This window comes from Dendropsophus ebraccatus, chromosome 1 (assembly GCF_027789765.1).
Source record: "Dendropsophus ebraccatus isolate aDenEbr1 chromosome 1, aDenEbr1.pat, whole genome shotgun sequence".
Taxonomy (NCBI): Eukaryota; Metazoa; Chordata; class Amphibia; order Anura; family Hylidae; genus Dendropsophus; species Dendropsophus ebraccatus.
Window position 1 is genome coordinate 203750331 of NC_091454.1, and position 144179 is coordinate 203894509.

Genomic DNA, 144179 nt, shown 5'->3' on the forward strand with positions numbered 1-144179 from the left:
CTGCTCAGTCACCGCTCCATTCACCGTCTATGGGAATGTTTCACAGTGAGTGGAGTGGTGGTCGAGCAGAGAACAGTCAAACCCCAACCAATCAGCTGGTTATCTCGTATCCTGTGAATAAGGGTAGAACCCCTTTAAGAATCCTTAAGGGGTTTGTCTAGGCAGGACACTTTTTAGGTATATAAAAGCAAAAATAACATGACCTCACCTTTCTGGCCCCAGTGTCGCCATGACCACACACCCCTCCAGGTATTACACCAATCCGATGTGATATCACATGCCTGCTCCGCCAATTGGTGGTTGATGCAGTACACTGCTACAGCTGCTGATTGGCTGAGCAGGCCTGTGTGATGTCACACTCCTGCTCAGCCAATTGGTGATTGATGCAGTACACTGCTACAGCTGCTGATTGGCTGAGCAGGCCTGTGTGATCTCACAATCCTGCTCGGCCAATTGGTGGTCGATACAGTATACTGCTACAGCTGCTGATTGGCTGAACAGGCCTGTGTGGTTAAAACCCCAGAAGTGACCAGAGAGGCATAATACTGGCAGTGGAGACCATCTCAAGCTTTCTTCAGTCTTCCTGAGTATTAGCCTGTTGTATGTTTTTTTATATTTCTTTTTGATAGTCCCAATTAAAATATACACAATGTATTTACCTGGTGCCTTGTCACCGCTTTTTCACTAAGTGTAATGACTTACAGTGACTTATACATATCCTGGTGCACAAGGAAATAAGCTGTAGTATGTAGGGTATGCCTCTCTAGCGTCACTTAATAGAGGTAGCTCATCTGTAATTCAATGTCTGACCTAATAAAGAACCCTGAACATGTTATATTACCTCCTGTAGATGGCACTAGAGAGCTTAGAGCTCATTTACATATCTCTTTTCCCATGAAGCATTGCCTGTCTATAAGACACCCTATACCAGCTGGTGGTCTCTACAAGGTGAAACAATTTCCCCTAATACCTGTATTTTATTATATCATCTGGTATAATTGTGCAACGTTTTACTGAAAATAAGCAATTTCGCTGCAAATTAAATGGGTTGAAGGACTGTAAAGGAATGGCTCATTACGTTACTGTAGACATTGAGACCTTATACTTTCTACTTGTCTTGGTTGTTGTTATGGTCACAGTAATGAATAATTATTGCAGTTTTAATTCAAACAGGAATTTAAGGCCGGCACATGATTTGGTACTGTCACATATTATAATCCTCTCGGGACTGACATACTGGACACATCTCTTTTAACTAGTGGTGATAATATATGAAAAACAAGTTATTGATTAGGACCATAAAGGCGTATTCCCATCTCAGTTTGTTATCCCCTATCCATAGTATAGGCTGATTGTTGGGGGACTGACACCTGGGACTATGGTCCCATAGGGAGTGATTAAAAGGGTATTTCACTCAAACATAAATTTTGATACGTTTTTGCCCATGGTGAAACTAACAATTCCTTCCATACTTGTTATTATCTATTCAGTCTTCTTCCCCCAGTTCTGAGCTGCTGCTTTCTGCTGAAGACACAAAAAGCTGTGTGTGAGCTTTTCTCTCTGTCCCCTCTCCTCCTCCCTCCCTTCTGAGACGGCTGATGTAAAAAAGTCCCTGGCAGGCCGTATCTACAACATTGTAGCTTCTCTATAATATCAGGAGGTTTAATCTGAGGTCAAGTTGCTAATGAAATCACTGTAATTAACCCTCCCAGCATTACAAAAAAGCTACAATGTTGCACATAAAGCCAGTCATAAAGCCAGACGGCACATAACAGCCGTCTCAAAAGGGAAGGGGCAGGAGGAGGAGACAGAGAAAAAGGCTCACACACAGATTTTTGTGTTTTCAGCAGAAAGCAGCAGCTGAGAACTGGGGGAAGGAGACAATAAATAATAACAAGTATGGAAGGAATTGTTAGTCTCACTATGGGCGGCAACATATCAAGAGTTATGTTTGAATGAAATACACCTTTAAGCACAGGCACGGTCAGCGCTCCATTCATTGCAAGGACAAATTGTGCCTTTGTTCAGGACTTGTGCAGATCTTAGCAGTCAGATGACCAGCGATCAGCTTGTTATCCCCTATCCTAATGATATGACAAGCTGAGATGAAAGTACTTAAAGTGTTAGTGTCAGTCGTGAAAACATGTGACATGCCATCCAAACGTCAAATGTTTAGAGTCCGCAGACCCGTTGTGATTGTAAGTTATAGCCAGTTGAAATGCACGGCCGCACCCTTCGCTCTCCGACTGGCCAACCAAGGCAACTGGTTACAGGAGTCATAGACTTATAATAAAGTCTATGTATTGTAATCAGTCGGATCAGGTGGTCATCTGGGGAGTGATGGGGCCCTGCATCTCATCTGGCTGTTCGTAATCTTGAGATCTAAACTTTTGACATATCCGAATAACACGTCCAATGTTTTTATAAATGACGCTAACACTTTCATGTAATTGCTTGTATGTACCTGTCATTATTGTGTCAGGGGTAGGTGGGAAGCCCATTGCGGTCCCTTCTTTGCCATGTACTGTATGTAATATTCTGTTTTTCCGCATACTTTTAATGTATAAAGAAGGTGTTGGAGTGAAGCTAAGTAAAAAGTTAAATACTTAAATTCCCAGTGTTGACCTTTAAATTTGGACTTTGTTCAAAGTGAATTTCCGCTTTTTAACACTAATTTGGGTAATAATCCTTTATTGTTGATAGAAAAAAAACCTTCAGAATTCATCACTCCTTATGTGTCCACAGGACTGATAGTGCTCTCCGAGTACAGCACAGTACAGAGAGGTGAATGTAGGGGCAGAATACATCTGATGGGGGGTTCCGGACCGTTCCGGACCCCTGGCCTCATATTCGGTGGGGTGCCGAGCAGTTGGACAGTGATTACTTTACGGGTTATAATGTATCATTACAGTATTTTCGCTGCAGCCACCACTAGGGGCCGTTAAGAGCCTACTCCTACAGTATGCAGTAAGCTCCCCCTTGTGGTGACCGCAGGAAACCCAAATGTTATTTTTTGAATTGATGTTGAATCAGTGTAAGCACTGTATGCATCTAAAGGAAGAGTCCGTATGATGCAAACAGAGCCTAGGAACTCTCTGGGTGACATAGCAAGCTAAACAATTATAAGAGGTATCATAGTGGATCCCAAAATCCCATAGTGGTTTGTCCATAATTTATGTTCCCTCCCCCTATAGGACACGTTTGTGTTTTGGTGGTTGGGATTGAGTAAGTATCATTTTGTAACCATGATACATAGAATTAAAATAAAATAAAAACTCAATTTAAAAAAAAATATATAATTAAAGGAGTACTCCATCTTGGAAAGTGGATTTTTGTTAGAATATGTTGATTACAAAGTGTCCACCTGCTAGGAGTGACAGAGATCAGTGACATGTCTCCATTTTTTCTGCAGCGCCACCACAGAGGAAAGTTAGCACTACACAATGACCACTCGCATCAGGAAAGTTCTGAAAAAAAGAGACCCCATTGTAGCCACTTTCCAGTGTAGTGTACTTAATTTATTGGCTAATTCTTTTTTCTTTCAGCTGCTGTATGTCCTGCAGGAAGTGGTGTATTCTTTCCAGTCTGACACAGTGCTCTCTGCTGCCACCTCTGTCCATGTCAGGAACTGTCCAGAGCAGTAATGACTTTCTAATGATTTGCTGCTGCTCTGGACTGTTCCTGACCTGGACAGAGATGTCAGCAGAGAGCACTGTGTCAGACTGGAAAGTATACACCACTTCCTGCAGAACATACAGCAGCTGATAAGTACTAGAGGACTTGAGAATTTTAAATAAAAGTCAATTTCAAATCTGTATAACTTTCTGACACCAGTTCTAAAAAAATAAAAAAAATGGAGTACCCCTTTAATCGATATCAACAAATGTTACCTGGCATAAATAAGCCAAACTTAATGGCATTTTTCTAGTTTTTTTCCCCCCAACTTCAAATATACCTCGTATAGAATATAGAATAGAATAGAATTCTAGAGTTTCCTCATTTATTAGGAAGAAATCTTTGGAAGATGGGTACATCTGTGCTTTACCGCTTTACCCAGGCAACCAATTGATTTCAATGGGTACCGTGTAATGCTTTATATACCCTCTGGAGGCGCTGCAGGAAAAGTTTCCTTACAGAATTCCAGCAGAAGGATGATCTTGTTGTCCCTTCTAAAAAAACAAAAAAAATTTAAAGGGACACTCCATTTTTGAGAGCTTTAGGATGTATATCAGAAAACTTTCTATAGATGTCCTTGGCCGTTCTACTTATAGGCCTGCTTTGCACAATGCCGTCTCAAATCTATATTCTCTTTTGTGTATTTTGGCAATTGAACTTGGAAAGTGTTTGGTTTTTTTTTTTCTAGTTACTCTCAATGGAATCCATTGGGAAATAGATACCTCAGATAAAGCTGTTCAGGATTACAGACTGTATCCGGCATGGCCATTGGTTTTTCATTTTCTCCCCCCCAAAATTTTTTATAACCTTTTTCTTAAAAACCAGTTGATAAAGCTACAGCGCTGATTGGCGTTCCCTCAGACGCTTGTTCCTGGAGGAGGGATGGCATACACCTGTGACATTAGACACTTACTTGAGGCCTGTGAGGTCCTATGCGTGTGCTGTTTGTTCTTAGTGCTTTCTTGTATATGTTGGTTGGTACATATAGGGTTTAGTGTATTACAGTCTCTGCACTACTATACTTGGAGCAATGTGTTTGCAACGCCTTTGGCTTCTATAAACTAATCGTGGCTTTCATGGATAACCGTGTACTTGCTTAGTCGTTGATTCCCAGGCCGTAGACCTTTATGTCACTTTATGGCATGTTTTAGAAACCATGTTGGTGTGGGTCCTTGGATGGTGACAACCGAGGTTCTGGTAATGATTGACATATCTCATAGGAAAGCCTCTCTAAAAGGGTTGTCCAGGTTAAGAAAAACATGGCTGCCTTCTTGCGTCAATAGCGCCACAACTTTCCATTGGTTGTGCCTGGTATTACAGCTCAAGTGAGTATGGCTTTCAACCTGTTTTGAGGAAAGCGGACATGTTTTTTTTCTTTTCTTTCCTTTGTATAACCACTTTAATGTTGACTGGTCTCTTGGATAGGGAAGCATGTCTTCTAATAACTGAATAAGCATTCACCTCTTTAGATCACTGGGAAATAGACAAGGCACCAGGCACAGATGAGGCCTCGGGCGGCCATGTTGTATCTTGGCTGTAACACTCCGAATGTGATGCATTGAGTTCAGTTCAGTGGAAGTAAAGGGGAAGCAATGACTGGAGTATATTCTGGTTTACAACGACTACTGAATAGACGATAAATGCTAAAGTGGTAGAAATCCGACCACGGGGCCCTCTACCATGTCTGGTCTAACCCAGGTCCTTGTCCAAAAATGTGATGTGTTGTAGAAAGGTGTCAAAAATGTTAATCAGTTGGGGTCTGAGTGTTCCGACAATAGGGAGAGAAGCTTGTGGTGGAGCGCTTCTATCCACATTCTCTATGCCTGTAACTGGGACAGCCCCATTGACTTCTATGTCCCGGGGCACAGAGCCTGGAGAGAACACACTCACTGCAAACTTCTCCCAGCTCCTTTTAGAAATCCATCTGGGTCTGAACACAATGGGGGAGATTTCTCAAACATGGTGTAAAGTGAAACTGGCTCAGTTGCCCCTAGCAACCAATCAGAATTCACCTTTTATTTTCCAAAGAGCCTGTGAGGAATGAAAGGTGGAATCTGATTGGTTGCTAGGGGCAACTGAGCCAGTTTCACTTTACACCATGTTTGAGAAATCTCCCCCTATGACTCCGTCTGTTTCATTCACATTTCATGGGTTTAAACATGGCCACTTTCTTACAAAAAAACACCTCTCCTGTCCTCAGTTTGGGTGGAGGGGGTTTGCAGTTGAATTGTAATACCACACACAGCCTGAGGACAGGGGTGGCGCTGATTTGGCAAGTAAGTAGCTAAACTTTTTCAAATCCTGATTGGTAGGATTTCCACTAGAGATGAGCAAATCGCTGATCTCAACAAAGCAAAGCATTTTGTTGGATCAGCGCTCTGCTCATCAAGCCCTTTCAGCGCTGATCCCCTCCCTTCCACTTCTCCCCGGATGCCGGGAAAAGCTGGATCCAAACCTGGGAAACTTCTTTCAGGGTCCCAGGATTAGATCCATTTTTTCCCAGCACCCGAGGTAAAACGAGCGGTAGGGAGTGGAGCAGCGCTGAAAGGCCACGGGCTTGATGAGCAGAGCGCTAAAAGGCCACAGGCTTGATGAGCAAAGTGCTGATCAAATAAAGCGCTTTGCTTTGTTGAGATCTGCGATTGATTCATCTCTAATCTCCACCAATCTAGCATTTATCACCTATCCAGTGGATAAGCACTCATTGCAGTAGGCCCAGATATCACTTTAAATACGGGTACAATGTGCCTGTTTAGCCTTTCGCATTGTTTACTATATAGGAGTAGTAATTGCTGTCTGTGCTGTGAGTTGACCATTGCGTTTTCATATTAAAAAGTCCCAACCTGCTCCACTCTTACGATAACGCTACGTTTTGGTTTCCTCTTTTCTTCTGTTGAGATGTGTACATATATATATTTTTCTATTTTTCTGAATCATATTTTATTTACTTTGATATATTGTGTTTTTTGTTTTGTTTTTTTTCTATCACCGTGGTGGTCAGGAAAACAATGTAACGTGGGCAAACCAAGTGCCCGCCAAGTATAATACTCTCCATGGCTCCCTATCTTCATCCTCTTTTTTTTTTTTTTTTTCCTTTTAAGCCGGTAGCATTTCTGAAGCCGCAAATTAACAAAAAATAAAATAAAAACATAAAAAAAAAAATCTTTTTAAAGTTACACATTGAATTGTGCATTTATTTTTTATATCTTTACTGTAAGTAGTTTTTGAAATCGTTCTTTTAAGATGCCTCCACTGCTCTACCACGAATTCGACTATCCAGGAAAAAAAAACAACTTGAAAAGATGGTAGCGTAGAAGCGATCGGCGCACATATAGAGAGTCTAGTTTCGATGATCTAACCCCCAAATAGTTCACAGATTCACACGGTATAAACTGAGCGTCTTCTGTATTTTTGACTTGATATGACCACATTAATATTATAACTATATAGTGTACGAGGTGTGTGGGATTATTATGTTTTTTTGCCTTTTTTGGGTCTTTTTGAATTTTTTTTTAAGTGTAATTCATCCGCACTTATATATATATCTATTTTTTTAAAACGGTCAGTCCCACGTAAGATATAAATAGTGAGACTGATGTGATGTCGGTGATACTTAGTAGGAAATACAATTTTTTTTTATGTTTTTTTTTTTTTTTTTTTTATTCTTGTAAATGTACTGTACATTCGAAAGTTTGTGTATTATTATTATTATTGTTATATATATTATTTTACATCCACCTTCAGTGTACTTTGTATATAGATGGGCGGCTAGTTACAAGCACAACCTCAGATTTGACTTTTTTTGTTTTTAAGACGTGACGCTTCTTCGAAGGATCGTCTGCCGCGTTTTTAAGACTGTGACCTCAAGATTAATGTCGCCGCAGTGAAACTCATTGCTGTCAATTGGTTCTCTCAGGTCAGGTCGATTCATGTTATTATACTGGAATAAAGAGATTGACGTGCATCCGCCATGTTATTTTTGGTATTTTAGAGGGGGGGGGGGTTGGGGGTCATAAAATAAAAAGGCACTTTATTCCAAATAGTCACGTGTTCGATGCTGGATGTGTTTCATAAACTTCTATGGAGATTGCACTTTAATGCTTGTAGCCATTTCATCTCTCGTCTACAGATAGCCAACAGTTTGTATAGGAAAACTGAGCAAATCGTCATGTTAAGTGCTTTAAATATATGGCATTTATGATCAAAGTTTACGTATCGAGACTGAAAAAAAAAAACAAAAAACGGTTGTTAGCGAGTCTTAAGTGGGACTGACCAATTTCTACTGTATATAGAAGGAAGTATTACACTAGTCATTTTAGAGGATCCCTGTACCACTTTAGTTATCACTGAATGTCTGTGCATATACATTTTGTACATGGAAATTGCATTGCCTATATACCTTTTTTTTTTGTTCTTATTTTTTTGGTTAATTTTTTTTTCTACTTTTAGGTTGTTGTTTTTTTTTCTGTTTCGTTTTCAATGTGTGTTTTAGCTGTTCAAATATTAACGAAGAAAAAAATGAGAAAGTGTTTTTTATGACATTCCGCTGATTTGAAAGTTTGCTTGTTGACTTCAATAAAAAATTGTTCTGAATGTCCCATACCCCATGTGATTCATTAATTGTTTAATGATTTATTTTTCATTCTTAAAAAGGTACTCCGCTGATTTATCAAGTTATAAAGATTTGTAATTTAAAGTGTCACTGTCGTTTACATTTTTTTATTACATAAATCAATAGTTCAGGCGATTTTAAGAAACTCTGTAATTGGGGTTATTAGCCGAAAAATACATTGATATTATGAAAAAGCAGTTTGAAGCTCTCCCCCCTGTCTTCATGGTTTTCTATGGATAGGGGAGGGGTTGAGGGAGATGAGACACCAAAACAGGACAACAAAGAGTTAATTTACAGCTACATCACTGGGCTATCTCCTCTGAAGTCAGCACGGACCTCTCTGACCTCTGAATACCGCTTTCACACAGGTCCCGCTGTGTAATCCTTTGTTCTCTGCTCACTGCTGGCAAATAATCTCCCCCCTCCTCACTCCTCTCTCCATAGGTTACACAGGGCCCAACTAATGTCAAAGAGTTGAGATTTCCTGATAATGAGAAGTGAACGAGAGAGATGAGGGAGGGGGGGGGGGGGGGACCAGGGGAAAGTCAGTTTGAATGCAGATAATGGCATATTTGCCATCGCTTTTCGGCCTTTTGGCTAAGATCAAGTGTAGTATCTGTTCTTATCAGTTAAATATCTGATACGTGATCTGGGGACCATATATTAAATGGATTTTAGAACAGGGAGATGGAAAAAGAGCTTGCTCTGTCCTCTCCAGCATTGACCTGGTATTGCAGTGCCTCCAGGTTCAGTGAACCAAAAATTGCATATTTGCCTAATAAACCCGAATACAATGTTTCTTAAAATCGCCTGGACTATTGATTAGCGCCAAAAAAAAAAATTAAACAACAGTGACATTTTGATTCTATTTAAAAATCTCAAGTCTTTGTGTACTTATCAGCTGCTGCATGTCCTACAGGAAGTGGTGTATTTTTGTCCAGTCTGACACAGCGCTCTCTGCTGCCACCTCAGTCCATGGCAGGAGCTGTCCAGAGCAGCGTCAAATCCCCATAGAAAACCTCTCCTGCTCTGGACAATTCCTGACATGGACAGAGGTGGCAGCAGAGAGCACTGTGTCAGACTGGAAAGAATACAACACTTCCTGCCGGACATACAGCAGCTGATAAGTACTGGAAGACTTGAGATTTTTAAATAGTAAATTACGAAACTATGTTTCTGACACCAGTTGAGAGAAAGAAAAATAGCAGGAGTTCTTCTTTTAAAAAATTAGGAAAAAAAAAACAAAAACAAGGCTTTATAGGTCTTTAGGGTAACATAAGATGCCCTGGAGACAGGAGAATACACTTTTTAGATTGGTCCCAGGGATGTGGTTTTCTGCAAAGCTAGCAAATAAGGAAGTGAAACATAATGGGGGTTACCAGGACTTTCTGTTGAATATGGTTACAAGTGTACTGGTGTCAGGCTGAATCTGAAAGGCTTCTATATTTCTTTCTCTGCTAATGGAAAGAACTGAAGTGAAACAAAACACACAAAACCATTTGTTACATTACAGACAATAATACTACTATAGTCACAGCATGGTATTTTTGAAAAAAACAAAAAAAAAAACTAAATCTCCAGTCTTCCAGTACTTATCAGCTGCTGTATGTCCTGCAGGAAGGGGTGTATTCTTTCCAGTCTGACACAGTGCTCTCTGCTGCCACCTCTGTCCAAGTCAGGAACTGTCCAGAGCAGGCGCAAATCCTCATAGAAAATGTAATGGCCCAGAAAGGTATTTATTGTCAGGCGTCTGGAATTGTTTTGTTGCTATTGGCAACCTTAGACAGTCTGTATTAGGGCCTATGTATTTGCTGCTCTTCCTTAGCTCTCTTGTAGTGGTATTGTGTTCTGCTATATATTTATTCAATATGTTGTTGTGTATTAATTGCTAATGATACAAGTGTTGAGCTTGATCAGTGCTCCTCCCCTGCAACCTATCACACTCTAGTGATTGGCCAGGGGAAAGCTGGCTCCGCCCACCTTCTACCCAGAAGGGCTGTGTGGTCTCCTCAGTGACAGTTGGTAGTCTGGCATTGCCAGAGTCACATCTAACCTCCCTACGTCACCTCAGTAATCCTGTCAGACTCCATCTTCATCCCCCTAACCTGTTTCCAGTCAGCCATAAGGACTAATACTTGTCTTCAAAGTCTCAGCAGGACATCCTATGTATTTATTAGTGCCTGCTGTCGGATTGGTGAAGTGATAGAGGGTCTCCCATTCACCGTCCACATCTTCCTGGCTTCCAAATCAGTGGGTCCATGCGTCTTCCTCCTACATGATAGTGAGCATCGACAGCGTCAAGTCTCTTCAGTAACTTCAAGTACCTATTCACACGTATTCCTTATAAAGGCGGAAAGCTATAAAGTCTCTGGAACAGGTCTGTCTCTTTGAAATCCTATTTATCTACCAAGTCTAAGCTATAGTAACCAAGGTAACCCTCCCCCTGAAGCAAAGGACTCTGATCAAGCCAACAGTTTGCCGTCATCAAACTGGATTGTATATAGTTATCCTTCAAGTAAGCGGAGCGGTGGCGGCGGGGGTGGCGATCGGAGCGGCGGTGGCGGGGGGGGTGGCGATCGGAGTGGCTGTGGTGGGGGTGGCGATCGGAGCGGTGGCGGCTGGGGTGGCGATCGGAGCGGCAGCGGGGGGCCGATCGGAGCGGCGGGGGTGGTGATCGGGGCGGCGCAGGGGGCTGCGGATGAGCAGGGGGGCGGGCTGCGGGCCGGGCTGTGGGCGCGCGATCGCAAAACGGTCGCAAAACGATTTTTCCGTATTATATATCGTACCGTCTAAACGCTGATCGTTATAAAAAAAAATCGTTACTTCGAAATCGTTAATCGTACGATCGGGCCAATAATCGCCTCGTGTAAACTTAGCATTACACGTAGCGATGTGCGGTCGGCGCCTGATGATTTTAGGTCCAAACCTAAACCAACAATCAGCCGATAAACATTGTCATCAGCTGACCGTTGTCTCTATAAGGGTCCATTTACACAGAAAGATTTTCTGACTGATTATCTGCCAAAGATTTGAAGCCAAAGCCAGAAACAGACTATAAACAGAGATCAGCTCATAAAGGAAAGCCTGAGATGTCTCCTCTTCTCATATCTATTCCTGGCTTTGGCTTCAAATCTTTGGCAGATAATCTGTCAGCTAATCTTTCTGTGTAAATGGACCCTATTGCTGTATTTACACAGGCAGATTTATCTGACAGATTCTGGAAGCCAAAGCCAGGATTGGATTTTTAAAAAAGGAGAAATCTCAGTCTTTATGATGTTCCCTGTTTATAGCCTGTTCCTGGCTTTGGCTTTAAAAATCTGTCAGATAAATCTGCCTGTGTAAACGCACCGTTACACGGTGGGATAATCGTCCGTATTAGCCCAATTCAGCCGATTATCGCTCCGTGTAATATGGCCGTGCTGGTGCGGGAGCTGAAAGGCAAGGTGGCGGCCGATCAGATATTGATGATCTATCCTGCGGACAGGCGACCGATTTTAAAAACCAGGACAACCTGTTGAACTTCTAAAACTGCCTTGCCACCTAATATAAGCCATGCCTAGTCAGATGCCATTGTATGAAGACAGTCATTGTTCCACATTGGAATGTTATGAGCGATTCGTGCCGAGTGTAATAGAGCTGTCAATCACCCTGTGTGAACTATATATCCTCTGTCCTAGATAGGAGACCTGAAAGAGCCGCTGTAAATGTAAATCGCTTCCTCCAATCCTAGCTATGTGAGAAATCTGGTCGTGTAGCTAAAGGCATTGACACATTGGGAAACAAAGGTATCATTACACGTCATGTATTTAATTGAAGAGGTGACTATGCGGTCTATGGTCAATCTCCATTTTAAGGGATTGTCCATGAACAGAAAAAGTATAGCTACTTTTTTGCAAAACAGCGCCACCCCTGTTCTCAGGCAGTGTGTGGTATTACAATTCAGCTCTGTTGACTTTAAATGGTAGGATGTACTAGGACAGGGGGTAAGGAACCTTGGCTCTCCAGCTATTGCAAAACTACAACTCCCATCATGCCTGGACAGCCGAAGGCAGATGGCAGATCTAGGGGTCCGCTAAAGGCTCCAGGCTGCTGCTAATTGCTTATTATACTGTGGAGTGAGTGATCAGGTAGCAGAGCGCCCCCTTATAACACCTAGATGCCACAGTCTGTGTTGACTGTGACATCTAAGGGGTTAAATGGCCGGAAACAGAGTTATCTCCAGTTCTGGCTATTGATGGCGGGTGTCCCCTATCCTCAACATAACTAATCGCAGGGGTCGGACTGCCAGGACCCCAATAATCTCATGTGTGGGAATCCGATTGTCCCCCCAGATTGCAGTGGTGCTGCACACCTGTGAGTATAGGGGGTGACATCTAATGTTGAGACAATCCCTTTAAGGTCCAAATTGAACCTTAAAGGGTTCGGACTTCCAGGACCCCCAAAATTTTAAGTATGGGAATCCACTTGTCCCCCCCAGATTGGGGTGGTGGAGCACACTTGTGAATATAGGGGATGACGTCTAATGTTAAGACAATTCCTTTAAGGGCCAAGTCCTAGTTGCGCCTTAAAGAGTTCTGACTGCCAGGACCCCAACAATCTCAAGTGTGGGAACCCAATTGTCCCCCCTAAATTGGGGTGGCGGAGCACACCTGTGAGTATAGGGGATGTCATCTAATGTTGAGACAATCCCTTTAAGGTGCCCCAAATGCGGATTAAATCTATAAATGAGGGTGAATTATATTGTTTATAGAGCAATAATGGAAATATATTCATGCAGCTCTGTTTTTCCAGGGACTTGGGACAAAAGCAGGAAGTGACCATAGAAAATAAGGGCATTATAACCCAATGAGGGCTCAGAGATGCTCCCCCATGATGACAATGGCCGGAGCCTGAGAACAATTGGTTTCATTCTACAATAGACAGGGTGCACTATCTCGGCGGGAGGCAGGTGGCAGCACTCTCCAGGCTCGCTCTCCCGGGCTTGTCTATCTGCCGCCTCCTCTCGTTGGTTCAGAAGCATCTATATAAATAGCGGAGGGAGGCTGAGGAGATGAGACAGGGGAGCTGCGCCACGTGTGCACGGTAGGTGGGCGGGGCCGTGACGTCAGCCGGGGATGCTGCTGTCAGCTGAGTCCGGGGTGGGATGAAGAAGAATCCCCAGCAGCAGCGGCGGTATAACGGGGGATGTGTGTGCGGGACACGTCATCTCCTGCCGGGACCGGGCACTGCACTGCTAGCTGTAGGAGCGGATCCTCCTCTGTATGACCATTGCGTCCTGTACGAGGTATAAACGTCACGGGTAGAACTGTGATATATATATGCAGTATCCCCTCTATATACCACATGTATGCAGCATCCCCTCTGTATATACCATATGTATGTAGCATCCCCTCTATATACCATATGCGTGTAGCATCTCCTCTGTATACCATGTGTGTGTAGCATCCCCTCTGTATACCATATGTATGTAGCATCTCCTCTGTATACCATATGTATGCAGCATCCCCTCTGTATACCATATGTATGTAGCATCTCCTCTGTATACCATATGTATGTAGCATCTCCTCTGTATACTATGTGTGTGTAGCATCCCCTCTGTATACCATATGTATGTAGCATCCCCTCTGTATACCATATGTATGTAGCATCCCCTCTATATACCACATGTATGCAGTATCCCCTCTGTATACCATATGTGTGTAGCATCTCCTCTGTATACCATGTGTGTGTAGCATCCCCTCTGTATACCATATGTGTGTAGCATCTCCTCTGTATACCATGTGTGTGTAGCATCTCCTCTGTATACCATATGTGTGTGTAGCATCTCCTCTGTATACCATATGTGTGTGTAGCATCTCCTCTGTATACCATATGTGTGTGTAGCATCTCCTCTGTATACCATATGTGTGTGTAGCATCTCCTCTGTATACCATATGTGTGTGTAGCATCTCCTCTGTATACCATATGTGTGTGTAGCATCTCCTCTGTATACCATATGTGTGTGTAGCATCTCCTCTGTATACCATATGTGTGTGTAGCATCTCCTCTGTAAACCATATGTGTGTGTAGCATCTCCTCTGTAAACCATATGTGTGTGTAGCATCTCCTCTGTAATACCATCCCTGATGGTGTATGGGATGTTATCCTGTATACATGTGTAGCATCTCCTCTGTATATCACATCTGTAAAACAAGACAAATCAGAATAACCCATGGGTGCCAGAATATTTAAATGAAACCATGTCTTCCCTTTTTACTCCCTACCTCGGGGTCACACATCATGTCCAGTCTAGAGTGCATAAAGCGGCCAGAACTTCACATTGAATTAACTTCCTCTCAAAAAAAAAAAGTTAAAGGGGTTATCCAGTGCTACAAAAACATGGCCGCTTTCTTTCAGAGGCAACACAACGCTTGTCTCCAGGTCAGGTGAGGTTTGCAACTCCATTCACTTCAATGGAACTGAGCAGCAAAACCCCACCCAAGCTGGAGACAAGAGTGGGGCTGTCTCTGGAAGAAAGTGGCCATGTTTTTGTAGCGCTGGATAATCCCTTTAAAAGTAAATCCCCCACCTCCTGTCTGCATGTCATTCCTATGTCCTCCTGGCCCCTTCCAGCCTCTTGGGCCGCTCTCCCGGACGGATACAGTGGTAGACTTGTCTTACTGGATAGAATACAATACTGGGAAGGTGGCCGGTTTCGGTTGGCTGTAGAGCCCAGTCTGCACAAAGGGTTTTTGTATTGCCTTAAAGGGAAGGTGTCATTAGAAAATGACTTATTGTTTAAATAAAGTTTTCATGTTAAGCATATTCTTAAAGAATTTTTGGTGACTTTTTTTTTTTTTTTTTTCTTTTCCATTTTTATATTATAAAATAATTCTGATATCATGCAGTTAGTTTTAGCCCCAGTGGGGAGAATAAGTTGAGACTTCCTGTTTGTGGTGATAAGAGGAGGATGCTGTAAAGTGATCTGTACAGCATTGCAGCATCATGTAACATCGGAGACATTAGCAGCTCCCTGTGGGATGACCTTTCCAAAGGTCACAGAGTGCGCTCAGTAATGTTTCACCTTTTATCTCAAGGGGACAGCGTCTGTTTATTGTCGTCTATGTCCATGGGTCTTGCTGTAAAGCATGTCATTAAATGCCTTTAAGAACAGTCCAGTTAATATGGCTGCCCCCAAAACATTGTACAAAAAGTGAAAGTCAGAAAATAGAAACAGATTAGAATAAAAGAACAAGTTTTATTATCTCACTCTAATCTGAAAGAGAATATTTAGGTGATACATTTCCTTTAAATAGATTTTTTTAACTAGTTGACAGCTCCAGTCCTCAGGATTATATACCGCTCTGGACTGCAGCAGAAGCTCGATAGTTAAAGGGGTTGTATGGGATTTTATGGTTTGAAGTGGATAAAAAACAAAACTATTGAACTCTGTAGTTCTCTTTGTGGAAAATCCCTTATTTTTGCCACCACTCCAGTCCTGGTGGAGATGGTGTCATGTACATCATACATATGACCCCTACAGCAGGTCCCCAGCCTGGGTGGTCTAGTACAGCACATGCTAGCAACACAGCCGAGGCCACTGATTGGCTGCGGCAGTCACATGAATGTCATAGTTTCAGGACTGAGGGGTGTAGCCATTTTTTTAAAGCAACTGTACCATCAGGTACATTGCTTTTATTTTATTTTTTTTATATGAATAGACTGGTGCTGGTGCTAGGACACCGGTGGAGCTGCATCACAGGGGAGGGCAGATCATCACACTCGGGGCTGGTGGGCCTGTCTCCAGCGCTTCAGTCCGGGACCCGGTAATAGACTGGCACCATGTGTGGGAACCAGGTAGCAGTTCAAGAAAAGGACCAAGCCACCAGCATCCTGGCGCCAGCACTGGTCTATTCATATAAAAATAATAAAGCAATATACCTGATGGTACATTCGCTTTAAAGAGAAGCTACGGAATCCTGACAGAACACCCGTCGCGGATTCCGCAGCTCGCAGACTGTGGCAGCCATGTGCATCTCTGCTCCTCCCATAGACTCCATTCTATGGTCTGCAAGATTCCGTCATCCGCCCGAAGAATGAGCGGGTTCATTCTCCGGGAGGACGGCGTAATCTGGCAATCCACAGAATGAAGCCTATGGAAGCAGCAGAGGCACATGACTGAAAGAGTCTGCGAGCTGCGGAATCCATGACTGGTGTTCTGTCGGGATTCCGTAGTGTGCACATACCCTTAGTAGGTTAGCAGTATTGAACATGCTGATCTGTCCCTTTAGTACATGGGGTGCCCCCAGTGTCCTGATCTGCCCTTGGCTGGCTGCCCCCTCCTAATGAATACCAGCAGAGTGGGTGGGGCAGATTGGTGCAGCCTGGGTCTGTAGCCCCGCCCAGAGGGCACCAGTGCACCGCTTTATCTTGCATTGACAACAGGCAAACCTCCCTAAGCAGATTATCCTCAAATAGGGGACTTATTTTGGGGGAGACTGTCATGTGGCTAGTATGACATGGTAGTCTACCTTCTGGAGGTTATGTGCTCCACTACTGCCTCTGCTCCAGTGTCGCACTATGGTGTTGCACCCTGGGAGGAAGTCTAGTAGTTCTCTAAGGACTGATTTACTAGTTTTGACACTTAGAACATACCGCACAAGGGTGGGAGATGGGTCAGTCTCCAGGTGTGTGCAGCATCCTCACCTGCGGGCCATACCGGGACTCTCCTGGGGAGAGAGATCTGCAGTCAGGAGACTGGTGTGTAACCTAAATACCTCTCATAAGATTGTGAGAGAGTAATCCTGTTTATCAGGACGGCTTAACTCTCCGTCATTGTCTCCGGTTGGAGGAGCCAGTCACAGGGCAGGTTGGACTTCGTCCTGTCTGGTAATATTGTCTTCCGATTGATCAGTACTATACATCCTGATCTTCATAGAAACAATATGGCCCTTGTGTACAGAGGAGTCATTGAGAGATGGTGAAACAGCTGTGGACTGGATTATGTACTTGTTGCTTATCTTTTAGGGATCAACCTTCACACAAAGATGGACAAAAGGATCCTGGAAGGGTTTGCAGCGGAATTCTTTATCCGGGTGCTGCTCCTGGGGATATTCCTGTAAGTCCTTCTATATGATCTATTAAGCCCCTACTTCTGCAGCCCCTGCAGTTCCCCACACAAACATTGGTGGCAGCAGAGTACCCCTCTGGCTATGATCGCACAATGAAAAATTTGCCCCTATTTTTACATTAGGGGAACATAGCCTTTAGGTTAATGATCTGCTGCACAACTGATTCAATGATTATCGAGTAGAGAGTATATGGGGGGGGGTTAAGGAGATGGTGTATATGGGGAATATAGAGTATAGTTGGTTGCTAGGGGCTTATAGATATGTATATATGAAAGAGAATGACTATAATATACTAAATATATGGAGAGAGTACAATTGCCTTATATATTTGTAGTGGTCTGCTCTTTTTTATGATGGACCTGGTTAAAGGGAACCTGTTAGGCTAGTAATGCCTCCTCTAAAGGGCAACATAACTAACATACCGGCACTAGTAACAAAGTGTAGAGAACAGTGCCTGTCGCTGTATTCTGCTGCCCCTGGCGATGGGTTCCCTTTAAGTCCACAAATTCTACCCGCCTGCAATCCTCAAGAAGAGTTCATAAGCTTCCTGCATATACATACGATTTGTTCAGAAGTATGTGCACCTCCTGAGCTTGTCACCTACATGAGCCAATTGTTTATCCCAGCCAAAAAACAGTGTGTATAAAGTCAGTATACGCTTCACTATGGCCCATACTGCTACCAGTACTTCTCTACGGAGATCACATGCCTTATGTTATGTCTCTGGTTACAAAGGGTTAAGAAGCCTGATTAACTGTTGGTCATTTTGGCCGTATACATTGATCTCTATAGTAAAAGTATATTGGCGTTACAGATTATCAGGGTTTTGGCACAATTGGATGCTGAATTAGTGGAATTTCATTAGAGAATCTTTTGTCTATAGGATAACAGAAATGATGCATCCTTTCCAGCGAGTAATCCAGCCCGAGGAGCTGTGGCTGTACAGGAATCCCTATGTCCACTCTGATCGGGTGCCCACCAACAGCATGTTTGTAAGTGTCTGCCGCTTTAAAAACCTCTGTCTGAGCCTTAGTTGGAACCCCACCGTTCTATTACCACCTGGAGCCAAACTGGAAATTGAATCAACATTGCAAATTAAGTTGAAAATCTCTTCTAGTTCTAGTTCTGGTTCTATCTCACAACCTATGTAGATCAATGCATCTCCATGGTAACAGACAACAATTACACCAGCTGTGTAGTCTGACCCCACAGCCATGCCGCCTACTTCATGCAGAGCACAGATAACTGCCCTTACAGAAGTGCCACAAATAAAACATTGTATTCTGTATAAACTGTGTATCTTTTCCTTGCTGTATTGTTATTACTGTAACATCTAATGTGCTGTGTCTTTTTGTCTTGTTTGTTTTTCCCACCCTCCTACTCTAGCTGATTTCCATTTTGACCCCTATCACCGTTGTGGTTTTAGCCCGTTTTTGCCGCCGAGCAGATCTTGCGGATTCCAGGGAAGCTATATTCGGTAAAAATCTTAAGTATTTGTATTTCAAGCAATAACTCTAAAGAAGCCTTATACTTAAAGGATAATTTCGGCTAATATAGTTATACTTGTAGGGTTCATGAGGTAAAACATTTTTGCAAATACATTCATTTATGAAACTTGTCTCCTTTTCCTGATATGTTGCTGCCCATGGTGAGACTTAACAATTCTTTCCATACGTATCTATTCAGTCACCTTCCCCCACATCTGAGCTGCTGCTTTCTTCTGAAGACACAGAAAACTGAGCTTTTCTCGTCTCCCCCTCCTCCCCTCTCCCTTCTGAGACAGGTGATGTAAGAGTCCCTGGCAGGCTTTATCTGCAACTCTATAGCTTATTTGTAATGCTGAGAAAGCTATTCTGAAGTCAAATCGCTGATGAATTTATTGTAATTCTCCCAGCATTACAAAGTTACAGATACAGCCAGACAGAGACTTGTTTACATCAGCTGTCTCAAAAGGGAGGGGGAGACAGAGCGAAAACCTCACACAGATTTTTGTGTTTTAAGCAAAAAGCAGCAGCTGAGAACTAGGGGAATGAGACAGAGTAGATAATAAGTATGGAAAGAATTGTTAGTCACACCATGGGCAGCAACATATCAAAAGTTGTTTGCGAGGAACACGGTTGTCTTATTATATAAATGGCCGCTAAGGGTATAAACCCACACACCGTATACACAGCAAATGTCATGGTGAAGATTTGATGCTGTGTTCAGTTATTGAGATCTAATCTGCTGCGTATTGCAGTAGTAAATATGCTGCATATACGGTGTGTGGGTTTATACTCTAATAATGATTCTGATCATTAGCGGCAGGGCCGGCGTCGGCACCCGGCATACTCGGGCAAGTGCCGGGGCCCACAGTGCCTCAAGGGGGCCCCCCAGCACTTGCCCACACAATCTCTTCCCCTCTCACTGTACACACACACACACACACACAGACGCACTGTGTGCAGGTGGTGCTGTACTGTGAGCGCACACATCATTACCTGAGGCTGTGGGGGGAGGGGAGATGACCCGGGCGCAGGGATGAGGGGGGTGCTGGTGAGCCACTGAAGTCATATTGTGGCTCCTCCAGGCCTCTCTATGCGTCGGACCAGAGGAGAGGGGGGCGGGGCTCACTGCACGGCAGCCTGTAGAGGCCAACAGCAGGTCAGGGCCCAGCTGCCTGCCTCCTCCAGATGTATTCCTGGGTCTCCTGACCTCCACAGCGGCCCAGGGCAGAGGGAGATGAGACAGGTGACAGGATTGCTGCCTGACAGATACGGAGGTGAGTGTATGCTGTGACTGGGTATAGATGCATATGTGTGTAAGTCTGTATGCTAGTGGTGTGTGTGTCTTGTCTGCCTGTGTGTGCTGGGAGTAGGAAGGTTTAAGGGTCATCTCTGGATTATCTGCTACAGTGGATTTATTGCAGATTTCCCCCTTTACTTTCCATGGGGGAGTCACAATATGCAATAAATCCACTGTTATATTACAATTTTTTTCTGTTAAAATGTCTTGCAGGACTTTGTAGGGCAGCAACTTCTGCACCTGCATATCTATCTCTCCATTTAGTGTAGGTGATCAGCAGTGTATTATAATAAGTATATAATACACTGCTGTATACCTACACAGAATGGAGATATTATCCTCCTGTATGAGTGTATATCTCTCTCCATTCTGTGTAGGTATACAGCAGTGTATAATATACTTATTATCCTCCTGTATGAGTGTGTATATAATGCACTGCTGATCACCTACACCAGGCATATCCAAACTTTTTTCGAAGAGTGCCAAATTTGATGAAGTGAACATGTGCGAGGGCCGACCATTTTACATGCTACATGCTATATGCTTTATAACACAGGCAGATAATAGCAAGCTGGATACCTGGGGGGTCGTAAAAGTTCGGAACGCGGGCCGCAAATGGCCCTCCGGCCTGACTTTGGACATGCCTGACCTACACAGAATGGAGAGATAGAGACCCTTATGTGATGCCACATGATTTGCTATACAAAGGGGCCCGCTGAGGCTCTGTCGCCCAAGAGCCCTCCAAAACCTGGAGCCGGCCCTGATTAGCGGCCATCTATATAACAAGACTCTTTCCTGAAGTAGCCTTAAAGTGAATGTACCATTAGTACATTCGCTTAAACTTTTGCCCATGGATAGAACGTCCTGATGCGAGGAAGCCAGTGCTGCAGTCCTCGCATCACTGGAGGCGGCCCGGCCTGTCCCTAGCGGGAGGAACCCCCTCTATGACGTGGCTCCATCCAAATCATCAATCGTGCTTCACCCCCGGCCGGTGCTCAGGAACTGTGCCGTACGCGGGAATCCAGCCGCGGTTCAAAAAAAGGACCCGCCACTGGCTTCCCCGTGCCGCTCTGTCCGTGGGCAAAAGTTAAAGTACTGATGGTAGTTTTGCTTTAAATTGTATTACACATCAGTCTCCTATAGTTGTGTTGGTTCCTTAGTGAAGTTTTTCCCATGTAGTTATGTTGTGGTTTCCTTTCTCTTGCAGCTGCCAGCCTCTCGCTTGGTCTGAATGGCATCTTCACCAACACTATAAAACTTCTAGTTGGAAGGTAAGCTACATGTGCTGAGGGTACCATCCCTTTATATAAATCAAGAGATTTTCACAGGGGCCTCTTATGGCTTTTACATAACCCTTCCAATAATTCTGGTTGCCATGAATATTTATAGAGTTTTGGGGTTATAGGGAAAGGCAAACAGGTTTATATTGGAAACATTTTTTTCCATTTTCTTTCATTTATCCAAAAAGTGAAGGAAAGCAGAGCTGCATTACCCAACACAGCCGATACATAAGAGTGGCGCTGTTTCAGCGCACAAAACTATTTTATAGACTCTTTAACCATTAAACCCCTCTACAGGTCTCTGAAGTTCCATTCCACTTGTTTTTTTTTTTCTCTTAGGCCTCGTCCAGACTTCTTGTTCCGCTGTTTTCCAGATGGTCGAGAGTCACCAGGGCTGGAATGTACGGGAGACCCGGAAGTGGTGATTGAAGGAAGGAAAAGCTTTCCCAGCGGCCATTCCTCATGTGAGTAGAACCCGTCCTACCACTGTATATAAAATGTTGGTACCTCTAGCGCCCCCATAAGAGATCAGATGGATACAGCAGGTAGGAAATTAGGTTTCCTTTCAGTGAATTGGCACAGACGTGTCTGGTAGCTGCTTAGCATTCCTCCTTCTTACAGTATAGACTCATTCTACAGTTACATATAAGGCGTAGTCTCTCCATGTCAATGCTTGACACCTTTAAGAAGCCTTAAAACATGACTGGGAATTTACAGGGGTTATCTGGGGAGCAAAAAACTTATGAATTAAAGGGGTTATCCAGCGCTACAAAAACATGGCCAGTTTCCTCCTCTCTTGTCTCCAGTTTGGGTGGGGTTTTGAAACTCCGTTCCATTGAAGTAAATGGAGCTTAATTGCAAACCACCTGAACTGGAGACAAGAGAGGGGGAAAAGTGGGCATGTTTTTGTAGCGCTGGATAACCTTTTAAGCCTTCTGATAGGTGTACATGGTGGGCCTATATCCTGATCACTGTGTGGATATGCAAAAGAAGAGCCCGTGGAGCCTCATCAAAGAGTCTCGAAACACAGAACCAACCAGATATCCCTCCGGGAAGGACCCAGCCAAGGGGTGTCTCCTGTAAGGAAACCACCATATTAAGTATCCCTATTAGTCAATGTAATGACAAGGTTAAAGCCAAGGTCGGGTATCCATCCACATACAGCTGTTTTGGAGTGTTGCCCCTCATCAGTGTGGAGCAGGATTCTGGCTAGGTGGGAGCAATGCCTAGTAGAGCCATAAGAGAAACAGATCGCTGATCTCAGGGAGACCAGCCAAAAGATAACACTGCCGGCTGCCTCCTGCCTGGAGTGATATCTGGCTAGTCCTGTGTTTCTAGACATCACTCCAGGCAGGACGCAGCCGACAGTGTTATCTTTTGGCTGGTCTCACTGAGATCAGTGATCTGTTTCTCTTATGGCTCTACTAGGCATTGCTCCAACCTAGCCAGAATCCTGCTCCACACTGATGAGGGGCAACACCCCGAAACAGCTGTATGTGGATGGATACCTGGTCTTGGCTTTAACCTTGTCATTACATTGACTAATAGGGCCACTTAATATGGTGGTTTTGGTGGTTTCCTTACAGGAGCCGCCTCATGGGTGGGTCCTTCCCGGAGGGATATCTGGTTAGTCCTGTGTTTCGAGACTCTTTGAGGCTCCATGGGCTCTTCTTTAGCATATTCATGTTTCCCCATGCACCTAGGATTTCACTTCATTGAGCGCTTTGACCGGCAGCTGGCAGTGTTATCTTTTGGCTGGTCCCCCTGAAATCAGCGATCTGTTTCTCTTATGATCACTGTGTGTAGGCATGGCTTGCTGTGACATTATGCAGCTGTAAGATCGTGCAGGTATTGGCCCTCAGGTGTGGGCTTGCATGTGATGGTTGGGATGCACGCCTGCCCCCCTCCATGTCTTGAAGTCTTTTGCTCTGGAAAGCTGCTTTGCATATCCTTGTGACCTGTAAGTCTGCATGTGCCTCTATAATGCTGACATTAGTCTCTTACTGGCATCTATTCCTGCAGTTGCCTTTGCAGGGCTGGGCTTCACAGCTCTCTATATAGCCGGGAAGCTTGGGAGCTTTTCCCCCACTGGTCGTGGACATTCCTGGAGATTGTGCAGTTTTCTGTTTCCTCTGCTGTGTGCCACCTCCATTGCTCTGTCCCGGACATGTGACTACAAGCACCACTGGCAAGGTAAGAATAGAACATAGGCTTAAAGGGGTGCTCCAGGAAATGAATATAAATTATATGATATATTATAATATATATAATTTTCCTTTTTTCAAATCACATTTGTACCAGAAAGTTTTATAAAGATTTGTTAATTCAATGTAAAAAATCTCCAGTCTTCTAGTACTTATCAGCTGCTGCATGTCCTGCAGGACTGGTGGTTTCTTTCAAGTCTGACAGTGTTCTCTGCTGCCACCTCTGTCCATTGTCAGGAACTGTCCAGACCAGTATCAAAATCCCAAAGGAAACCTCTTCCTGGCATGGACAGAGATATCGGCAGAGAGCGCTGTGTCAGACTGGAAAGAATACACCACTTGCTGCAGGACATACAGCAGCAGATAAGTACTGGAACACTAGAGATTTTTAAATAAAAGTAAATGACAAATCTATATAACATTCTGATTTGAACAATAATAAATCCTTTTTCTAGGATTTACCTTTAAGTGCCTGCATGGCTACCATATCTCCTTATTATGTATGTTATGGTTCAACGTCCTGCACCTTTCTTATGTGTCACTGGTCTCCTATTCTTGCAGACGTGGTGGTTGGCGCCATTATCGGATTCTTCTTCGCTTACCTCTGCTACAGACAATATTACCCTCCATTAACAGACCGAGACTGTCACCAGCCGTACCGGAACAAGGCGCGGGTCTCTGGGGCTCAGGAGAGGAAGCTGAGTACTGCCGGCTACAGTCTGGATGTATAGAGGAGAATTCATTTCTTATTTATTGACTGTCCTCTGCTCCTAGTAATGGGCACTGCGGCAGCATTGTGAAGTAAGGACGGCTTCTTTCTCAGGAGCAAATCTTACTTTAGCTGTGTGATGCACTTGAAGGAAATGTTCTGCTATAGATACTATAGCAAAACCTGATCATTGCAATGGCTTCTACATAGTAGAGGTAGGTGCTGTGTGAATGACTGACTGAAATCCACAGATCACACATTGCTGGATTTAAAGGGGTTGTCCACTCTAGACAACCTGATATTATATGCCCTATTGGGGCAGGTTAAAGGGGGACCTTGTCCCCTACTTATGTATCCTTATTGAGGGGTTCGCTCCGTCTCTGGTAGCTGCTCCTATCCTGTATGTCTTTACAGGGAAACTTTGCTGCCTGGTTTAAAGGGAACAAATACAGAGGCATGTTGGTCTATTAATCCTATGTATACAGGCCATAATGCCCTTTATATCAAACGAAGGATCCTCTTTAAGGGGATAGAGGGGTGTCCTGCTCTTGTGCCACCTACTGGAGAGCTGCCACCTCTGCCTGAATGTCTCTAAAGTGAAGACTATGGTGTGAAAATCTCCAGACTGGATTTTAATTCCTTGTTTAATGTTGTAGTGTAATTTTTTTTTTTTTTACGTAATAATCAGCTTTACTAATTCTATGCTTTTTAGATTGGTTAGCTGCCTCCCACATTCATGGCCAGTGTCTGCTATTGCAGTTTATCCTAACTTATGTTGCGTGATCAGTCGCCATGTAGCCCTAGACTTGTTGTAATACCAGATACAGCCCAAAGAGGTTTTTAGATTCCTAGAAACCTTTAAATCGGGGATGGGGAACCTACGGCCCTCCAGGTGTTGCAAAACTACCCATCCCTGGATGACTGCATGATGGGAATTGTAGTTTTGCAGCAGCTGTTCTAAGGTTCCCAATCCCAGCTTTAAACCATGAAGTTTACCGATCCCACAAAGGTAAATACCTCATCTATCTATAAGACATTGAGGTGTCCTCATGTTTGATCTCATTTCTCTACGTCCTTCACATTTCACCAGGATCCTCCACACAAGCTGCCGTCACTAGAGGCTGCCGGACAGCCCCAGACTAGTACAGCTGAGGGGGGTACCCTGGAGCAGATGAGGTACAATTTCCATCTCTGGGTCTCATACTTGCCAATGGATTGGAATAAGAGAGCCAGTGGTTATCCCAGCTCTAGGATTGAACAATCGCCTTATATTTATTTTATACCAAGTAGTTAAATAGGAAGGTCATAGAATTTTTCACAATTATTCAATATAGTGTGTTTTTTACTTTTTTTTTTTTTTATCCCAAAACTGCCATAACTCAAAGGGAACATGTCCCCTGGACAGACCACTTACAATAAGGATGTATTGCAGATGCATCAATCTATCGGGGGAAATTATACCCCATCATAATCATTCCATTGCACTTAATATAGCGCATGATACAAATGTAAAGAATATCAGACATTTAAGTTGGGGTGGGGAATTTTTTGGCCCTCCAGCTGCTGCAAAACTACAATTTCCATCATGCCGAAGGCTGCCCAGGCATGATGGGAATTGTAGTGATGCAGCAGCTGGAGGGCCAAAGGTTCCTCATTGTTACATTAGGAACAAACTGATCAGATTTCTGGATCTGTTCCCAAAAGCTTACAATCTATAAGGAAATTGGGCTGCCACAAGAGGTAAAAGTTCTTGCTATGTACAAGGGTCAGGGTCCTTATTCTGACAGGACCATTATAAGAGCACTTTGTGGTCATAAGCTATTGAGCCAGCCAACAAGTCTGAGGGTGACCCACTCTTCCCCGACCAACCCTCACGTTCTAGTTCCTGTCACCTTGACCGCCTTTATACTTCCATTTTATTGTTTTCTTTAGTAGTTTATGTGCTGTTCTTGTACTAATTTAACGAATGCCAACTCTACCCCAAATCCTTTCCCTTCATTACCGCATTGATATAGTTGGCTTTGAGCCTCGGAGGCGTCTATGGTCGGAGCTAGTCAGTATTACGAAGCTACATGTGCACTGTTGGTTTATGGCTATGTCCCCACTACGGGAATGTGGAGTCATTTATTGTGGAAGGACGGTCATCTATTGATAACGATGGCAACAATTAATTATCGATATTTGTGGACTGTTATCAACTGTCACCTTTACCCGATAAATGATAGCCCAATACATAGCTAATAAAAGAAACTTCTCTATGGGTTGGATTTGTGTATAATAAAGCATATGCTGTGCTGTTTAGATGACTGTCCTAGAATGTTACTGGCAACAACCAGTAAAACCAGTCGGCTATGGCAGCAAAATCTAATTTGGTAAGCATAATATATTCATGCAGTGACTATATGAATATTGATGAGGGAGTTGTTCATATGGCCTTCGTGGTACATGAGGCTTCATTTACATGTGGTGTATTTGTGGCAGAATTCACATGGACCATTTGAAGTATAATGGGTTTATAGTGAATGTGATGGACTTCGGGTTCAGGGTGAAATGGTTCTCCTTGAGGAGAGCGCTAAAAAGGGAATTCTGGGAAGAAGGTTATGTAAAATAGCTCTCCAGTGCCACCTTGGGAAACTAACAAACTAATGGCAGGTCAGACGTCTCTATAGTCCACAGGGCGCTCAGGATGGAGGTAGTTTTCTTACCTCTATCCTCTGTGCTGTTTTCAGGAACTCATATTTTATTATATATGTAAATATTTGAGTTGGTTTGGTGCACTGAGGGTGGGACTACTACCCTCCCCGTGCACTGATCTGCCTCTCCCAAAATTTATATATATTTATATTTTATTTATCCAACGTGCTGGAGTGATGTCACTGCAGAGCATCGCCCTATTATTCATTAGGAGGGATAAGATGTTTGGGGCAGATTGTTGCCCCCAGTGTACCAAACCGCCTCATTTACATCTTCAAGTACAATGTTCCCGAAAATTTTCCCTTAGATACTTCTAATACTTAGAATTTGACTGGGGGTTTAAAGGAGAATTCGGGGTAGGGCAACTTTTTTTTTTTAAAGTCCCGGAGGCTGATAGAAATAACAAGCTCTTGCCTTCCCGGCTCCAGGAGTTGAGTAGCGCACAGCAGCTCCGGTTCCCGGACACTTCCTGGTTAGAATGGGGACCAGGGTCATGACATGTCAGGGCTGCTCAGCCAGTTAGCGGTTGAGGCAGGACGCCATTATATAGCCACTGACTGGCTGAGCGGTCTAACACATCACGGCCTGGGTCCTCTCAAGTGGTACGTGGCATCAGTACTGGAGTAGGGGTGGCGAGAGCACGTTTCTTTCAGTCTCCTCCCCGACACTTTTTACAAAAAAAAACAAAAAAAAAACCTTGCCTGTAACAAACCAAGCCAGAAATGAGCCATCTCTCTTCAGCCGAGCTCTCGCTGGAGGCCACTTCCGCTGCTCTTCCTTAGTGCACCAGCTGTGAATTGGTTAATGGGGGGGTCTGTGAACCCTGATATTCTGGCGCACGAAGGCCCCGAAAATAGGACCTGCTCCTATCAGGTATTATGGCACTTCCTATGGATGATACAAAGCGAATAATCCTCTGCTGTACGGTTATCTTTCTGTTCTTAGGACAGAGCTACATCAGGGTCAGGCACTATATATACATTTTTTTATATAAAGGTTATAAGTAGAGATGAGCAAACTGGGTTTGAGACGATCCGAACTTTTGGCATTTGATTAGCTGGGGCTGCAGAACTTGGATAAAGCTCTAAGGTTGTCTGGAAAACATGGATATAGTCATTGGCTGTATCTATGATTTCCACATAGCCTTAGGGCTTTCTTTAACTTCAGCAGCCACCGCTAATCAAATGCCGAAAGTTTGGGTTTGGATGGACTTGAACATGCTGGAGGTTCGCTCATCTCTAGTTATAAGTGATACAGTTCTATAGCGGCTAGTAACCTGAATCCATCAGCAGGCAGTCACTGGACCTGTACAAGGGTCATCATCACAACCATCATCGGATCTTCCTGCTCAGCAGGTAATGACATTATATTATGGACACTGAGGAGAAGTCCTCCATTTATAGGAACTCCCTCCAAGCGATGCTGCGTAAATGCGTCTCTGAATGTATATAATTGTCAATAAACATTTCAGGATTGTGTGTACATGTATTTTTATATCTTCCTGTATCCATCCAATGTGCCGCATATCCATTTCTAGGAAATAAAATGGAAAAATGTGGTTGTGTTTTTTTTTTGGTGTGGGGATTTGTGAAAACTGGTTGGCTCCCCAAGCTTCCCCTGCCCGCCTATTGGGCAAGTGGGGCATACGGCAGGCGTACACCAGGAAGAAGGGGCGAATCTGCCCCACTGCTAGACCCTTTGTAAATGTCTGTGTAAGTAATTCCCCCGCTGGATCCTATCGGGGGCGTTTTCATGTCATTTCCAATGTTCTGTGAAAGTGGCCGCCCCTTGGTGGTGGTCTCCCTGTTATATAGCCTGGAATTTAAAATGAATTTATGGGACCTTTACTACCATCTGGTTTACACAACCTAGTAACTACTTTAAAGGGGCAAAAAAATTATAATAATTGTGTGTGTAATATATATAACACATGGGCGGATTAACTTTACCATAGGTCCCGGGCTGTTCACCAAGCCTGGGTCCCCCCAACTCACTGTAACTATGGCAACACTAGCATCGTGCTCATAGATACGGGATATGAGAGATGATGCCCTGAATTGTGCAAAATTGCTGTAGAAAAGCCACGATTTTTTGCATATCATGGGAGAACTGTAGCCAGGAGACATTTCACCACTAAAAGTATGACTTTTTGGTTGGCCATTGCCTTCCCAGGAGCTCAGGGCCCCGGGCTACCGCCTGAAACGGACCTATTATGATCTGCTACTGTATGTATATATATATATATATATTTTTATTACTCTGACCCATGACAATGTTGACCAGCGATGGGGAATCTTCGGCCCTCCCCTCCAGCTGCTACAAAACTACAGTTCCCATCGTGGCATGATGGGAATTGTAGTTTTGCAGCAGCTGAAGGTTCCTCATCATGTAGACAGGTACCATGTACATATAAAACTAAACCAGAAATTGGGGATTTATCAAACATGGTGTAAAGTGAAACTGGCCACCTTTCATTCCTCACAGACTCTTTGGAAAATGAAAGGTAAAATCTGGTTGTTAGGGGCAACTGAGCCAGATTCACTTTACACCATGTTGGATCTATGGCAGGGTATAATAGGAGAATGAATATGGCAGCTCATCTCCATGACAACCACTCGCTAAATATCCATTAATATAGTGATCTGATGGTGGCGGAAGAGGGTGACTATTATCCATAGGGACCTATTTGCTGTGACATTACCTCCATATACTCAGGGGCGGTCTTGGCATTTCTGGGGCCCCAAGCGAAGTTATGTCTGGGCCCCCCCCCCCCTCGACATGCGTTCCAAAACAATAGACTGCTGCGTGTTGCCCCCAGTAGTATATAACCCTTGTGCGCTACCGCCAGTAATATATACTCCTTGTGTGCTGCCCTCAATAGTATATACCCCTTGTGTCCTGCCCTCAGTAGTATATACCCCTTGTTTGCTTCCCCCAGTAGTATATAGACCCCTGTGTTTTCCCCAGTTATATATAGCCCCCCGTGTGCTCCCATAGAAGTATATAGACCTCCTGTGTGCTGCCCCAGTTGTATATAGACCAACTGTGTGCTGCCCCCAGTTGTATATACCTCCTGTGTGCTCCCCCACTAGTATATAGGCCCCCTGTGTCTCCCTCAGGGGTATTTAGCCTCCCTGTGTGCTCCCCCACTTGGATACAGACCTCCTGTGTGCTCCCCCACTTGGATATAGACCCCCTGTGTGCTCCCCCAGTAGTATATAAACCCCCTGTGTGGTTCCCCCAGTAGTATATAGACCCCCTGTGTGCCCCACCAGTATTATATAGACCCCTTGTGTGCTGCCCCAGTTGTATACAGACCCATGTGTGCTCCCCCAGTTATATATAGACCACCTGTGTGCCTCACAAGTAGTATATAGACCCCCTGTATGTTCCCCCAGTAGTATATAGACCCCCTGTGTGCTCCCCCAGTAGTATATAGCCCCCTGTGTTCTCTCCCACTTGGATATAGACCTCCTGTGTGCTCTCCAAGTTGTATATAGACCCCATTCTGCTGTCCCCAGTAGTATATAGACCCCTCTGTGAAGCCCCAGTAGTCTATAGCCCCCCTGTGTGCTCCCCCTGTTATATAGCCCCCCTGTGTGCTCCCCCATTTATATAGACCCCCGCTGTGCGCTATCCCAGTTAAACAGACCCCTGTGTGCTCCCCCCTCCCATATAGTATATAACACAATAAAACAAACACTTATACTCACCTGGGTCCTGGCGTCTCCTCTTCTCTTCACTCTTGTGGCCGCAGGAAGGGTTATTCCTGCGATCACAAGAGGCCGCACTCCCCTTGTCCTGGCGCCAAAGCTCCAGTGATGTCAATGGAGCGCCGACACCACAAGGACAGAGTGACCACTTGTGACCGCAGGGAAAACACTTCCTGCGGCCACAAGAGTGACTGACAGGAAGGGAGCCAATGTCTCCAGCCCTGTCAGTGCTGCTGCATGTAACTATGAGCGCTTATTATGAGTGCTCATAGTTACAGTTCAGATGGCAGCAGCAAGCGGGGCAGCGGCCCTGTCCAGCGGTCTTGAGCATAAGAGTGGGCGTGGGGGCCCCCCTGGATGTTGGGGGCCCCAAGCGATCGCTTGGTGCCAAAGACCGCCACTGCATATACTCTGTCCATGTCAGGAACTGTCCAGAGCAGCAGCAAATCCCCATAGAAAACCTCTCCTGCTCTCCAGACTGGAAAGAATACAGAACTTCCTGCAGGACATACAGCAGCTGATAAGTATGTGAAGACTGGAGATTTTTTTTTATTTTTATTAGAAGTAAATTACAAATGTCTGACACTTTCTGGCAATAGTTAATTTAAAAAAAAAAGGTACCCTTAAAGGTACTAAGTTTCTACATCGCCGCCCAAAACTACAACCCATCCCGCAAAAAACAAGCCCTCATGTGGGTATTTGTAAAGGAAAAATAATGAAGTTATGGCTCCTGGGAGGAAGGGGATGAAAAAAAAACAAAAATGGTCGCCTACTAAATGCAGTGCTAAAATATTCTGTACAAAGCCAAATATAATTCCAGTTGTGGTTGTCATCCAGCTTTCTAAAGATCTGAATGGCAAGTTATCTAGCTATTTAGAGCAGGGATGGGGAACCCTTTGCCCTCCAGTTGTTGCAAAACTACAATTCCCATCATGCCTGGACAGCTGCATGATGGGTATTGTAGTTTTGCAGCAGTTGGAGGACCACGAGTTTGACCCCCCCTGCTATATAGAGACATACCTGCTGTATAAACGGGTAACACCCAACTTTCCCTGAAACAAATCACACAAGTCCAAAGGTGCTAAAGCTTTCAGTTTTATTCCAACCCGTGTCTTCTTTCCTGCTGCAAAACTACATTTCCCATCATTCTTGGGAGCCGTTGACCGCCGAAGCATCGCGAGATCGGGCATCCATCTCTCACTCTCCCTCAACGAATCACGTGCAGACCATGAGCCTTGATATGGTCACGTGATCGCGCGCAGTAGGGGCGGGGCTTGGAGAAAGAGGGTCTGGCTGAGCATGGCGGCCTGCTAGTGGTAAGTGCATATACTGTATCGTTATATGTGGCCTGCGGCGGGATAGTGCGCCCTCTATGGGTAGGGGGGAGGCTGTGTAACGCCGCCGAATGACATGCATTCTATACTATACTACTGAAGTAATGTATATAGGCACTGCACATATAGACTTATATACTAATAGGTGTATATTCACATGCAAATGTACGCAGAAAAAATTATATATATATACAGTGCATTGCAAAATTCTTCAACCCTCTTAAAAAATCTGATTTGTCTGGATTATAAATAATAGATAAAATAGATAAAATAAATATATATATATAAATAATAGATGTAATCTGTAGAAAAAATCTTAAGAAAAACTGTGTTTTCTGCAGAATTCCAAAATTTCTAGCAATTAAAAAATAAAATGTGGAAATAATTAAAGGGGTTATCCAGCGCTACAAAAACGTGGCCACTTTTCCCCCTCTCGTCTCCAGATTGGGTGGGGTTTGGAACTCAGTTCCATTGAAGTAAATGGAGCTTATTTGCAAACCGCACCTGACCTGGAGACTAGAGGGGGGAAAGTGGCCATGTTTTTGTAGCGCTGGATAACCCCTTTAAGTCCTTCCCCCCCATTCTATGGGAAGCTCAGTGTACACGGATGACACTCAGGATGGAATGCTTTCCAGCAAACACATGGTTGTAGGGTGTATGTATTAACCCTTTGTGTCATCGGTCGGACGTGTGCATCGGGCTGGGGAGCTGACACCTGTGGTCGGAGTTAACTCTGATCCCAGCCATTTAAACTCTGTGGCATCCAGGCTGGTCGGAGTTAACTCTATGTGCCAGTCACTTCCTGTATCTGACGGCCTCCTGCAACATAAGGTGCCCATCGTGACAGCCGGGGGGCCTTGTGAAGACTTCTAAGGCTGCTGGGACGGGATACTGCAATACATTAGTAGTATTGCAGTGTACTGTAGAAATGATCAGGTGATTGCATAAGTCACATATGGAAAATAAAACAAACCTATAACTGGTATGGTGGCATTCAGAAAGTAACCAGTAGGAAACTCTATGACACCAGACAATTATTGGGCGTACTTGGCTGATCACCGGCCATTCTGACCGTTTGGTGTAATAGGCCACGGTGTAATAGGCCACCATGAGATGGCACGCAAAATATCGGCTGATCGTGGCCTTTCAACATGACGTAAAATCCTGATCATGTCCGTGACGGTCTGCAGCTCGTCGCCCCATGTAATAGGAGCGGAGGCAGCAGACCGCCACTGACTTCAAAGGGCAATCTTAGGGTGCGTTTACACAGACAGATCTTTAAAGCCAAAGCCAGGAACAGACTATAAACAGAGAACAGGTCATAAAGGAGAGACTGAGATTTTTCCTTTTCAAATCCACTCCTGGCTTTGGCTACAAAAATCAGTCAGATAAATCTGTGTGTAAAAGCAACCTAAGGATCATCGGGGCAACAGCTCCCTGCGGCCCCTCCCACTGCTCCCGCTCGCTGTCCGTGTGTATAATGGCACAGACAGTGAGGAGGAAGCGAGCGCTCATCTGACAGGTTGGTGCTCGCTTCCCCTTTATATTGTGCCATGTAATATGGCTTTTAAGGATCTAAATCTGTATAGTCTGGAGAAAAGAAGGGAAAGGGGGGGGGGGCATGATCTAAACCTTTATATATGTTAAACATATGTTAAAGGACTAAATAAGGTTCAAGAGGGAAGAAACTGAACAAGAGGAGATAGTGAGAGGTTAGTTGGGGGAAAGATCAGAGGCAACATGAGATAATATTACCTTACTGAAAGAATAGTAGATGCTTGGAACAAACTTCAAACAGATGAGGTAGGTAAATCCACAGTAAGGCCCGTTCACACTTAGCAAAAACAGCGGAATTCCACTGCGGAACTCTCCGCCTGGGTATTCCGCCGTGCTCAGTATCCTGCAGTTAGAGAATCAGAGGGGGCACGTGCGCATCCGCTCCCGCCGCTGCCTGCTTAAAGTGACTGTACCACCAGGCCCAAGCTGAAGCACTGGAGGCGGCCGACCCACCCTTAGTGGGAGGAAACCCTAGCCCCTCTATGATAGGGTTCCATTGATTCTAATGGAGTCACGTCATGGAGGGGCTGGGGTTTCTTCCCACTGGGGGTGGGTCGGCCCGCCTCCAGTGCTTCAGCCTGGGCCTGGTGGTACAGTCACTTTAAAGAAGTTACATGTCATGGATGTGCGTGCGCGCCCCCTCTCATTCACTCCCTGCAGGACACTAAGCCCGCCGTTTTTGCTCAGTGTGAACAGGGCCTAAGTGAATGGTATATACATCTATCTATCCTAAGATAATAAGAAAGGATGGACCCAGTGTTTTCTATGTTTCTAACACATAATGAATTTTATCCCACACAGAGAAAAAAAACAGGAAAAACGAGCGCACATCACCACAGGCTGAAAAAGAAATAGGAATAGGTCGGAATATGGCAATGCAAAACGTATGGGAGCAGCTAGCCTGGGCTCTGTACATACATATAGTGGCCCCTCAACATACAATATTAATTGGTTCCAGGACGACCATTGTATGTTGAAACCAAAATTTTCTGGCCCAGGTAAAGAGCAGCATAGGACATGTAGTATCCCACTATACTCAGAGAATCACTGCTAGACCGCCAACCAGTGCAGGCATTTCACTAATACTGGGGTTTTACCATTAAAATGGCCAGTTTCATTGGTTGATCGTCTAGTTATTTACATGTCCTGCAGATTCTGACTGCCCATAACATTGTATGTTGAGTCTGGTCTCAAGTTAAAGGAGAAGTCTGGCGAAAATTTTTATTAAAGTATTATATTCCCCCCCAAAAAATTATACAAATCACCAATATACACGTATTACGGGAAATGCTTATAAAGTCCTTTTTTTCCCTGCACTTACTACTGCATCAAGGCTTCACTTCCTGGATAACATGGTAGTGTCACTTCCTTGGATAACATGGTGATGTCACTTCCTGGATAACATGGTGATGTCACTTCCAGGATAACATGGTGATGTCACTTCCTGGATAACATGGTGATGTCACTTCCTGGATAACATGGTGATGTCACTTCCTGGATAACATGGTGATGTCACGACCCGACTCCCAGGGCTGTGGCTGCTGGAGAGTTTGATGGCAGGGGGACACTGAGGGACACAGGGCACTAGAGGGACACTGAGCATCCCTCTGCCATCATCCTCTCCAGCAGCCACAGCCCTGGGAGTCGGGTCGTGACATCACCATGTTATCCAGGAAGTGACATCACCATGTTATCCAGGAAGTGACATCACCATGTTATCCTGGAAGTGACAGCACCATATTATCCAGGAAGTGACATCACCATGTTATCCAAGGAAGTGACATTACCATGTTATCCAGGAAGTGAAGCCTTGATGCAGTAGTAAGTGCAGGGAAAAAAAGGACTTTATAAGCATTTCCCGTAATACGTGTATATTGGTGATGTCACTTCCTGGATAACATGGTGATGTCACGACCCGACTCCCAGGGCTGTGGCTGCTGGAGAGGATGATGGCAGAGGGATGCTCAGTGTCCCTCTAGTGCCCTGTGTCCCTCAGTGTCCCCCTGCCATCAAACTCTCCAGCAGCCACAGCCCGCACAGCTCTGGGAGTCGGGTCGTGACATCACCATGTTATCCAGGAAGTGACATCACCATGTTATCCAGGAAGTGACATCACCATGTTATTTAGGAAGTGAAGGCTTGATGCAGTAGTAAGTGCAGGGAAAAAAACACTTTATAAGCATTACAATACAAATAAAAAATAAATAAATTTTTTTGCCGGACTTCTCCTTTAAGATGGTCCAGAAAGGACTATTGTATGTTGAAAATATTGTATCTTGAGGCCATTGTAAGTTGAGGGATCACTATATAGCGGTGGTGCTGGGTACTAGTAGATGGAGGGGGGTGTGGATAGGCCAGCAATAATTTTTGGTCAGAAAATCTCAGCATGGTGAATGGCGCAAAAAAAGAAAACCCTTTAGGGTACGTTCACACCTACCGGATCTGCTGCGTGTATGGGACCCATTCAAATTCACAGTACTGGATCCGCAGCGGATTTCGCTGCTAACTCGCAGCGTCAAATCCGCTGCGGATCCAGTAGGTGTGAACGCACCCTTAGGGTAGCTTCACACACATCGTATCGCAGCAGATCCGATCTAAATAGGTGAACACAGCATCAAATCTGCTGCAGATCTGCGGATCCTGTACGTGTGAATGAACCCTTAAATTCTTTTTTTTGGAGGGGGTTGAATACTTTGCATTGCCCTGTACTGATACGACTCCCATTATAGTGAACGTATGAAGCAGGGACTGTATCACAAATAGAAGTCCTTGAGGAGTCCTCTGCGGCCTGGTTGTCTGGTCAGCTGTCTTATACCATAGCTATAGAGACCCAGAATGGCCTCTAGCACCGCAGGTTGTCATCCAGCTTTCATGTGTTATTCAGTGATCCATCTCACATGGGTAGTCACCCAGCTTTCCCAGAGTCCTGACTGGCGGATGAATCCATCAGGATCCTAGACTTGGAGGCCTTATACATTGTCAGCTCTCATAATAATGAGCTGGTTGTAAGGGTCCGGCTGCTGGCACCGGCTGTGATCAGCTGCTATTAAGTGAGTGGGGGCATATAGTGATTATGATACTATGGTGATGCCTTTTTTACTATAGTGCCAACATATTGCGTAGTGCTGTACAGAGCAGGATTTTTCCTATTTCTTTGCAGTGAACATTGCACAGGTGCCTTAACAATCAAGCCCATGTGCAGTGTTCTCACTGCTGATGAATAGGAGACAATCTGCCTGGAGCATTCCTAATGATGAGGGTGGGGAGGAGGGACAGAGAGGGTGTGCCAGCCTAATGCACAGACACTCTAGGCCATGGCCGTTTTACACACGGCTGCCAGTTTAAAAGTTGTTTTCTAGAACAATAACTGCATCACCTGCCGAACGGACCCCAGGACAGATCTTGGATTAATAGCAGCTATCCGAAGGTACAAGTGGTTTGGGGGGGTCAGATTGTGGGTACAGAGTCACTTTAAAGCAAATGTATCATCAGTACATTCACTTTAAAGTGACTGTACCACCAGGCCCAGGCTGAAGCACTGGAGGCGGACCGACCCACCCTTAGTGGGAGGAAACCCTAGCCCCTCTATGATGGGGTTCCATTGATTCTAATGGAGTCACGTCATGGAGGGGCTGGGGTTTCTTCCCACTAAGGGTGGGTCGGCCGCCTCCATTGCTTCAGCCTGGGCCTGGTGGTACAGTCACTTTAAATACAGGTCCTAGTGCTGCAAGGCATTAGTGCGAACCCCAGCACATAAAGTCTTAGTGGCTGGTCTTTGTAGAGCGTTTTCACTCCACTCCCCAGTGTAGGACCCTGTTCTCCACTTCAGCTCATGAAGAGGGTTCCCCAGTGTAGGACCCTGTCCTGATGGGACATCCCTTACAGTAGCTGTCACCCAGCTCTCTCAGAATTGGAGCCACCAGGTAGACTGAACATCTGCAGTGACTACTTTATTACCCCGCTGTCATGCAAACGGACCATTGAATCCCTGCCATGTGATCAACTCCCCAAACAGCACCCCATATGTCTGCTTCCTAAACTCGTGTGAACCTGCCATGGGACAAATACGATATTGAGGTTAAATAAATAAAAGCCCCCCCCCCTCCCCCAGCTGTATCAGTGCAACACAATCAGCTCTGAACCTAAATACTTTATCATTCTCATTCAATGACAGCAAGCAGAGTTCTTAAGCAATTATCAGCTGTATTTGACTGAGCACAAACCATTCCGGCTGATAATCATCTGGTGACATGCACAATGTCGGCTGATCATTGTCCTTCAACATGTCGCATCACTGTGATCACGATAGCGGCGGTCTGCTGCACGTCGCTTTGTGTTTATAGCTTACTTCAATGGGCCATGTGGCAAATCGAAAGATTGTCCGGGCAGGTCCCGTGGTCCCTCAAGAAGATTTCCCACAACGTTCTAGACGTTGCTCTAGATTCAGTAATCCATCGTGATGGTCACAATTGGAATACATTGAGATCTATAGGCAAAGATGTATTGAAGTTCTGCAAGCCTTGGACAACCAAGATGGAGGCGGCCAACACTACTGAATGTGAAATGTTAAGAAACAAAGTCAGGGCCTCCCGACAAAGCGAAACAAGTCTATGTGCACAGAGCAAAAGCAAACTGGCAAAAAATGCACAAGGAGGTATATAGAAAAATAGGGGAAGATTTAACAAATGTGGTGTAAAGTGAAACTGGCCCCTGGCAACCAATCAGATTCCACCTTTCATTCCTCACAGACTCTTTGGAAAATGAAAGGTGGAATCTGATTGGTTGCTAGGGGCAACTGAGCCAGTTTCACTTTACACCATGTTTGATAAATCCCCCTAATAGGATATATGGCACCTGCAGATGGTTCCTTGTTTTGCGGAGTACATTTTGGTGGCCTAGAAAAAGACGAGTCTAGTGTAGGGTCATCTTGTTGGGGCAATAGGGCCTCTAAAGTTTGATAAAAATTGGAGCCAAGAGTAGAGATGAGTAAACCTTAAGCACACTTGGCTTAGTCCACTGAAGAAATTGGATGCAGCCCTAGGGAGTCCAGTCCAGGTTTAGAGCTGCACCCAACTTCAGCCACTGGTAATCAAATGCAAAGAGTTTGGGTTAAGACAAAACCAAGCCTGCCCGAGGGTCACTTCTCTCTAGTCCACAGCCTCACAATTCAAACCATATTAGTTCACCAAAAGAGAACACAGTGCGGCACTCGCTTCCAATCCACTTTTTCCCTATATTTAGCCATACAAAAGTGAGATAATGCACAGAAAGGCGACAATCGTTTTGCCCTTAGTCGCACTTTGTCATAGTCCATTGGCTAAGAAAAAGTGATACTAAGCGCGAAACGATCGTCGCCTGTCTGTGCATTATCTCACTTTTGTATGGCTAAATATAGGGAAAAAGTGGATTGGATACGAGTGCCGCATTGTGTTCTCTCTTGCTGAATTCATATGGACTCTATCCTTTGAGTTGCTGAGCACCGCAAGAATTGTCCAGGTGAGCCAGATCCTGCAGTTACGAGACGGTGGGGAGATAGTTCTGTGGAGCGACGGCACTATTTGTTGTCAAACCATATTAATCCATAGATTCAGTCGCAGCAGGTCGGCTCCTGTGTAGTTCACTTGATTTTGCCTCCTGAGTCACGTATACACTAACAATCTGTCAAAATAGGATCTCAACATAAATGCTCCGGCCCCAATGTGCCAGTCTGTGCTACCATTATATACTCTTTGAATCGCACAATGTAATGTGAAAAACAAGACCAAAAAATGCATAAAAAGCACCTAAAATAAAACAAAAGTAAAAAAAAACCAAACCATTACAACTGCTAAGTGTCTCTTCATCCAACTGCAGTGTTTTAGGGGAAAATAAAACCAAACTCGGGACAAACACCAAAAAAAAAATCATCTGTATTACAGTCACTAGCCCTGGCTCCACTGCTGGTCTATAGACCTGAGCCCAAGAAGTCCTAGAGATGTATGACGTCTTCCGTGGTTGGGCCGGGACGTATGGCTGTATTACACTCCTCTTAATTACGGCTTTAACCATATTTTTGTACTCATGGCTTTAGTCTTATAATACTGTGTCCATGTAGTTATGGTTTAATACTTATTTGTATGACTGTACTTTGATGGTCGACCGATACCACTGGAATTTTCTCGTACCCTTCTCCAGCTTTGAAGCTTCTTCCTCCACTTCACATCTGGTCTAGATTGGGAACCTATACTGTTCAGGTGGAATCTTTTGGTATTTAGTAGACTATTCATTTTTTGAGCAGCTTTCGTTGTGGTATGTTTTTGTCGTGACGACAGTCTGTTTATAGTATCACAATACAATATGGTGGCAATGTAACCATACCCACACAAGACTACGGTTGTGGACGGCTTGTGTGTGTGACCAGGAGAACTTCCATCCGTCACCATTGTAGACAGCGCTGTTCGTTGTAGACACTCATATGTCCATGATGTCCATTTCCTTAAATCTCTACCTGTTTTTGCTCACTTTCGATAAGAAATACAGATAATAGGGTTTAAAAATCCATCTAGTAGATACTGTACCCCATCATGACTGGTTTAGAAAGTCACGTGTCTTTAGTTAGATGCTGATCGAATATCATTGTCGATGTACCATTTCCAGATATTTTTCCACAACCCCAATTCATTGGTGGAATCCAAGGCTGGTCTAGTGTCTCACCACACATGGTCACATTAGGTCTATAGCCATGCCACAGAGATAGACGGTACTTATAGCAGGTTTATATCGGGTGCCGGAGTCCTTGTATAATGTGATACCATCTTTTCAGCTCTTGTGTTACCAATGTGTCCATCAAAGGTTTCATGGTTAACTATGGGTTTTGCAGGGTACTGACCCATCTGAAACACTTTCCTACTAAACATAAGGCTGTGTAATCATCCAATATGACAAAGAAAGTGGATTGGAGTACCAGCTATGTTGGTACTGCACCTTAAAGCTGGAGGATTGGAAACACCAACCTTCGTAACATTTGATTTTGAATGGTTCTTCTTGGGCACGTGGGTCATGTTGAGCCAGAACATGCCAGATACCATCTCAGATGATATGGGCACCTTACATACAAGATACATTCTTCTTTTTTTCTAACCCCTGTGCCTCTGATGGATCAGGTGAGATGTTTTTTTGCTAGATTGGTAGATTAGTCCCCATCGTTGAGTAATCCAAGTTTCTTTAACTTGTAGATAAGCTCCCTCGTGGTGACCCACCAGAGCAACATGAAGACCAAGCAGCTTTCTCAAGATGTGCGGGAAAGAGTTGTAGCGCTCCACAAAGCTGGAGAAGGGTATAAAAAAATTTCAAAGGCACTGACCCTCCATGTGAGCACAGTGCGCAGTATCATAACAAAATGGAAGACCCACCACACTACCGAGACCCTTCCCAGATCAGGTCGCCCTCCTAAGCTGTGCAGCCAAGTACGCAGGAAATTAGTTGAGGATGTCACCCTGCAACCATTGACGACTCTGAAAGACCTTCAGAATTCAGCTTCTGAGATGGGAGTCCATGTTCACACGTCAACTATATGTCGTTCCTTACACAAAGGCCGGATTTATGTGGGTTGTTAATATTTTTTTAACTTAATATTTTATAAATTCTGAACTCTATTCTAAATATTCTATAGTTTACATGTTATATGGAAGGAACTAGTCCGGGAAATATCACCTTGTTGCCTATTGGGTTTGTGCAGATTCTTCATGTTTGGGTTGAAGTAGCTACAGCTTCATCACAATTGACCAACCGTACACATCTTAAATTTATTTTCCCCTCAGTTTAAGAGTTTGGCTCTAAAATTTATGGATGGTGAGACGTGACATTTCTTAAAGGGTTTGTCTTATCAGGGGCAATCCCTTTTAAGAACACAGCGTTTCATTAGGTCATCTCCCTACAATCAGATGGTTTTGTCAGGGGATGTCTGTTAGACTATGTTCACGCTGTTTTTCAACAGCCGTTTGATACTCAAAAAAGTGGCGGTTGGGGTGTAGCATGTTTCAGCGGCCGTCGTTGCACTGACAGCTGCTGAATCATTATTCTTATTCAAACGGACGTTTAAACCCTTTGGGTGTGTCTTTAAAGGAGTATTCCACTCAAACATAAGTTTTGATGTGTTGCGGCCCATGGTGAGACTAACAATTCATTCCACACTTGTTATTATCTATTCAGTCTCCTTCCCCCAGTTCTGAGCTGCTGCTTTCTGCTGAAGACACAAAAAACTATGTGTGAGCTTTTCTCTCCCCCTCCTTTCTGAGATGGCTGATGTAAACAAGTCCCTGGCAGGCTTTATCTGCAACATTGTAGCTTCTTTGTAATGCTGGGAGGGTTAATCACAGTAAGTTGATCAGCAACTTGATCTCAGACCCTCCTAGATTTTTGTGCCTTCAGCAGAAAGCGGCAGCTCAGAACTGGGAGAAGGAGACTAAATAGAATAGCAACATATCAAAAGTTAAGTTAACAGTTAACTTACATTAAAAAGAGGTCCACTGACTTTAATACAAGGGATGGTAAAAAGAACAGTAAATTCAATGTACTGTGTGTAATCTACATAAAATAAAGGCCACTGTTCACAATTACGGCCGCAAATTAATGACCCGAACATTAGTTTGACGGGCGCTGCAAACATTGGACATTATTTTATACGTTGTGAACCATGGGCCATTGCTTTCACAGCCTTCAATGTTAATCGTTTTAAATTCCAATGGTGGACGTTCTTACGCAGCGTGTGATCATGGCTGCAGGAATTTTTCTCTCAGTAAGCATTGCAGGCGCACTGTGTTATAACATAGCGACTATCTATATGAATTGCTGTCCATGTAATACAAGGACGTTCAAGTCCGCAAAACAGGAGCCATTAGTACAGCCACGTAAGGCCCCATTTGATGTCTACTTGCCCTCATAAGGGCTATAAGGGCTATAGACAAGAGTCTATCTAGTCTCCTTCCCCCTGTTTTGAGCTGCTGCTTTCTGCTGAAGACACAAAAATCTGTTTCTGAGCTGTTCTCTCTGGCTCTATTTGAGCAGAATACCCCCTTTAATATTCTCCCTAGTCAGATCTACTTTAAGCATGTTTTAAGCACTTTAAGCACTGTTAAGAACATTTGCTATCCATTATTTTGGGAACTAATACTGAGTGATTCAAAATTCTCAGGACAGCCTTTTATTTCAGAAACAAAAGGGTCTCATTACCCCAGCAAGTAATGACTGAGGGTGGCCCAATGTTTTAGGCATGTACACCATCTTGGATCAAGGGCACATTTTTTTCTTCTAATGGGAAGGTGGTTATGTAACATAAAAAAAACTGTCCAGAATTGTCTGAAATAGATTGCCATAGTCAGATTTTTTTTGTGGTCCAAAACAATCGGATACATGTTCAATGTGCTGTCCCTGGTGCTGAACACAGAGCTGATAACAGTTTTTTTTTTTTTTTAAATATGTATGTAATCGTTATGTGAAAAAAATCATTAAAATCGCAAAATCGCCACAGTTCTATGCATAACACTGTCCCCTGACTGTTGTGATTCCTTCCAGTCTCCTCACTGTTCCTCTATTCTGCCTGCTTCCAAGACAAAAGATTGGATCAGGACCTGTCTGCTCAGCCAATCACTGGCCACAGTAGTTTTCTATCCTGGCCAGCGATTGGCTGGTCTTGCTCTCAGAGTCCAGTACAAGAAAGCAGCAGCGAATAGAGACACAACAAGAGCTGCACTTGCCCCTGCAGTATAGTAATATTTTTAGAACACCAGAGAACCCCTTTAAGTATTTGGGGGGGGGGGGGGGGGGGGAGCATGACACAAACACTCTCTCCTAGGCGTTCTAAAATTCATTCTTATGCTCTGCTCCCTCAGCTTCTGCCCTGCATCTCAAGATACCAGTTTCTTATTCAGATCAACACTTTAAAGCAGTGAAATTGTGTAATATACATTGGTCTGCAATTTGCTCACTGAGACCTAGTTGTCTAGATTACTTACAACTATATGTCTGTACGTTCTCTAGTAGAGGTGGTGTTGGTGAGGGTCTGTTCTATAGCTCCATCTGGAGGCCACAGTGGAGAACCTGACCTGGCCTGCATTTTGCATAGTTGCCAACAGTCTTGGTTTTGCCGGGACTATCCCAATTTTGAGGAGACAGTCCCAGCTATGTCCCAAGAACCCTGTCCCCTGCTGTCCCCCACCGCCTTTAGCTACACACACTTAGTGCTTATAGCTAACAGTGTACTGACACAGCAGGGAACCATGAACTTCTGCTGTGACAGTATCCCTTATGGCTGCAGGCAGTATCTACCTCAAGCCACAAGGGGCAACACTCTCCTCCCAGAAACCGGCGCCCATTCAAAGCAGAGAGAGGAGTCGCTGGGGGGCTAGAGGAACCATACAGGCGATAGCTTTTTTTGTTTTAATTACAGATGAAGGGGGTAGTGGTATGATGATGGAAAGGCAGGAGGATGAAGGAGTAGTAGTATGATGATACTGCATCATATGGACAAAAACTACCAGTATATACAGTTAGTCAGTAGAGTGCTATCTCTGGCCCACAGACACTGGGGTGTGTAATATACTGGTGACCTGACGCTGGGGTGTGTAATATACTAGGGACCTGTAACTGGGGTGTCTAATATACTGGGGACCTGACACTGGGGTGTGTAATATACTGGGGATCTGACACTGGGGTGTGTAATATACTGGGGACCTGACACTGGGGTGTGTAATATACTGGGGACCTGACACTGGGGTGTGTAATATACTGGGGACCTGACACTGGGGTGTGTAATATACTGGGGACCTGACACTGGGGTGTGTAATATACTGGGGACCTGACACTGGGGTGTGTAATATACTGGGGACCTGACACTGGAGTGTTTATTATACTGGGGACCTGACACTGGAGTGTTTATTATACTGGGGACCTGACACTGAAGTGTGAAATATACTGGGGACCTGACACTGGGTTGTGTATTATACCGAGGACCTGATACTGGGGTGTGAAATATACTGGGGACCTGACACTGGGGTGTGTAATATACTGAGGACCTGACACTGGGGTGTGTGATATACTGGGGACCTGATACTGGGGTGTCCAATGCTCCTTTTGTGTTCTGTCTGGTAAATTCTAACTGGAAAATTCTGAAAAAACAAACACTGGTGACAAGCCACACCCTGTAAACCACACTCTTAATAGGCTACAGCCCACCGAGAACACAATAAGCCACACCCCTGTGGTCAATGCTAAAGTGTCCCTGGAAAAAAATTTCAAATGTTGGCAACTATACATTGTGCGGAAATTCCATTGAAGTGAATGGGCATGTTGTAATGCTTACTTTGTAGGAAAATAGAAGACTTTGGAGCATGTTTATCATTATGCACCTCTAGCACACACCATGAATAAAGTGCAGACATTGACCTTTTCTGTGGCGTATACTAGGGGTAAGCACTGCTCCTCTGATTGATGGAAAGGAAGGGGGGGGGGGGGGACACAAGGCAGGGAGGGTTGTGCATGCGCTTTTTAGGGCCCTATTTTACAAGGATATTATCTGTCAGATTCTTCCTGACTGGGTAGATATCGCCCTATATAATAAAGACCCTGATCAGCCGAGGAGCCCATCATTGGTTGTTCGTTGTCTTTCAGTATGCTATGAAATCATTGGCCGATGTCCGCACATGTCTCCGTAATAAGAGGTGTGCGGTCGGCAGCTGATTTAAGTATATATAAAATATTAAAACTGTATACTTACCTGTCCACGCTCCCTGGTGTCCTGCTGCCTGTTCCCCTGCTGTCCGGAGCTGTCGCTGAAGCTTCTACATCCCCGCTTATTGTAACGAGTAGGGACTGTCCATAGCTGATCTTTATATACCGTTTTATGTACATACTGAGTTACTCCAAATCTTCCACTGTCATTGTATTAGTCATCTCCTTAGCCAAACTTTGACCCAGATCCTCCTCCCTAGAGTTCTCCCAGCTGTTCCTGCCTAACACCCCTCAAGGAGGGGCCAAAGTCTGCTGGACTGTGTTAGAGAGAGGACGTTACACTATCCTGTGTGTAACTATACAGCCTGGACCCCGCTGACTGACTTCTTTCCTTTATTACCATAGTACATGTCGTCCGAAGGTAAACTGGAGGCCCCTCCGCCTATATTGTACCCGGTCTCCACTGAGACAATGGAGACTACCATGTGCTACGAGGCTGTGGTCCCTCACTGGTTCTATGCCAGGACGCAGGACGGCCGAGAATCCTGGAGCCCCTTCAGCAAAGAGGACTCCGACATGCTGGAGGCAGCGTTCTGCTCTGGTGAGTGTGTGGGGGAACTCTGCTAAGAAGTGCATGCAGTTGTATCAGTCTAGACAATGCTCTGAGAGCTAAACGTATCAGCAGATGTCACTGATAGTGTACTCACAGAGCATTGTCTAGTACAATGGTCTAGGGATGTATAGGCATGCAAACATGAGCATTCTTATTCACTGACAGCAAATATGTATCTTAAAGGGCTAGATCACCCCCAACATTTTTTTCTTCCAAATCATATGGTGCCAGATATTTGTAATTTACTTCTATTTAAAAATCTCAAGTCTTTCAGTACTTATCAGCTGCTGTATGTCGTGCAAGAAGTGAGGTATTCTTTCCAGTCTGGAGAGCACGAGAGGTTTTCTTTTCCATCTTTATTGAATTTTTTTTTTTAGTTTTTACAACAATACTTTAGGGAATACAGAGAGAAAATAGGGGGAAAAAGGGGGTCGGGACCCCACTATAGATTCAGTTCAAAACTGTACATACTATAATACATAATGTAGATAGAAGTCATAACAGTCGGAGAGGTTTTTTTTTTTTCCTGTTTCAATATATTTTATTGAATTTTTGTCAAGTTTTTTTTTTGCAAACAAAAGTAAAGTTTGGCAAACAAAAGTATAACAAGAGTACATCGAAAGTACAACTGATAAAACAGTTTTCACAAATGAAATAAGAAATATATAGCTAAGGTAAAGTTAACAATAACGTAACATGTTTAAGATAGCATGTCTATCAAAATATGCATGAGGATATAGTGAGTTTGTATGTGATATCATCGTTGCTGCTGCTCTGGACAGTTCCTGACATGGACAGAGGTGGCAGCAGAGAGCACTGTGTCAGACTGGAAGGAATACACCAATTCCTGCAGGACATACAGCAGCTGATAAGTACTGGAAGACGTGACATTTTTTTAATAGAACTAAATTACTAATCTCTAGTACTTTCTCACACCAGTTCATTTGAAAGAAAAAATGTATTGGTGAACCACCCCTTTAACACATACATTAAGGGGATATTCTCATCTCGGCTATTTAGGGCTTGTTGTGTTCAATAGTTTTGCAAATAAATATATGTATTACAGCATGTACACCATGAGGGAGATTTATCAAACATGGTGTAGAGTGAATCTTGCTCAGTTGCCCCTAGCAACCAATCAGATTCCACCTTTCATTCCTCACAGACTCTTTAGAAAATGAAAGGTGGAATCTGATTGGTTGCTAGGGGCAACTGAGCCAGTTTCACTTTACACCATGTTTGATAAATCTCCCCCTATATCTCTATATATCTACATTATAGCCACATACATCTGCATTCATGGAGGTGGGGAATAAGAGAGGATGGGCCGACTAACCCTGGGCTGTGGCCAAGCTGGGGAACGCCCACCGGGCACTTCAGCCTTATTTACATATTAACAAAACCTGGAAAAACTATGATGATGATTCTGTCTGTGGAAATGAAACAATTGGCTCGGCCTATCCGAATACAGAACATGTCAGAAGATGGGACACTTTAAGCTGAAGGAAAGTCCCTTGTAGTTGTCTCTGCATGTAGATAGATCCGCTATACTCTTCCCATTGGGCGTGGAGGGATCTTTATGCAATAATTGGATTTTAGGTATTTTAGTGTAAATCCTATTAAGAGTAAAGCTAAGGCACCAGCTGAGCCTGTAATCTTCGAGGAGGTAATCTGTACATGGATAGTTGCGGTTTACAGGTGGGAGGGGACAGATTGCTGAAAAGTCAGACTTTACCTGCCCGTACTATTGTTTTACCCAAGAATAAAGGCCCTATTACACGAAGCGATTATCGGCCGTATTCGGACAATACCGACCGTTATGGCCGATAACTGCTTTGTGTAATAGAAGACAACGATCAGCCGACATGCACAATGTTGTCTTTCAACACATTAAAAAATTAACGATCATGATAGCAGCGATTTAGCAGACCACCGCTATCTTCTATGGGCTGCCTGGACGGTCTAGCGATCACCTGGGCAGCTCCCCGCAGCTGCCTCCGGTTCTTACCCGCTTGCTGCTGACACGTGTATTAGCGCCGCCAGCGAGCGGGGAAAGAGGAGCAAGCAAGCGCTGACCTGACAGGTTGGTGCTCGCTTGCTCCCTCTCATCACCCCGAGTAATCGGGTCTGTAGTGAATGCAGTTCCCCTTTACAGACTGACTATATATGCACCAGGTTAAAAGGGTTATCCAGTTTATGTTTTTTTCTTTCAAATCAACTTGTGTCAGAAAGTTATACAGATTTGTAATTTATTTTTATTTAAAAATCTCCAGTCTTCCAGTACTTATCAGCTGCTGTATGCCCTGCAGGAAGTTGTGTATTCTTTCACAGTGCTCTCTGCTGCCACCTCTAACTGTCCAGAGCAGGAGAGGTTTTCTATGGGGATTTGCTACTGCTCTGGACAAGTGGTGGCAGAGGTGGCAGCAGAGAGCTCTGTGTCAGACTGGAAAAAATACACTACTTCCTGCAGGACATACAGCAGCTGATTAATACTGGAAGACTTGGTTTTTAAATAGAAGTAAACTACAAATCTATATAACTTTCTGAAACCAGTTCGATTGAAAAGAAAAATATTTTCTCCCCTTTATGTACCCCTTTAATACAGCTGCAGTCTCACAGGGAAGTCACAGTGTCATTTGTCCTCAGGTATCTTCACAACCTGTAGATTGGTCCTAGTCCTTTAGGTGCCCATGACTGACACCATTGCCTCTATGTTCTGTTCTCTCATTATTAGGAACGAATCCAAACAGTATCGTTGTCCCGGTGTGCGGAGGCCGATATGACGTCTACCTGGGCAGTCGCCGGTGCCTGTCTGTATACTGGGATGAAGAGGACTCCATAGTACAGAGATGCACCTGGTTCTACAAAGGGGATAAGGACAGTCGATACGTCCCCTATCCGGAGAACTTCAGTGAGATATTAGAGGTCATTTCCTATTGTTATTACTATATACCATGACGGAGAGACTGAAGAATATGAATGGGTGTGAGGGGGAAATGTACGAACCTCTTTTGCTGTTACATTCACGTATTATTACTGATCTGAAAGGCACTGAGAATAGGGACTGCAAACTTCCAGCATGTTCAGAATTGGATTACCAGTGGCTGGAGAAGTTTGATGCAGCCCTAGAGAGTTCTGGAAAACATGGATACAGTCATAGGCCATAGGCTCTATCCATGTTTTCCAGGACTCCCTAGGACTGCATGGGACTTCTTCATTGCATCCAGTCACTGACCTCAGGTGTCATGTATTCTCCATATTGTATGTGATTGCTGGAACCAGTGACTTAAGGTCCTATTCCACGGAACGATTATCGTCCGTGTTATGGCCGATAATCGTTCTGTGGAATAGAAGTCAACGATCAGCCGACAGCGTTCATGTCGGCTGATCGTTGCAGTCGTTTGTTCTTCAACATGTTGAAAAACAATTGACTCATACAGCAACAATCTGCTGCCGGCGCTCCGTGGAATAGGAGCGGCGACAGGAGACCGCTGCTGTATGCTATGGGCTGCCCGGAAGATCTAGCAATCACCCGATCTTTGAAGCCAAAGCCAGGAACAAACTATAAATAGAGAATAGGTCATAAAAGAAAGACTGAGATTTTTCCTCTTCTCAGATCCATTCCTGTCAGATAATGTGTGTGAAGGCATCCTTACACAGAATGATAGTCGTTAGTTAGAATCCTTACTATGATGGTTCACGGCTTACAGCATCTCATCCCAGCAAATGATGGAATTATGTGGAATTATACTAAACGATTAGCGAACGAATGTGGAATTACAGCAAAGATTAACAATGAGTTTAGTGTTGTCACCAAACAAACGATGAATGATTTCTCGTTGGTCGTTTCATCGCTACATGCGATTACATGAAACGATTATCGTTTAAATTTGAACAATATTGTTTTTCTTTCCCTACCACCGTCCCCTGCTGGAAATCATTCATGAGCCCGGATAAAACCCCTTTAAACCTGTATTTTTCCCTTCCTCCCCCCCAGGATGCCTACATGCAGGCAGTCACCCGCAATGAGTGGAAGAAGAGACTGGAATCTCCATCCAGAGACCTGATTATTTTACATAACCCCAAGGTGAGCGGAGAAGAGATATAGCATGCTGTGCCCACCATACTGTGCTGTATATGTGTGTATGGAGTCACCACAACCTCAGCTGGGAAGGTGTTATCTGTGGAATCCTTACCTCAGGGCAATGTTCTCTTTATAATGTAGGGAGACGGTCTGCTGACAGGTACAAACATTCAAGCAAATAAAATACTATGTAAAATTCACATCGGAATTCACCAGTAGTGAGAAAACCATTGAATAATTATTGAAGATGCAATACCAGACACGGCCTACTGCCAAGAGGGGAGCTGTTAGGTTAGAAAAACATGGCTACTTTTTCCTAAAAAAAAAAACAACAACCTAGGTGTCTGCAGGTAGTGGGTGGTATGTGTGCTCGGTCCAATAGAGATGGTCTGCAATACCACAAACGACCCAAGAGCAAGAGTGGCACTGTTTTTGAAACCTTGTCTTCGGATACATATTATTGTAGGTTGTTATATTTACTGTCACTGTCGTTTTCATTTTTTTTTTTTTGCAGAAATCAATATTTTAAGAAATTTTGTAACTGGGCAAATATGCCATTATCTGCATTCAAAAAGCCTTTCCCCAGGTCCCCCCTGCCTCCTCTCTCTCATTCACTGCTCATTATCAGGAAAGCTCGACTCTTTTACATCAGTCGAGCCCTGTCTGTTCAATGGAGGGGGGAGGAGGGAGATAAGTCACCAGCAGAGAACAAAGGATTACACAGTGGGAGCTGTGTGAAAGCCGGTATAGAGAGGTCAGTGCTGACCTCAGAGGAGATAGCCCAGTGATGTAGCTGTAAAATAACTTTGTTGTCCTGTTTTGTTGCCTCATCTCCCTCCACCCCTCCCCTCTCCATAGAAAACAATGAAGACAGAGAGCTTCAAACTGCTTTTTCAGTTTAAAAACTCATGATGGGAATAGTAGTTTCGCAACAGCCGGAGGGCCGCAGATTCCCCATCCCTGCATTAGATTATAGTTTGTCTGAAGCAAATCATCCATGTAGCTGAGATGTACAAAGATGAGTGATGTTACAGAGCTTTGTGTTGTCTCTCCAGCTGATGGTTCACTATCAGCTATCAGGGATAGCCGATGAATGGGGGGCCACACCGAGCGAGCAGGGCCGTCCTCGAACAGTCAAGAGAGGAGTGGAGAATATTTCTGTGGAAATACCTCAAGGTGAGAGCTCACTGCACACACACACACACGTCATGGGATCTGTCACAGTGTGACTAGTGGAATATTACTTAAAGGGAATCTGTCAGCCCCTGGGCTGGTCCCGAGGTGCTGACAGCATAGTGCCGATGTGTGTCCCACATTCTCTGGCCTCTCATTCTTTTTTTCCTTGGTGCCATAGTTTGTCCCCGATCCGTCCTGTTACCTTGGTATCAAGTGTCATAGAGGTGTAGCGGCACGCCTCACCACTACTGCCTCCTCCTTGTTTGGCGTGGCTGGTCATTGCAGCCCGCCCCCCTGCTTCCCGGTGACAGAATCTTCATGAGCGCATGGGCCGTTGCTGGCAGAATCTTCATGCGCGCCTGCACCCTGGATGTCCGCACACACCCAGGGCGCAGGGGTGAGCCGGCGAATAGGCGCGCGGCACGTGCCACCAATGGCGCATGTGCGCATGAAGATTCTGTCACTGGGAAGCAGGAGGGCAGGCCGCAATGACCAACCTCGCCAAACAAGGAGGAAGCAGTAGTGGTGAGGCGTGCCGAAGTGCGGCACGAATGCCTCACCGCTACACCTCTATGACACTTGATACCAAGGTAACAGGACGGATTGGGGACAAACTATTGCATTGCAGACAAAAAGAATGAGAGGCCAGACAATGTGGGACACACATCGGCACAACACTCGGGACCAGCCCAGGTGCTGACAGATTCCCTTTAAAGGGGTTGGAAAAAAATATGATGCAAACATTTCTCATGCCACATCTTTTAAAGGGGTTCTCCAGGCTTAGAATAACATGGCCACTTTCCTCCAGAAATAGCGCCTCTCCTGTCCTCAGCTTGGGTATGGTAGTGCAGCTCAGTTCCATTGAAGTGACTACAGCTGAATTGTAATACCCCATACAACCTGAGGACAAGGGTGGCGCTGTTTTTGCAGTAAAGTAGCTGTGTTTTTCTAATCCTGGATAACACTTTAATTAATTTGTGTAACTTCGCCAGCTTTATCTGCTCTTCCAGCCCCCCCCCCAGATGTAACTGAGTAATCGTGTCTTTGTTTTTTTTATCCATGCTATTGTTCTAGGGGAGCCGGCCCAGATCGATCACTTGGTCTTCATGGTTCACGGGATCGGACCTGCCTGTGACTTGCAGTTTCGCAGCATTGTGCAGTGTGGTAAGTGCTGTGTGCAGTGTAGATGGCAGCAGGGGTGACCCCTCTAACCAGCAGTGGCCGTGGATCTGACTACAACGCTTTTCTTTTCTTTATAGTGAATGACTTCCGTCTTGTGTCCTTGAATCTACTGCACGCACACTTTAAGAAATCTCTGGAACAAGGACAGATTGGACGGGTAGAATTCCTCCCTGTGAACTGGCACAACGCCCTGCATGCTGATGCCACCGGAGTAGACCAGTATGGGAATAGCTACAGTTCATGGTCAAAGCCTTGTAACATTAGATCTCATTAAAGGAGAACTCCGGCCGTTTTAGAAATCCGGCAGGGGCAAGGGGGTATTTGATAACAAGTACTAAACTTACCTCTCCTTGTGCCCGCGGTGAGCAACAGGACCGGTCTTGGGACTATGGGATCTCTGACCCTGACACGCCACAACCCTTAGCCAGTCAGTGACTAGGGCGTGACGCTGCTCCAGTCACTGATTGGCAGAGCGGCCGGTCCATCAGCCAGGACAGGCATTTTGACTTCTGGCAGTGAAAATGCCTTCCAGATGGGGTCCTGAGGTCGGTCCCACCGCACACTGCTGGCACGGAGAGAGGTAAGTTCCTACTCATTATCAAATTCTCCCTGCCCTTACCAGCTGCCTGATTTTTAAAACTGCCGGACTTCTCCTTTAAGAGGCCATAATAAAATGTGCAAAAAGCCTAAGTAGACAGTTTTGTGCCACGTGGTGTTTGGCCGCAGAACGATCATTGTGTCAAAAATTGCATTGCAGTGAAAATTGCATTGATTTCAATGCGCTTACAGATGGAAATTATTGACATGTCAATTATTTCCACGGTCATTGTTCAATACACTGTGGACAACGGCCGCTGTTTGCATTGATTTCAATGCGACACATTTTTTTTTATGACAAGAAGGGCCGTTGTTTTAATCGCAGACAGCGTCCGTTCTTGTCATGAATAAATATATGTTGTGTGAACATAGCCTAAAGGGAATTCCACTCAAACAACGCTTTTGATATGTTGCTGCCCACGTTGAGACTAACAGTTCCTTCCATACTTGTTTTTATTGTTTACATCATCTGTCTCAGAAGGGAGGGGGGAGGAGGGAGAGAAAGGATCACACACAGATTTTTGTGTCTTCAGCAGAAAGCAGCAGCTCAGAACTGGGTAAGGGAGACTGAATAGATAATAAGTATGAAAGGAATTTTTTGTCTCACTATGGGCAGCAACATATGCAACATATCAAAAGTTATGTTTGAGCAGAATACCCCTTTAAGCTTTTGTTTTGAATCGATGCTAAAACTGTGCACCACCAATGGGAAAAAAAAAAATGATCTTTTTTTTTCTCCCCCTAGTGACATCCAGAGGATTACGCTTCCCAGCATCTGTCGGCTTCGCCAGTTCACCAATGAGACATTACTGGACCTGTTTTTCTACAACAGCCCGACATACTGCCAAACCATTGTGAATACTGTATGCGGGGAGATGAACCGCATCTATAGGCTTTTCCAGGAGAGGAACCCTACATTCAAAGGGCGGATCTCCGTCACAGGACACAGTCTGGGTAGGCTGGAACACATGTAAAATATACAGTGAAGTTTTATAACAGATGAGGAGATTCCAGAACTCACTGACTTGCCGATCACAATGAAGCTTTCATACATTTCCTGCACATCCCACATTTTAAATTGTTTCACTGACTCTCAGGATAATTTGCCATCTGTGTACATGTACATATATCTTATACTGTATAGCACTTCTCTGCAGATTTCTGCTCTGCAAGCTGCTTGATAGCAGGAGGAGAAGGCATTTTTTGACTGATAAGATATAATACATTTTTGTCTGATAAGATATATTACATTTATATTAGATTTTCTTTTACTGGTAATCTATGCAAAGTTTGCTGAAACAACAATGTCTGTTTAACCCCTTTAAGGACCAGGTAAATTTTTCATGAGCCCTTATTTTTTTGCTACACCAATTGTACTTTGCCATGATTTTTCTATAAAATATTCTGCAAAACCAGAGAAAAAGTATCCTGAAAGGGGAACTATCAGCAGGCTAGATTTGTCTAACTTGCTGATAGTTCCCCTTGAATATGTGTGTGTAAGAATGATGTAAGTGACAGTGATGTAGAGCTGGAGCTCCTATGTCATCTGCTGAATCCTGTACTTGGCACCATGATGATGATGATATATTGTGCAGTGAGTTGATCTTTGCCCACCGTGTGACTGTACGTAATCTGAGGTAATATTCCCATGACATGTGATGTGCCCATAGCTTGTCAGGCCATTACATCAGCGTTCTTTCCTCATGTCTCTTACAGTAACACATAAGGTGGCCTCGAGGAGCAATAGTACAATTATAGAACAGAAGAAGTTGGGAAACTTTATAAGAACTTTACTCTCATTCACAATTCTGTAGACTTTAGTGTTGAAATCTCCCAGCATCCCTTGCTGGCTGAAAGCTGATCGGTTACCTCTTCTGGCCAGTGTATGTTAGTAAAGACATATATTCCATGAAATAACAGTTCTAAAGCATCTAAGTCAGAGATGGGGAATCTTTAGCCCTCCAGCTGGTGCAAAACTACAATTCCCATCATGCCTGGACAGCCAAAGCTTTAGCTTTGGCTGTCCAGGCATGATGGGAATTGTAGTTTTGACACAGCTGGAGGGCTGAATGTTCCCCATCCCTGATCTAAGTAATAGTAACAGCCAGCAGAATTGTGAATGCAGCTCCGGAGTATAATACATGCTGTAAGCCAACAGCCAATTAACGCTTCTTACTGGAATATAACCTATAAGTAAACACAAAGCCTATCAGACGCACCTATTTACCCTATTCTCTTGTGTCTTCTCTTTAGGGTCTCTTATTCTGTTCGATCTTCTCACTAACCAGGTCGATCCCACAGGAAACACACCTCACAAAACAAAGGTAAACTATCATGTTGTCACCCATTTACCGTTGGAAAGATCATCGATGTCCTAAAGATATTCTTTTCCTTTATAACATCAGACTGGGATTGTGTAGAAGGTTACTTAAAGGGCTTCTCTCTTATAGTGCCTTTACACGCAGAGATTTATCTGACAGATTTTTGAAGCCAAAGCCAGGAATGGATTTGAAAAGAGGAGAAATCTCAGTCTTTCCTTTTTGACCTGTTCTCTGCTTATAGTCTGTTTCTGGCTTTGGCTTCACAAATCTGTCAGATAAATCTCTCTGTCTAAAGGCACCCTTACAGGAAGGGATTACTTTTTGCTAGGATAGACCAACACTGTCTGATCGGTGGAGGAGCTCCTTGTCATCCTGAGACCATGGAAGTTTTCAGCAACTGGCATGCGACTAGCTGAAAAGCAGGGAGCCTTCATTTTAAAGGGGTTATGCAGTGTTAGAAAAAAACAGCGCCACCCTTGTCCTCAGGTGGTGTGTGGTATTACAGTTCAGCTCAATTCACTTTAATGGAACTGAAGTGCAAAAACCCACCCCCAAACTGAGGACAGCTTGAAAGATAGCCACCATGTGTTTTTAAGCCTGGATAACCCTTTTACAATTAGTGCATGAAACTATTTTTTTTTTCTAGCACAAAAGTCAGTACTTACACTTACTGCCCCAGTTTGTCTCAAGTGGAAAGTAGTGCTGACCCGCATTATTTTATAGAGTGACATTATGAAGATGTCTGACTTTGACAATGATTCAAGTTAACCCTTTATAGTGAGATTCCGATATATTTTTAGAGGGAGGATCCTATTCGTACAGCATGTTGTAAAGCAATTCCTCCATACTACAGTTATAGAGTGAATAGAATTTGCTAGAAACTCCTGTTAACGCCAATGGCAACTTTCCCTCTAGCTATGGGTGTCCTGTTGGTGTTACAGTGAGATGCTGTTTATTGAGACACTCTGTGAATATGAGTATCTCTCTTTCTTGGTGCAGACTTCTGTACAGAGATCAGAGCCACAAACCAACAAGAAGACGCTGAAGGACGTCATGAATGAGCTGGAGCTGGCCGACTTCATCGATGTGTTTGAGCGAGAAATGATGGACATGGACTCCTTGGTGAGTCTGACCCTTCTCCTTATTCCTGTGTGTAGCCCATGACGTTACTGAATTCTATATGTGTGTTCATTCCTCACATCTGGGCTGCGTTTTGTCTATAGGTTTTGTGCTCTGAGCAAGATCTAAAGGGTCTGGGCATTCCTATGGGACCGAGGAAAAAAATTGTCGACTATATAAAAAGCAAAAGACAACATAAGGTAACCAATAAATTTCCAGTATTTACTAGCTTTTTTTTTTCCTTAGGTACATTGTACTATTTTGTTACCTGACTTCTCTGTCTCTGTAAATGGAATACACGTCATTTCTATTCTTAAAGGGTTTTTCCACTGAAAATAGACGGAAGAACGATCTACAGGATAGCTCATCAGTCACAGATCAGTGGGTGCCGTGACGATTAGCTGTTTGGCACCTACACTATACAATACAGTACTAGGCTATGTTCACACTATACAATACAGTACTAGGCTATGTTCACACCTGGTTAGAGACCGTCCATTCTGTGACCCGGCCGGGTCACGGAACGGCCAGTGTCAGAAAAGATCATCCTGCAGCACCAGCCAGATGATCTTTACCGCCGCTGAATTCTGATGTGAGCGCATCCTTGCACGCCCGCATCTGAATTCCCCGCTGCACACAATGGAGCGTGCGGCCGGAGCTGAATAGCGACCACTGAAAACTGACATGTCAGTTTCTTGCGGCGCCACTAGGGATCCCGGCCGGAGTGTATACCATGTGTGTACACTCCAGCCGGGATTCTATGCTTTCACATACAACGTGTTTGATGCATAAATAATGGCCGTTGTTGCAACGGCCGTGATTTCTACAACACATACATTGTGTGAACATAGCCTTATACAGTGAACTGGGCCTGAAGCAGTTTAAAGTGTAAGTGCTGAACAGCTGATTGGCTGGGCTGCTGTGTCCACACCCTGCTGATCAGTGAGCTATACTGGGGAGGAGATTAGAAGAAAAAAATCATGTGGTTTCAGCTACGTAAGGGTTCGATTTTTGCTGGACAAATACACCTTTTAGATGAAAGTCTTAATTTTATCATAAAACATAATGCAAAACAAAAAAAATATATATATATTTTTTTATATACTTTTGTGCTTTTTTACTAACTTTAAAAAATGTAAACTTTTTAGAAAAAAAACAAACATGGTTTTGAATTACTATATTCACACTTCTATATCCTTGTAATTTTTTTTTGTCTACGGACACATGTGAGGGTTTATTTTTTGCACTTGTATAACTCTCCAGCAGGTTTAGCAAGTGATCGGCACCCCTGTTCTTTGCTGCGGGTTGCCGATCGGAGTCTTGAGAGGTCCGGTAAGTTACAGGGTTAAATTATTGGCCATGGACTGTAATTGCAGATGGATGCCAGCTGTAATATACAGCTGACAGCCACTGCATATAGCGCCGGCTGACCTCCTACTCACCGCCTATGTGCCTTCTTACGTTGGACCAGGGGTGGTTAAGAGGATAAATATTATGTGGTAAAAAATTTCATTCACTTACCATATGCACCTTTAGGCTAGGTTCACACTATGTAACTGTGCGGCTGTATTTGCGGCTGTAATTGTGCGGCGGTATTTTTGGTGGTTCATGGGTACGCTGGAAAGTATAGGATATACGGCTGCACAGTGCACACTATGTATGAAACTACGGCCCTATCGTAAACGGACCCGTAAAAAATGAACAAGACCATTGTTTGCGGCTGGACATGCGGCCGTGGATTGACAGGCGGTCCGTACGGAGTACTTAAAAAATAGCCAGCAATGATGCCGAATGCCGATGCCTCTAATAGTTAATATATTAAATTAATAAAACACATTTTCTTTGTAATAAAGTCCCTTTTGTTGTTCAATAATTTAATTCAAACGAATCCATCATTGTGCAATTAAATATACTGTTAAAATAAATATATATATAAATAAATGTATATTTATATTTATATATATATATATATATATATATATTTAATTTTTGACAGTATATTTAATTGCACAATGATGGATTCGTTAGAATTAAATTATTGAACAACAAAACTGATTTTATTTCAACGAAGATGTGTTTTATTAATTAAATATTAATTAGTACAGGAAGCTCCATTAAGCCGTTAATTCATATTGCCGGCAATAGAGCATTCTGTACTAATCATCACTTTACTTTAATTAAAACATCGAATGTTTCTTCTAATTATGTTATCACAATAGCATTATTAGAAGAAACATTTAGAATTATATGTGCGCTCAGCTGATTGGCTGATCGGCTGAGCGCACATATAAAGAGCCGGTCCGCAGTACAGTGACTTCATTGTGCTGCGGACCAGCGAAGAGGACACATCGGGGTGAGTATAGAGCTCTCCCCACCCCCTCCCCAGCACTGCACCCCTCCCAGCAAGGAAGGGGGGTCACTTAACCCCTTCCTTGCTGGGATGGGTGCAGTCTGACATCAGTCTGGCCCCCAAGGGGTTAAGGGGGATACAATACATCCCTTAACCCCTTGGGGGCCAGACTGTAAGCAGCGATCTGTAAAGATGCTGCATACTGTAAGGAGCACAACACCGCTCACAATGATGGGTGTTGTGCTCCTGTTTGTGTGTTTTTTGTGTGTTTCTCCCTTTTTGTTTTTCAGATATCGGTATCCTGGGGATTACGTCGGATTCGGTGGACTACGTCGATGACCAGCGGTTGTTTGTTGTTTTTTTCTTAATAAAATGGTCAATGAGGGGTGTGGGGGTGTTTTTATTTGAATAAAAATTTTTTTTAACTTGTGTCTTGTCTTTATTTCTTTACTTTATAGACTTAGTAGTGGAAGCCGTCCAATAGACGGAATCCATTACTAAGTTGGGGCCTAGTGTTAGCCGGTATAAAATGGCTAACACTAACCCCCCATTATTACCCCAGTACCCAATGCCACCAGGGGTACTGGGAAGAGCCGGGTGCCAGTGGTCCTGGAGAGTGAAAATTGGCGCTCCTGGACCGGGCAGCAGCAGGCTGGTAAGATTTAGGCTGGGGAGGGCCTAAAACAATGGCTCTTCCCACCCTGGTGTTACCAGGCTGCTGTCGTTTGGTTTTTAACCCGGCTGGTTATAAAAATAGGGGGGACCCTATGCGTTTAAAAAAAAAAAAAAAAACCCGGCTCTTCCCAGTACCCCTGGTGGCATTGGGTACTGGGGTAATAATGGGGGGTTAGTGTTAGCCATTTTATACCGGCTAACACTAGGCCCCAACTTAGTAATGGATTCCGTCTATTAGACGGCTTCCACTACTAAGTCTATAAAGTAAAGAAATAAAGACAAGACACAAGTTAAAAATTTTTTTATTCAAATAAAAACACCCCCACACCCCTCATTGACCATTTTCTAAAAAAAAAAAAACAACAAACAACCGCTGGCCATCGACGTAGTCCACGTAATCCGACGTAATCCCCAGGATACCGATATCTGAAAAACAAAAAGGGAGAAACACACAAAAAACACACAAACAGGAGCACAACACCCATCATTGTGAGCGGTGTTGTGCTCCTTACAGTATGCAGCATCTTTACAGATCGCTGCTTACAGTCTGGCCCCCAAGGGGTTAAGGGAGGATGTATTGTATCCCCCTTAACCCCTTGGGGGCCAGACTGATGTCAGACTGCACCCTTCCCAGCAAGGAAGGGGTTAAGTGACCCCCCTTCCTTGCTGGGAGGGGTGCAGTGCTGGGGAGTGGGTGGGGAGAGCTCTATACTCACCCCGATGTGTCGTCTTCGCTGGTCCGCAGCACAATGAAGTCACTGTGCTGCGGACCCGCTAATTATATGTGCGCTGAGCCGATCAGCCAATCAGCTGAGCGCACATATAATTCTAAATGTTTCTTCTAATAATGCTATTGTGATAACATAATTAGAAGAAACATTTGATGTTTTAATTAAAGTAAAGTGATGATTAGTACAGAAAGCTCTTTTGCCGGCAATATGAATTAACGGCTTATGGAGCTTCCTGTAATAATTAATATTTAATTAATAAAACACATTTTCGTTGAAATAAAATCCGTTTCGTTGTTCAATAATTTAATTCTAACGAATCCATCATTGTGCAATTAAATATACTGTCAAAAAATAAATATATATATAAATATACATTTATTTATATATATATTTTAACAGTATATTTAATTGCAAAATGATGGATCCGTTAGAATTAAATTATTGAACAATGAAAGGGACTTTATTACAACGAAAATGTGTTTTATTAATTCAATATATTAACCATGAGAGGCATCGGCATCGGCATACTGCAGAGGATCGCAAACCCCGGTAATAGCGATTCATGTAAACTGTTTCCCTGCTTTCCCAGATGCATCCAGAGGTGTTTGCATCACTTTCTTAAGTTTTATTTGTTATTTTTAGTTGAACCAGATTTCCAAGTAAATGACCGTATGTTTTCAGCCGCATGTCTATTTTTTCCCACGGCCGTAGTTTCATCCGCACGTTTACAGCCGCATAAAAAATACAGCTGCACAGTTACATAGTGTGAACCTAGCCTTATAAATAAACACCATAAAACTAATGAAAAAGTAGAATGACTCTTTACTTACCATCTCTAGGACAGTACCTGCACAGCCCCGGAGTCTTCTAACAATGACCTCACTCCACCCCCGCTCACCTCCGGCTCCACTTTCAATATGGTGAATTATGAATACTTTGATGTAGGAATTGGACAGGTAAGAAACAATCAGCTGTGTACCGTAAAGGGGTGAACGTCAAATGCATGGAACATTTTGAAGGTCATTACTGCTATGTGTTTTTTTTTTGTTTTTTTTTTAAATCAATTGTTTACTTATACATTTTCATATAAGGCTGGGTTCACACTACGTTTTTGCAATCCGTTTTTTTTCCATCAGTTTTTGTGCCAAAAACGCATGAAAAACATTTGTGTGAATCTGTTTTGATTTGTTTTTCCATTGACTTCCATTATAAGAAAAAAAAAAAAACGGATCATAACAGATCCTTTTTTTTTTTTTTATTAAAGTTCACAAAAATGTAGTAGACCTCCTTTTTGTGTACGTTAAAAAAAATAGACCCGTTTTGATCCGTTTTTTAATGGAAAACCGGATCACAACAGATGCACACAAATGCATAGGTTTTTTTTCATCCGTTTTTTGGCAAAAAAAAAGGGATGAAAAAAAGGATTGCAAAGACGGAGTGTGAACCCAGCCTGAAGAACAATTTATCACAATTTAGTATATACAGGTACAATCAAGTCTGTCCAATGTTGTGGGCCTAATGGTGCGTTTACACAGACAGTTATCTGACAAATCTGTGAAGCCAAAGCCAGTAACAGGCAATAAACAGAACAGGTCATAAAGGATATTTCTCCACTTTTCAAATCCATTCCTGGCTTTGGCTTCAAAAATCTGTCAGATAAATCTGTCTGTGTAAACGCACCATAAGAGGCAGAAGTGTAGAACACCTTACAGACCTAATGATATGTGGCAAAAATAAAGAGCTTAAGTAACGCAGAATGAAACCGCCAGTTACCACAGCGAATACGATGCAGAAACCGTATAATTGCTATGAAATCCTACAAATAAGGTCAGCTCAGGAAGGATATGCCATAAATAATCAATTCACTTTATTAAGCACATATTTATACAGAAAAATAAAAAAAATCTTCTTAAAAACTACAACATGAGACTGCAGAGAAGCATAGGATGCTTGATAAATCACAAACCACAGGTACTAAAATACATAGAGCAATGATAGGAAGAACACAGAGGTAGTATATCAGCTACAGGTCTATAATAAAGTGCCTAGTGCAAGTACAATGTCTGTAATACTACTGTAATAGCAGTGGCTCACAACCTCAGCACTAGCAGATCCCAAGACACATACAGTACTAAGGCAGGACCATTGTCCAACTTCCCGACTTGGTAACAAATAAAGTGTATTAGGATACTATAAACCTGGATAACCCATTTAATACAGGGGTCCCCCTGTTCAGGATTTGTTGATGTGAATAGGTACTGTGTAATGATTAACTTCCCCTCTAGAGGCGCTGCAGGATAATTTAACACTTTGCTAAACGATTACAGCTGATCCCTGGGGATCCCAGCCAGGGGGCGCTGTGTGATCACCTTGTTTTCTGGTACCATTATAACATAAAGGAAGGGCACCCCTCCAATGTTATTTTAAATGCACCTTTAACCTTATAACTATTTTATGTGTTTTCCAGGTTCGAATCAATTACCCACAGCTCAGCTTCCACCCAGAGGTATTCTTTGCCTGGGGTTCCCCCATCGGGATGTTTCTGACTGTACGAGGCCTGAAGAGGATCGACCCCAAGTACCAGTTCCCCACCTGTAAACGGTTCTTTAATATCTACCACCCTGTAAGTATAATGCAGCTCTTTTTTCCCTGTAAATGACTCCTTCATTTGTTTAGGTTATTTTTTACCATGATAAATAATATATTTAATGTTATTTATGTTCTTATTAATATTTTGTAGTTTGATCCGGTCGCATACAGGATTGAACCAATGGTTTTGAGGGAAGAGGAGTTTGAACCAATGTTGATTCCTCACCATAAGGGCAGGAAGAGGATGCATCTAGGTGATTGATTTCCTTCTATCTATCTATCTATCTATCTATCTATCTATCTATCTATCTATCTATCTCCTATCTATCTATCTATCTATCTATCTATCTATCTATCTCCTATCTATCTATCTATCTATCTATCTATCTCCTATCTATCTATCTATCTATCTATCTCCTATCTATCTATCTATCTATCTCCTATCTATCTATCTATCTATCTATCTCCTATCTATCTATCTATCTATCTATCTATCTCCTATCTATCTATCTATCTATCTATCTCCTATCTATCTATCTATCTATCTATCTATCTATCTATCTATCTATCTCCTATCTATCTATCTATCTATCTATCTATCTATCTATCTCCTATCTATCTATCTATCTATCTATCTATCTATCTATCTATCTCCTATCTATCTATCTATCTATCTATCTATCTATCTATCTATCTATCTATCTCCTGTCTGTCTGTCTATCTATCTACCAATCCTACTGTTTAACTGCTGAACAAATCTCTGCCATTGTTTGGAATTTATCCTTGTGTAATCTGTTGTGTTTTTTTTCTACAGAATTGAAAGAAGGTCTCACACGTATGGGTACAGACCTTCTGGGGTCCCTTCGGGTAGCCTGGCAGACGTTCACCAGGCCTCCGGTGCCCACCTTACCACCTCCCACTGCAGAAGCTGCGGAGTTGCCTGTATGTGACCTTCTGCCTGTCACAGAAGCCGCACCTGGTAAACTATAAGACTTTCACATGTCTTGCAGGGAATGCAAATAAGCAGATATCTGAAGAGTGGACGTTCTGTTTAACCCCTTCGCGTCAGTAATCTGTATATATATATATGTTCCTACTGCACATAGGGTTATTGATGTGAGCGGGAGCGCTGCAGGGAGAGCGATCCTACTCACATCACTGAGCCCGGGGCCAGAGGTAATGTGAGTCAGCTGCAATCCTGCAGCTGACTCTCATTAACCCCTTAAACGCCGTGATCTACAGCGATCACGGCGTTTAAGGTGCTCAGTGACAGATCAAGCATCTGTCACTGAGCGATCAGGGGTCTCGATCGCATGTGCTGACAGGCAGGGGTAAGCTCTCTCAGGCAGGCTCTATACATAGATCACCGATAACACTGATCTATGGTATGCTATGCTATGCTATGCTATGGCATAGCATAGGCCAGTATATGCAATCTAATGATTGCATCTTTTACAGTGATAAAAGTGTAAAAAAAAAAAAAAAGTGTAATATAGTGTAGTATAGTAAATATGTAAAAGTTTTATACAACTATTAAAAAAACCCTTATAACTCCCCCCCCCCTAAATAAAAGTTTAAAAGACCCCCTTACCCATTATAAAAATAAATAAACATATTACATATTGTAGTGCGCGGAATTGTCCGATCTATTAAAATTAACATTAATAACATTATTGTTCCCGCACAGTGAACATGTCAGGAACTGTCCAGAGCAGGAGAGGTTTTCTATAGGGATTTGCTTCTGTTCTGGACATTTCCTGACATGGACAGAGGTGGCAGCAGAGAGCACTGTGCCATACTGAAAAGAATACACCACCTCCTGCAGGACATACAGCAGCTGATAAGTATGGGAAGACTTGAGCTTTTTAAAAAGAAATAAAGTGCAATTCTATATAACTTTCGGAAACTACTTGATTTGAAAGAAAAAGATTTTTGCTGGAGTATTCCTTTAAGCAGCTGGGTCATGTGACCAATCACTTGATCATTTTTTTCGGTCATTTAAAGTACATCCCCTATTCACACAGGGCGACGTGTGGCTGATAACAGTCTTTCTATTGGCCGCACAAATGATGCAGTCAGCTGCTGACTGACCGTTTCTCCTGGCCCTTTTACACGGGCTGATTGACCTGTGAACGCCATTCGCCAGATAATTGTCAATTAGTAGTGGTGGCGTATAGGTTTGAAAAATAAATCATATTCCATTTTCAAATTGGAAGAAATATTGTGACGCTCAATATATGATATTATTCTATTTTGTTTCCTCAGTAGTGACGGGAGAGGAGGTTACTGTGAAGGAGGAACCGATACAGCTGGATGTGGGGATGTTAAATGGAGGTCAGCGATTCGACTACGTTCTCCAGGAGAAGCCCATCGAGAGCTTCAACGAGTATCTATTTGCACTACAGAGTCACTTATGTTACTGGTAAAAGCACCACAGCCACTTATATGTCATATTGAGCTTATGTCAGAGGACCTCAGTCCGACAGATAGAGGGTGGGGGCTACAATAAAAAGGGTGGGTACTCTGACTCTCTTATAATCCATTTTTTTGTAACATACAATGTACCCTGAACTAAAATTGACCCAGCACCCAGTGCTCTGGAGATTCCTGTCTTCTAACATAGCGGGATTATTAACAAATTTAGGAGGTCACCAACTTGGTGTATACTTACCTCCCCCCGCTCCCCCAGTGTCCCCCTGTCTTGTTTCTGGGATTCCCCGCTGACTTTTATGAGCCCGTTTCCTCAGTGACAGGCAGCTCATCCAATAACTGACCAAAGCGGGACAGCCCATGGCCAGTGACTGGCTGAGCAGGCTGTCACTGCAGAGAAGTGTCAGCAGGGAACACAGAGACGTGTCAGGAGGACACCAGGGAAGCATGGACAGGTAAGTATACATCTTTATTATTTTCTTTACACTCGTCAGCCGTGCATTGCTATTGCACGTAGTAATGTGCAGTCAGCAGCCGATAATTTTTACACACACTGAAATACAACTTTCAGCTCTTTGGTTGATCGCTGTTTGTATTACATGGAGTGATTTCCGCCCAGATCAGCCTGATTTGGAAGATAATCGTTCTGTGTAAGGCCCCGTTCACACTATGGAATCGGCACATAGATTACTTGCGGAACCCCCCCAGTGCGGACTCTGAATCCTGCCTTCTATCAGTATGAATAGGAAGACTCAGTTTGAGTGTGAACAGGTCCTAATAGGGCCCTTAGGCTTTTTATACTAAAACCAAAATCCCTTTCCATATCCCAGGCTGGCCCGACAGTAGTAGTATAAAGTACCCTCTAATTTCTCAACCTACTTTTAAGGCTTTGGATTTTTAGTTTTGTGGCCAGTTGTAAGCAGGGTTGTCTTTGGACCTCTCGTTGCCCTGACAGAATGTATCTCTTCTTCTAGGACTTCAGAGGACACTGCCTTGTTGTTTCTTAAAGAGATCTATCAGACAATGGGAGTCGGCATGGATCAACCACTTCAGTGACAGCACACACGTGGCTCTGTAAGTTTACAATAAGCTGAACCTGTCTAGTGGGGGAGATCCGCATGTTATTGGAAGGGATCTGTGAGCTTGGGCTTCCACTCCAATTTAAATTTATTGTAAAGCCCCAGAACCCTTTATAGTTAGAGGTTTCAGTCATCTTCAGCGCTCCAGCAGACTACGAAAGGTGCAGTCAAGTCTATGCACTGCCGCTCCATTCAGAGTTTGACTAGAAGATAAATGTGTATTGTAGCAGAATTCCTTTAAAAATTGGGGCTGTTTGTGTAGTGAAACTAAGGGGCCTATTCCACAGAGCGATAATCGTCCGAATCTGCCCAATTCGGACAATTATAGCTCAGTGGAATAGAGAAAACGACAGCCGATGATCGTGTCATCGGCTGATCGTTTATTTAGGCCCAAACCTAAAGTCATCTGTCACTCACCGTGCATCTCTGCATGGAATAGCGATGCACGGCGGGCGACCAACGATTCAAGCAGCATACATTACCTAGCAGGGCTTCTCCTCCGCTCCATCTTCATCCCGGTCCCGCTCGCAGCATCAACCCGGAGCGGCCTGACTGAGCTGTCACACCACTCAGCCAGTCCCAGGCCAGGACCGCCGCGGCCAGTGGTTGGCTGAGCGGTCTGACAGCTCAGTCAGGCCGCTCCGCAGTTGATGCTGCGAGCGGGACCGGGATGAAGATGGAGCGGAGGAGAAGCCCTGCTAGGTAATGTATGCTGCAAGGGCTGCAAGAAAATCGGTAACTACGTCCCTGCAGCCTTCGCTAAACGATCATCGGGCCGTGGAATAGGCCCAGTAAACGAGCGCCCATCTAGCAGATCGGCTCTCGTTTACATTATTGATCGGCCCGTGGAATAGGGCCCTAAGCGTCCTATGCCACGGAGCGATTTTCAACGATTAACGACTAACGATAAAGGATTGCAAACATGACTGTTTATCGTTAACCTGAAATCGTTCACCATATTACGCAGAACGATAATAGATTAGATACGATTGTTACTATGATCGTTTATTCCTTCTGATCCCAGCAATACAATGAAGAATGTGCCATTACACTGAATTATTAGTGAAAAAATTCAGAACTTGAGCGAACGAATGTGGAATAACAGCGAATGATTAGCGAACGATTAACGATAATTTTAGGACCAGATCTAAATCAAGGATAGTTATATGAACAATTTTTCGATCGCTGCCTGCAATTACACAGAACGATTATCGTTTAAATTCGAACGATATAACAATTTTTCTCTTTTCGCCCTATGACGGCACCCCTGGAGAGGACCACCTCCTACTCCCATAGGACAGGAAACAGGATACAGGAAACCCCTGGATCATATAAAGAAGTAAACTCCCCTCCATCGCCAGTTTCTGTTTCCTGTCCCCATGGGAGCAGGAGCTGGAAGGGCTTTTTCCCTTCCCTTCCCTGGACGGAGAGAAATGACTGGGGGTTACCGGGTAATATCCTACCGGCTTCCCGGCGGCGTCAGGCTCCGAGTGGGGAGCAGCCTCCAAGTCTGGCCTCCTCCCCCGACACCTCCAGATATGGGTCCCCGGAGCTCCCCTGGCCCTCCTCGGCGTGGTCCGGTGCCCCGATCCGTAGCGCTGCGTTCGCGCGCCCTGCGGCATGGCTGCTGGATGATGCTGGGAGGGGGTTGCTCTGCTGGCCGTGTTCGGCAACTTCCGGGGCCTACGGCCTGCCTCAGGTGGAGCGCCGGGAGGGTGACGTCGTCTCAGCGCGCGGCGAGGGGGGCGGAGCCAGCCGGTCATGTGACTCTCGGCGCCAAATTCAAAAGAGCTGCTGAGAAGGACGCCAGGTGAGTGCTCAGTTTCTGTGGGCTCTAGCGGTATTTTGTTTCTGCTGCCTGGTGTCTTCTCTACTGTTCCTGACAACGGCTGCAGAGAGTCTCTTACACCTCCAAGACCTCAATTGTCCATTATGGAGGCTGAAAGCGCTGAATTATCAGAATCTACTCCAGCCAGGATTCAAGCCCCTGTGGTATGGAGTGGGTAAGAGGGGATTTTCCCCAGCAGAATTTCCTTCTTCCTTTGTCTAAGTTTGCCATGTTTCTCATTTTTAGGAGGGTACTACTAAAAAGAGTCATGCTAAGAGCAGAGATTGCCCCGTTTGTAGGAAAAGATTAAGTAGCTCTTACACTAAAGTGCTGTGCGGTAGCTGTATGAATAGAGTCCTAGAGGAGCAGGGACCCTCTTTTATGCGTAACATGAAGAACATGATAAAGAAGGAAATTAGGGCCTCTATGCCCTCTCAGGCTCCGGCCACTACCACAGCTTCTCCTCCAGAGCTGGCGCCAGCACCTGTGTCTCAGTTACCTTTGGCTACCCCAATACCCCCTACTATTGAGGTGGAGCAGTCTGTTCACAGTCAGCCTCCATCTACCTTGGGGGACGATGAGGACCTATCGCTGGGTATAGACCATGGGTCTCAAACTCAATTTACCCGGGGGCCGCTGGAGGTAGAGTCTGGGTGAGGCTGGGCCGCATCAGGTTTTCCACAAGAAGGGGACTGGGGGGTGACACAGGGGACTGGGGGGAGCAGGGGGGTGACACAGGGGACTGGGGGTGACAAAGGGGACTGGGGGTCCCTGAAAGGGGACTGGGGGTGACACAGGGGACTGGGGGTGACAAAGGGGACTAAGGGTTCCTGAGAGGGGACTGGGGGTGACACAGGGGACTGGGGGGGGAGCAGGGGTGACAGAGGGGAGCTGGGGGGTGACACAGGGGACTGGGGGGAGCAGGGGGGTGACACAGGGGACTGGGGGGAGCTGGGGGGTGACACAGGGGACTGGGGGTGACAAAGGGGACTGGGGGTCCCTGAGAGGGGACTGGGGGTGACACAGGGGACTGGGGGGAGCAGGGGTGACAGAGGGGAGCTGGGGGGTGACACAGGGGACTAGGGGGAGCAGGGGGGTGACACTGGGGACTGGGGGTGACAAAGGGGACTGGGGGTCCCTGAGAGGGGACTGGGGGAGACACAGGGGACTGGGGGGAGCAGGGGTGACAGAGGGGAGCTGGGGGTGACACAGGAGACTGGGGGGAGCAGGGGTGACAGAGGGGAGCTGGGGGTGACACAGGAGACTGGGGGAAGCAGGGGGGTGACAAAGGGGACTGGGAGTCTCTGAGAGGGGACTGGGGGGACCTGGGGGGAGCTAAGAGGGGACTGGGGGGAGTTGGACACACCTCTCCTCCTCCTCTCACCCCCGACACTGGCGTGCTCCTCTCAGCCGCACATGCAGCTCCTCAATCTCTGGAGGAGGAGGCCGCGGGGACTGCAGGGTGAGGTGATCGCATCGCTGCAAGTCCTGGGGCTGTAAAGCAGGATCGGGGATCTGCACTGCATCCCCCGATCCTGCTGAACAGCCCCAGGACTTGCAGCGATGCGATCACCTTGAGTCCCTGCGGCCTCCTCCTCCAGAGACCGGGAAGCTGCATGTGTGGCAGGGACGCTAGGGGGCGGCGGCTCTGCCAGGCGGCTGTTGGCCCCTGCACCGCACAACTCCCCTTCCACCGCCACTGCCCACCTCTCCGTCGTATTCGGGAGGCCGGCCGAACAGCTGCAGCCGTCCCTGATGCCGGCCCCCCTCTGCCGCGTCATCAGCTGCTCAGCCGCGATTGGCTGAGCATAAAGTTAAGCTCAGCCAATCGCGGCTGAGCTGCTGATAAGGGCCGCACTTACAGGGAAGCTAACATTGAGGTGGGGGCCGCAAACTAGTGTCCCGAGGGCCGCAGTTGGCCCGCGGGCCGCGAGTTTGAGACCCCTGGTATAGACGAACCAGAAGCAGGCCCATCTAACGTAGAGAGTCTGGAGGAAGAAGTGGCTACACCATCACCTTCTGCTGACTATATAGAATCACTAATTAAAGCAGTAAGGGAGACTATGGGTATAGAAGAGGTTCCAGAAACTAATACTATACAGGACCGTATGTTTGGAGGGCTAGCACCTAAGAAACGATTGGTCTTTCCCATTCACCAAAACATTAAGGCTTTGATTAAGCACGAATGGTCCAATCCGGATAGAAAATTTTTTGTTCCAGCTGCTGTGAGTGTTTTTTTCTGTTTTCTTGGATAAACAGGTAAAGATATAGAAGAGTATATGTAACTAAACAACTAATTTTTCAATTATTTTTCAGTTCAAAAGGAAGTACCCATTTGACCATGAGGAGTCGAACTCCTGGGGCTTTGCTCCAAAGATAGATCCTCCGGTAGCCAAGATTACAAAACTTAATGCGCTACCTTTTGAGGACTGTGCAACTCTTAAAGACCCTATGGACAAACGTGCAGAGATTTATTTAAAGAAGGACTGGGAAGCATTCACTGCCTTGTTTAAACCTCTAGTGGCAGCAACCTCAGTCTCTAGATCTCTAGGGGTATGGATGTCTGAACTTAAAGACATGATTAGTAAGGGGACTCCTGCGGAGGAGCTCCTCAAACCCTTTGAGACCTTAGAGAATGCTGTCTCATTTATATCAGATGCTTCAGCGGATGCTCTTAGACTCTCCGCTCGTTCAGCAGCACTTTCAAACTCTGCGCGCAGATCCATGTGGCTTAAAGAATGGAAGGGGGACGTCACCTCTAAATCTAAATTATGTGGAGTCCCTTGTGAAGGCAACCTGCTTTTCGGTCCAGCCTTAGATAACATTCTGGAGAAGGCTTCGGATAGAAAAAAGGGGTTCCCTCTGATCCCGCAGCAATCTAGCCGTCCTTTTAGGGGAAAAGGTAGGAACACACATAGAGCCCCTAACACGAATACTAATCCTAATACAAATAGGAAGGAATGGAGGCCCACCAAGAAATCCAAGGGGTTCCTCTTTAAGGGTTCTGACAATACCAAAAAACCTGCTCAATGACGCCAGGTCCCTGTGGGAGGTCGCCTTTCTCTTTTTTGGTCACAGTGGTGTGGTATTTCCAATAGTTCCTTTGTATTGGATACAATAAAGCACGGTTTAAAGATTTCTTTTGTGTCCTCCCCAGGGGAAAGATTCGTCATTACGGATTTATCATCCGACCCCATAAAGCAGACAGCACTTTCTACGGAAGTACAGTCCTTACTCAGGAAGAAGGTTTTGGTTCCCGTTCCGGAGGCAGAGTGTGGTAAGGGTTTTTACTCTACTCTGTTTTTGGTAAGGAAACCCAATGGTTCTTTTAGAACCATTATCAATCTTAAACCTCTTAACAGGGTTTTAGCCTACGAAAGGTTTAAAATGGAGTCAGTTTCTTCAGCCATTTTGAATCTTTCACAGGATTGTTTTATGGCCACCTTAGATTTAAGGGATGCATACTATCACGTCCCCATCCACCAGGACCATCAGAGATTCCTGAGGGTAGCAGTCAAGCTTAACGATTCAGTTTGTCATTTCCAGTACCAGGCCTTACCTTTTGGCATTTCACAGGCACCTAGAGTTTTCACTAAAGTGATGTCAGAGGTTATGGCACATATCAGAGAAAAGGATATAATTATCATTCCTTATTTGGATGATTTTTTACTGGTCGGCGACTCAGTAATCTCTCTTCAGAGCCAGATCAAAATAGTAGAAGACATCCTGTCTAAATTAGGTTGGGAGATTAACGAGGAAAAATCCAATAAGATCCCCTCTCAATCTTGTCAGTTCCTGGGAATATGTCTGGATTCGAGAGCTAAGAGATCCTTCTTACCAGATAACAAGATTTCAAATATTCTTTCCAGAACACAGGAGCTTTTTGATAATCCCATTACTACATTTAGGAAGGCTATGTCGGTGTTGGGTCTATTTACTTCCTGCATTCCAGCGGTTCCCTGGGCACAGTACCACTCTAGGGTGTTACAATCACAGATTCTTGGTGAATGGGACGGTACCTCTGACTCTCTTGATTCTTGTTTCACTCTATCTCCACAGACTCTCAGATCTCTCTCTTGGTGGAAGGAAAGGGAGCATCTATCCAAGGGACTTCCTTGGATTCTGGACAACATTTTGACCATCACCACAGATGCCAGTCCCAGGGGGTGGGGAGCCCATACAGACACACAAGTATTTCAGGGCCTGTGGTCCCCAGAGGAGGCCAGGGACCCACAAAACGTGAGAGAAATGAGAGCAATATTCTTCTCCTTGTCCCAGGCTCTTCCGTTAATAAAAGACAGAAACGTGAGAATACTAACAGACAACAGATCGGCAGTGGCGTACATCAACCACCAAGGAGGCACAAGATCAGTACAACTTATGAGAGTTGCCCACTTCATGTTCAGGCTAGTACAGTCACAATGTCTGTCCCTCTCGGCACTTCACCTGAGGGGGGTAGACAATGTGAAGGCAGATTTTCTAAGCAGACACTCCCTAAACCAGGGGGATTGGGAGCTTTGCCAGGAGGTATTTCTACAGATATGCAGAATGTGGGGATCCCCGGAGATAGACCTCTTCGCATCGCGGAAGAACAGAAAGACCCAAGAGTTCTTTTCCCTATGTCCTGCAGACAAGCCCAGGGCTCTGGATGCACTAGCCCAGCCTTGGGACAAAGGCCTACTGTACGCATTCCCACCCATCAGACTAATCCCGAGAGTAGTCAGAAAGATCAGGCAGGACAGGGCCCACATAATTCTAATAGCGCCCTTTTGGCCAAGAAGGGTGTGGTTTACTTGGCTCAGGAAGATGTCTCTGACAGACCCATGGATTCTTCCGGACAGGGCAGATCTCCTCGCCCAGGGCCCAGTATTTCACCCTCAGGTTCAAAACCTTCACCTGACGGCATGGCTGTTGAGATGCAATTGTTGATAGACAGAGGCCTTTCATCCGAAGTAATCACCACGTTGCTAGCCAGTAGAAAGAAAGTTACCTCTACTATATATCTACGTACATGGATAGCATTTTGTAAATTTGTAAATAAACCTGTTAATGTCCTAGCTCCTCCTGACATTCCTTTAATCTTACAATTCTTACAAGAGGGTCTAAACAAGCACCTCGGGCCTAGCACCATCAAGGTACAGATCTCCGCCCTCAGTGCACTCTATGACTATAAACTAGCTGAACATCAGTGGATTAAAAGATTTGTAAAGGCAACCTCCAGATTGTGTCCCACGATCAGGTCTAGGGTTCCGCCTTGGGATCTGAACCTTGTCTTGAACGGACTTACCGCTAATCCCTTTGAGCCTTTAGCAGACTGCAGTATTAAATTCCTGTCTTATAAACTGGCTTTTCTATTGGCAATAACGTCAGCCCGTAGAGTAAGTGAAATTAGAGCCTTCTCTATACAGACTCCTTACATGACCATTAGAGAGGACCGAGTCGTATTATCTCCTGACCCAGCCTTTCTTCCAAAAGTGGTTACGGACTTCCACAGATCTCAGGAGGTGATACTACCATCATTTTACAACACACCAGCTAACGATCAAGAATTAAGTTTGCATAGTCTGGATGTTAGAAGAGTTATCTTACATTATCTAAAGGTCACAGAAAGTTGGAGATTATGTAACAGCTTGCTTATATCCTTTCAGGGTAAGACCAAGGGCAAGTCAGCTTCCACACAGACAATAGCCAGATGGGTTAAACAGGCAGTTGGAGAATGCTATAGAGTCAAGAACATGACACCACCAGTTGGATTCGGGGCACATTCCACTAGAGCTGTGGCAACTTCGTGAGCTGAGAGGGCAGCGGTTTCCATTGATCAGATCTGCAGGGCAGCCACATGGAGTACTCCACATACATTTTTTAGACACTACAGGTTACAACTATCTTCCACCGAAGACTTAACATTTGGACGTAGTGTTTTGCAGGCAGTGGTCCCTCCCTAGGCGGTTATATTCCTATTCTACTCTCCAGGGGTGCCGTCATAGGGCGAAAAGAGAAAATTCAAAATTACTAACCTGGTAATTTCTTTTCTTTGAGCCCATGACGGCACCCCGCCTAAATCCCACCCAAAAAAAAAAAAAAAAAAAAAGGAAAGAAAAAGGGATAATAATAGTAGTGATAATTTTATTACATAGATATAGAAAAAGTAAACTTCTTTATAAACACAAAAAAAAAAAAAAAAAGGGGAGATTTTTTGTATATATTTTTCTTTTTGTGTGTCTTGTGAGCTTCGCTCCTAGGTCCTTGGTAAAGACTGGCGATGGAGGGGAGTTTACTTCTTTATATGATCCAGGGATTTCCTGTATCCTGTTTCCTGTCCTATGGGAGTAGGAGGTGGTCCTCTCCAGGGGTGCCGTCATGGGCTCAAAGAAAAGAAATTACCAGGTTAGTAATTTTGAATTTTCGCATGATAATGGTCCCGTGTAATAGGGCCCTAAGGGTCCTAATACATGGGCCAATGGCCACCCCATCAATAATGTAGACGAGCGCCGATCTGCTAGATCTCAAGTAATTCTCGAGGGAGGCACATAGTCCCTGCCTGCAGTCTCTTGGACACCATGTTCCTCACCCTGGCATGATGCTGATTGCCTCCGATACCATTGACTCATCGCTTCTTTGTATATCGTTGCAGGTGCCTATGGGTATTATATATACATACATCCTCCTTCCGGGTCTTCCAACAGATGAAACCGATCACTGATGATCTGACAGGACACTTTTCTGTGCTGCTTCAGGAGTCTTAAATGCACAAATATGTACAGTAATATTCCGCACAGCATTTCATAGGCTTTAGTAGGGTTTGTATACAGGGTTAAACCATAAAAACAACATGACATTACTGAATTTAAAGGGGTTGTCCAAGGTTAGAAAAGGGGTCTCCCCCCCCCCCCCCCCCCCCCCCCCCCTTGTAAAAGATCTTTCCTTATTGCTGTGTGTTGTGATGCTCATCCTGTGGCCTATGTCTGTATCCATGTTTTCCAGGCAGTCCAGGCAGGGAAATTCAAATGCTTGAACTTTCAGGTTCATGCAAACCTGAAAGAAGTTTTCAGCAGGTTTGTTCGTCTCTACTAGAAGTGCATGACTAAACTGTATTTTGGGTATTACCAATTTGGGGGCGTGTCCCTATATTGTCTGGAACTATCCAATCAAAGCTTCTGGGTGTTCAAATCTCCACTGGAGCTAGCTAGAATACACTGGGAGAAGCGCTCATCTAGGTGCTTCTCTTCAGGTGTCTTTTCTCTCCATAAGATGGGCTCCATAGACTTAATGTAGAGTCCTTCTCATGATAAGCAACACATGGTTCAGGGCCATCTTCACATATGCAAACAGAACATCATAAATTCACAATGCTGTTCATACATGGTCACTCCCCCAACGTGTTTCTGGCACGGACTGCGGCCTTTAACCATGACTAAGGATGCTGTCCACGCTGAAACGACCATGTGCGCACAGCAATATGATGGTATAATAAAAAGTAAGGCAAAGCGTAGCCAAGCCGGGTCCAAGTGAACATGAGAGATGAAGCAGAACTATTTACATATTTACAGTCCGCCTTATGCAACCAGACAGCAAGCACTTAGCGATGTTAAAATGTTTTGTACACTTTAGGTGGATGAGGCCGAGCTGCAATACCACACAAAGCCTAGGGATGGCAGTGCTGCAGCGCTCTGGGCTGCTTGACCATATATCTGATGTTCGGGCCCTGCTAACAGCCTTAATACTAATAATAGGAATATATAGATATATGCCAGTATATTAGAAAATAAAATTAAAAAAAGTAAAAAAAATCTATAAAAACACATATTTTTATTAATACATAAAATCTACATAAAAAATATTTTTGTAAATACTTAGAAATGTATACATTGTTTTACTGGCTAATGAGAACATTTCATCCAAAATATTGCCGTCTTAAGCCGACACTGTGCTGACAGACTCCCTCCTAACCCTGACTTAAAGGGGTTCTTTGTATTTGGAAAATACTATTAGCAGTAGGGAGATCAAAATATGGGGAGCAACCTGGCAGCAAGTGTTCAGTTTTTTTCTACAGCACCATCACTGGGCAAATAAAGCATTACACAGTGCCTATTCAAATCAATGGGTTGTCTGGGTAATGCTAGACAGGATGGGGTCCACCAAAGCCAGGGATGCTCTTTGCAACTGCACTTTATTTTGGCCAAATCTTAAAGTGACTCTGTACCCACTATGTGCCCCTCCTCCAAACCACTTGTACCTTCGGATAGCTGCTTTTAATCCAAAATCTGTACGGCAGGGGATGCAGTTATTCTCCTATAACTACTTTTAAACTTGTAGCCCTGTGTCAAATTGGCCTAGAGTGTCTGTGCCCTAGACCTGCACCGCCTCTCCGTCCCTCCTCCCCTCCCTCTTTACCATTAGAAACCCCCAGGCAGGATTTCTCCTATTCATCACTTGTCTGAACACTGCACATGTGTTGGATTGTTAAGGCCTATGTGCAGTGTTCAGACAAGTGATGAATGGGAGAAATCCTGCCTAGGGCATTCCTAATGGTGAAGAGGGCAGGAGGAGAGGCGGTGCAGGCCTAGGACACAGACACAGTTGTTTTTTTAGGACAATAACTGCATCACCTGCCGAACAGAGCTATCCAAAGGTTGGTACAAGCGGGGGGTGGGGGATGCAGATTGTGGATACAGAGTCGCTTTAAGGTTCCTTGACAGAGAACCCTCTAATATGTCACAATTTCCTTATGGGGTATATGAAAATAAAATTTTCTGCTCTGGACAACTCCTTTAACTCCTAAAATGCCGCCCATTACGCTGTCTTGCATTCTGGGAGGTTTTGTTTTTTTTAATTTCTTTTCAGTGCCTGGTGACAAGGTTATACTTCCCACAATGCATCTCTTTAGAGTCGGCTCTGTACACACAGGGAACAGGCAGGAGATGCTGTATATGTGAACTCCAGGAATTCTTTGTGTAGGTCTGTCTCTATAGCTCGAGGTCAGTAGGGCAGATGTAAAGCCGAGTATTCACAAAGTTACTGCACATATGTAGATAATATGGAGATGCAGAATAATATACATATATTTTAAGGAAGCATGCATACATTTATTTTCCATTTATTTATATTATCCTTGCTCTTCATTTCATTTTTTAAGGGATGTTATGTATTTAATTTTTTTTTAGCATTTTTTTTTTTTTTTTAATATTGTCGCTATTTATTTTTGAGAAATTCCTTGCAGGCAGCCATATTGGAGACATGCCTGTATTGTCTGTGTAAACAGTGCAGCAGTGTGGAGGTGCTTTATGGCAGCTGCGATGAATGGAAGCATGTCTATAGACTAATGCAATCTCCAAGAAGTGGTGGGGTACACCTGACTACCCCCTGATCGGGGTAGTATATACAGAGCTTTATCTGCATGTATAGTGTTCCGTGGTCACACTACAGCAATCCCCTCCATCTTTCCCATATAAATACTCCCAATCTGTTCCCTGACATCACCTGTCCCATACTATTTGTATGGGACCTTTAGTATCCTGCAATTACAACTCCGCTCCATTCACTTCAATGGAATTGTGCTGCAATACTACACTTAAACTTAAAGGGTGCTATGTTTTTTTTAAATTCTGGATAATCCCTTTAAAGTGTAACTGTGGGAAATACTAAAAATCAAGCAATTGTCTGGTTTTAGAGCCTTCTCCCAAGCCCCACATGGCTTTACTCTTCCAAAAATTGCACCATACCTGTCCACAGGTTTTACATCTCACCTTCATTGAAATGAATGGGTCTGAGCTGCAGTACTACATACAACCTGTGGACAGGTGGGGCACTGTGGAGAAAAAGCAATATTTTTCTGATCCTAGAATTCTGTTTAATGACTCAGGATGGAGGGGTGCAATTATCACATACAAGTGATCAGGGACTAGTGCGAACGAAAACTGTAAAGGAGGTAAAATGAACAATCACATTCTGGACCACTAGTCATATTTAGATAGATGACCCCTTTAAATTCTGTTTTATTCAGACACCACCTTTATATGTTTTAGACTTTAGTACTGTCACAGGACCTATATTACATGTAATACTTAAGGAAAGTCAGTACGAGTACGGTTGCTTTTCGTGTATTAGTCAGCCCTAGTATTGGTCACGATGTGATGTCACAATGTGTTCCGTTATTTTACGTCCTCTACGTATCCCACCCGAGCACAAAGCACCACCTTAGCCTATGTAACCGCTTCCTGGAGCCCAGTGTATTGATCCATAGCAGAGTACAGTACTTGTATGCCTTATGTGGCAGTTTTTGCACTTTCTTTCTTTTCCTTTTTTTGTAATTGTATATATTATAAGATATATAATAAGGACACGGTCAGTCCAGCATGTGATAGCATATCCAAATAGGATTTTGTAATAAAATGAAATGTGTTTTTAATTGTTTGTCTCTTGTCTCTAATTCTACATTTACGAGGCTAGGGAATAAGAATCCAATCCTATACCATATTATAGAGGGAGGATGTCTACTTACTGAGCATCTTGATGTGTGACGGTACATACAAAACATGTAGCAATACAGACCTGTACAAACCTAAGACACACATCGAGCCATCACATCATACATTTTCACATGAAAAATGTAAAAGCTTGTTTTTTGGGGGGAAAAAATTATCACCTATGGACGGCCCATTTATATTTTTTGCCTGGGGAACCCCCTTTAAAATGTATGTGTCACTGCCAGATCAGCATTGAGTTCCTCTGTTAGGCTACAAGAAAGGCCGCTGTTTGCCATTTGAAACAACGAAAATCCTTACCTAAAAATAATACACTGCAGTGAACTTTGGGGAGAACAACGGCCGTTCACACACTGTATTGAACAACTGCTGTTGTTCCTCAATGATCGCACAAATAATTGACATGTTAATGTAAGAGCAACGGCCGTTGTTTCCGCTGCGTCCACACAATGTTTGGTCAATCTGATGGCTGTACATTACATGGACTTCAATGGTTAATTGGATTGCGGGCACATCCAAATGTGTCCACATTATAATTACAATAAATTGATGTTCCTGTGGCCGATATGGTAATGTCAACCGGCGGCTGTTTATACACTGTGTGAACATAGCCTTAATCTAGAAGTTCCTGTCTCCATGGATATGAATAGGCAATACAAGACCGTAATCCAATGGGGGTCACACACATGGTCTCCTTGCGTGTGCGTAAACATGGAGACCCGATTTTCTGCATTAACAGAGGAACTCAATGCTGGTCTGGGAGTGGGCCATTGTTACTGGTGCACCCTAAACCCTAAAAACTGCACAGAGTACAGCACCATTTTTATGTTTTCTCAGTGCTAAAGAATTCATTGCTCTTTAAGAGACTCTGTCAGCAGGTTTATGCTGTCCTAGCTAAGGGTAGTATAACCTAGTGACAGAGAAGCTGAACAGAATGATGTATCTTCCTGAATAACATGGACAATAAGTAGTCCTCTCCATTATGTGCATGAGCCCAGTAATCCTGGATATTCATGAGGAGCAGAAAGCTCCGCCCATTAGCTGCTAATTGGCAGTTATCTATCCATGCTGTGTATAGGCAGTCACCTGTCAATCAGCAGCTGGCGGGCAGGGGGAAGGGTGTGGCAAGAATCCTATTCTCCTGCATATTAGAAGAACGGCTAAACAGAATGATGTAAGTAATACACCGATCTGTTCAGCATTTGTCACTAGTTTATGCTGCCCTCATTTAAGTAAAATAAACCTAGTGACAGATTCTTTTTAAAGGGACAATAGAGCTATATGGGTTTTTATTTCAATTGGCTAACCTGATACCAAATAGTTCTATCTCTCATAGAGAGAAGACAAATTTTCATCTGTCATTCACTATTTACTGAGCACTTGAACTACATCTGATGTCCACAAAACATTCTAAACATTAACACTTTCATTGCAAAATCTTCACTAGAGTTGACCAAACTTTGAACCAGCTCTATGCAGCCCTAGGGAGTTCTGGGAAACAGGGATACATCCTATACAGCCACCGCTAACTTAATGGTTCAATGGTTTGGATAAACTCGAGTGCGCTCAAAGTTTGCTCAACCCTAATCTTCTCACTTTAGGCAAAAGTCTACACAACCTAAAACAAACAAACAAGACATACAAGACAATAAGTGGTGTGAAACAACTTCACTCCTCTCACCGACCGTGCTAAAAACATAACCGTAGACCATAAATACATTGAGACTGAAGATATACAATACACAACACATACAAGCCTCTATCTTGTTTGATCTAACAGATTCTACAAAAACATGTGCACTTTACACTATGAACACTGACAAATCTTTGTCACCTTTGAACTTACGTAATGTAACTAACAGTACGGATATACATAGATAAGTGCCGACCATTTCCAGTTACCTGACAGGGGTCACAGAGGCGGGTCTATGACAATGTTTGCCCCCGCCCTTCTGACCCCAGCTGCGTCATTATGCCACCCTCACCTCCTCACTGAATGATTGACAGACAGCTTTACTTTCGGCTACGGGGGACTTCAACGTAACCAAAGATGAGCCAACTGTCAATCATTCTCGGAGGAGGCGAGGATGGCATAATGACAATCCAGACACACACTAAGGCTATGTTTACACAACGTTTTTTCAGCTCAGTTTAAAATGACGTCCGTCATTTTGAGTCTAAAATAACGGACGTCGTTTAGCTTTAGAAACTGTGTAACTAAAAAAATAAAACGTCCGCTGTTTGCAAAAGACGTCTGAAAATAATGATCATGTTCATTATTTTGTCACCTGCGGTAATAACATCCGCTATTCAAAGCACTGTGTGTATTGTACGTCCATCTTCTAGGGATGGTCCGAACCTGCCGAAGTTCGGGTTTGTATGAACCCGAACGCTCGGCGGCAGATTCCCGATGTCTGCCCGCTCCGTGGAGCGGGCGGATACAGCGGGAGTAACGCCTGGAAAACTGGGATACAGCCTATGGCTATGGCTGTATCCCAGTTTTCCAGGGGGTCCTCCTGCTGGATCCGCCCGCTCCACGGAGCGGACAGACAGCGGGAATCATTACCAAGGGTTCGGGTTCGTACAAACCCGAACCGAACTCTGTTCGGACCATCCCTACCCATCCCATTGACTTCAATGCATTGCTATTGCAGTCAGTTAAATTGGCCGCCTTTCCTCCATTTTTGACGTTGTGTGAACATAGCCTAAGGCTGCATTTACACATTCAGCGATTTTCAAGGTCCATGGAGGAAGTCTGCTATCTACCTCCGTGATCCGTGAAAAACCATCCATGATTGCATCTGTTTTGCATCCGTGTCCGTGTTTTCAAAGAATCTTTTTAAAGCTTTTTAAAGTACACTCATTACATCACATCCGTGTCACGGACTGCACAGCTCTGAAAAACACAGATTCCATAGACTTCCATGGGGGAATCTGTGCTGTGATCTCATCCGTGTCCTATTTTTTCACGGAATGGATTGCGGAATCCGTGAAAAAAAAAAACAGAACATGTGAATAGCCCCATAGAAAGCAATGGGCTATAAAATTGTCCATGACCTTGGACAACTTCATGGAACGTGTGAATGCAGTGTTAGAAAGACGCCTGGATACATCTGTGAGTGAATAATACTCTGCATCGGAAAACAGTATGACAAATTTAAAAATTTCTAAATACTGAAAGGTAACAAGTAGAGATGAGCGAACCGGGTTCGGGTTCGAGTCAATCAGAACCCGAACGTTCGGTATTTGATTAGCTGGGGCTGCTGAACTTGGATAAAGCTCTAAGGTTGTCTGGAAAACATGGATACAGCCAATGACTATATCCATGTTTTCCACATAGCCTTAGGGCTTTAACCAACTTCAGCAGCCACCGCTAATCAAATGCCGAAAGTTCGGGTTCGGATCGACTCGAGCATGCTGGAGGTTCGCTCATCTCTAGTAAGGAGAAAATATGTAAATTCAGTCACTGACATACGGACTTCGTATTGTTGGCCCATTACATGATGTACTTTGTACCCCTGGATCAATCCATTCTGTTACTTTGGCTTATCGTAACCTCTTCCCTGTACCAGATTTTCGCCATATTTGTACTTCCTCATCTTCTAAGGGTCCATTTACACAGAAAGATTATCTGCCAAAGATTTGAAGCCAAAGCCAGAAACAGACTATAAACAGAGATCAGGTCATAAAAGAAAGCCTGAGATTTCTCCTCTTTTCAAATCCGTTCCCGACTTCCAATCTTTGTCAGATAATCTTTCTGTGTAAATGGTCCCTAAGAGCCAGAACTCTCTTCCGTACAGTGAGCCTAGGCGGAAATTTAAAAAGCTTGGAGTTCGGCAACTTTCAATGAATTTTTTTTACTGCTTCATTCACATTTCAATAAAGTTGATATGTTATTGCGCTGGTGAGTACAATTACAGTGATACCTAATTTATTTAACTTTTACTAACGTTAATAAAAGGAAAACTTACAAAAAAGAAATATAGTTTAGGATTCCTATACTGTATTTTGACATTTTTATTTTTTTATTTTTTTGTCTACAGAGAAGTATAAGGGCTTATTTTTTGTGCGTTGTGATCTGTAGTTTTTATCAGTATCAGATTGGTGTAGATGGGATGGTTTGTTTGCTTTTTATTCTATTTAACCCTTTTGCACTTTCGTTTTTTCATTCCCGTGTTTAAAGGGCCATAGCGATTGTATCTTTTCACCTACAGACCCATTACCATCCCTATAACGCTTGTATACGACTTTTTGATCACTTTTTATTGCAATTTTTCTCAACTTGATAAAAACAAAAATCAGCAATTTTGTGTTTTTGGCTTACGCCGTTTACTGAACGTAATCAGGAATATAATTTAATAGTTCGGGCAATTACAGAAGGGTAAATACCAAATATGTTTATTTTTTTATAAAATGGGAAAAGGGGGGGGGGTGATTTAAACTTTTAAGATGGGGTGGATTTTTTTTTTAATTAATAAAAAAGTTTTCTTTTGTTTTTTTTTTTTAACACAGTGATTTGAAGTCCTCCTGAGGGGCTTCTAATACAACTGTACTGATGTCTCATAGAGATCAATGCAGTATATACATACTGCTTTGATTCATAAGATCCATGCTCGATTACAATGAGCTGGTGAAGCCCAGAGTAATGGAGTGCTGAGCCAGGATCAGCAATCATTGCAGCACACAGGCCCAGCACAGACCAGACAGAAGCATGGATCATCCCTTCGCGATTGCATCTTGGGAGGGGGGCGATACATCCACTAGACCACCAAATGGGGGGATTTATAGGCATTTAAATGCAGCTGTCAGTTATTACAGCTGGATTTGAGTGTCTAATTAGCCGGGTGCAGCGATAGGCCTGCGCCTGCTGATAGCCTTGAACCCAGGCTGCTGATGGCAGCTGGGAGCACGGCAGTTCCGGGCGTGTTTTTTTTTTTTTAAATACTTTTAAAAACTCTTATTTTTCACACTTTTAAGTCCCCTAGGGGACTATAATAAGCAATAATGAGATTGCGTTTACTGACTAATGCTAAGCAACTGCAAAGCACTGTTAGTTCAGTGTTCTGCTGCTAAAGTTCACCTTGGGCAGAGGCACCTTGACTGCTATGGAGCTCCAGGCCTCCAGCAGCCAAAGCAACCGATTGGTTTTTGTGTTGCAGAGCCGCTGATTACAGGTACAGGGCCAAGGTTTTACCTGCTAGGATTGGACTGCATTGGTAGTTGCAGGCAGGTGTCAGTTGTAACTACAGCCGACATCTGCCGCTTATAGCCTGGGCTCACATTATTCTTATCTGCAGTAACATGATATGTCCCCACACATGTCAAAAGTTTGTGATCACAATGGATATTATTTCTGAGACCTGGTGTGATCCTGAGATACAGCCAATTAGTTTGAATCCACTTCTGGTTTGGGCTCAAAAATTGAAATTACAGTTGTTTTTTCTTTTTAAATTTAATGTGTGAAACAGCAGGGCCGGCGTCAGCACCCAGCTTACCGGGCCCACAGCATCCCTAGGGGCCCAGTCCCACCGGGGCTACTTTCATTCCTCACTGAGATTGGCTGGAGGTAGGGAACATTCACCTACCTGTCTGGCCAGCCAGCATCTTCTCGGTGATGTAGATCAGCCTGCTTTGCACTCCCCGCACCTTTCTGCCCAGACCTGATTAGAGGAGGCCAGAGCAGCAGAGGAGCTCAGCTCCAGACCAGGAGATGTTGAGTGTACAAAGGGGAAGGAGGTGGGGGGGCATGTGACTCTACAATTGCTGCAAAACTACAACTCCAATCATGTACTGCTAGCAGGACATGATGGGAGTTGTAGTTTGATAACAACTGAAGAGTCACTTATTGGGAAACAGTGATTTGTGGGACTGTATATTTAGTGTGGTGTTCCCTAACAAGTGCTGAAAAACTGCAACTCTCACCATGCATTGCTGGCAGGGCATAATGGGGGTAGTAGTTTGGCAACAGCTGAAAAGCCACTGATTGGGATTTAGTGCACTGTTCTCCAACATGTGACTCACTCTCCAGTTGCTGCAAAACTACAAATACAACTACCATCATCCAATACTTGCTGGACATTATAAGAGTTGTAGCTTGGCAACAGCTGTTGAGCCACTGGTTAGGAAACACTGATGGGGACTATGACACAATTTATCTAAGGGGGCAGTGGCACTGTTTATCGGGGGGTGGGGGGACGGCAGTGACAAGGGCCCACAAAACCCCGGAGCCGGCCTTGGAAACCAGCCATATGTCCATGGAGGTTTTCTTGTACAGAAAGACTAGGATCACAGGGAGCTGGGGAGAGAAGAAATCAGCAATGCACTTTACCTGGCTATATCTAGAGATCAGTGAAGGGCTGAAAACTAGCAACCCAGCCAATAAAAACGTCTGCCATATCTGTACAAACGTTTTTCTTTTTTTTGTGGTGCCAGCCAGCACCCTGCTCTTTACCGATGATGGACAAGAACTCCGAAACAGCTGTCTACAGATGGGTAACTCTACCTTCTGAAGGAGTTTCAGGCTTGGCTTCAAATTTTAAAGTATCAAAGGCTAAGGTTTTATGAAGAAGGTGCTGCTCCATTTTCTCATTTATGTGTAGATATAATTGTGACTATCATTTTTAATCTAGAATATTTACAGTGATCCAAAAATTTTCATTTTATTCCAAAAAATTCTCCTCAAAGTGGTTTTTACCTCTTTATTTCTTAAACTATATATAATAGGATTCACCATGGGGGTTATAGCTGTGTATAGCACAGCGAAGACCACATCCTGCTTCTCTAAGTGGTCTGTAGGAGGACTCATATACATGCATAGTCCAGTGCCATAGAATATAATGAGGACGGTAAGGTGGGAAGTGCAGGTGGAGAAGGCCTTTTTTCTTCCATCGTTGGATTTGATCGCCAGAATTCTTCGGATAATTTTGATGTAGGATGTTACACTTAGGAGAAATGGACAGAGGGCCAGTAGCATTGTTTCTACATAGAGTATGATGTTAAAGCTGGTGGTATTACAAGAGATCTTCTCCAAAGCTTTAATATCACAAAAGAAATTTTGGATTTTATTAGAACGACAAAGGTCCAACTGGTATATCGAGACAGTCATAAATAAGGAGTTTAGTGACCCACAAATCCAGGTGCTCAGTAAGAGGAGGACGTACTTGTTCTTATTCATGATCTGATGGTAATGTAAGGGTTTACAGATGGCCACGTAGCGGTCATAGGCCATCAAAGACAACAAGATGTCCTCCGTACCGGCCGCAAACATGTAGAAATACAGTTGGGTGAAGCATTGAATGAAGGATATGGAGAAATCTCCAGAGACAAAAATGTCCATCAGTTTTGGAAGAGTAGAAGATATGAAGATGATGTCCACCGAAGACAAGTTGCAGAGGAAAATGTACATGGGCTTATGAAGACGGACGTCAATGATCACAGCTGAAATGATGATTAAATTACCCAGTAAACCTGACATATAGATACAGAAAAATACCAGAAAGAACAGATTACTGTTCTCTGTAATGTTCGAAAAAGCTACGATCTGGAAATTTCTAATAGATGTCCAGTTACTCTCCATGGAGGTAGGGTATTTCTGTAAAAAAAATAATAATAAAATGGTTATTAGTAGGGATGAGTACAGTACTAGCAAAGCGCTTCACTAGGCTCGGCGGTCTGCTCCACTCAGGGTACCTGGAAAAGCTGGATCCAGTTCTGGGGAACTGGGAGAAGATTCCCAGGACTGGATCCAGCTTTTCCAGCCACCCTGAGGACCGGCACAGAGTTCAAAGGCAAGCCGACTGCCGAGCCTAGTGCAGAGCTTTACTAGTACTGTAAATTCGCTCATCCCTAGTTATCAGTTAACATTTTTAAATACAATTTAAAGGACAACTCTAGCGTTGATAAAAAAACAAAAACAAACAAACAATCAATCATAAACTTAGTTTCCCCACTTACTATCCCTCCAGAGTCTGTCTCCGTTTGAATTTCCCGCTGTTTGCAGTTCCCTAAAGCTCCAGTTGGTCTCTTGATTTTTTCTTCGCTTCCTGGTTTGGGGTTTCCCATGATGCACTTTGTCTCCTCTGATGTCTAACTGACTCTGTAAAACTGTTAGATGGCTAACAGCTTGCTTATCCAATCAGAGCTGAGCAACCTGAGTCATCTGACAAAGGGAGGCTGGCTTAACAGGGCTTAGACCCGCCTCCCTCTTGATGATGTCATTGTCACAAAATGGCAAAAGGAGATACTAGATACACACAGCAGTACAGGACATGTAGTATCACACTGTACTGTAGAGGAGATACCAGACACACACAGCAGTACAGGACATGTAGTATCACACTATTCTGTAAAGAGGAGATACTAGACACAGCAGTACAGGACATGTAGTATCACACTATACTGTAAAGAGGAGATACTAGACACACAGCAGTACAGGACATGTAGTATCACACTGCACTGTAGAGAGGAGATACTAGACACACAAAACAGTACGGGACATGTAGTATCACACTGTACTGTAGAGGAGATACCAGACACACACAGCAGTACAGGACATGTAGTATCACACTATTCTGTAAAGAGGAGATACTAGACACACAGCAGTACAGGACATGTAGTATCACACTGTACTGTAGGGAGGAGATACTAGACACACAGCAGTACAGGACATGTAGTATCACACTATACTGTAAAGAGGAGATACTAGACACACAGCAGTACAGGACATGTAGTATCACACTGCACTGTAGAGAGGAGATACTAGACACACAAAACAGTACGGGACATGTAGTATCACACTGTACTGTGGAGAGGAGATAATAGACACACACAGCAGTACAGGACATGTAGTATCACACTATACTGTAGAGAGGAGATACTATACATACAGCAGTACAGGACATGTAGTATCACACTGTACTGTAGAGAGGAGATACTAGACACACAGCAGTACAGGACATGTAGTATCACACTGTACTGTAGAGAGGAGATACTAGACACACAGCAGTACAGGACATGTAGTATTACACTATACTGTAGAGAGGAAATATAGACACACATAGCAGTACAGGACATGTACTATCACACTATACTGTAGAGAGGAAATACTAGACACACACAGCAGTACAGGACATGTAGTATCACACTATACTGTAGAGGAGATACAAGATACACACAGCAGTACAGGACATGTAGTATCACACTGTACTGTAGAGAGGAGATACTAGACACACACAGCAGTACAGGACATGTAATATCACACTGTACTGTAGAGGAGATACTAGACACACACAGCAGTACAGGACATGTAGTATCACACTGTACTGTAGATAGGAGATACTCAACAGCCAGTCACTGCATCCCCTATAGTAATACTGGGGTGTAAAATGGCCACTTTCATTGGTCTATCATCTGGGGTTTTTTTTACATATGCAGCAGATCCTGATTGTCTGTAGTATCATATCTTGAGTTTGGTCAAGTTATGATTGTCCAAAAAGGAACATTGTATGTTGAAAATATTGTATCTCGAGGCCATTGTAAGTTAAGGGATCACTGTATTTTACATGGTATGAATATATGAATGGTGTTACAAAAAAGTGCCAGAATTTTTTATTTTTGTTTGCATCACATGTCAGAAACAATTGAAAAAAAAGTGATCAAGAAGTCGCATCTACGCAATAATTGTACTAGAGAAAAACAGAGATCACAGTGCAAAAAAATTAGCCTCTACGCAGCTCTGCAGACAAAAAAAAATAAAATAAAATAAAAAGTTATAGGGGTCAGAGTAAAGCAATTCAAAGCTTTGTGTAAGTACAGTAGCAGCTGTGTCAGTACAGTGGCAGCTGTCAGTACAGTAACACAAACTTTTAAACAATACAGTGTTTTGTGGACGTGTGAATGCCCCCTTAGTAGTTGAGGAGGAAAAAACAAAAATGGACATTTTTTCGGTCACTCAGGGCTTTAAAGGGGTTATCCAGCCTGGGGGCACTCATCGCGGCGCTCCGGTCCCCGGTTTCCGGACGCTTCCTGGTGTCTGACGCCGCCTGAGACGCTACGTCTCAGGGCCGCTCAGCCACTCAGTGAAGGAGGCGGGATCCGTTTGAAGTCCGCTCGGATCCCGCCTCCTTCACTGAGTGGCTGAGCGGCCCTGAGACGTAGCGTCTCGGGCGGCGTCAGACACCAGGAAGCGGCCGGGAACCGGGGACTGGAGCGCCGCGATGAGTGACCCGCCGCTTTACAATTGTAAAAAAGTGAATAGGAAAATATTACCTTCTGTTGGGATGAAATCTTTGGAACTTTGAGCTCCTCATTAATACTGACAAGGATTTATATACAATTCTCTATATTTACAGCCTCAGCCATATCTGCAGGGAATGTGCGGCAGCCCTGGGACTGCAATTACACATATTAGTATATATAACATTCTGAACCCCACGAGATTTTGCCTATTAGAGTTCTTCGTTTTCCCATGTTACGCCTAATTATTATGTTTTTCTTGCAATTCAAGTGCAAAATTTATTTTAACAAACTTTAACCTAAAGTTTAGAAGATCTAAAAGAAGGATAAATTTTTAAAAACCCACTACAAATAATGTAAATTCATAGTGATTATTTTTCTTCATTAATTTTTATTCTTTTTTAATATATGGTATACAATATCTGAAAACCCTATGCATCCTTTGTGCAGATTAGCCATCACCCCCATCTTAGATGACTCCATGTCTATGTGGTAGAGAAAACCAAAATTAACCCCGTTAACAATAATAGCACAAGAAATTTATTTATATGATTACTCAAAAAAGTTTATTTATTCCATAATTCCCAAAATTTCCCATAAAATCAACACATACACAATAGACATATAAAAACAAGGTGGCATTTGTTATTGGCTTAATCTGCTGCCCCCTAGGTATTTAAACTGGTCTGTGCCCCTACCGCCTCACCACTCCTTGAGAAAGACTTGGCGAAACACGTTGGGGGGTGAGGTGGAGGGGTTGGCTTGGTAGCATATGGGCGCTATTGTGCTGTGTGTGTCAACGACCACCATGGTGTAGGCAATGCAGCCTTTTGCTTGTAAATTTGGCATGAATTGTGTATGAATTATTTATTATATTATATGCACTTGCACTTTAATAGGATTTTTGGACACAGCATAGGTCATTTATTTATTAGGATATGAGCATAGCCCTCATTGCTACATAAATTGATATTGATGTGATTTTAGTTATATGGTGCCCCTCCACCTTGTTTTTAAATGTCTATTGTGTATGTGTTGATTTTATGGGCTATTTTGGGGAATTATGGAATAAATAAACTTTTCTGAGTAATCATATAACTAAATATCTTGTGTTATTATTGCAAACAGGGGGCTAATTTTGGTTTTCCCTTTGATGAAGAGGTTAAGGTTTTAGAGATCCTACTCATTGGTTTTATGTGTATGTGGTGTTGGTAGGGAGGTGATTTAGACGAGTACAAAAATATATTTAAAAAAAAAATTGAAGGAGCCGTAGTACTGAACTCCCAGAAGTGCCATAGACTGGATTGTATTACACTTATAATGCAGTCTACAGAGTTTTGTGGAATTCCGTACCACAAGTTGTGTTAGAAGAGGACCACCCACCTGTAGGATTTTTTCAGAGTATCCTGCCACGGTTGTGAAGTGAGTGGTAGCCTTTAAGATCGGCATTTGTGATGCACGGCTGACGGCTTATGACTGTACAAAGAAAATAATAAAGTTTATATATACCTGTCCATGCTTACCGCTTCTTCTGTCCATTCCCCAGAGTTCTTCTAGATTCTGCCTGCCCGCTGCAGCCGGTGTCTGAAGTGATAGGACACTCAGCCAATCACTGGCCGAGATGGGACAGAAGCGCGGCCAGCAATTGGCTGAGACTTTGGAGATGCCTGTGTAGTTCTTGCTAACGATGTCCGTGCAGCCCCTGCCGCATGATAGTCGAGCCATGTAATGGCTCAGTAATCATTTACATTGGTGATCAAGCTGTGTAATACGGCCCTAAGATAGCCTAGAAAGTAACTACTCAACACTTTGGTTGATGATCAATGCCCACTGAAATCTAGTTCAGTATAAAACTCGTGTTATTCACAGATCACTGGATGGACAGTGCTTGCATACAAATAAAAGGCTAAAACACCTTACAAAATATAAAAGACTCAGCAGTACATTGACCTCTCTAGAAGTCCAGTACAGTCACCTTGAACTAAGATGATTTATGAACTTAGTTGGAGAACCTCAATTTGTCAGAGACCAAGAACCCTGTCATCACTTTTATGCTGTCTGAACCATTGGTCATCGGGCTGGTCCCTGGTGGCATCTCTTTGATGGGTTCATCTCTTTGTTGATGTGTTTAATAACTTTTCAAACTCTATTATTTAGTTTGGAGTGACCTATTACCGGGGACGTAAAGCCTTCTACATAGTGGAGACTCTTGGGGCTGTGGACTGAAATAGTTGAATTACCAAACTGAAAGCAGATCTCAATATTACTAGTGTGAGGAAACAAATGAAAGGTTCCAATATGAGATTGTGCTCCGTGTTTAATGGGGTCAGTCAGTTTTAAGGCTTTAGCATTAGTAGATCCCAAATCTTACTGAAAGTCACTAGTAGAGATGAGCGAAGCGAATTCACAGCTATTCGTTAACCAAATCTGCTAAACATGGCGGCCGCACATGTTAGCTTACAGTACTGTCTTTTGTCGGGAACAAAGGGTTATCCATAATCCCTTGCGCCAATCACCTGGAAGCCCCACTGTGATGTCAGAACTCTAAGGTGATTGGCTTCCTGGAGGCGGCCATTTGGCTGTGTATAGTGGAGAGTAGGATTACAGCAAGCAGTTGGAGCAGAGGGAGAAATACAGAGAGATAAGGACAGAGAGAAAAGGAGAGGAAGGTGGATTGTGGGTGATTTTCTGTGTGAGCTATCAAGTCATATCCAGTTTACCAAGTAACTGGGTTGCCTGTTGTGTATTATAAGTTACTGGGATCAGAGATCATCGAACATCGGGAAATGTTTGGTTCGATTGAACTCGAACTTTCTCGAACCTTCAGTATTTGATTCCCCATGCCTTCCCGTTCCATGGGGAAGGTGGAGACTGCCCAAGCACTGCCTGGAAAACAGGGATATAGCCTATTACCTAGGTTGTATGCCTGTTTTCCAGGCGGTACTCGGGCAGTCTCCACCTTCCCCACGGAACGGGAAGGCATCGGGAATCAAATGCTGAAGGTTCGAATTTGATCGAACCTAACATTTCCCGATGTTCGATGTTCTCTAACTGGGACCAGTGAAGACAAATTATTATTGACTCACTGAGCACAGTACAGTCATGGCCAAAAGTTTTGAGAATGATACAAATCCTAATTTTTACAAAGTCTACTGCTTCAGTTTTTAAAATGGCAATTTGCATATACTCCAGAATGTTATAAAGAGTGATCAGCTTAACAGCAATTACTTGAAAACTCAATATTTGTCTAGAAAAGGAACTTTATCCCCCAAAACACATTTCAGCATCATTGCAGCCCTGCCTTAAAAGGACCAGCTAACATCATTTGTGATTGCTCCATTAACACAGGTGTGGGTGTTGATGAGGACAGGGCTGGAGATCAATCTGTCATGATTAAGTAAGAAGGACACCACTGGACACTTTAAAAGGAGGCTGGTGCTTGGCATCATTGTTTCTCTTCTGTTAACCATGGTTATCTCTAAAGAAACACGTGCAGTCATCATTGCACTGCACAAAAATGGCCTAACAGGGAAGAGTATCGCAGCTAGAAAGATTGCACCTCAGTCAACAATCGCATCATCAAGAACTTCAAGGAGAGAGGTTCCATTGTTGCCAAAAAGGCTCCAGGACACCCAAGAAAGACCAGCAAACGCCAGGACTGTCTCTTAACAGTGTTTCAGCTGCGGGATCGGGCTACCAGCAGTGCAGATAGAAAAACAGAGGATAAAGTGTGAGATCAACTGCAAATTAGATGCCTAACGAGGTTAACCTGGAAGAAACTCCTATACCCTAGGAGAAATGTATACAGACAAAGAAAAAAGGGTCAGGTCCTCAAGAAAGACAGACCAACAGTGCAGAGCTTGCTCAGGAATGGCAGCAGGCAGGTGTGAGTGCATCTGCACGCACTGTGAGGCGGAGACTCTTGGAGCAAGTCCTGGTCTCAAGGAGGGCAGCAAAGAAGCCACTTCTCTCCAGAAAAAAACATCAGGGACAGACTGATATTCTGCAAAAGGTCCAGGGAGTGGACTGCTAAGGACTGGGGTAAAGTCATTTTCTCTGATGAATCCCCTTTCCGATTGTTTGGGACATCTGGAAAACAGCTTATTCGGAGAAGACGAGGTGAGCGCTACCACCAGTCTTGTCTCATGCCAACTGTAAAGCATGTGTGGGGTTGCTTCTCAGCCAAGGGAATCGGCTCTCTCCCAGTCTTTTCTAAACACACAGCCACCAAGAGCAACTTCTCCCAACCGTCCAAGAGCAGTTCGGCGATCAAGAATGCCTTTTCCAGCATGATGGAGCACCTTGCCATAAAGCAAAGGTGATAACTAAATGGCTCAGGGAACAAAACATAGAGATTTTGGGTCCATGGCCTGGAAACTCCCCAGATTTTAATCCCATTGAGAACTTGTGGTCAGTCATCAAGACACGGGTGGACAAACAAAAACCAACAAATTCTGACAAAATGCAAGCCTTGATTGTGCAAGAATGGACTGCTATCAGTCAGGATTTGGTCCAGAAGTTCATTGAGATCAGCCAGGGAGAATTGCAGAGGTCCTGAAGAAGAAGGGTCAACACTGCAAATATTGACTTGGCTGCATTAACTCATTGTAAGGGTACTATTACACGGAACGATAATCGGCCGAATTGGCCCGATTCGGCCGATTATCGCTCCGTGTAATAAATGCAACGATCAGCCGATGACAACGATCATCGGCTGATCGTTGATATAGGTTAGACCCTATTTTTGTCGGGCGCCGACCGCGCACCGCTGCGTGTAATAGCGGTGTGTGGCCGGCGACTTACGATATACATTACCCATCCACGTTCCAGGGCTGCTCCTGCCAGCCTACCAGCTGACAGGCCGCTGTGAAGCTAGAGCGCGCGCGGGACCCCGGGAGAAGCGGACAGCAGGAGCAGCCCTGGAATGTGTATGCGTAATGTATGCCAGTTTAGCAAGGGCTGCAAGGACATCGGTAACGATGTCCTTGCAGCTCTTGTCAAACGATTATCGGGCCGTGTAATAGGCCCAGTAAACGAGCAACGATCTAGCAGATCGCTGCTCGTTTACAGGTATTATCGGGCCCTGCTCGGCCCGTGTAATACCACCCTAACTGTCAATATAAGCTTTTGTTACTCATAATATGATTACAATTATATTTCTGTATGTGATAAAAACATCTGACAAACACACATAAAAACCAGAGGGCAGCAGATCATGTGAAAATATAATATTTGTGTCATTCTCAAAGCTTTTGGCCATGACTGTACACTCCTAGGTCTCCCCAATTTATCAAATTGGTGTAAAGTAGAATTGTCTCAGTTGCCCCTAGCAACCAATCAGCTTCCACTTTTCTTTCCTCACAGACTCTTTGGAAAATGAAAGGTGGAATCTGATTGGTTGCTAGGGGCATCTGAGCCAATTCCACTTTACACCAGTTTGATTTATCTCCCCCCCCCTAGTGTGTTATACCAATTCCCTGGGATTAGTGAATTCAGCGTCCACCTTCCAAACTGGTTTTCGTACACGGAGTAATTCTCACTGAAAACTCTGTGTAGAATCCGCTGCTCAACCCCGCATGCTCCCACATCCCTCTCCACCGGCTCCATTATATGCTTTGGTGGATTCCATCATCCGCCGAAACAATGGACTTGACAATTCTTTGGCGGACAGCGGAATCCACCCAAGCATATAATAGAGTCTATGGAGCCGGTGAAGAGGGAAGCAGGAGTGTGCGGGGTCGGGTGACGAATTCTCGCATGGAGTTTTCAGCGAGAATTACTCTGTGTGTATACACCCTTAGTGGGCGCGCTCAACTCATAATGTGTTATACCAATTTGCTGGCTTCGCTCATCCCTAGTCACAAGGTAACTATCTAAAATCGTTCTTAGGAGAACACGGGCCTAATGTGTATTGAGGTTATACAGAATAAAGCTAATGCTCCAAACATAAAAATTCTGTTCTGCCGTTCTGTGATCTTGCATATATTTTACTCTCCATATTATGTAAGGTAAGCCTAGTTTCCATCCTTCTATTATAAAACCTCCCCATTTACTCATCTAGTTCTCTGCTTTCCAACTTAGTCTAGCTCTTCAAGATCCTTTTTATGGGACGTTTACATCTATTATCACCTTCCTGTTGTTTTTGTTCTTTTCTCCGTGGGTTCTGAGAACCACAAATCTCTTATTTTTCCATTGACTGAACCATATGAGGTCTTGCTTTTTGCGCTGTACTTTTTAATGCCATCCCTAATTTTACCATAAATTGAGACAAAATTGAAAAATATTTGAAGTAGGGCTGGGCGATATGGGCAAAAAATAAAATCTCGATTTTTAAAAATTTTTTGACGATTCTCGATTTAAATCTCGATTTTTTTCCTTTTTTGCTAAATAAACAGAACATTTTCTCCCTGCAGCATCAGATACTATTTTAATATTTTAGACAACAACTGTATTGATTTCCAGTGTAACAGAGGCCCCATATAGTATAGGAAATCATGTTTGTGCCTCTATCTACGTAGGGTGTAGTAGTGGAGGTATAGTGGATAAGGGGTATAGTAGTGGAGGTATAGTGGATAAGGGGTATAGTAGTGGAGGTATAGCGGATAAGGGGTGTAGTAGTGGAGGTATAGTGGATAAGAGGTGTAGTAGTGGAGGTATAGTGGATAGGGGGTGTAGTAGTGGAGGTATAGTGGATAGGGGGTGTAGTAGTGGAGGTATAGTGGATAGGGGGTGTAGTAGTGGAGGTATAGTGGATAACGGGTGTAGTAGTGGAGGTATAGTGGATAAGGGGTGTAGTAGTGGAGGTATAGTGGATAAGGGGTATAGTAGTGGAGGTATAGTGGATAGGGGGTGTAGGAGTGGAGGTATAGTGGATAAGGGGTGTAGTAGTACAGGTATAGATGAGGGGTGACTGGGGTAAAACTAAAGGGGACTGGGGTGACACTAAAGGGGACTGGGGGACACTAAAGGGGACTGGAGGACACTAAAGGGGACTGGGGTGACACTGGGGGACACTAAAGGGGACTAGGGGACACTAAAGGGGACTGGGGTGACCCTGGGGGACTGGAGGGACAATGGGGGACACTAAAGGGGACTGGGGTGACACTGGGGGACACTAAAGGGGACTGGGGTGACACTAAAGGGGACTGGGGTGACACTGGGGGACACTAAAGGGGACTGGGGTGACACTAAAGGGGACTGGAGGGACAATGGGGGACACTAAAGGGGACTGGGGGGACACTGAGGGGACTGGGGGGACACTGAGGGGACTGGGGGGACACTGAGGGGACTGGGGGGGACACTGAGGGAACACTGAGGGGATTGGGGGGGACACTGAGGGAACAATGAGGGGACTGGGGGGGACACACTGAAGGGGACTGGGGGGGGGGACACTGAAGGGGACTGGGGGGGGACACACTGAAGGGGACGGGGGGGACACTGAGGGAACAATGAGGGGACGGGGGGACACTGAAGGGGACTGGGGGGGGACACTGAGGGAACAATGAGGGGACGGGGGGACACTGAAGGGGACTGGGGGGGACACTGAAGGGGACTGGGGGGGGACACTGAGGGAACAATGAGGGGATTGGGGGGACACTGAGGGGACTGGGGGGTGACTGGTGCAGCTGGAGGTGATTGGAGCAGGAGGGCACATACATCTCCTCCTCCTCTCACCTCCACACACACGCTCCCCTCCCGGCCAGATATGGAGGTCCCGAGTCTGTGGAGGAGGAGGCCGCAGGGACTACAGTAGGTGGTGATCGCATAGCTGCGGGTCACGGAGCTATACAGCGGGAACGGGGGTCTGCACCGAGCCCCCCGATCCCGCTGTATAGCTCCAGGACGAGCAGCGCCGCGATCACCACCTACTGTAGTCCCTGCGGCCTCCTCCTCCACAGACCCGGGACCTCCATATCTGGCCGGGAGGGGAGTGGGACGCTCAGTGGAAGGGGCAGATCAGCGGCGGCGCTGTCAGTGGCTGGAGGCCGCCGGCACTGCACCGCCCCTCTCCAGCCTGGCCACCCAGCATCTTCTCCCCGCTCACCCACACCGCCCCTCTACGGCTCTCCCGCCGGCCTGCACCGCAACCCCCCTTCTCTCAGCTCCTCCACGGCACCGCAGCCCGAAATGATTTTTTGTGAAAATCGAATTTACGATTTTCACAAAAAATCAAATCGATTTCAACGTTCTGGACGATTAATCGAATTAATTCGATTAATCGCCCAGCCCTAATTTGGAGGGTTATTTTTTACATCATAAGGCTATGTTCACACTACGTATATTTCAGTCAGTATTGTGGTCCTCATATTGCAACCAAACCAGGAGTGGATTAAAAACACAGAAAGGATCTGTCCACACAATGTTGAAATTGAGTGGATGGCCGCCATATAACAGTAAATAACGGCCATTTTTCAATATAACAGCCGTTGTTTTAAAATAACAGCAAATATTTGCCATTTAATAGCGGCCATCCACTCAATTTCAACATTGTGTGAACAGAGCCTTTCTGTGTTTTCAATCCACTCCTTGTTTTGGTTGCGATATGGGGACCACAATACTGACTGAAATATACGTATTGTGTACCCAGCCTTAGGCATGGGATGCCAGGAAGAAGAAGGCACTTATAGTTTCACTGGCCAGTGCCAGCCAAGAAGTGGTGCACTGGCCCTTTAAATTTGACAGAGCTGGCGCACACCTCCTAGGAGGCGGGAATGTGCATGCTAGGCAGGGACCACAGAGTGTTGGGCAGGAGAAGGAGACTGCCGGGTGATAGGGGCCGGAGCAGCAGAGTAGAAGGAGGTATGAGTGCAGCTGCGGCTGGTGACATGAGCTGTGGTTGTAGGAGAGCCAGGCCCCAGCAAGCGCCACAGAGGACAGAGTGGCTACGCCGGACGCAGTAGTGTGGCCATGGCCTGTGGAGCGGGTCGTAGCCGCAGCTGTAACACATACACCCCAAACAAGGGAGTCTACAGGGCCCCTTGGGTTACTCATTCTTAAATTTTTCCAACTTTTCATTGTAATACATACTTTCCCCATTTAGTCATCCAGCAGTCCACTTTCCAACTCAGTCTGTCCAGCTCTTTGATCCCCTTTACAGTGCGGTCACATTTACATCTTGGATTGGTGACACCTCAGCTATAAAGTCAAGGTCCTTGGGAAGACCAGTCTGTAATCGATCAGTGGATAGTTAAAGTCGCCAAAATTCCCTATGGCGGCATCCAACATCTCCAGCCATCGGGAGTGAAATGTTGACTGTTTAGGTTCGGAAAACATTGCTGAACCTGAACAGTTTGGCAACTTCACTCAACACTAATTACAGACCATGATGGAGCAGACTTTCACTTGACACTTTGGTCTGTAATATGTTAAATGTCAAATTAAAGTTTGCTCCATCTATACTTCAAGTTAATCATTTTCTTAACGGCCGCCTTTACTTCTTCATTTCTTAAACTATATATTATTGGATTCAGCATAGGGGTCACTGCCGAAAACAATGAGGAGAACACCAAATCCTGTTCCTCTAGATGTTCTGTAGGCGGCTTTAGGTACATACACAAACCGGCCCCATAGAACATACCCAAGACGGTCAGGTGCGAGGAGCAGGTGGAGAAGGCTTTCTTTCGACCGGTTGTGGATGGAATCCTGAGAATGATGGATATTATTTTGATGTATGATGTTAAACAGAGAAGAAATGGGAAAAATCCAAATGCCAGCTCTGTAAAAAGAATAAGATGAAGTTTGGTGTTGGGACAAAGAATCCTGTCGAAAGCCTTGATCTCACAGAAGAAATGCTGTATCTTATTAGAATGGCATATACCCATCTGGTAGATGGTCAGACTGAGAAACAAGGCATTAACAAAGGCCAATATCCATATACCCATTAGAGATAATACATAATTCCTCTTTTTTATAATCATGTGGTAATATAAGGGTTTACAGATGGCCACATATCGGTCATAGGCCATAAAAGACAGCAGCATGTCCTCCGTACAGGCAGCAAACATGAAGAGGTACATTTGGGTGAAGCATCCTACAAAAGATATCGTGTTGTTCCCAGTCAGTAAAACGTCCATCAGTTTTGGTAGAATAGATGAGGTAAAAATCACGTCCACAGCCGACAAGTTGCTTAAAAAGATGTACAAAGGCTTATGTAGCCGCAGATCAGTGATCACACATGAGATTATAATGGTGTTACCCAGTAATCCAGTCAAATAGATGAAGAGATATAGAGCGAACAGTAGAGGACGGTTCTTTGCCGAAGTAGAAAAAGCCATAATCTCGAAATTGTCAATGGTTGTTTGGTTCTCCATCAATGTTCTGTTGGATGAATGTACTGTAAATGATAAGACCTTAGTGGTTTTATGTTTTTCGTCACATGTCTAGATGTTCTTTATTGACTTGGCACATTGCAAAAATTCCTACAAAAGGTAAAAAGTAGGAAAAATGAATCAAGACACTTTTGTAACCTTTTTATTTTATGATGATTTTTTGTTTGTTTAATAGGTATCCCTTGGTCCTTGGTAGATTGTTAAGAATGCAGGAGAAAGTGAGTGGTAAGAGAGTAGACTTCTTTCCAACATTTGTCTTTCTCTCTTTCTTGAGCTTGTGTGTATTCCCAGGCACTCCCTGTTGAGCTATGAAAAGTTTGTTGAAACAACAGTGCCTCCTTAAGCAGTTTGGATTATGGAAATGGAGAAGATGGGCAGCAGTATTTCCAGCAATTTGAGGATGGTATGTACTGTGTAAGACTATGTAAGTTCCGCAGGAATCACGGCCGTTGTAACAATACACATATATACATAGTATACGCTCCGTCTGGGATCCCTAGCGGCGCGGTAGAAAAGTGACATGTCAGTTCACACAATGGAGCGAGCGTCTCCAGCTGCTCGCTCCATTGTGTGCTGTGGGGAGTTCACTGTGGGGTGCTCACTGATGCGCCCGCATCAGAACTCTACGGCCCTAAAGATCATCCGGCCGGTACTGCAGTACCGGCTGGGATGATCTCTTCTGAGACTGGCCGTTTCATGACCTGGCTGGGTCACGGAACGGCTGGTCTCTTACAGCGTGTGCCCATAGCCTAACAGTGCTTACTTCTCTTAATACCACAAAACATTTTGGAAGATGACAGAACAGAGGTGCTACTGCTCTGTAGTTTCTGTTCTCAAAAACGGTCAGTTAAAAAGCAATGAAAAATATAAATTATTTTAAAATGAAAAGGCCAAACAGTACATATCATGCCAACATAATTTTAGCTTTTTCTATCATAGTGCTGCATGGTGCCAATAGAATTTCATATACTGTCAGAGAGTGCCACTTGTTGCCATTTAGTAATGTTCCTTTAGTATTTGCAATCAGGTTGGTGAAAGATAATATAAAAGAGATACAATAAAGATTAAGATTTGGATACAATAAAGATTAAGCTTTAAGGGGAACTGCCGCGGTATATAATCTTCTTGTATGTACTTTGTGCAGAGAGACTCACTGACTACACGCTGCAGATTGTGGATTTATATGCAGTATATTCACTATATGTAACATACCTTTCCCATGTATTGTTAAAGCTCAGGCATCACTTCATGCAGCTGTATACTTACATGTCCACAGATTCATAATATCACTCCTATTTAGGCTGGGTTCACACTACGTATATTTCAGTCAGTATTGTGGTCCTCATATTGCAACCAAAACCTGGAGTGGATTAAAAACACAGAAAGGCTCTGTTCACACAATGTTGAAATTAAGTGGATGGCCGCCATTTAATGGCAAATATTTGCTGTTATTTTAAAACAATGGCTGTTATATTGAAATAATGGCAGTTATTTACTGTTATATGGCGGCCATCCACTCAATTTCATCATTGTGTGAACAGAGCCTTTCTGTGTTTTTAATCCTCTCCTGGTTTTGGTTGCAATATGAGGACCACAATACTGACTGAAATATACGTAGTGTGAACATAGCCTTAAAGTGTAACTGTCATTTAAATGTCATTTTTCAAAAATCAATATCAATAGTACAAGCAATTTTAAGAAACTCTGTAATAGGTTTTATAAAGCAATAAGAGTTTCCTTCTGTACTCAAAAAGCTGGTTTCCTACCTCCCCCCTCAGTGCCGGACTGGCCTCCCAGAGTACCGGAGCAACCTCCGGTGGGCCCAGAGCTTTAAAATCTGCACAAACCTTGACTGACATGTTGTTTTTCACTGGTTCTTCATTGGTGGGCCCCCAGGATCATTTCTTCTGGTGAGCCCCAGATACCTCAGTCAAACATTAGGTGATTTCAATAGTCCAACTAATAGATGCAACTCGGCACTACAGCTCTATATCAGTAGTCACTATATTAGACACAGTACATACACGTCCGTGTGGTGCTCTATGATAAACAGACTTAGTCCAAATTGTGTAAGTGAGAAAAAGATCAGGCACTCACCCATCAACGTGTCAGTTTTCTTCTTTATTATTCATGAAAAAATTCATAAAAACAAAGGGAGAGGGAGCATGGCAAACAGGTCTTCAGCGACGCACGTTTCGTGTCAAACAAACACTTCCTCTAGCTGATGATTGACCAGTAACAGCTAGAGGAAGTGTTTGTTTGACACGAAACGTGCGTCGCTGAAGACCTGTTTGCCATGCTCCCTCTCCCTGCGTTTTTATGAATTTTTTCATGAATAATAAAGAAGAAAACTGACACGTTGATGGGTGAGTGCCTGATCTTTTTCTCACTTACACGATTCAGTCAAACATTGTCCCCTCTTACTTCAGAAGAAGCAGGATTTCTGTGTAAATTTTATAGAGAGGGGAGGGGTCGAGGGGGATGATGGAGCATGGAGAGAAAAAAAGCAGCCCTGCAAAACACTACATTTTACAATCTTCTCTCACCAAAGTCCCAGATAAGCACTGACCTTTCTGACCTAAGAATCCAGTGTTCTATATGCCCAGACAGTCTGCAAACTGTACAGCTGCTTCTCTGCTCTCCCTGCTCACTCATCCCCCTTGGCCTCACCCCCCTCCATAGGATATAATGTACTCAGCAAACAGCTTTTTGGGTACAGAAAGAGGCTTTTTTGCCCTAATAAAACCTATTACAGAGTTTGTTAAAATCTCTTGTACTATAAATTTCTGCAAAAAAACATGACAGTTACACTTAAATCTAAAGGGCCCTTCTGTACCTCTGAATGTATCTAAATACACATGTGTGATTCAGTATGAATATAATATATTGTGCCATGCAAACATTTACCTCTGGACTATATATACGAGCCATGAATATCTGGTAAAGATCACAAAGAATATTTTATATCTTCTTCTTCATCTTCCTCTGGGACAAGCAGATGGTTCATTACGATAAAATAGAATATGAATCCCCAGATGGGATTTTGTTTTCTTTAGTTAATGGCTCAAAGATTAACCGTGTTTTAGTCAGACGACATAATTCTCTGATAATAAGATGGTGGATAACTGTGTTCTAATGCAAAGAAACTTTAGCTGATTTTGTGCCCCCAAAGATGTGGAGTTCTGGAGACCTCACCTACAAAAAGACAGTAAAACCTATGATTTCAGGTCACCTTCGAGGATAATCTGTTGTACTTACTTTAAGAGTAGAGCCATTTAACTAGTTTTCCCTTCTGCAGGCTTCATCTCTAATTTTTAATTGTCCCCGATCTAGTGAGTTAAGCCTAACATCTGTGATGTCTCCCATACTGTACACACACAGAGGCAATCCCAATTCTCTATAGTTTTATACACACCCTAGGAAGCAACAGCAGCATGGGGGACATTACAGAACAACACTGAACAGTGTAAGCTTTGTATTAAGCCCTGACATGACATCTAATAGTCTAAATCCTACAGTCTTTGCAGTCTCTTTGTGTCTCTGAAGTATGTATTTCTCTCTCCAGCTATAGCTATAGAATACCGCTCACCGTAGTTGATTGTGTGGGATAAAAGCAACATACTGTTAATAAAATAGAATGGTTCCAAGGATAATGTCAGGATATTGTATATTTTCCAGACGTGACCTCTGGAAGAGGCTGCCGTCACAGTTGGCAATTTTTCTTAGAAAATATAATTTTTGAACATACTTTTTATTTATGAGTTACTACCTCAAATGATATGGTGTCCTTTAAGAAGCCTTCTGACAAAATGGTCTTGTCAGAAGATGCTAAAGAAGGCAGATAATGCAGATATTTAGACCTTGGGTATAAAGGGGCGAAGACTCTTTTAAAAGATTTTTGGAGAAACTTCAGGATTACAGAGTACTGGTTGTAATACCTCTGAACACACACCAATCCAGGGACATGGATCAAATTCTAGAGTACCGTATTTTCCGGTGTATAAGGCGACTGGGCGTATAAGATGACCCCTGACTTTCAAGAAGATTGTCAGGGGTCCGCCTTATACGCCGGAAAATTTTAACCCCTGCCTTACCGTAGCCCTGCTGCAGTCAAGCAGGGGTTAACTGCAGTTAAATAAAAAACAAACAGTTAACTCACCTGTGAACCGTTTCCGGCCTCCACGCGTCTCCCGTACCGTTCCCGGCGCAGGCGTGTGACGTACACTGCCTGCGCCAGAGATCCCCTTCTCATTGGAGACGCTCAGAGACACTCGGCTGCCGGGAGAGCTTCCGGAGAATGACAGAGGCTTTGGGAACTTCCAGCGCCTCAGTCTTTCTCCCGAAGCTCTCCTGGCAGCCGAGTGTCTGATGGGAGAAGCTCAGAGAAGCTTGGCTGCCCAGGAGTGCTTTGGGGATCTCCGGCGCATGCAGTGTACAGTACGTCACACTGCCTGCGCCGGGAACAGGACAGGAGGCGCGCGGATGCCGGCAATGGGCCCCAGGTGAGTTAACTGTTTTTTTTTTCTAGAGGTCGCCCCATAAGGTGAGGATGCAGCCATTTTTTAGGGGGAGCACACAGGGGGTCTATATACTACTGGGAAGCACAAAGTGGGTGACCATACCCGGCATATAAGATGACCACCGACTTCTAAGAAGATTTTTTCAGCGTTAAAAAGTCGTTTTATACACCGGAAAATACTGTAGATTTTGTCTGTAGCTAAACCTCTGGAGTATTGACCAGAGCCTCTTATAACCCTTGGGACCCTATTAGCTTTCAGGCCATGAGCTGTATGCTGCAGACATGGAGGCAAGTATGACCATTCTGGGACACCAAGTTGCATCTGTGTGGAAGAATCAATTTGTTTGAACTCTTGAAAGTTTTTTCTTTTCTGGGGACATCAAAGCTGACAGGCCCTCGGTCAAAGTGCCCCCTTATCAAACTAAGGGCCCTATTCCACCGGACGATTATCGTTAAATCATTCGAATCTAAATGATAATTGTTCGGTTGAAATGCAGTTACCGATTAACGACCGAACGAGAAACCGTTGATCGCTTCATAAGACCTGGACTTATTTTTATCGTAGCTCGTTCGCAAAACGTTCGCAAATCGTTCGCATTAAAGGACAAGTGCCATGAAAAACTTTTTCCCAGTAATTGAAGCACATTACAAAGCACATTATATAACTCTGTAATGTGCTTCAATCACCTATCTCCCCCCCTTCCCTGTCTTTTCCCCCCTCCACCCCCCACCAGGAAGTGTCCTAACTCACACAGACCTAATGACTGTCGTCACCGTCACCAAGCTCTTCTCTCAGCTCCTTCTCCTGTTACACTAGCCTCCCCCCTCCCCTGCCTTGTCAGGTGACTCAGCTTGCTCAGCTCCCATTGGCTGAACAACTGCAAGCCATCACTTGGACTGGGGAGGGGGGGCTGCTGTAACAGGACCTAGAGCAGCCCTCCTGCTGATGACTCATCCTCACAAGAAGGAGATGCCTGGTTACAGTGACGACAGTAATCAGGTCTGTGTGATTCAGGACACTTCCTGGTGGGGGGTGGAGGGGGGAAAAGACAGGGAAGGGAGGCAGATAACTTTGTAATGTGCTTCAATTACTGGGAAAAAGTTTTTCATGGCACTTGACCTTTAAATAGCGAAGAAATAGCGAAGAAAAAAACGATTACAAATACGATTATAATTAACTATTATCGTTCCATGGAAATGAGTGAACGTTTTCAGGTCTTTCACAATAGCGGTAGTTTTATATCGTTAATCGTTAACGATTATGCGAACGATAATCGTCCGGTGGAATAGGGCCCTAAAGGCTGAGCTAACACATAATATATTGGGCAGAATTTTCAAGCAAATTCAGGAATGAGCCCAAAACACATGTGCAAATCATTTCATTGTAGTTCATTGTCTTTGTTCCACTCTCAGTTTTGGCTATTATTTCTCATAATACATGTGAATACAGGATCAGGCTTACTGCTGCCTAACACAGTGTGGAGTACAGCAGCCTATGTACCTTGACTTCTCCTTCTCCCTATGTAAGGGGACAAGAGACAGGATACACAAATTGCTGCAGGTTGGGTTGCCTTATGCAGTGTGCCATAAAAGATCTTTGGTCTTATCATACCCATGTCATCAGAGGGCCAATGGAAAACTGGCGAAAACTGAAATAGTGAGCCCCAAGTAGCAAAAACACCCCTCCAGCGTCCCAGGTAGTAATAACCTCCCTCCTGTCCCCTGAGTAGCAAAGGGTAAATCCAATGTGCTACCACCTGTATAGTTACTGACATGCTTGGAGTTCCAGGCCCCCCCCCCCCCCCTAAGCACAACACAAAGCATTGCGTACGCACTGATAACCCCTGACCTCTGCATGTAGCTCTGCACATTTTCCTTTCCTACTTGATTGCCAGCCGGAGAACAGAGGTCAGGGGTTATCAGTGCAGTGAAGCAGAGATCTCTGTCTTCTGCTTGTTAACCCTTTTTTGTGTTGCAGCATGTAAGTAAACATTGGATCACTTACACACTGCAGTACATAAGGGGTTTAGCAGAAGGACACACACTCTTACCTTCTCCCCCGGGCCCCCCTCCTGCAAGGGCCCCTTAGCAACTGCCTACCCTGCCTCTATGGTAGCTACGCCCATGACTTGGTGTAAGAGCATTGCTTTGGTTTAAGAGCTCCCTGTACTGGGTGGGAGGGGAAGTGGGGGAGGGGCATGATCTGTATAGCGGGGTCTACAGCACTGTACTCTGACCCAGGAAGTCTCCCTCACCTTCCAAATCATAGCAGATCCACTTCAGGCTGGGGCTTACATCAAGGGACAGGACTGTGGAGGTAAACTTTCCATACCTGTAACCCCTCTCTCCCCGGACAGAGAGCGCTGCATGTCTGTGCCCACATCTGCCCTGCTCATTCCTTCATGCTCCCTGCAGTCTCTGTCCGCCCTTGTGTTTCCCATCCTCTCCATTACTGTACAGTAACTTATAATATCACATATTCTGCTGTTTCTGAATGTTTGTTTCATCTGTTTTACATGTTATTCAGAATAATAAATCATTATTTTGGGGTGTGGAACCAATTGTCTGCATTTCTATGATTTCTTATGGGAAAATTTGCTTTGGTTTAATAGTGGATTTTGATTACAAGCATGGTCCTGGAACGAATTATGCTCGTAATCCAAGGCACCACTGTATATTACTGTATGACGATCACATGACAAGTGAACTTTTCTTTACATGTGTTACTCATCCTTATATTAGAGGTTGGGGGTGATGGGTGAATTTTTCCCATGTAACTTTTCCCCTTCAGCAGCCTCCTTATTTTTACTTCATCTCCATTACTCTTGACATGTCAATTCTTCGAGCGGAGAGCGATGCAGGTGGAGGGGCCCGAGCCCTCCCATAGAGACACTGTGGGACACTGAGGCAGGTGGAGAGCTCCGCTGCGTAATTCCGTCACTTTTACTCAGTCTGAACATACCCTTATATTGTCATGTTGAACAAAACAATAGACATATATTATGAGTAGGAAACATATTTTATTGGCAAAGCAGAAAGAAAGAATTATATTATATATCAGAATATGGCTGTGTTCACACTTCAGACCATATCAGTGTCATGTACAATGCAGGATACATTAGAATGAGCTAAGCTGTCTTATATATTCAAAGGTCAGTAATATAGCATCATGGATCATAGACCCCCATGTCTTCCTGGCTTTGGGTCTTTACACCTTCTCACATTTACAACCATCTTTAAATAACTCAATATCAACTTTAAGAAGTTTTTTCAGTTCAGTCTGAAGTTGGGTCGGAGATAAAGGCTCTATTTTAGGCTCGTCTGTGTTTTCAGCAATTGCAGCTCCAGACCTTCTTGGTTTTCCATTGTTATCTACACAGCAGTACGCATTCCACACATGAGTCGGAGCGAATAATCTTTTGTTCTCAATTGGTTCTTGGCCTGGCACAATCCCGGTTATTACATACATTTTATTACATTCTTCTGAAATTTGTACCATTCTTCCTTCATAAAAGCTCCAAATGAAGTTATTTAACTCTTTTTTCTGTGGTACTATATTGGTCAGGGTGAACGTTGCTTCATATCCATTCTTATCAGCCTTTTGGTGCCCACAGGGATTCAAGTGCCCTCTAGTATAATCTGATTTTTTATAGTCTTCATCCACAGCCTGACTTGTTTTTAAGAGGGTTTTGGGTTTGTTTTTCTCCTTGCTTACATCAACCTCATGGTCTGCAATATATTTTTCCAATTTCTTAGTTGCAGTGGAGTTTTTCATCATGTTTTTATTCATTCTTCGATAAACCAGCTGTAAAAGTAACACACAAGTTTATTCTTATATTCCACTGACCAATAGTTATAAACAAAGTCAGAGATATTTTTAGCTTAAAGGGTTTTCCGGGCAAAACGTAGTGAAGAGCTATCCACAAGATATGTCATTGATAACTGATTGGTGGGTTGATGACACCCAGCCCCCGCACCAATCAGCTGTTTGGCACCGCACTACACGGTGAATGGTGATGTGTAACTGCAGCTCAGGTCCCGTTCAAGTGAATAGGAGCTGAGCGGCAGTCACACATTGCTACACAATAAACAAACTCCAATCACTGTGCCGAACAGCGTGGGTGTTCTTACCCCACCATCAGTTACTGATGAGCTTTCTGTACATTCTGCCTGGAAAACCTCTTTAACCCCTTCATGTCAGCCATACATATATATACGTTCCTAATTCAGGGGCTTTTAATGTGTGTGGGACCACTCCAGCGAGAGCAGCCCCGCACACATCATTGTGTCTGGGGCCAGAGATAATGACAGGCAGCTGCGATCCCACAGCTGCTTGTCATTAACCCCTTAAACACTGCAATCTATAGAGATGGCAACATTTAAAGCGTAACTGTCATCTTAATAGTACAAGCGATTTTAGGAAACTCTGTAATAGGTTTTATTTACCAAAAGAGTTTCCCTCTGTACTGAAAAAGCTGTTTTTCTAGCTCCCCCCTCACATCAGAAGAAGCAGGATTTCTGTGTCCATTATGCTCTATGGAGAGGGGAGGGGAGGTGAGGAGTGAGTGAGCACAGAGCAGTCCTGCACAGCACAACACCCTGCAATCTTCTCTCAGCAAGTTCCTAGATAAGCATTGACCCTTCTGACCTTTGAATCCAGCGTTTTAGGTGCCCAGACAGTCTATAAACAGCTGACCTTTATGTCACCTCTTCCTGCTCCCTCATCTCCCTCAGCCCCTCCCCCCTCCATAGGATATAATGGAGAGAGCAGAACCCATCTTCACTGGCTTCTCTGTAATGAAGACGGATTTGCCTGATAATGAACAGATAAGTGGGGGGTGGGGGGTGGAGGCTTGGAGTACAGAGTACAGAAAGAGGCTTTTTTGCCTAATAAAACCTATTATAGAATCTCCTAAAATCGCCTGTACTACTGATGTCTGCAATAAAAAAAATATATATAACAGTTACACTTTATGGTAGTCAGTGACAGGACAAGCACCTGTCACTGACTGATTGGGCCCCCATACCGACGGGCAGGGGTAAGCCACTTACCGCCATCCTTTTGGATCAGCCATCTGTAGACATAGAGTCTGCTCTCAGGCAGGCTCTATGCACATATCCTCGATAACACTGACCTATGCTATGCTATGGCGTAGCATAGATTAGTATATGCTAGCTAAAGATTGCATGTTTTACAGTGAATAAAAGTGTAATAAAAAAAAGTTTTTAAAAGTATAAAAAACCCTTATAATCTCCCAAAAAAGTTTGATATACCTCCTTGTCCATTATAAAAATAAAAATATGTAAAAAATAAATAAATAAACATTTTTATTTTTTTTTATTTTTATTTAAGCAATTTTTATTCTCATATATCATTACATACAAAACCAATGAAACATCATAGTTACACAATCAATACATAAATATTTCCCCCCCCATACCCCTACCTATCCCCCCCCCTCGGGCTCTCTTATTAAATTAATCCATACAACGCTTATAAGCCATCTCGTACTTATTGTACATGGTCACCATCTCCCTCCATGCTTTAAGATGTAGTTTCCCCGCAGAGTTCCAATTTCTGACAATCAGCAACCTAAGGACAAACAATCTTTTATTTATAGTTTTCCTCTTAGCTGTATTCGCATTTACTATACGTGTATCGTCACCTAAAATTGCCAACATAGGGCAGGGCATAATTTTTAACTCAACTTCTCTCCCAACTTCCTCTAACACCTCCTTCCAAAGTTCCTGCAACGCCTTACAAGACCAGAAGACATGAACCCAATCCCTAACTTCCTCTCCACATCTTACACATGTCACCGTTTCCCGCTTACCGTTTTTTACTAAGAAATCCGGGGTGTAATACAATCGATAAAGGATATGGAGCTGAACTATCTGATGATTCAGATTACTGGAGACATTCTTTACATTATTCAAAATTCTATCCCATTGTGTCTCTGAGATATTACCCAGCTCTTTTTCCCACTTATCCCTCCTACCTCTTCTACTCTCCCCTCACGTCTCCGATATTAACTTCTTATAAATACGTGACAATCCCTTTCTAATTTCAACTCCATTACCAATCTGTGCAATTAAGTCTGGGGTCTGCCCCACCATAAAGAGAGATTTATCACTGGTAGCGGTAAAGGCATGCCTCAACTGCAGATATTCATAGTATACACATTCACTCAACCCAAATTCTTCTTTCAGCACCTGCCAAGATTTTAATTGGCCACCAACAAAGGCGTCCAGCACTCTCACTACTCCTGCCTTCATCAGCCCCTTCAATACACCCGTTTTATATACTTCTATTAGTCTACCATTGTTCCACAAGGGGGTGCTACTCATAGAATGCTCCACTCTAAACAATTCTTTCACCCATTCCCACACTTTCATAACCATATGCGCATATTACATAGTAATTGTCATAGTACAGTACAGTATTGTCCGGTCTATTAAAATATTACATTATTGTTCCAGCACAGGGAACGGCGTAAATGTAAAGAAAAAAAAGTAAAAAACACCAGGATTGCTGTTTTTTTTCCTTTTAATTCTATATCAGAAAAAAATTAATTAAAAAACTATCAAAATTTTTCTCTTAAACCAATATGACACTAATAAAAACTAGAGATAATGGTGCAAAAAATGACACCCAAACAGCCCTGTAGGTGGAAAAATAAAAAAAAATATGGCTCTTAGAAGACGGGGAGAAACATTGCATTAATTTGACCCGGACATCTAGGCATCAATGACCTTGGTCATAAAGGGGTTAATGAGACACTACATTATTTTTTTTTTAATATTCATCATGCAATTAGCCAATATCTAATTCCAATAGTATTACCTCATTTAGTTAAATAATTTTTTTTTTTAATCTGAAATCTCTTCCCTCTGGTGGATCATGTGATCTCACTGTAACCCTCATGAAACTTACATGTGTTTCTGTGCTGTCAATTGTAGTCACTATCTCCTGCAAAAGTTTCCTATATCACAGATGTCCAACTCAGGCCCTCCAGCTGTTACAAAGCTACTATTCCCATCATGCCTGGACAGCCAAAGCTAAAGCTGGATGGCCTGAGTTTGACACCTCTATCCTATATGATGAAGCTACATCTTCACAAGCTCTCTCTGCGGGAGTATACAGAAACTCCCCGACTATATACTCATAGAGGGAAATTTGTGCAAAAACCTTTGATGTTTCCATGGAGTATGGGCGGGCGGAGTGGGTGCCTAATTTATCCTGTCCAGAGCAGGAAAGGTTTTCTATGGGGATTTGCTGCTGCTCTGGACAGTTCCTGACATGAACAGAGGTGGCAGCAGAGAGCACTGTGTCAGACTGGAAAGAAAACACTACTTCCTGCAGGACTTACAGCAGCTGATAAGTACTGGAAGACTTGAGATTTTTTAATAGAAGTAATTTACAAATCTGTATAACTTACTGAAACTAGTTGATTCATTCACACACAGAACATTTTCAGTTCAGAAATCAATCTGCAGTATGGATGTCTTACTGATTTTCCGCCGATTTCCCTTTAAAAGGAACCGATCAGCACGATTGGGGAATAAAACTTTTCTCTGCTTATTAAAGCGGCAAATATGTTCCAGGTGTGCACCAGAATCTGCTGTTTTGCCTCTTTGGATTTCTCTGTTGCTTTTTATATTTTGCAAATGTGCCCAGAAAAAATGCTGAACACAACATCTGGTCACAGTGTAAAAAAAGGCCAAGTGTGATTCCATCCTAAGGCTCAGTTCACAAGCAGTATTTAGGTCAGTATTTTGGTGAACATTTTAGCCAGTGGAACAGGTTAAGAAAAGAAATCATTGAAAATGCCGTACCTTCTCTGTGTTTTCAACCCACTCCTGATTTTGGTTTAATGGGGTTATCCAGCGTGGGGGCACTTTTTTTTGGGGCCCGGGGAGGAGGTGGCTGAAATAAAAGATGTCCACTTACCTCCCCAATTCCAGCGGCGGGTCCCGCATCACGGCGCTCCGGTGCCCGGTTCCCGGCCGCTTCCTGGTGTCTGACGCCGCCCGAGACGCTACGTCTAAGGGTTGCTCAGCCACTCCTGACACGTAGCGTCTCGGGCGGCGTCAGACACCAGGAAGCGGCTGGGAACCGGGCACCGGAGTGCTGTGATGCGGGACCCGCCGCTGGAACCGGGGAGGTAAGTGGATGTCTTTTATTTCAGCCACCTCCTCCCCGGTCCCCACCAAAAAGTGCACCCACGCTGGAGTACCCCTTTAATATACTGACCCAAATACTGTGTGTGAACATAGCCTAAAAGAGATTTCCTGAATTTGTGGTTGGCTAAGGCTTTTTTTCTCAAGAAAATATTGTGACAGCCAGTTCTGGAGAGCTGCTCTCTCTTCCTATTCAATTACCAGCAATGACTGATACAGCTGAATAGAGTGCTGGCACAGCATTCAGGCCTGAATAGAGCAGGCCAGAGCACCAGAAGAGCAGGAGCAGAGTGAGCAGAGTAATATGGAGGGTGCTTCCCAATCTGTTTCACACTTCAGCTTGGGCGCCAACTGGGGAAAACCCTGGGCCCCCGGGGAGGCCAGTCCGAGCCTGCATGCGGCCTGAAGCCAATTGCTGGTGTAAGTGGTCCCATACCTTACATGCAGGAACAAAGGGAACCAGTGTTCAGAAGGAAAAAGTTGCCTCAACAGTGTAAAGCCATACACGCAATTTGCAGTAAATGACACTGCAGTATGACTAATTAAGCATTTATCCCAGACAACCCCTTTAACCCCTAGACGACCCTGGAGATACCCTTTGTCCAGCGGTCCATAGTGGCGTTCAGAGGGGGGCCGCGCAGCGGCCCTGCTTTGAACCCCCGCGATCCCGGGTGCCGCTTGTAACCCGAGACCGTGGCTATTAGCAGGCACGGTCCGATCACTTACTGCAGCCATTCCCTGGTGTCTAGTGGGCAGATCGCCCCCCCCCGCGCGATGCAATCACAGAGGGGCTATCCCTGTGTCCAACACTGGCCGGGGTCTGCGCCATAATGGCGCTGATCCTGTCTCGTCACTCTATTGCTTTAGGCTGCAGCAGCCGAAAGCAATAGAGTGCCTATCTCATTGATCTATGCAGTATTACTATACTGCATAGATCTCTATGAGAGATCAATGTGGCTATACTAGAAATCCCCCAGGGGGAATAACCCTAGGGGGTGTTAAAAAAAAAAAAAAGTTTTATTATTAATGAAAAAACACCCTCCCCTAATAAAAGTTTGAATAACCCCCCTTTTCCCATGTAATAAATAAATAAAACATGTTTGTTATAGCCGCATGCGTAATCACCCAAACTATTAATTTATTTCATTCCTGATCTCGCACGGTAAACGGTGTAAGAGCAAAACAATTCCAAAGTGCAAAATTGCGCATTTTTGGTTGCATCAAATCCAGAAAAATTTTAATAAAAAGCGATCAAAAATTTGAATATGCACAATCAATGTACCGATAGAAAATACACATCATGGCGCAAAAAATGACACCTAACACAGCCCCATAGACCAAAGGATAAAAGCGCTATAAGCCTGGGAATGGAGCGATTTTAAGGAACGTATATTTGTTTAAAATGGTCTGAATTTTTTAAAAGCCATCAAATAAAATAAAAGTTATACATGTTACATATCGTTGTAATCGTAACTACTTGAGGAACATATAAAACAAGACAGTTTTACCCCAGGGCAAATGACGTAACAACAAAAAACCCCCAAATAAAAAAAAAAAGCGTTTTTCTTTTTCAATTTCACCACACATTGATTTTTTTTTTCTGGTTTTGCAGTGTACTTTATGCTAAAGTTCAGCCTGTCATTGCAAAGTACAATTAGTGGTGCAAAAAAAAAGGGCTCATGTGGATTTCTAGGTGAAAAATGCAACTGCTATGGCCTTTTAAGTACAAGGAGGAAAAAACGAAAACACAAAAATTGAAATTGGCCCGGTCCTTAAAGGAGTAGTCCGGCGAAAATTTTTATTAAAGTATTGTATTGCCCCCCCCCCCCCAAAAGTTATTACGGGAAATGCTTATAAAGTGTTTTTTTTCCCTGCACTTACTACTGCATCAAGGCTTCACTTAATAACCTGGATAACATGGTGATGTCACTTCCTGGATAACATGGTGATGTCACAACCTGACTCTCAGAGCTGTGCGGGCTGTGGCTGCTGGAGAGGATGATGGCAGAGGATGCTCAGTGTCCCTCCAGTGCCCTGTGTCCCTCAGTGTCCCTCTGCCATCATCCTCTCCAGCAGCCTTAGCCCGCACAGCTCTGGGAGTCGGGTCGTGACATCACCATGTTATCCAGGAAGTGACATCACCATGTTATCCAGGAAGTGAAGCCCTGATGCAGTAGTAAGTGCAGGGAAAAAAGAACTTTATGTGCATTTCCCGTAATAAGTGTATATTGGGGATTTGTATAACTTTTGGGGGGCAATACAATACTTTAATAAAAAAAATTTGCCAGACTTCTCCTTTAAGGGGTAAGATAGGAATACCCCTTTAATCCTAACCAAAATCCTCTAAATTAATACAGTAATTTACATTATTTACATTTGATGTCATAGGTAACAATGTAAAGTCATAGATAGACCAATAAAGATCAGTAGAAACCATAAACAAATCCACAATCTAGAAAAAACATAACATATACTCACCTGAGGTTCTAATTTATAGTCTTTAAGTCGTTTACATTCCTTATCATTATTTTTGTTTCCATTCATGGTGTAGGCGGAGTACAGGGGCATAAGTCTCCCTCTGTCATACAAGGTGGCAAACCTAGCTTTGTTTTTATATGTTTGGCAAATATAGGCTGGAGAAGTCAGGTCATCTTCCGTTATCCCATCTGGTAAATCATTGGGATCAAATAGATGTTTCTTAGCGATGGCATCAAACCCACTGGGGACGTTCTCCTTATAGAAATACTTCTTACAGTTGTCAAAATTATTTGGTACTTCGGCATGGATGTGAATGAGAGCGGCTAAGAAGAGCGAGATGCTCAGCAATAGCTTCATGTTCTCTGCCGGAGGTCACAGTACATAGGAGAGAGGTGATAATGATGACTAATGTGAAGAGTGTTGCCTTTATATACTGTAGCTGCTAGTTATACATTAACATAGTGGGAAGAGTTTTCTGACATAAATTCTAACACCTCTTTAACCCTTTAAGGACACAGCCAGTTTAAGCTTTAAGGCTCCGCCCCTTTTTTTTTTTTTTATTTCACTTGTCTCACTTTATGCGGCCATGTCTTTGTAATTCTTTACCTTCTCCACATGACTCCACATTGACATATTGTACTTTATGTTAGTGTTACGTTAGCAAATTTTGGTCGATACATTCAGCGATTATTTGTGAAAAACTTAAAATGTGCAATTTCTTTTAATACTTAAAAATTCTCTGCCTGTTAGAAAGATAGTCATGTCTCATAAAGGAGCTAATTATTAATGCACAATGACAATATTTCTACTTTATTTTGGTATCATTTGGAAACAGCCCTTTAAACATTTTTTTTTTAATTATTTTAAAAGGCCTAGAAGTTTACCAGCAAATTAGCAAATGTTCATGATTTCTTTGGGGGTCAGATGATTTCTAAAGTACGTTTGGAGGCCTTTATGCACTACTCAAACTATTCACAAAAAGGATTTATACACTTTATTAACCCTTTGGATAGTTCACAGGAATTTAAGCAAATTGTGGGTGAAATTCAAAGATTTAAATTTTATTTGCAAATATTTAAATTGAACCCCTCAAGGACAAATCTTAAACGGCCTTAAAGGGGTACTCCGGGCTAGGGGTATTCTTAGTGTATGGCCACGGAGGGGGTAGATATAGACATCTGTCCACTTACCTCCCTGGTTCCAGCGCCGGGTTCCGGATCGCGCCATCCCGTGCACCAGCAGCCTTATCCTCTCTTATCCTCACTGCTGTGGAAGACAGCGAAGAAGAAGGAGACCAGGCCCATCCCCTGCTGTGACGACATCGACCCAAGATGGCGCCCGAGAGAAGAGGAAGGGGTCAACAGTGATTTGATATGTATAATTAATTTAACTTCCATTGGTGGAAAAGGGGGGGAACGGAGCCAGACCGCTTATTAACAGCCATTACAAAGTTATATAAATTTGTAATGTGTGTTAGTTAAGCAGAAAAAGAAAATTGCCACACTACCCTTTAACCCCTTGCCCCATATGGACGTACCGGCACGTCCAAATCTGCAGCCCGTTCCTGCAGATGGACGTGCTGGTACGTCCTCGGGATGACAGGGGCGCAGGAGCTGAGCTCCTGTCATCCCCGGCGAGGCCCGGCTGTCAGTGATAGCCGGGCACCCGCCGTAACTGCCGATATCCGGGCCGTGCCCGGATCTCGGCAGTTAACCCCTTAGTGACCGCCGATACGGCGGTCATTAATGGGCCGGCGCTGCACTGCCTTTCATCTCCCCCCACCGTGAATCCACGGCGGGGGGAGATGAAATAAGTCAATCAGACCCCAGATCAGCCCCCCTAGTGCCCCAGTCACTAACCCGCTCCCTCCCCCGGCGGCCATCAGATCCAAGATGGCCGCCGCCATCGCTGTGAACAGACTATGTCTGTTCACAGCGATGGAAAATAAATAAATAATCAAAGCCCCATGCTCTCCGCCATGTGCTGCCCGGCACTTTTTATCCCCTGCCACCATAAATGATTGGTGACAGGGGATAAAAAGTGATGTGTCCCCCCCCCCCCAAGTCGCCCCCCACCCCCCAGTCACCCCCCTGCCCCATATACATTAGCTGATTCTGGGAGGTCCTTCCTCCTCGGCGTCTTGACTGCCTCTGAAGTGCGCATGCGCTACATAACCAGCCAACTCAGAAAATTTTAAGTGACAGAGACCAATTTGGTCTCTGTCACTGAACTATGATTACTGTGATAGAAAATATCACAGTAATCATAGTAATATAGTGAAAATGAATGTATAAAGTACAAAAAGTGACAAACATACAAAAAAATAAAACACACACTTTTTATTATAGTAATAATTGCAGTTTACTACCAGATTACCTCTAACCCCCCCCAGATTACCCGTAACCGCCCCAGGTTGTCTGTAATGACGCCAGATTACACGTAACCACCACACATTGAACGTAACCCCCGCACGCTGCCCGTAACCCCCCAGCACGTTGCCCGTAACCACCACACATTGCCCCTAACCACCGCACTCTGCCTCTGACAACCGCACGTCGCCTCTGACAACTGCACGTCGCCTCTGACCACCGCACGTCGCCTCTAACCACCGCATGTCGCCACTTACCACTGCATGTCGCCTCTAACCACCGCACGTTGCCACTTACCACCACACGTTGCCTCTTACCACCGCTAGTCGCCTCTGACCATCGCAGGTTACCACTGACCACCGCACGTTGTCTCTTACCACCGCACGTTGCCTCTGACCACCGCACGTTGCCTCTGACCACCGCACGTTGCCTTTGACCACCGCACGTTGCCTTTGACCACCGCACGTTGCCTCTGACCACCGCACGTTGCCTCTGACCACCGCACGTCGCCACTGACCACTGCACGCTGCCTCTAACCACCTCAAGTTGCCTCTAACCACCGCACGTTGCCTCTGACCACCGCACGTTGCCTTTGACCACCGCACGTTGTCTTTGACCACCGCACGTTGCCTCTGACCACCGCACGTTGCCTCTGACCACCGCACATTGCCACTGACCACTGCACGCTGCCTCTAACCACCTCAAGTTGCCTCTGAGCACCGCATATTGCCACTGACCACCGCAGGTTGCCTCTAACCACCGCACGTTGCCTCTAACCACCGCACGTTGTCTCTAACCAACACAAATTGCTAATGACCCCCTCCAGATTGCCCGTAACCGCGCCAGATTACAGGTACCCACCTCAGATTACCTATAAGCACTTCAGTTTATCCGTAACCACCCAAGATTGTCCGTAACGATCCCAGATTGTCCATAACCACCCCAGATTATCCGTAACCACCCCATGTTTCCCGTAACCACAGCAGGTTGCCTGTAACCACCCTAGATTGTCTGTAACCACAGCAGGTTGTCCGTATCCACCCCACTTTGCACGTAACCACCCCAGGTTACCTGTAACCACCCCAGGTTACCTGTAACCACCCCAGGTTGCCATAACCACAGCAGGTTGCCCATAATGACCTCATGTTGACCGTATCCACCCCAGATTATCCGTAACCACCCCAGGTTGCCCGTAATCACCTCCAGATTACCCGTAACCACCCCAGGTTGCCCGTAATCACCTCCAGATTACCCGTAACCACCCCAGATTGTCCGTAACCACCCCGCATTACCTGTAAAAGTTTTTCAAGTTTTTCGAGTTTTTCATTTTTACTGGCCAATTTTGTATACTTTCCCCTAATACCTGTGGGGTCAAAATGCTCACCAGACCCCAAAATAAATTCTTTGAGGGGTGCACTTTCCAAAATGGGGTGACTTTTGGGGGGATTCTATTCTGTAGACATTACAGGGACGCTGCAAATGCACCTGGTGCTCAGAAACTTCTTCAGATAAATCATGCACTGAAAATGCTAATTGGCGCTCCCTTCTTTCTGAGCCCGGCTGTGTGCCCATACAGTGGATTATACCCACATATGGGGTACCGTTCTACTCAGGAGAACCTGCGTTACAGATTGTGGGGTGAATTTTCTCTCCTGTTCGTCGTGAAATTGAGAAACATCAAACTAAAGGAACATATTATTGGAAAAATTCGAGTTTTTCATTTTTACTGTCTACTTTTGAATACTTTTCTTTAATACCTGTGGGGTCAAAATGCTCACCGCACCCCAAGATAAATTCTCTAAGGGGTGTACTTTCCAAAATGGGGTGACTTATGGCGAGATTTTACTGCGCTGGCACTACAGGGGCACTGCAAACGCACCTGGCGCTCAGAAACGTCTTCAGCAAAATCTGCATTGATATGCAGTATATATCACTCATTTACTTCCCTATTCTATGAAAGCTTCAGCATGTTTTACAGTAAGTCATATGTAAATCAGCCTTGAGGTTTAACATGTTTTTTTTTTTTACATATTTTTATTAAAATAGCCGTGAAACAGCTAAAAAAAGCTCCTGCACAACAGTAACCATCATAACATGTCTGCTAGCATGATATGAGAAGAGAGACAAAATGGCAGAGAAAGAACAAAATGGAGTCTTGTCTTCCAGTATTACTGGTATTACAGGAACTATAGCAGAAAGATGCTCGGCTCAGGGTCCGCCAAGCCGACAGGACTCCACAGCTGCAAACAGCGCAGGTGTAAAACCAAGGGAAAAAACTGCATGAAAACCGCATATGTCCCGTTCACACATCTCAGTAGCATCTCAATGTGCAAAGTGGCAATAAAAATAAATAATTTATTCTCCACAACGTGCTTTGGCTCAACACATACAAGAGAGCCTTTCTCAAGCTAACAAGTCATTATCAAGAGGTCCAAGGTTAACATCCCACATCTGAGGTGGTCGGTTCACAGTCCCTTATGTAAACAAACACATATAGTAAAGCATGATACAGCAATTTGCATGATCAATAAGTATGCGACATATGTCATTTTCATGCATTTTTTCCCTAGCATCTTTCTTCTATAGTTCCTGCACACTTATTGCCTTTGGTGGTGGTGGTGGTCTACAGCTAGCTGCAGTGGTTTCTGTGGGACACGCTTTATGTTAGTGTTTTGCCTACTTGTGGTGGCCTCTCCCTGCTGGGAGGCCCGACTGGTCACTTGCCAGATGGTGCTGTGTGACTCCACTAGTGTGGAAGATATAGTGGTTGAGATATAGCTCAGCCAGGTGTTATGCTGTCATGACGCCAGTGTGGTTGGGCACATAGGTATGATGGCACATCTGCTTTTAGTTTAATGAAGCTGGCTATACCCTTTCCCCTGTGGTCAGTAACCTGCCAGGTTGTTTGGGGGTCCCTTGGATACTTATCACGGTGGTCCGGAGTGGAGTCGTGACCCACCCGGACTATCGGTACCGCCACCCACAGAAAGGGGAGATGACCCAAGAAAGGTGCAATGGCTGTGTAGGTGCTTGAATAAGAATCACAGAGTCCCGTTACAATAAATAAACTCTTCTTTACTGCCAGAATACTTGATACAGTGATACGAAGTAAGTTTCAGCTTGATAAGTTACTTTAAGCTTTAGTGACCTGATCTGTGCTGAGAGCTGAGGAGTACAGTCGTGCTGACTGATTTGTGTGCTGAGAGGTAAAAGGGGTTCAGAGAAGTAGAGAGGAGGATGTCAAGAGAGTCCCAATCCAAAGTAGTACTGTGCTCTGCCAGAACTTAAGAAGTAGAATAAGTAAAATACTTGAGAGTAGAGAGAAAACTTGTGCCCGTGTTTTGACTCTTTGGTCTTTGCGCCACCTATTGCCCACCAGTGTCAGACGACCCATCCTAGAGGGTGACACAAGCCCTAGACCTTGTTACCTAAGTTGAGCAGAGCGTTCAGAATTTTCTGGTTCCACCAGCGCTGCAACTTTGCTCTATCCGGATCAGTTCCTCTTTCTTCAGGATACTGTCCTTCTTTTTTTAGACTTTTTCTGCTTTCAAGAAAGAAGTGCTCTCGTGTCTCATGTGCGTGCATCCCCTACCACACCTCAGACTACACTACACCGACTAGTTGTGTGTCACGCCTCTTTCTCTACAGATAGTATACGTTCCAGCCCGGATTCCATCCGGCCGCAGGAAAAACTGACATGTCAGTTTTCTGCGGCCGCTATTCACTGGACCTGTCTGGCCGCAGGCCCCATTGTGTGCAGCGGGGAATTTGGATACATTCGCATCTAAATTCAGCAGAACTAAACATCATCCGGCTGCGCCGCAGAACGGCCGGTGTTATACGCCATGTGAACGTGGCCTTAAATTACAAAGGGGAAGGATCTCAGAGCAGTTCTAGTTCTCTTCTTGTTCTTCTTGCAGCAATTGAAAATAAGGAACAAAATAGTTTTGAGAGCAATATAGATAAGTGCACAAAGATGGAGGATTTGGAATAATTTCTGTATTATTTCCATAAACCATTCTCTGCGAAAGTACCGTTGTTGCACTTATCATAGGGCTTGAATAGTGTAAGCCTTCCCTCTGTCCCAGACACATGCCCATTAAACAGAAAGTCCCTGATTGTGTGCCGCTGGCTCGCATCAACCTCCCACCCTGTCCCCCGTAGAGCCGCCAGCCCGCAACAACCTCCCGCCCCCGGACCAGCGTACACATATCCTCACCCAGCCCAATGAAGCCCCCAGCGTTATGTCATCCTCTCGGCTCCCCAACACACAATTGACATCACTCATGTGCTGGCGACCTGGGGGAATGAACGCTGGGGTACTACCCCGGTGGTTCAGGTTGGCATGTGTATGCTAGTTTAAGGGCTTGGTGCGGGCCAGCCACCCTCTGGGTGGGAGGGTTGGGGGTTTGGTTCAGACAGTACCATGGTGGTAGACTACGCTCTGGCAGGGTGGGCTCCATAGCAGCTTGCCTCGGCTACTTGCTGCTTTTTTAACCACTGGGGACAATCCTTTGAACTTTAGGATTTCCTGGGAATATACTGAATCAGTTCCTCTAGACGTTGACATTTAAATTCTCCTGCTTAAGGCTAAGCAGACCATAATTATCTTGTGGAAGCTTGTAGGAAGAATAATCTCTGTCAGGATCAGGAACCTTAAGAGAAACAGATCACTGATCTCAAGGATACAGATCACTGATCTCAAGGATACCAGCCAAACCGATAACCACAAAGGCTAGGCCCTGAAGGAACATGATGGGTGGACGGCCCAGGGCCTAGGGTACATTTAATCCTGCTTGTCACTATAGCTGTTGCCGGATCAGTTTTAATTTCTCTCGTTATCTGGAAGTTCTGGTATCCATGACAACAAATCACATGGTGATGGAAATGCACGTGACCTCTATTGGATCAGAATAGAGGTTGCCTGCAGCTATAGTGACAGGTACCCTTTAAAGCGCAACTATAATTTCAGTAGCCAAAAAATGAAATTCCTCAAATAAAAAGCCATCGTGTTACCTTTTAAAAAGAGCCCTAAACTGCGTTGATAGCGTGTACGCTCGCTGAGATATCCCCAGTTGTTTGGCTCAGAGGAATAAATGAATTTTTCTTCTGGCTGAGAGAAAGTGGGCGTGGCCTATCCCTCATCTCTCTGGCTGGGTCCCTCCATTCACTGATCAGCACCTTAGCAGATGTATCACACATAGCAGGATTAGATACAGCCCCAACATACAGTATCACAATGTAAGATTAGATACAGAGCCCCAGCAGATGGTATCACACACAGTGGGATCAGATACACAGCCCCAGCATACAGTATCACACAGTAAGATTAGATACAGAGCCCCAGCAGATCGTATCACACAGAGAGGGATTAGATACAGTCATCTGCTCTCATAACACTGTAGGATAATGTCAGCCAGACAGGGGGAAACTGCTGCAGACATCTGATAGTGAATGTTATATGTAATATGGAAGGACTACAGCTGTGTTGTGCTGGGACTTTGTAGTCCTCCCCTCAGTGACTCACCCACTCTCCCTCATGCAGTACATTGGTTGGGATGTCCCTCCTTGTTGAAGCACTGAGTACTTGTCCCTTCATCCAGCTCTTCCCCTGCGCTGCTCCTCACACACAACACCCTCAGCTCTGCTATGTGATCTCTGTGAGGGGAGGGGGGAGAATGTGCTGCTAGGAGGTGGGGGAGGAGGTTTTGTTTATGTCTGTGTCAGGGCTGTTATCTGATCCTCCTGTCAGAGTCCATACACTCAGGACGGATCTGCAGGGAGGGGGCGTGTCCAGCTGGAATGCAGAAATAACTCAGAGCCAGAAAGGGCTGTAAGGGCATAGTCAGCCTTATGTATTTAAAAAACTATTCATTTTAGGTTATTAATGTGTATTGCAAAAAGTCTTATCATGACCTAAGCCAACTAAAACTGAAAGGTCAAAATATTTTATAGTTGCGCTTTAAGCTATTTATCCCTAACATCACTAATCTGTTATATACTTGCTCATACCTGTAGGTTACCTTCTGCGTCCATATAGTGACAGCAGGATGAACCAGTCATCTGACACATACCTCCTTGGGAAAGTTGAAGATAATCAAGGACAATGGTATTGGTGACTGCGGTAACCAGGCCCCGGGTTGCCACTTGCAAGGTGGTATGGTCACGGTTTGGCACGAGGGCATGTGGATAGTCCACGGGAACCTGGTCACGCAGACCAATTCTTCGTTGTCCCTAGTCAAGGCACCAATGATGAGACCAATGCCAGGGTTCGGAAACAACGGTAGTTGTATGTTTATTTGAGCAGCAACTCTATTAGCAACAGTCTCTGGATGCAACCAGAAATGATCGACTTGGCAATAGGCAGAATTAGTTATAACTGAAGAGATAGGTGGGGTTGCAATAGGCCGTAATATATGTGTCTCTTTTGTTAGGAAGAATCTTTACTGCAGATGGGAGTAGTAGTTCCCTTGAGATACTGATGCTGGGTATAGTAGTTATGAGGAGAATATTTGCAGTTAGCGATGATGAAGAGAATATGGAGAATTGAGCGATGAACCCAGATCTTGGAGTAGACAGGTGTTATGGAGAATACAGCAGGTCTTGACTGGACCGGAACAGGTATATATATATCTGACAGAGGAGTGGTAGCAAAGCGTCTGCACCACGAGGCTGGTGGCACCGGACCTTCTCTTTACAGGACCAGAGAGAAGGCGACCTTCCCTCTCCAAGACTAGAGAGGAACTGACTAAACCCCAAGCCAAAAGCTGGATGGCTATTGGAGTTGCTATGGTAGCATGGGAATCACGTGATACTAGGCCTCTTGCATCACCACACCACATGACTATCAAATAAGCAAATCAATATACATGAGCAGTATTATGACAGAATAAGATGCAATACCAGACTTAAACACTGGGGGCAACATAAAACAAGCTTTTGCAGTGGCCATTACACTTTTCCAGCACTGTACTAAGCAAAATATCTTTATAAAGGAAAGAACCTCTGTGCTGGGACACTGCATGACCACTATAGGCTGACCTTGGATCATGGTACTAGCATTCATCAGGATAATATATATTTGTTCTGAACTAGTGGACTCTACTAGTTTGTTTCACGTCTGCATGAGCATATGGTAGACACAAACAAGGAGATTTATGAAAGGGTGTAAATATACACCTGGTGTACACTGCCCACAGCAACCAATTACAGCTCCTCTTTTATTCTACCACAGCTGAAAGCTGAGCTGTGATTGGTTGCTGTGGGCAGTTTACACCAGGTGTATATTTACACCCTTTCATAAATCTTCCCTAAAGTGTACGGATAATCTTATTGTCTTTTCCCATTGACACCGAACAGGGTCTGCCATTTGGCCTAGGGATTCAGCCATCCGTCCAAAGATGACGTTTGGCACAAGATGGCGGACGGGCTCGACACGGATCAGGTAATGTATAATGCACCACACACTTCCGGGTACACGTGCGGGGGTGGTGGGACACAGGGAAGGGGGCGATTCACAGACATAACATACATTACAAAGTTGTATAACTTTGTAATGTGTGTTATTCTGTGAATATTTTTTTAGCGCCGCACTACCCCTTTAAAGCATTATAGAGGCGGTTACATATATCACTCAATTAAAATATTTTACTTCTCCATTCTATGAAAGCTTCTGCGTGTTTTACAGTAAGTCATATATAAATGTCACACTTCTGTACTTGTTCAGCATTGAGGTTTACTATATCTTTGCTAAAATAGCCATGTAACAGTCTGTGGTCTGAGTATGTGTTACATGCAAAGTCCAACAAAAAACAAAAATGCTGCAAATAAATCTCTCATACATGTGTGTAATACAGAGGGCTTGTGAACCTCCGAGCAATCCAAGCGATGAATCAATACACACACCCAAGAATTATACTTCAATCTTGTTTATCCAATATATGGAAGATCTCACTTGTTATGTGTTTACATTGCATTTTAGTATTTTATATATACAGTATATTCCCAGAATTACAGCAATGTTATCAATATCTTGATGCCCTTTCCCCCCCTTCCATGCTGTCATATGTTTATGACATATTTATTTAATCTACCTATTACTGTTTAAATGATATGGGTGACCAAGCCACCGGAAAGCTGAAAAATCATATTTTGATGTATTTGCTTAAGGATGTTCGTGACATGTGAGTTTTGTGATAAAATGACACACTAAAAAAAAAAAGAAACCCCACACCACGTGTTTCTAGATATTACCTCTTCATCAGGTCCATCAAACCTGATGAAGGGGAAATACTGTCTGGTAATATTGTCTGCAATAACTTCTATTTTCCACTACAATCTGCATCATTGTTGTGGTCTTGATATACTACTTATGACTCCTGGCATCCCGACATGAGTGGACCTTCACCTGTGGACCTTCTCTGCACTTTTAAGGATTTGTCACACCTCTGCTACCCAGGATGTTTTATTATGTTGTACCCATATGGGAGATGACAGATATAGTGTAGGGTCAACTGTGAGCTGTAGTACTCCAGACAGAGTTAATGATGTCAGAGTAGATAGAAGGCCATAGCCGGATCCTGAACACCTGCATCACCTCTTTGCCACATGACAATGCACTAGTGCACCCAGCTAGCCCTGCACTACACCGCTTGGTGCATCCTCATGTGCTCACTGCAAAAGAATATATACAGTAACTAATCCATGAGGAGAAAACTGAGGATGTTAAAGGGTACTCAAGTATTTTTTTTTCTTTCAGACCAACTGGTGTCATAAAGTTATACACATTTGTAAATTACATCTATTTAAAAATCTCAAGTCTTCCAGTACTTATCAGCTGCTGTAAGTCCTGCAGGAAGTGGTGTATTCTTTCCAGTCTGACACAGTGCTCTCTGCTGCCACCTCTGTCCATGTCAGGAACTGTCCAGAGCAGCAGCAGATCCTCAAAGAAAACCTTTTTATACGTTTGACCTAGTTTGATAAATGTCCCACAGACCACAGCCTTATGAGCATTCCATAAGACATCAGGTTGTATCTCTTCTCCACTATTTTCATTAAAATTATTATTTATTTAGGTGACACCTTCACCAATATATACAAATATTTACAAAAAGGTTCAGTTTTAAGCAATGATGCACGTTGTTGTGCCGTTCTTTCCCTATGTCGGGATCGTCCAGTACAGTCCAGAACCAGTAGTGGTCTATTTAAGCTGTAACTAGAAGCTACTCCACACCGTGATGGAAATGCCAGTAAATTACTCTATCTATATAACCGAATGAGTATGGCAGTAAGTCCAACCAGTCACGTATTGAGTGGTGTAAGTCCAGAAAGACAATACATATGCCTCGCCCAACGCGTTTCAGTCACCAATGATCGTGACCTCATCAGGGGCGTCGAGGCTATCAATAATTTTGACAGTGCAAGTCAATTCATTAAACACATATCAAAGGAGAACTGTTTGTAATAACAGGACACAGCAGTATGGCTACTCACTATACCGTGATCAGAAGCAGTGAGAGGGAAGGTCTTCAGTGGCAGTGGCTACAATAGACCAGTTATCCCTCTATGCTACTGTATTTTGGTGAGTGCCCAAAATCCCTCCGGGTATATGATTGTTCTGTGTCAGTGTGAAGTTATCCTCCCGCAGTCCTGCAGTGGCAGATAGATAGGGTCTATCTGCCACTGCAGGACTGCGGGAGGATAACTTCACACTGACACAGAACAATCATATACCCGGAGGGATTTTGGGCACTCACCAAAATACAGTAGCATAGAGGGATAACTGGTCTATTGTAGCCACTGCCACTGAAGACCTTCCCTCTCACTGCTTCTGATCACGGTATAGTGAGTAGCCATACTGCTGTGTCCTGTTATTACAAACAGTTCTCCGTTGATATGTGTTTAATGAATTGACTTGCACTGTCAAAATTATTGATAGCCTCGACGCCCCTGATGAGGTCACGATCATTGGTGACTGAAACGCGTTGGGCGAGGCATATGTATTGTCTTTCTGGACTTACACCACTCAATACGTGACTGGTTGGACTTACTGCCATACTCATTCGGTTATATAGATAGAGTAATTTACTGGCATTTCCATCACGGTGTGGAGTAGCTTCTAGTTACAGCTTAAATAGACCACTACTGGTTCTGGACTGTACTGGACGATCCCGACATAGGGAAAGAACGGCACAACAACGTGCATCATTGCTTAAAACTGAACCTTTTTGTAAATATTTGTATATATTGGTGAAGGTGTCACCTAAATAAATACCCTTTGATTAAGCATATCCTTTTTTTGTTATTGTTAGTTATATTGCTAAGGATTATTCGAGTACCTAGTGTTACTGACAACACTAAACTATACATTAAAATTATTAGTCAAGGTGTTTACTATCTCAGCTTTAGGGTGCCTTCACACATACCGACTTGCAGCAAAAAACTCGCTGCGAGTTTCTGGAAGGCCCCTATCACTACATACAAGCAGTGGTCTAAAACCCTGCGTGTATGTAATGCAGCCGCCTCCTTAACCCCTTCGGCTCCCGCACCGGTCCCGCACCGCTGTCTCCATACATTACCTGGCTCTGGCTGCACGGGGTCCCGGCGTCTTGCTCTGCCGCCCATCCAATCAGTGTGTTGCCCAGCCGAGACCACTGCTTGAATGTAGTGATAGGGGCCTTCCAGGACCTCGGCTTGTAGCAGAAACTCGCAGCGAGTTTTTTGCTGCGAGTCGGTATGTGTGAAGGCACCCTTATAGGGAGCATTAGAAAAGCATTACTCTTCCAGAGATAAGTGCCTATGGCTTCCTGCAACTTCAATGTGATGAGGCTGTGGTCTAACCAAGTTATTGGTTCTACAGTTTTGTCTATTGCTCCATAGTCATCAGGCCTCCCCCTTCAACTAAGAATAGATCAATTCTAGAATAGCTGATTCCCGGATGAGAAAAAAAAAAGTGTAGTCTCTTTACACTCCATGGCATACCCTCCACGAATCATAAAGCTCCTCCTACCGTAGGAATTTGTCTAAGCCTGTGGGTAGGGATGGTCCGAACCGAGTTCGGTTCGGGTTCGTACGAACCCGAACCCTCGGTAAAGAATCCTGCTGTCTGGAGCGGGCGGATCCAGCGGGAGGACCGCCTGGAAAACTGGGATACAGCCATTGCCATAGGCTGTATCCCAGTTTTCCAGGCATTCCTCCTGCTGGATCCGCCCGCTCCACGGAGCGGGCAGACAGCGGGAATCTGCTGCCGAGCGTTTGGGTTCACACGAACCCGAACCTCGGCAGGCTCGGACCATCCCTACCTGTGGGGTCTTTCCTGTTAGATGCAGCAGAGTCACACTTTATTTCTGAGACCATGTTGAAGTCCCCACAAAGTACTAGTTTACCCCTCTTATGCTTGGATATCATACGGCATACCCTCCTAATGAATGAAAGCTGGTGGACATTTGGGGTGTAATAGAAATTAGCGTGAATGAGGGATCCAAACCTGTTCAAAAAAAGCATAGCAAAGGGAAAAAACACATATAAACAATAGTAGAGAAATAAGAAACGTGAAAATAATCTTGCATCTTTACTGGATGTGAGAGAAAACACATTGCCTATTGGCCGCTATGGTGGATAGTCATGGCTAACAATGACTGCTGGGGTCGGTAGTCGTTTCTTCCACTGGTCTGCTACAGGTTTGGAGGATCTAGGAGTTGTCATCTCCTCTCTTTCAATCGGTATGTCCCAGGAGTGAAGGAGGCGGATCCTTTCATCATAGTTGGTAACCACCTAAGTAAAGTTTTCTGGGGTGATGAGAAGGCGAGCAGGGTACCCTCACTTGTATAAGATCTTTTTATCTCGGAGGGCCATAGTTGTAGGTGTCAGAGACCTTCTCTATTGCAGGGTTGCTGCAGGGAGGTCAGAGTAGATTTGTATCCCTGCATACTTCTCAGGGATATTATCCCATTAACAAGCGGCAGCAAGGAAGGCTTCTTTTACGTGGGAGAAATGGATATGTCTCTAGGCATGTCCGGTGGAAGATGCTTTGGTCTGGACACCCGATGTGCTCTATCCACAATCAGATATCTGTTTGTGTAATCAGGTAGAACATCCTTTATGAGTCCCTGAATGCAATCAAGAAGTTCGGACAGAGCGACCGATTCTGGCGTCCCCTTGAATTTAAGGTTGTTTCTCAGCATCAATTATTTTTGCCTGCAACTGCTGCACTTCTGTTTCCAACTCATAGTGATCATTGTGAGACTCCACCAGCTCCCCCATCTTTCTTTCTGTATGGTGGACTCTGTGTTCGACCTCCATGCAGAGGAAGTTAACATTTTGATCCAAATAGTCTTGAAGGGATTCGCGGAATACAAGTAGCATATGTTTCATGTATGTTTGTGTAGTTGGCAATTCACTTGTTTGCAGCATGTCACAAGGATCTTCTACATGTAATGACAACTCATTATCATCTGTGTCCTGCTCAGACACAGAATGCAGCTTTGGACGGGGAACTACTGGAGCCAGGGGCTGGGGATGCCTGAGAGACTGCACCTATGTCCCCTGCGTTCTCCCTGCTGTGTCTGCTGACAGGTTCGAAGGTGAACGCCTAAAAGGGAAAATACCTGTTAGCCTACCGTCCCGGCAGCCGGCTGTAAGCTTGTTCAGCCGTCTGGCTGGCAGACGGGAGGTCCTAGGTGCGGCCCAAATGGCCGCTAGTGCCATCTTGGTCTGCCACAGCGGGATAGAATTTGGTCAATTTGTTGGGTTTACTGAAGATGAAGAAATATAGAGCAAACAGTAGAGGATGGTTCTTAGCCGAATTAGCCATAATTTCAAAATTGTCAATGATTGTTTGGTTCTCCATCAATGTTCTGTTGTATTAACATAGAATAAATTATACGACTTTAGTTTTAGTGGCTGTACGCTTTTCTACTCTGTTTTACAATGTCTGGATGTTCTTTATTGAGTTGACACAAAAACCCAAACCTGCAAAAGGAAAAAAGTAGGAAAAATTTAATTATTTTGAAACGGTAACCTTTCGTGATGATTTTTTTGGTTTATTTAATATGTATACCTTGTAGCTTTTTTGCTTTTTTTTTTTTGCAAATTTTCTTTTTCTGAGGCTACAGAGGTAGAAGCACATTGTTGAGCCGACCAACGTTATTAGAATGCAGGAGAAAGTAAGAGAGTGGTAAGAGAGAGGACTTCTTTCCAACATTTTCCAACATTTGTCTTTCTTTCTCTTGAGCTTGTGTGTATTCCCAGGCACTCCCCATCCCATCTCCAGCTTCCCACTTCCATAGGTCTGGATCTTAAAGGGAACCTGTCACCCCCCGTGCCGGGGTGACAGGCTCCCGACCCCCCGTTAGAGCCCCATATACTCACCTAATCCCGCCGGGTCCCGCTTCTGGAGGTGGTCGGGTGATGAAGATCTCAGCCGCTGCAGCCCGGCGCGCGCGCTGAGAGATGAGTCCAACGCTCATAGAGAATGACTGAGCGCTGGACTCTCCTGTCATTCTCTATGGGTGTTGGACTCATCTCTCAGCACGCGCGCCGGGCTGCAGCGGCTGAGATCTTCATCACCCAACCACCTCCAGAAGCGGGACCCGGCGGGATTAGGTGAGTATAGGGGGCTCTAACGGGGGGTCGGGAGCCTGTCACCCCGGCACGGGGGTTGACAGGTTCCCTTTAACAAAAGTAATTGTTAAGCTTATTTTAAGAATAGATTACTTTTTAGTAAGGGGTGGGGAGATGCTTAATAAAAAGAGAACTAAGTATTTTTGTCTGATAAGGTATATTACACAGTTTCTTATATTTACTTGTACTATTGATCTATGCAAAGTTTGTTGAAACAAAAGTGCTGGCTTAAGCATTTTGGATTATGGAAATGGAGATCATAGGCAGCAATATTTCCAGGAAATCTGAGGATGGTATATACATTTATATATAACATTTAAGAAGATAACAGAACAGAGGTACTGCTGCTCTGTAGTTTCTATTCTCAAAAATGATCTGTTAAAAAAACCCCAATAAAAACATAAAATATATAATTATAAATATATTCAGTAAATATATTATTTTAAGATGAAAAGACAAAAAAAGCTCCTTTAAAAGCCAAATGGTACTCACAGAGCACCATATCGTGCCAACATAATTTTAGCTTTTTCTATCATAGTGCCACATTGCGCCCCTAGAATTTCATATACAGCCCAGAGAATGCCATTAATTGCTATTTGGTAATTATTTTACTATTTGCAATCAGGTTAGTGGAAAATAATATAAAGGAAAAAAGGTTTTACAATAAGAAGTATAAAATTATTGGAAATAAATTAGTTATGGAGTAAGATACTTCATCGCAGCAGATGATAAAGAAATACAGGGCTGGATAATCTCTTTAGTGGACACATATAGTCAAGGAGGTGTCAGCTGAGAAGAAAGTTGTTCTATATTCAATCAACAGATAAAGAGAGCAGTGTTGACTTTTTTAATGTAGGAATTAGGCATAGACATTAAAGTCAGTGATTGGCTGACATCTCTTTCCACAGCAGAGAGGAGACATACAATGGGGGACTGAGGAAGAGCCACATAGGGAGCGGTGGGGGGTCAGGGTAGGTAAGTATTGTGGATTTATATGCAATGTATACACTAAATTTAAGATACTTTTATATGTATTGTTGAAGCTCAGGCATTACATCTTACAGCTTTTTACATTCATCTCCACAGATTCATAACATCAAAGCTATTCTAAGGGACCCTTCTGTACCTCTGTATGTGTCCAGATACAAAACTGACATTTCCGTATTCAATGAATATCGGCGGCACAGAACATGTCAATTCACACAATGGCGCGTGCGACTCTGGCCGTAGGCTCCATTGTGTGCAGCGGTGACATGTCCATTTACTGCAGCTGCTATTCATTGAATAGTGGCCGCACAGAATATGTCAGTTCACACAATGGAGCGTGCGGGTCCGGCTGCAGGCTCCATTGTGTGCAGCGGTAAATTGGGATGCGGGTGCACACGGGTCACAGAACGGCCAGTGTTATAGGCCATGTGAACACGGCCTGATTCTGTATGAATATAATCTGATGTGCCAATAAAATCATAAATCACCTACACAATCAGCGCTCAGAAACAACATACAGCTATTGGACCCTAATGCAAGTAAAAAATTAGATGTCATCTAAGTTCTTGCTGTGTTTCAGTAAACATATTTTCAAGTCTTTAATTAAAGATACAGAAGGTTAATTTCTCTAAATGTGAAACAATTGCCTCTGGACGCTACGGGGCCCCTAGCTTCCGGGGGCCCAAGGCCTTGGCCCCCAGGAAGCTGACCGCCTGCAGCACCCGGTGGCCAAGCGGGCCTACCGGGAGTTCAGTTTTCTAATTGACAGCGCGAGAAGCCATAGGCTTCCCGCGCTGTCAATCACTCTTGTGACCGCAAGCAGCGTTTTGCTTGCGATCACAAGAGTGTTGGCCGGCCCCTGCCGGATGAGCAGCTCCCTGGTCGAGTCCCACGCAGCGCCTATGTAGTGTCCCAGAACAGCCCTTCTCATGCTCATACTTTTATTATAACCAGTTCTGTTCTGGAAAGCTATGGTCCACTGCAAACTGCGTGTATTGTGTCACCCCTGCAGTATTCAGGTCTGCTATTCCATTAATTTATTGCATGTATATTCAGGTATCAGTGTCTAATGGTATTATATCACCTCCTAGTGTTCAAGTATGGTACTTCTCATGGTTTTTTTTTTTCTGTATATGCCTAATGGTGTGATGATGCAATGGCTGGATGTCACATGACTGTGCCCTGCTTCCATGGTAACTCCAATGGTCAACGAGCTTTTGGCTGGGGTTTACCATGGGACTTCCTGTTCTACCTCAGTCTATCTCCTGTCCCAGAGGGGATAGGTTGTGTGTTTGTCCTCTCTCCCTGCTAAGAGAGAGGCCTGCGTGTGCTCTCCTGCTCCAGTCCACTGGCTGTGTTCCTGTCTCAAGTCTCAAGATTCTCATCTGGGTGTCGATTCTTCAGTCATTCTTCAGTTCCTCTCAACATCATCTTCACCTCCATCTCCACCCAGCATCTCATCTTCAGTTTCACTACTACTCCCATCATTCAGCACGCTACTCTCACAGCCTATTGCAGCATCACCCATTACCCTACTTTATTCAAGTTTGCCTTATTCCCGGTTGCATCCGGAGAGACTGTTACTACTAGTTACCACCGTTACAATAAATATACAACTAGCGTTGTTTCTGAACCTTGGCGTTGGTGTGATAATTGGTGCCCTGACTAAGGACAACGAAGAATCGCATGACCAGTATTCCCGCATGGTCAGGAGCCCGGTTTCCAGCTGTATCACCCTCGTGCCTACACCTTGACCACATTATCCTACAGCTGCCCCGGTTCCTGCCTGTTAGCACCATCTATACTGCGGAGTGGCCCCTAGGGGTCAGGGCGTTGCACCATCACTAAGCTCAGTGTGCGCCGCCGCGGCTGGGACTTCCAGGTACAGAGAGCGTGTCACTCTCTGTACCGGAAGTCCCAGCCGCCGCCGCGCACACTGTGCTCAGTGATAGCGCTGCGTGGGACTCGACCAGGGAGCTGTTCGTCCAGCGGAGAAGAGAGAAGAAGAGACCAGCGACTGACGGGGGAGCGTGTGGTTTGGTGAGTTCTGTTTTGTTTTTTTCTTTTTATCAGAGGGGAACACTGGGGGCTGTATGGGGGAAGGAGAACAACAGTGGGGGCTGTATGGGGAAGGAACAACAACAATGGGGGCTGTATGGGGAAGGAACAACAACAATGGGGGCTGTATGGGGAGGAACAACAACAGTGGGGGCTGTATGGGGGAAGGAACAACAACAGTGGGGGCTGTATGGGAAAGGAACAACAGCAGTGGGGCTATATGGGGGAAGGACAACAACATTGCGGGCTATATGGGGAAGGACAACAACACTGGGGGCTATATGGGGAAGGACAACAACAGTGGGGGCTATATGGGGAAGGACAACAACACTGGGGGCTATATGGGGAAAGGACAACAACAGTGGGGGCTATATGGGGTAGGAACAACAACAGTGGGGGCTATATGGGGGAGGAACAACAACACTGGGGGCTATATGGGGGAGGAACAACACTGGGGGCTATATGGGGGAGGAACAACAACACTGGGGGCTATATGGGGGAGGAACAACACTGGGGGCTATATGGGGGAGGAACAACACTGGGGGCTATATGGGGGAGAAACAACACTGGGGGCTATATGGGGGAGGAACAACACTGGGGGCTATATGGGGGAGGAACAACACTGGGTGGCTTTATGGGGGAGGAACAACACTGAGTACTATATGGGTCTGGGGATGCACAAGACTGGGGTCTGCCTATAGGGGGATGCACAAGACTGGGGTCTGCCTATAGGGGGATGCACAAGACTGGGGGTTGCCTATAGGGGGATGCACAAAACTGGGGGCTGCCTATAGGGGGATGGACAACATTGGGGCTGCCTATAGGGGGTGGACAACTCTGGGGCTGCCTATAGGGGATGCCCAACACTGGGGCTGCCTATAGGGGGATGCACAACACTGGGGCTGCCTATAGGAGATGCACAAAACACTGGGCTACCTATAGGGGGATGGGCAACACTGGGGCAGCCTATAGGGGGATGGACAACACTGGGGCAGCCTATAGGGGGATGGACAACACTGGGGCAGCCTATAGATTTGTGGACAACACTGGGGCAGCCTATAGGGGGATGCACAACACGGGGATATCTATATGGGGGATGGACAACACTGGGGGCTACCTATAGGAGGATGCACACACAGAGGTAGCCATATACTATCAGGCAGGGATAGGGAATCTTGGCTCTCCGGCTATTGCAAAACTACAGCTTTAGCTTTGACTGTCCACACATGATGGGAGTTGTAGTTTTGCAACAGCTGGAGAGCCGAGGTTTCCTACCCCTGGTATAGGGAACGCACAGACGTTGTCATCTACTATAAAGGGACACAGATGGGGAGGCTCCCTACTATAGGAGATGCACATAAGACCATCTATATGGAGGACTGAACAAGGGACCATCTATAAGGTGTCTACACAGAGCGGGGCATATACTATTAGGGATATATACTGTATATACACATACACATACACTACAAAGAGTCAGGGCTAAGCACTAAATGAGGGCTTAAAGGGGCCAATACAGATGTGCAGTTAGTAGAGAGATGAGGATGGTGCCAGAATGAGGAGCCTAATATGTTTCTCTGGCAGATTCTGTTTATTCGTCGCTCGGAGAACTTCTCATAATGGCCCAGGACAGATGGAGAAAAAGATGAAAAGGAAGAACTCTGATCAGAGAAGACATCCCCTGTGAGTCACCTGATGTAACTGCACTGTAATTTATATGGAGTACAGAACCTGTGTAGAGCTGGGTGTGTCGGTCAGAGGAGGAGGGGGCCCCAATCAAAAGTTTGCTATGGGGCCCAGTCATTTCTAGTTACGCCCCAGCTCTGTACTAAATACATGAGCCATGAATATCTGGTAAAGATCACACAGAATATTTTATATCTTATTATTAGCAGCTGGTTCATTACAATAAAATAAAATATAAATTACCAGATGAGATCTTGTTTTCTTCAGTTAATACAGAAGTTCTAAGCTTAACCGTGTTTTAGTCTTCCTACACAATACTCTGATAATAAGATGGTGGATAACTGTGTTCAAATGGAAAGAAACTTTTGATGATTTTGTGACCCCCAAATATGTAGAATCGAATTCTCAAGATCTAAGCTGTTGTTTGTACAGTCATGGCCAAAAGTTTTGAGAATGACATAAATATTATATTTTCACATGATCTGCTGCCCTCTGGTTTTTATGTGTATTTGTCAGATGTTTTTATCACATACAGAAATATAATTGCAATCATATTATGAGTAACAAAAGCTTATATTGACAGAATGAGTTAATGCAGCAAGTCAATATTTGCAGTGTTGACCCTTCTTCTTCAGGACCTCTGCAATTCTCCCTGGCTGCTCTCAATCAACTTCTGGACCGAATCCTGACTGATAGCCGTCCATTCTTGCACAATCAATGCTTGCATTTTGACAGAATTTGTTGGTTTTTGTTTGTCCACCCGTCTCTTGATGATTGACCACACGTTCTCAATGAGATTAAGATCTGGGGAGTTTCCAGCCCATGGACCCAAAATCTCTGTTTTGTTCCCTGAGCCATTTAGTTATCACCTTTGCTTTATGGCAAGGTGCTCCATCATGCTGGAAAAGGCATTGTTGATCACCAAACTGCTCTTGGACGGTTGGGAGAAGTTGTTCTTGGAGGACATTCTGGTACCATTCTTTATTCATGGCTGTGTGTTTAGGCAAGACTGTGAGAGAGCCGATTCCCGTGGTTGAGAAGCAACCCCACACATGAATGGTTTCAGGATGCTTTACAGTTGGCATGAGACAAGACTGGTTGTAACGCTCACCTCGTCTTCTCCAAATAAGCTGTTTTCCAGATGTCCCAAACAATCGGAAAGGGGATTCATCAGAGAAAATTACTTTACCCCAGTGCTCAGCAGTCCACTCCTTGGACCTTTTGCAGAATATCAGTCTGTCCCTGATGTTTTTTCTGGAGAGAAGTGGCTTCTTTGCTGCCCTCCTTGAGGCCAGGCCTTGCTCCTAGAGTCTCTGCCTCACAGTGTGTGCAGATACACTCACACCTGCCTGCTGCCATTCCTGAGCAAGCTCTGCACTGCTGGTAGCCCGACCCTGCAGCTGAAACACTTTTAAGAGACGGTCCTGGCGCTTGCTGGTGCCCTGGAGCCTTTTTGGCAACAATGGAACCTCTCTCCTTGAAGTTCTTAAGGATGCAATAGATTGTTGACTAAGGTGCAATCTTTCTAGCTGCGATACTCTTCCCTGTTAGGCCATTTTTGTGCAGTGCAATGATGACTGCACATGTTTCTTTAGAGATAACCATGGTTAACAGAAGAGAAACAATGATGCCAAGCACCAGCCTCCTTTTAAAATGTCCAGTGGTGTCATTCTTACTTAATCAGGACAGATTGATCTCCAGCCCTGTCCTCATCAACACCCACACCTGTGTTAATAGACCAATCACTGAAACGATGTTAGCTGGCCCTTTTAAGGCATGGCTGCAATATTGACTTTGCAAGTAATTGCTGTTAAGCAAATCTGGAGTATATGCAAATTGCCATTTTAAAAACTGAAGCAGTAGACTTTGTAAAAATTAATATTTGTATCATTCTCAAAACTTTTGCCCATGACTGTACTTTAGGAGTAGAACGATTTCTGGCCATTACTGTATATGTGGTGGTAGGTCTACTACTTGGCTAGGGATGTTATATGTCGTGATGCCAGTGCTTGTCCAGCACACAGGTGTGATGTTGATACCTGTTTGTTTTCTATGGCCAGTAGTGTAGTGATGAGCGACACGACACGACAGCCTCCAAATACTAGTGTGACTACCAGTATATTTTCTGATTTCTTTATTTCTTACTGAGGGCATCTGCAAGATCACTACTGATTGCCCTGTGTAAGGGGGTGTCATACAGTGTATAGCTGCAGTCACCAACCGATTGTATACGCCAGCCTCCAAAAAACTAGTGTGACCACCAGTATATTATCTTATTTCTGTATTTCTAAGTCAAGGCGGGGTCTCAGGGTACACCGCTATTGAAACCGCAGCAGTGTGAACAGGTGATCACGTGGATAGCGGATAATGTGTCCAGCAACTTATCCACCACTCAGTCTTCCACGCAGTCCACCCACGCTACCCAAGGGAGTGGAACCCTTGCTCCAGCCTGGCCCCTCCAGGGAAAGGAGGTATTCAGATCCACCACCATGCTCCCAGGAACTCTTTTCTGGACCCTTCCCTGAGTCTGTGCAACTGCAGCAGTTGATCTATCCTGATGCCCAAACTATGCAGCTCACGCAGTCAGTGGGTGATAAGAGTGGGGACTTTCAAACGGGGTTGGAAGAGGTGTCCAAAGATGACGATGAGACCCGGTTGTCAGACAGTGAGGTTGTTGTCATGGATGTAACTTAAAGGGGGGACAGAGTGAGGAATTGGAGGAAGAGCTGGTGGATGAGGAAGAGGTGATTGACCCAAGCCGGGTGGATAAGCCTAGTGACCGTGCTTCTGAGGGGCAGGCAAGTTCAGTCACATGACCGGTTGGAAGAGGAAGGGGGGTGGGCAGAGGGAGAAGCAGAGGTAGAGCAAGTAGATCAGATTCAGCAACTGTTTTAAAATTCCCGTGGCCATGCCTAGATGTTCGCAAGTCTGGAGGTTCTTTAACCCCTTAAGGGTAGTGGCTTTAAAGGGGTAGTGCAGCGCTCAGAAATTATTCACAGAATAACACACATTACAAAGTTATACAACTTTAAAATGTATGTTATGTCTGTGAATCGCCCTGTTCCCCGTGTCCCACCACCCCCACCCGTGTACCCGGAAGTGTAGTGCTTTATACATACCTGATCCGTGTCGAGGGCCGTCCGCCATCTTGTGCCAAATGTCATCTTCGGACGGAAGGCCGAGTCGCTGCCGCCCGTCCCCCCATCTCCCGCATCACAACTGTGCTGCAGAGGGCGGACGGCATTCGGAACAGTCGGAGCTGTTCGCCGTCCGCCCGAAGAAGACGTCGCTGAATGAAGATAGAAGACTGGTGTCGGCACGTGACAGGTATGTATAGCGCACCACACTTCCGGGTACACGGGTGGGGGTGGTGGGACACGGGAAGGGGGCCATTCACAGACATAACATACATTACAAAGTTGTATAACTTTGTAATGTGTGTTATTCTGTGAATAATTTCTGAGCGCCGCACTAACCCTTTAAGGACCGGAGCAAATTTCAGGAATATGACCTGTGTCACTTTATCCATTAATAACTTCGGGATGCTTTTATCTATCTGGCTGATTCTGAGATTGTTTTCTCGTGACATGTTATACTTTATATTTCTGGAAAAATTGAGTCGATACTTGCAGCCTATCTTTATAAAAAACCCTAAAATAACGTGAAAAATTTAGAAAAATTGCATTTCTCTAACTTTGAAATTTTGTGCTTGTAAGGAAAATGGTTATGCCACATAAATTATATATGAAATAGCATTAGCAACATGTCTACTTTACGTTGGCAGCATTTATTAAACTTTTATTCAATTGTTTAAGACAATAGAAAGCTTCAAAGTTTAGCAGCATTTTTTCAAATTTTCACAAGAATTTCAAAATCTGATTTTTCAAAGGACCAGTTCACGTTTGAAGTGTATTTGAGGGGGCTGTATATTATGGAGGCCCACAAAGCACCCCATTTCAGAAACTGCACCTCCCAAACTGTTCAAAATCAATTCCAGAAAGTTTTTTAACCCTTTAGGTGAGTCACAGAAATAAAAGCTAAGAGTGTGAGTGTGTGAAATTATATTGTGATCCAATATCTCTCATAATAGAAAACCTATTTCCAGAGAAATGCACCCCAATTTTTATTGCCCCAATTCTGCAGATTATAGAAATACCCCATATGTGGCCCTTTTGCGCTATTTGATGCAACCACAAGCCTCAGATGTAAAGGAGCGCCTAGTGAATTTTGAAGCCTCCTTACAATTGGCCAATTTTCAAAGTACCACTACTGGTTGGCAGAGGTTCTGGGGTGCCAACAAACAACCCTAAAGGGATACCATTTAGGAAACTAGGCCCCTTAAGGAATGTAACAAGGGGTATAGTGAGCACATGGACCCCACTGGTGACAGACACAATGTGCCGTGAAATTGAAAAAAATTATTTTTTTACACTAAAACTTGCCTTACATTTTTCAGGTTGACAAGGGGTTAAAAGGAAAAAAAAAACATCAAACTTGTAGAGAAATTTCCCCTGAGTACAAAAATACCCCACATGGGGACATAATGTATCATGCGGGCACAGAACACACCTCCAAAAGGAAGGAGCTTTTGAAAGGCTTTTGGAAGCTGAACTTGGCCAAAAAGGAGGACAGAGGCCTTGTCGGATTCGCAGAGCCCCTGTGCTGCCAAAGCAGTGGAAACCCCCCACAAGTGACCCCATTATGGAAACTACACCCCTCAAGGAATGTAACAAGGGGTATATTGGGCATATGGACCCCACTGGTGACAGGCACAAATGTGGAACAATGTGCCGTGAAAATTAAAAAATTTAATTTTTTACACTAAAATGTTGGTGTAACTTTGAATTTTTCATGTTTACAAGGGGTTAAAAGAAAAAATAAACCACTAATCATGTAGAGCGATTCCCCCCAATTACAGAAGTACCCCACATGTGGACACAAAGTGCAAAGCCGGCGCATGGGAAGCCTTCAAAGAGAAGGTGCGCAATTTGGATTTTGAAAGCTGGATTTGGCCAGAATGGAGGACGAAGGGCTCTCAGAGCCCCCGTGCTGCCAAAACAGAGGAAACCCCCACAAGTGACCCCAACGAACTCAGGAATCTGTGGTTCGTACGGGGTGGGGTCACTTGAGGGGGCTTGTGGGGCTTCCTGGGGCCTAGTCCTGGGGCAGCGCCTTGGGGGCTTATCATCACTAAATGATGATGACAATGAGGAAGAAGAGGAAGGAAGAAGGAACAAGGGATCTTCCTCTTCTCCCTCACTGGTTGTCTCAGTATCGGAGGCAATCCAGACGAATGCCTCTTCAGCCGAGAACAACCTGTGGCCATATTTTAGTTTTTTTCCCCTTTAGGATGCCTTCACACACACCGGATCTGCACACTGCGGATCCAGCGTCAGTGCATCCCTATGATTGACATCCCGCTGCGTGTATGTAAGTTGACGCCTGCTGGGCGGAGCATACATCACCTCCTCCCCGCCCTGGCTTGCTTCGGGGCTCCCAGTGTCTGCTCATTGCGCGCAGCCAATCAGTGTGCTATCCCACCGCAGCCAACTGATTGGCTGAGAGAGACGTCCTGCTGAGAACCCCCAAAGCAAGCCGGAGTGGGGAGGAGGTGATGTATGCTCAGGCCAGCGGGGGGGTTAACTTACATACATACAGCGAGATGTCATTCCCGCTGTATGTATTCTCATAGGGATGCACTGACACTAGATCTGCAGCAGATTTCACTGCAAATCCGCTGCGGATCCGGTGTGTGTGAAGGCAGCCTTAGAGGGGTGTGTAGTGTAAGTGTTATGCTTTTACACGTGTAAGTTTAGTGTGTGTTTTATATACTGTTTTTGACTTCTTCTTTTTTTTTGTTACTTGGGGGGCACACGGGGGGGGGGGGGGAGGATTTTTTACTAAAAAAGAAAAAAGAAAAAAGGAAAGGGTGGCAGGAGAGGGTAAGAGGAGAGGGTAGCAGGGGAGAGGGTGGCAAGACGGAGGGTGGCAGGAGAGCAGGAGAGGGGGACACGAGAGGGGAGAGGGTGGCAGGAGAGGGGGGAGGGTGGAAGAAAAGAGGAGAGGGTGGCAAGAGGAGAGGGTGGCAGGGGACAGGGTGGCAGGAGGGAGAGGGCTCCAGAAGGGAGGGTGTAAGCAGGGGGAGGATGCCAGCAGGGAGGGTGGCAGGAGGGTTAGGGTGCCAGCTGGGAGGGTGACGGGAGAGGGTAAGAGAGGAGAGGGTGGCAGGAGAGAGGAAAGGGTTGCAGGAGAGGGGATAGGGTAAGAGAAGGTGGCAGGACAGAGGGTGGCAGAAGAGGGGAAAGTGGCAGCAGAGAGGGTGGCAGGGGAAAGGGTGGCAGGAGGGAGAGGGTGCCAGCAGGGAGGGTGCCAGGAGGGGGAGGGTGTCAGCAGGGAGGGTGCCAGAAGGGAGCGTGTCAGCAGGGAAGGTGCCAGGAGGGGGAGGGTGTCAGCAGGGAGGGTGGCATAAGGGGGATGGTGGCAGCAGGGAGGGTGGCAGCAGGGAGGGTGTCAGCAGGGGAGGGTGCCAGCAGGGAGAGTGTCAGCAGGGGAGGGTGTCAGCAGGGAGGGTGGCAGGAGGGGGAGGGTGTCAGCAGGGAGGGTGGCAGGAGGGGGAGGGTGTCAGCAGGGAGGGTGGCAGGAGGGGAGGGTGCCAGCAGGGGAGGGTGCCAGCAGGGGAGGGTGTCAGCAGGGGAGGGTGTCAGCAGGGAGGGTGCCAGGAGGGGGAGGGTGTCAGCAGGGAGGGTGCCAGGAGGGGGAGAGTGTCAGCAGGGAGAGTGTCAGCAGGGGAGGGTGCCAGCAGGGGAGGGTGTCAGCAGGGGAGGGTGTCAGCAGGGTAGGGTGTCAGCAGGGAGGGTGCCAGGAGGGGGAGAGTGTCAACAGGGAGGGTAGCAGGAGGGGGAGGGTGTCAGCAGGGAGGGTAGCAGGAGGGGGAGGGTGTCAGCAGGGAGGGTAGCAGGGTGCCAGCAGAGAGATTGGCAGGAGGGGTAGGGTGCCAAGAGGGGTAGGGTGGAGGCGGCAGCAGCACGGGGGGGTGGGGGGGTGGGTCGGCAGCACGGGGGGCGAAGATGCAGCAGGGGGGCACATGGGGGAGCAGGCGGCAGTAATGGAGGAGGAGGGGGCACACGGGGAAGGAGGCAATAACGGAAGCGGGGAGGCAGGGCAGCAGGGGGACACACATGGGAGGAGGCCGGCATAACGGGGCTGCAGCATCATGGAGGAGGCGGGGGCAGCATGGAGACACACGGGGGGAAGGAGGCGGCATACCGGAGGACGCAGGGGCAGCGTGGGAACACTCTGGCAGCGGCAGATAAAGCACACGATTCTTCTCTGCTCGCCGATTATCGGTTAACGGCCAATAACGGGTGATCGGGGCACATGATACCTAGGCACATGATGCCCAGGGACTGCGGTGATTGGTGCTGTCTCGGACAGCACCAATCACCGCTCAGTTCCGGTATACCCGCCCCGTATACCGGAATATTGCTGTGAATGGCCATTCAGAATTGAACGGCCAATCACAGCGATCGCCGTCACGGGAGGGGGGGGTGATGATGCCCCCTGCGTGACACAGGAAGATGTCTGCTATAGGAAACAGCAGGCATCTTCCTGCAATAGCGAACCGGCGGCCCGCGGCGGCCGCTTAAAGGACCGGCGTACGCGTACGTCATGGGTCCTTAAGTGACAGTGATCCAGGGTACTTAAGAGGTTAAAGAAAGTGCGGATGACCGACAGACTGTAGTGTGGGGAGCCTAACCAGCCTAACCACTACCAGCATGCGCAGGTATATGAGTGCTTAATACCCCGCTCAGTGGAACCAAGGCCGCTCAGTGACTGCAAGTCACACCCCTGCTCCTTCCCCTGTGTCACGTGCTGGCTCTGTCAGTCCCCCTGCCCAGCCCCCAGGCACGAGCGCCTACCGCCCTACATCCACCCCCTCACCTCCACGATGCTCCACACCCTCCAGCAAGGTGTCCAAGCGCAGCGTTCAACTGTCCCTACAACAGATCTCTGCCACTCACCCGCATGCGCAAGCCCTAAATGTGCACATAGGGGCTTTTAGGAACCTCATGGCTTTCCCTTGGTAGTCTGTCCCCAGCCGCCACTACTTTTCACGGTGTGCCGTCTCAGCCCTACACCAGCACGTGTCAGATAACATCATCCATGCCCTGACCAACGCGGTCAGTGACAAGGTGCACCTATTCATGGACACGTGGACAAGTGCTGGTGGGCAGGGACACTATATCTCCCTTACGGCACACTAAGTCAACTTGGTGATGGCTGGGACAGAGTCTGACCCTGGTTCTGTTCATATGCTGCCCACACCGAGGATTGCAGGGCCTACCTTGGTCGCGGTCTCTCATGATTTGTATACCTCTTTCTCCTCCTCTTCTTCCTCCTCCTCTATATTACCCTCCATGAGCACGTCGCCTCCATTTGGTAGCGCTAGCTGCATCAGCACTGTGGTAAGTAAGCGCCAACAGGCGGTGTTGAAACTGCTGACCTTAGGCACACGGCCCAGGAGCTGTTGCAGGGCATCACGGCGCAGACCGATCTTTGGCTCACGCCATGGAACCTCAAACCAGGCATGGTTGTGTGTGACAACGGGCGGAACCTGGTGGTGGCTCTGCAACTCGGCAGCCTCACACATGCACAATGCCTGGCCCACGTGTTCAACCTAGTGGTGCAGCGGTTCCTTAAGACCTACCCCAATTTGTCTGACTTGCTCACCAAGGTGCAATGCATCTGTGTGCATTTCCGCAAGTCAACCACGGATACTGCCACCCTTAGGGCAGTGCAAAGGCGCTTGCAATTGCCAGCTCACCGACTGCTGTGCAACGTGCCCACGCGGTGGAATTCCACCTTCCAGATGGTAGCCAGGGTTTACCAGCAACGCAGAGCCATTGTGGAATGCCAGATGTCAACCTCGGTAAGAAGCGGTAGTCAGGTCAGTCAGCTACCTCAAATCTACAATGAGGAGTGGACATGGATGTCTGCTATCTGTCAGGTACTGGGCCCCTTTGAGGAGTCAACACGGATGGTCAGCGGCGATGCTGCCATTATAAGCCTCACCATCCCGCTGCT

General features: G+C 44.7%; 4 protein-coding genes and 1 non-coding gene across 10 annotated transcripts; 3 read left to right on the forward strand and 2 right to left on the reverse strand.

The window, feature by feature from the left end:
• Positions 1–8864: 8864 nt before the first annotated feature.
• On the forward strand, positions 8865–9049 carry LOC138781846 (U2 spliceosomal RNA). The gene has a single exon (XR_011361564.1). It is a non-coding gene; the product is annotated as a U2 spliceosomal RNA (small nuclear RNA).
• Positions 9050–10593: 1544 nt separating this feature from the next.
• Positions 10594–24616, forward strand: PLPP5 (phospholipid phosphatase 5). Of its 4 annotated transcripts, none has more exons than XM_069945162.1 (8): positions 10594–10664; positions 17294–17384; positions 18281–18389; positions 18784–18874; positions 21389–21452; positions 21801–21925; positions 23484–23654; positions 24227–24616. In XM_069945162.1, exons 2-8 carry the CDS (start codon positions 17314–17316, stop codon positions 24394–24396), a joined length of 801 nt encoding a protein of 266 aa, XP_069801263.1. In that variant the 5' UTR covers positions 10594–10664; positions 17294–17313; the 3' UTR covers positions 24397–24616. The 4 variants fall into 4 exon arrangements, with proteins under 4 accessions (XP_069801263.1, XP_069801272.1, XP_069801281.1 ...); XM_069945171.1 differs by lacking the exon at positions 10594–10664 and adding an exon at positions 11715–12072; XM_069945180.1 differs by lacking the exon at positions 10594–10664 and adding an exon at positions 13311–13369.
• On the forward strand, positions 24421–75044 carry DDHD2 (DDHD domain containing 2). Of its 3 annotated transcripts, none has more exons than XM_069945134.1 (19): positions 24421–24466; positions 40887–41255; positions 45784–45979; positions 48726–48916; positions 49989–50078; positions 51131–51251; positions 52326–52415; positions 52511–52652; positions 53776–53984; positions 55284–55354; positions 56351–56473; positions 56575–56670; positions 61066–61182; positions 62694–62849; positions 62967–63069; positions 63630–63794; positions 65081–65237; positions 66220–66319; positions 74787–75044. In XM_069945134.1, the coding sequence occupies exons 2-18, from the start codon at positions 40920–40922 to the stop codon at positions 66299–66301; spliced, it is 2445 nt and encodes an 814-aa protein (XP_069801235.1). In that variant the 5' UTR covers positions 24421–24466; positions 40887–40919; the 3' UTR covers positions 66302–66319; positions 74787–75044. The 3 variants fall into 3 exon arrangements, with proteins under 3 accessions (XP_069801235.1, XP_069801226.1, XP_069801242.1); XM_069945125.1 differs by lacking the exon at positions 24421–24466 and adding an exon at positions 32055–32097; XM_069945141.1 differs by lacking the exons at positions 24421–24466; positions 40887–41255 and adding an exon at positions 32057–32097.
• A 10226-nt stretch (positions 75045–85270) lies between these two features.
• On the reverse strand, positions 85271–86650 carry LOC138784060 (olfactory receptor 1E16-like). Its single transcript, XM_069959543.1, has 2 exons — positions 86590–86650; positions 85271–86227 (listed from the first exon to the last, which is right to left on the reverse strand). Exon 2 carries the CDS (start codon positions 86210–86212, stop codon positions 85271–85273), a length of 942 nt encoding a protein of 313 aa, XP_069815644.1. The 5' UTR covers positions 86213–86227; positions 86590–86650.
• An 11596-nt stretch (positions 86651–98246) lies between these two features.
• LOC138784066 (olfactory receptor 13F1-like) lies at positions 98247–99143 on the reverse strand. The gene has a single exon (XM_069959556.1). The coding sequence runs from the start codon at positions 99141–99143 to the stop codon at positions 98247–98249; it is 897 nt and encodes a 298-aa protein (XP_069815657.1).
• Between the last annotated feature and the right edge of the window lie 45036 nt (positions 99144–144179).

Bases quoted from the DNA above. Each gene is read 5' to 3' on its own strand.
- PLPP5 (XM_069945162.1), top strand. From the start codon at position 17,314: ATGGACAAAAGGATCCTGGAAGGGTTTGCAGCGGAATTCTTTATCCGG. The intron at 17,385-18,280 runs GTAAGTCCTTCT...TTTTGTCTATAG, and splicing joins CTGCTCCTGGGGATATTCCT to GATAACAGAAATGATGCATC. The intron at 23,655-24,226 runs GTAAGAATAGAA...CTATTCTTGCAG, and splicing joins CTACAAGCACCACTGGCAAG to ACGTGGTGGTTGGCGCCATT.
- DDHD2 (XM_069945134.1), top strand. From the start codon at position 40,920: ATGAAGACCAAGCAGCTTTCTCAAGATGTGCGGGAAAGAGTTGTAGCG. The intron at 53,985-55,283 runs GTAGGCTGGAAC...TCTTCTCTTTAG, and splicing joins CGTCACAGGACACAGTCTGG to GGTCTCTTATTCTGTTCGAT. The intron at 55,355-56,350 runs GTAAACTATCAT...TTCTTGGTGCAG, and splicing joins ACACACCTCACAAAACAAAG to ACTTCTGTACAGAGATCAGA.
- LOC138784060 (XM_069959543.1), bottom strand. From the start codon at position 86,212: ATGGAGAGTAACTGGACATCTATTAGAAATTTCCAGATCGTAGCTTTT.
- LOC138784066 (XM_069959556.1), bottom strand. From the start codon at position 99,143: ATGGCTTTTTCTACTTCGGCAAAGAACCGTCCTCTACTGTTCGCTCTA.